The sequence below is a fragment of the Rhinoderma darwinii genome, chromosome 3 (genome assembly GCF_050947455.1).
Source record: "Rhinoderma darwinii isolate aRhiDar2 chromosome 3, aRhiDar2.hap1, whole genome shotgun sequence".
Lineage (NCBI taxonomy): Eukaryota > Metazoa > Chordata > Amphibia > Anura > Rhinodermatidae > Rhinoderma > Rhinoderma darwinii.
In genome coordinates this window covers 376,351,215-376,495,393 of record NC_134689.1, presented here as the reverse complement: position 1 = coordinate 376,495,393, position 144,179 = coordinate 376,351,215, and the positions used below count along the sequence as shown (strand labels likewise).

At 45.7% G+C, this 144,179-nt stretch overlaps 3 protein-coding genes and 1 long non-coding RNA gene across 8 annotated transcripts; 2 read left to right on the top strand and 2 right to left on the bottom strand.

The window, feature by feature from the left end:
* The first annotated feature begins 26,985 nt into the window (after window positions 1-26,985).
* On the top strand, window positions 26,986-83,652 carry BRD4 (bromodomain containing 4). Of its 5 annotated transcripts, none has more exons than XM_075858785.1 (21): window positions 26,986-27,303; window positions 45,935-46,259; window positions 55,556-55,693; window positions 57,656-57,809; window positions 57,918-57,998; window positions 58,820-59,058; window positions 59,234-59,632; window positions 61,001-61,129; window positions 63,947-64,156; window positions 64,417-64,610; window positions 66,543-66,865; window positions 69,414-69,524; window positions 69,649-69,701; window positions 71,762-72,053; window positions 72,208-72,861; window positions 73,312-73,421; window positions 73,532-73,691; window positions 75,410-75,537; window positions 79,832-80,031; window positions 80,483-80,708; window positions 80,796-83,652. In XM_075858785.1, exons 2-21 carry the CDS (start codon window positions 45,969-45,971, stop codon window positions 80,865-80,867), a joined length of 4,164 nt encoding a protein of 1,387 aa, XP_075714900.1. In that variant the 5' UTR covers window positions 26,986-27,303; window positions 45,935-45,968; the 3' UTR covers window positions 80,868-83,652. The 5 variants fall into 5 exon arrangements, with proteins under 5 accessions (XP_075714900.1, XP_075714902.1, XP_075714898.1 ...); XM_075858787.1 differs by lacking the exon at window positions 26,986-27,303 and adding an exon at window positions 41,182-41,357; XM_075858783.1 differs by lacking the exon at window positions 26,986-27,303 and adding an exon at window positions 41,389-41,537 and having other exon boundaries at window positions 58,820-59,046.
* Window positions 83,653-112,346: 28,694 nt separating this feature from the next.
* On the bottom strand, window positions 112,347-116,124 carry LOC142748301 (uncharacterized). Its single transcript, XM_075855397.1, has 3 exons — window positions 114,482-116,124; window positions 113,519-113,751; window positions 112,347-112,852 (listed from the first exon to the last, which is right to left on the bottom strand). The coding sequence occupies exon 1, from the start codon at window positions 116,092-116,094 to the stop codon at window positions 114,652-114,654; it is 1,443 nt and encodes a 480-aa protein (XP_075711512.1). The 5' UTR covers window positions 116,095-116,124; the 3' UTR covers window positions 112,347-112,852; window positions 113,519-113,751; window positions 114,482-114,651.
* Window positions 116,125-120,111: 3,987 nt separating this feature from the next.
* LOC142748300 (uncharacterized) lies at window positions 120,112-122,664 on the top strand. Its single transcript, XR_012882222.1, has 3 exons — window positions 120,112-120,273; window positions 121,105-121,258; window positions 121,372-122,664. It is a non-coding gene; the product is annotated as an uncharacterized LOC142748300 (long non-coding RNA).
* Window positions 122,665-139,913: 17,249 nt separating this feature from the next.
* On the bottom strand, window positions 139,914-143,735 carry LOC142748299 (uncharacterized). The gene is made up of 3 exons (XM_075855395.1): window positions 142,047-143,735; window positions 141,085-141,317; window positions 139,914-140,410 (listed from the first exon to the last, which is right to left on the bottom strand). The coding sequence occupies exon 1, from the start codon at window positions 143,657-143,659 to the stop codon at window positions 142,217-142,219; it is 1,443 nt and encodes a 480-aa protein (XP_075711510.1). The 5' UTR covers window positions 143,660-143,735; the 3' UTR covers window positions 139,914-140,410; window positions 141,085-141,317; window positions 142,047-142,216.
* Between the last annotated feature and the right edge of the window lie 444 nt (window positions 143,736-144,179).

The following is a 144,179-nucleotide window of genomic DNA, read 5'->3' as shown; positions in this document are numbered from 1 at the left end:
GGCGCTGCAATGGAGATTACAGTAATGTTTTTATTTTTAAAAAAACGAGCATTTTTGGCCAAGTTATGACCATTTTTGTATTTATGCAAATGAGGCTTGCAAAAGTCCAAGTGGGCGTGTATTATGTGCGTACATCGGGGCGTTTTTACTACTTTTACTAGCTGGGCGTTCTGACGAGAAGTATCATCCACTTCTCTTCAGAACGCCCAGCTTCTGGCAGTGTAGACACAGCCGTGTTCTCGAGAGATCACGCTGTGTCATCACTCACAGGTCCTGCATCGTGTCGGCCACATCGGCACCAGAGGCTACAGTTGATTCTGCAGCAGCATCAGCGTTTGCAGGTAAGTAGCTACATGGACTTACCTGCAAACGCCGATGCTGCTGCAGAATCAACTGTAGCCTCTGGTGCCGATGTGTCCTCGCTCGTCCGACACGATGCAGGACCTGGGGCAGGAAGTGAGTGACGTCACAGCGTGATCTCTCGAGAACACGCTGTGTGTCTGCACTGCCAGAAGCTGGGCGTTCTGAAGAGAAGTGGATGATACTTCTCGTCAGAACGCCCAGCTAGTAAAAGTAGTAAAAACGCCCCGATGTACGCACATAATACACGCCCAGTTGTACTTTTACTTTAAACTTTTGCAAGCCTCATTTGCATAAATACAAAAATGGTCATAACTTGGCCAAAAATACTCGTTTTTTAAAAATAAAAATGTTACTGTAATCTACATTGCAGCGCCGATCTGCTGCAATAGCAGATAGGGGTTGCAAAATCTGGTGACAGAGCCTCTTTAAGTGTATGATCATAGCCTAGGGGGTATTCCGATGTAATTTATTTGAATAGGAGCTACTTTGCTTAAAGTCTATGGACACCTTTGACATAAAAAATAAATAAAATGATTTTTACATATTGCACTTTGTTTCAGGCTGAAATCTTCATTTCTTCGTTCATTTTTAGACCCCTTGATATGCAGTTTGCAACCTCCTCCTAGCAGGGGCGTAACATGAAGCTCTTTGGCCCCATTGCAAAATCTATAAGAGGGCCCCCACCAGGGGCGTAACTAGGAAAGACTGGGCCCCATAGCAAACTTTTGACTGCCCCCCCCCCCCCCTCCCCTGGGTATCACACAACCCCCCTTGTAGATAGTGCCTCCCTATAGATTCCGCCACACAGCGCCCCTATAGATAGCACCATACAGCCCCCTGTAGATAGCGCCATACACAGCCCCCTGTAGATAACGCCTTACAGCCCCCCTGTAGATAACGACATACAGCCCTCCCATGTAGATAACGTCATACAGCCCCCCTGTAGATAGCACCATACAGCCCCCCTTTAGATAGCACCATACAGCCCCCCTGTAGATAACGCCTTACAGCCCTCCCCCCTGTAGATAACGCCATACAGCCCCCTGTAGATAAGGCCACACAAACCCCCCTTGTTGATAGTGCATCCCTATAGATTCCGCCACACAGCGCCCCCTATAGATAGCACCATACAGCCCCCCTGTAGATAGCGCCATACACAGCCCCTGTAGATAACGCTTTACAGCCCCCCTGTAGATAACGCCATACAGCCCTTCCCCTGTAGATAACATCATACAGCCCCCCTGTAGATAACGCCATACAGCCCCATGTAGATAACACCATACAGCCCCCCTGTAGATAACACTTACAGCCCTCCCCTGTAGATAACGCCATACAGCCCCCCTGTAGATAACGCCATACAGCCCTCCTGTAGATAACGTCATACAGCCCTCCTGTAGATAACGCCATACAGCCCCCTGTAGCTAATGCCATACAGCCCTTCCCCTGTAGATAACGTCATACTGCCCCATGTAGATAGCACCATACAGCCCCATGTAGATAGCACCATACAGCCCCCCTGTAGATAACACTTACAGCCCTCCCCTGTAGCTAACGCCATACAGCCCCCCTGTAGCTAACGCCATACAGCCCTCCTGTAGATAACGCCATACAGCCCTCTCCCTGTAGATAACGCCATACAGCCCTCCCCCTGTAGATAACGCCACACAACCCCCGCTTGTAGATAGTGCCTCCCTATAGATTCCACCACACAGCGCCCCCTATAGATGGCACCATACAGCCCCCCTGTAGATAGCGCCAATATTATCGTTGTCGGCAGCGCATCTCCCTGTGTAAACGGAGAAGCGCTGCCGACATGATAATGTATGGGGATGAGCGATCGGAGTAACGAGCACTCATCCCCATACTAGCTCCTTGTTAAAGACGCAAACGAGCGCCGATCAATGAGCTGTCTCATTGATCGGTGCTCGTTTACACACCCCAGGTCGGGCCATGTAATACTACCTTAAGTGTAGGGGAGAGCAGAGAGAGTCCTACAGATCTATGTCAGAAACAGCAGAGCAACCAGCTAGGTGAAAGAGCTACACAGACTCTACAGCAGTAAAATGGTAGATTTTTTTTCTAATGAAGACTATTTAAAAAGTTGCTTCATTTTGCATTTAGTTAGCAAATAGAAAAAAAATCTGTGCAAAGGTGTCCACAGATTTTAAGAATGTAGAGAAACGGCTTTAAATAATGTTGTTTTATTTATTTATTTTTTTAACCTAATATTTTATTAAACTTTATTTTAATAGTTTTTGTCCCACTTGGAGACATTTACTTGTTTACTCATTTATTTACTAATTAACTGGTTGCCGACAAAGGATAAGAATACTCGTTCTGAGTGGCGGGTGCTTGTGGGGTCGTTTCTCTCCCACAAGGGCGATGCCCAAGCCAGCGCTTCACCAGACAGCAGGGACAGGATGTAGGCCACCTTATCCAGGAAAAATGATGCGCCATGACTTCGAAATGGATGGTGCGTTGATTAACAAATCCCCTGCAGGTCTTGGAGTCTCCCTCATAGCGGGCAGGCGTAGTTAAATTTAGTCCAGGACTGTAAACAGGGGCTTGCTGTGGTGGCGGTATCGGGGGCGCCGGAGGCGCTAGTGGGTTCAAACGAGTGGACACATTTTGCAGTAGCTGAAAAAGCTGATCTTGGCGGACTCGTTGTCTAGAAAGCTCCTGAGCCATATCAGCCGTGTCAGGCAGGGCTGTGTCAAGGGGATCCATCGCTTGTTCAAACTATAACGGTTTTCACCGGTTTGTTTGTGGATCCTGTGTGTCGTCTGGGAGATGGTGCCTGGAACCCAGGGCAACGCTTGGCACAGCGGGTTAGAGGCGGTCGGATGGTAGGCAGAAGTCAGGACAGGCAGCAGACGTCGTATCGGGTATGGATAGCAATAGGTCGAGGCAGGTGGCAGGCGGCGTAACGGGTATGGATAGCAATAGGTCAAGGCAGGCGGCAGGCAAGGATAGTGAAGTTCAGGCAGAGGTCCACAACAGGAAATCCAGACAAAGGCAGAAGGGAAGGAAACGGAGAACCAGGGTACAGGGAAACTCACGGGGAACTTGGTTGAATAAGCATGGATGAAAGGAAGGAGGATCCTTAAATAGGAAGTATTTTGAATTAAGGAGCTCGCTGGCCCTTTAAGACAGAACAAGTCAGCTTGCGCGCCCTCTAGTGACTGTAGCCACACATCGAGGATGCGGAGGGATGTAAGGGATGCACTTATCTGCCGCCGCCCAGGGCTAGCAGAGCATCCGGATCTGGTAAGTGTAGTTCGGTTTGAGCATGAGGTAATGGAGGGTGCAGGAACCGGAGCAGAGGCCGTGGGGAAGACTTGGAACGGCATGGCAGCCGTTACAGGAGTGTATGACGCTGACCAATCAGTGACCAATCAGCGTCATGCACTTCTCCCCATTAATTTAGTCATCGCATAGTGGCACTGTGTTATTCACTATGTGCTGTCTTATACTGACACATACTGAAACGTTACTTAAGTGTTTAGACAGTGAATAGACATTCCTTCCAGCCAGGACAGGATGTCTATTCACAATCCCGGCACTTCGGTAACGTTTCTGTGGTACTTACAGCAGAGCAAGCGTAAACTCGCGAGATCACGCTGTAAATGACAGGTTACAGAGAGATTACGCTTTGCTCTGCTGTAAGTATTACAGAAACGTTAACGAAGTGTCGGGATTGTGAATAGACATCCCGTCCTGGCTGGAAGTAATGTCTATTCATTGTCTAAACACTTCAGTAAGGTTAATGTGTCAGTATAAGACAGCACATAGCGAACAACGCACTGTCACTATGCGCTGACTAAATGAATGGAGAGAAGTGTATGACGCTGATTGGTCGCTGATTGGTCAACGTCATACACTCCTCTGTACAACGCCCACTTGGTCTAAAGTAAAAACATACCCACTTGGGCATTAAGAAAGTAATTAGCATAAAGCTAAAATCGCTCCTAACGTGGTATAAATAGATTGTTTTTCTAAATAAAAGCACTGCTGTCACCTACATTATAGCGCCCATCTCCTTATGTAGGAGATAGGGCACTTATAATATGGTGACAGAGCCTCTTTAATACTATTATAAAGCATTGGAATATTTATGTATTCTAATGCACTATAGCCTGTATATACTAGTCCCTCTCAATGAATTAGAATATCATAAAAAACTTAATTAATTTCAGTAATTCAATTCAAAAAGTGAAACTCATATACTATATAGATTCATTACACACAGAGGGATCTATTTCCAGCATTTTTTTCTTTTAATATTGTTGATTATGGTAACAGTTAATGAAAACCCAAAATTTAGTGTCTCAGAAAATTAGAATATTAAATAATCCCAATTTCAAAAATGATTTTTAAAACCGAAATGTTGGCCTACTGAAAAGTATGTACAGTATATGCACTCAATACTTAGCCGGGGCTCCGACTCTGCATGAATTACTGCATCAATGCAGCGTGGCATGGAGGCGATCAGCCTGTGGCACTGCTGAGGTGTTATCAATGCGGCGTGGCATGGAGGCGATCAGCCTGTGGCACTGCTGAGGTATTATCAAAGCGGCGTGGCATGGAGGCGATCAGCCTGTGGCACTGCTGAGGTGTTATCAATGTTGCGTGGCATGGAGGCGATCAGCCTGTGGCACTGCTGAGGTGTTATCAATGTTGCGTGGCATGGAGGCGATCAGCCTGTGGCACTGCTGAGATGTTATCAATGCGGCGTGGCATGGGGACGATCAGATTGTGGCACTTCTGAGGTGTTATGGAAGCCCAGGTTGCTTTGATAGCGTCATTCAGTTCATCTGCATTGTTGGGTCTGGTGTCTCATCTTCCTCTTGACAATACCCTATAGATTCTCTATGGGGTTTAGGTCAGGTGACTTTGCTGGCCAATCAAGCACAGTGATACTTTGGTTATTAAACCAGGTATTGGTACATTTGGCTGTGTGGGCAGGTGCCAAGTCCTGCTGGAAAATGAAATCAGCATCTCCATAAAGCTTGTCAGCAGAGGGAAGCATGAAGTGCTCCAAAATTTCCTGCTAGAAGGCTGCGTTGACTCTGGACTTGTGCTACCGAGTTAGCAGGCATGATCTGAGGACAGCCCTGAGGGCCTATGTTATGCCATGATCGCTGATGATTGTGGCATCAAAAGTATTAAATATACGGGATCGGCACAACTGTTGTTTCTGTGTGATTGCCGCGTCTCTGCCAGCACAGTCTAATGTGTTTCTTTTTTGTTTAGCTGCTTTGTGATTGACATATTTTCTTGCATGAATTTTTATACAGGGAGAGCTGTCAATCACTGTGTGTGGGCGCGGGAAGCACAGGTTTTCTCTGAGTCCTGGCAACATTTATGTAGCTTTTTATATGAAAATACTGAATAAAGTAATAGAAAACTATATATCCCTGATCTCAATGTCTCCCCTCTATCCTATGCTGCCATCATAAGGAAGCATAGAAGACCTGACAGATTCACTTTCAGCTGGGGACACACATAAGGCTGTGTTTACATTGTGTTTGTGGGCTGCATCCAAGAAATATGTTAAAAGCTATGTACACCTATGACATCGATTTTTTTGTTGTTGTTTATTAAAATAAAATTCTGAAACAGTGTAATTAGTGCAACTTCCTAGATACATTTTATTAAAAATGATCTTTACTTTTTGAGATACAGCTGCTCTGTATCCCGTATACAGAGCAGCTGTATCTTGTGCTGAATCCTGTATCCGTCATGTCCGCGGGACTGACAGGTTCAGTGTCAGCGGGTCCTGCTAGTCTCTGACATGCAGGATCGAGCTGTTACCGATCACATCTCCGTTCATAACTTAGATGTGATCGATTACGGGTGGACCCTGCAAGTCAGACACACGCAGGAACCGATAACTCTGAACCTGTCAGTCTCACGGACCTGACTGATTCAGGTCTTAGCGAACGACAGTGGCGTAGCTATAGAGGTCGCAGCGGTCACAGTTGTGACCGGGCCCACAAGCATGGGGGACCCGCAGGGCCCCCGTTGCCACGCAGCGCGCTAATACAAAGTTTGTATGTGCCGTGATGTCGGCACTTCCTGGTTACGGGCATGGTTTGTTTAGATGTCACAGTCACATGGTACACTCAGTGTACCTTGAGACCGTGGCATCACGAGAGGGGGCGTTCCAGCCACTGTGGAAGAGCCGATGTGGAAGAGCATGGAGGACTGCAGGTGAGCTGCAGAGGGGGCCCGTAATGTATGTGTGTTGTATTGTATTGTACTGTCTGTTGTATTGTACTGTCTGTGTTTGCGGTGGAGAGAGGGGCTTTAAATTACAGGTCCCCCTCTCCTCTCTCCAAACTGCACGACACAATACATTACAAACTGTGGGTAGCACTCCCCCTGGCGGGTCGTGTGAAGACCTCCGGGGGGTCGTTCACCACTCACCGAGGTCCTGCTTACAACTGTATTCGCGTCCTCAGGACGCAGATTCAGTTTCATTTAATCCTGGAGCAAGGAGCTGACGGCTCCTTCCTCCAGCATTCACTGCCGTGAGCTATTAGCGGCTCGGCGCAGACCGGCGCGATTTAGTGACGTCATCGCGCCTGTCTGCGCCGAGTCACTCATAACACAGGGCAAAGGAGGAGAAGGATCTCCTCTTCCACCCGTCGTGGGAACGGGGATAGGTAAGTAACTTTATTATTTTTCTATTATGCACATATGGAGGAATTATACTGTATAAGGAGGGGGGCTGATATGGTGGCAGCTATGAGGGGCATTACTGTATGGGGGGCTGATATGGTGGCAGCTATGAGGGGCATTATACTGTATGGGGGGCTGATATGGTGGCAGCTATGAGGGATATTATACCGTATGGGGACATTATACTGTCGGGGGGGCTGATATGGTGGCAGCTATGGGGGCATTACACTGTAGGGAGACAGATATGGGGGCATTATACTGTGTGGGGGCAGCTAAAGGGGGCATTATACTGTATGGGGCATTATACTGTGTGGGGCAGCTAAGGAGGGCATTATACTGTGTGGGGGCAGCTATGAGGGGCATTATACTGTATGGGGCTGCTATGGGGGCATTATACTGTATGAGGGCATTTATGGGGGGCATTATACTGTATGGGGCAGCTATGGAGGCATTATACTGTATGGGGCCGCTATGGGGGCATCATACTTTATGGTTGCATTATACTGTGTGGGGGCAGCTATGAGGGGCATTACACTGTATGGGGCTGCTATGGGGGTATTATACTGTATGGGGCCGCTATGGGGGCATTATACTGTATGGGGAAATCTATGAGGGGCATTATACTGTATGGGGTCTGCTATGGGGGGCATTATACTGTATGGAGGCATTATACTGTGTGGGAAGGGTAGCTATGGGAGCATTATACTGTGTGGGGGGCAGCTACGGGGAGCATTATACTGTATAGGGACAGATATGGGGAGCATTATACTGTATGGGGACAGTTACAGAGAGCATTATACTGTGTGGGGCAGCTACGGGGAGCATTATACTGTATGGGGCAGCTACGGGGGGCATTATACTGTGTGGCGGCGGCGGCATTGGGGGAAGTATAGTGGGGGGGGCTGTTGGGCAAGGCGGCTGGCCATAGGCGCGGCAGGGGGGCCCAAGCTGAATTCTTGCACCAGGGCCCATGAGCCTTTGGCTACGCCCCTGGCGAATGATACAGCTGCCCTGTATACAGTATACAAAGCAGTTGATATCTCAAAAAGTTAAAATAATTTTTAAGAAAATGTATTTAGGAAGTTGCACCAAATACACTGATGCACAAATTTATATAAAAAAAACAAAAACAAAGGTGTACACAGCTTTTAAGCATATATGTGTACCCAAAGCTTGAAAAACGTAGGCTACTATGCTTTCCACTGCCATAGTCAGTAGCGTAACTACCGCGGTAGCAGCCGTAGCGGTTGCTACGGGGCCCGCAGCTTGAGGTGGCCCGTGCCGCCAGCTGACACGCCCCCCCCATATGCCCGGTGGCACAGGTAACAGCCATTATGGCTGTTACAGCGGTAGCGCCGCTACTACAGGGCACATGCCGCCGAGCCTCCAACAAGTATGGGTCGGTTGACACAGGTCCTCTCATGCCCGTAGGCGTCGCTAGCACCGGAGGGGGCCCCGGTGCTAGCGACAGTCACCCCGTCTTGCAGTAATTGTACCTGCGTCTATAGCACGCAGGGACAACTACATGCATTAGCGTTGAATGGCATGTTCCATGCCCGACCATTCAGCTCCTTACAATGACGCTGATTGGCGGGGCAAAATGACGTACCCCGCCAATCAGCGCCTTTCAACGACGCTCGCGCCGCTTCCGTGCTTGAAAGGCGCTGATTGACAGGGCAAGTCATTCTGCGCTGGCGTTGTTCAGCTCCAGAAGACCTGCTCAGAAGAGAGCAGGTATGCATTGCCATCGGACGGCGCGGGAACGGGATCATGTGAGTATGTAAAGTTTTTTGTTTTTTCCTAATAAAACTGTGAGTGACATCTATCTACAGGGGTGGGTTGTCTATATGTGGGAATCTGGGCCACTATATAGGGGGGTCTATATGTGGGGCACTATCTACAGGGGGGTCTATATTGGGGATGTGGGCCACTATATAAAGGGGGGTCTATATGTGGGGATGTGGGCCACTATATACAGGGGGGTCTATATGTGGGGATGTGGGCCACTATATACAGGGGGTCTATATTTGGGCCACTATATACAGGGGGGTCTATATGTGGGGATGTGGGCCACTATATACAGGGGGTCTATATGTGGGGATGTGGACCACTATATACAGGGGGGTCTATATGTGGGGATTTGGGCCACTATCTAAAGGGGGGGTCTATATGTGGGGCACTATATACAGGGGGAGCTATATGTGAGACACTATACAGGGGTGGGCTATATGTAGGGGAGCTATTTTTAGGGCACTTTCTATAGGGGTGGGCTATATGTGGGACACTATATACAGGGGTGGGTTACCTGTGGGGCACTACCTACAGGGGGGCTATATGTAGGGCACTGTCTACAGGGGTGGGCTATATGTGGGACACTATACACATGGGTAGCTATATGTGAGACACTATCTACAGAGGTGGGCTATACGTGGAGCACTATCTATAGGGGAAGCTATATGTAGAGAAGCACGGTGGCTCAGTAGTTAGCACTATTGCCTTTCAGCTCTGGAGTCCATATGTGGGCACTATCTACAGAGGGTTGTATGTGGGACACTATCTACAGGGGCTTCTATGTAGGGCACTATCTACAGAGACTCTATGGGGGCCACTATCTACAGGGGGCTATGAGGTCACTATCTACAGAGGCTATAAGGGGTACAGGGGGCTATGGGGGCACTATCTACAGGGGGCACATTGTGTGTGTGGGACACAGTGCATGGTACTATTATAATCAGGGACACAGTGTATGGTGCTATTATAGTTAGAGGTGCAGTGTATGCTGCTTTATTATATTTAGAGGTGTTGAGAATTTTAACTTCGTTTATAGGTGCAGAGATGTTTGAAAAGTGACAAGTGAAGACATCTGAGCGGAAAACTGCAGAAATGGGTCGTGGCCGGGAGAAACCCATCATAGATGTGTAATGTCGGGATAGGGAGACAGACAGGTGAGCCCTAATCTACCCGCCACTCAGTCCCTGCCTACTTGCACGGCCCATCCTAGGCGACGTCATACAACTGGGCGATGGTCCCTACGCTCAATAAGTGCACGACAGACAAACAGACAAGGGTACACAGAAGCTAAGGGAAATGGGGCAGATGCCCACGGCAACATCGTGAGCAACAAGAGTAGTGAACGAGCCGAGTCAAACCAGGAGTGTACAAGGTACCAAACGCAGAGCAGGAGAGTAGTCAGTAAAGCCAGGGTCAATTTGAAGCAGAGGTCAATAGTACTAGCAGGAACATCAGGGCCAGGAAACCAGACAGAATCACAGGCAAAGGAAGAGCAGGAAATGAAGGTATAAATAGACCAAGGGAGGAAGCTAGCTCTGTCTGGCCAGGCTGTGATAGGCTCTCCCACTCCTCAGCCCACCAGCCTGAGTGGTAGCAGATCGAGTCACTCTATAAGACCTAGGAGCAGATGCAGACTGATTAACCACGGGCGTCGACACAGACGCTGTGTCTGGCAGATCCTTTACAGTACCCCTCTTTTATGAGGGGCCACTGGACCCTTCTTAGGTGGACCTGGCTTATTGGGGAACCGAAGATGGAACCTCCTGAGCAATACCCCAGCGTGAACATCCCGGGCGGGTACCCAAGTCCTCTCCTCAGGCCCCTATCCTCTCCAATGGACCAGGTACTGGAGGGAGCCTTGGACCATCCTGCTATCCACAATCTTGGCCACCTCGAATTCTACCCCTTCAGGCGTGAGAACAGCGAACGGAGGTTTCCTCGAGGTAGCCAAGGACAGGGAGCAACGTTTCAGGAGGTAGGCATGAAACACGTCGTGTATTTGAAATGACGGGGGTAACTCCAGCCGGAAGGAGACAGGGTTAAGGACCTCAATGACCTTGTACGGCCCTATATACCGGGGAGCAAATTTTTTGGACGGAACTTTAAGACGCAAATTTTTTGAAGATAGCCACACCAGATCCCTGAGCACAAACAAGGGGTTAGCAGAACGTCTTCTATCTGCCTGATTCTTTTGTATGCTCTGGGACGTCTCTCGGTTCTTCTGAACCTGGGCCCAGACTGTGCACCGTTCCCGATGAACAACATCTATCTCGGGATTGTTGGAACCACCAGGTGAAACGGAGGAGAACCGTGGATTAAACCCAAAATTACAGAGAAAGGGGGAGACCCCTGACGAGTTACTGACCCGGTTATTAAGGGAAAATTTGGCGAGGGGAATGAAGGAGACCCAATCATATTGACAGTCGGAGATAAAACACCTTAAATAAGTTTCTAGAGATTGATTAGTCCTCTCAGTTGAGCCATTCGTTTCAGGATGGAAGGCCGAGGAGAAGGACAGATCAATCTCCAACTTTTTACAGAAAGCTCTCCAAAACAATGAAACAAATTGTACCCCTCTGTCAGAAACAATATTGACAGGAACCCCATGGAGACGCAGGATGTGTTTGACAAACAAGGTAGCTAACGTCTTGGCATTGGGTAGTTTCTTGAGGGGCACAAAGTGGCACATCTTACTGAAGTGGTCTACTACAACCCACACCACCGACTTGCCTTGAGATGGAGCCAGATCGGTGATAAAAATCCATGGAGATATGGGTCCAAGGTCTCTGGGGAATGGGCAAAGAACATAGTAAGCCCGCTGGTCGGGACCTGGGAGTCTTGGACCTAGCACAAATTTCACAAGCAGCGACGTAGGCCTTAACGTCTTTAGGCAACCCTGGCCACCAATAGTTTCTAGCAATAAGTCAGAATCAACAGAGGATATGATTATACCTGGGGGCAAAACACAAGCAGGATCTTCCTCCGAAGGAAGCTACGCGGCAGTGCATCGGCTTTAATATTTTTAGACCCAGCCCTATAGGTGACCACAAAGTTGAATCTAGTAAAAAATAACGCCCATCGAGCTTGTCTCGGGTTTAGCCTGCGGGCAGATTCCAGGAAAACCAGATTCTTGTGGTCGGTAAGGACAGTTACCTGGTGCCTAGCCACCTCCAAAAAGTGGCGCCACTCTTCAAATGCCCATTTAATGGCTGAGAGTTTGTGGTTGCCCACGTCATAGTTACTATCAGTGGGCGAGAACTTCCTGGAGAAGTAGGCACAGGGACGGAGATGGATGAGAGACCTAGTACCCTGGGACAAGACAGCACCCACTCCCACCTCGGAGGCGTCAACCTCCACGATGAATGGCTCCATTTGGGTAGGCTGAATCAGCACTGGAGCAGAGATAAAGCATTTCTTAAGGATCTCAAAAGCCTGGACCGCCTCCGGAGGCCAGTGGAGGAGATCAGCACCTTTTGTGAGTAAGATCCGTAAGAGGTTTAGCGATGACCAAGAAGTTAGCAATAAATCTCCTGTAATAATTAGCAAACCCCAGGAAGCACTGTAATGCCTTCAGGGAGGCAGGTTGGACCCATTCAGCCACAGCCTGAACCTTGGCAGGGTCCATGCGGAATTCATTAGGAGTGAGGATTTGACCCAAAAATGGTATCTCCTGCACCCCAAACACACATTTTTCGGATATAGCAAAGAGTTTGTTTTCCCGAAGGGCCTGGAGCACCTTCCTGACATGCTCAATGTGGGAGGACCAGTCCTTGGAAAACACAAGTATGTCATCAAGGTACACAACAAGAAATACCCCCAGGTAGTCTCTTAAAATCTCATTTATGAAATTCTGGAAGACCGCGGGAGCATTACACAACTCAAAGGGCATGACGACGTATTCGAAATGACCTTCGGGCGTGTTAAACGCAGTCTTCCACTCATCCCCTTCTCTGATTCGGATAGGGTTGTAAGCCCCCCGAAGATCAAACTTAGAGAACCATTGGGCCCCCTGAACCTGATTGAAGAGATCAGAAATCAGAGGAAGGGGATATTGGTTCCTTACAGTGACCTTATTCAAGATTCGGTAATCGATGCACGGCCTAAGACCACCATCCTTCTTCCCTACGAAGAAGAAGTCAGCACCTACCGGAGAAGTAGAGGGGCGAATGTAACCCTTGGCCAGGCTTTCCTGGATATATTCTCTCATGGCCTCACGTTCGGGACAAGAGAGATTAAAAATCCTACCCTTAGGGAGCTTAGCTCCTGGTACCAAATCAATTGCGCAATCGTATTCTCTATGAGGAGGTAACACTTCGGAGGCCTTTTTAGAAAAAACATCAGCGAAGTCCTGAATAAACTCAGGTAGAGTGTTCACCTCCTCAGGGAGAGAAATAAAATGAACAGAAAAACAGGACATCATGCATTCATTACCCCATTCAGACCCCTGGCTGTTGCCTCTGTGAATGGTCTACCATTGCCTGATCCGATCATGCTCATCACTGAGCCGTTGACACTACGGATCGGAGCTCTTCACTCAGAACAGATCACCTTCCTGGTACTACCTAATGATATCAATCCTATCCTGCTGGGTCTGCCATGTCTCCGTCTACATGCCCCGACCCTTGACTAGAATTCTGGAGAGGTCCTTCAATGGGGTTCCAGATGCCATAGCCATTGCCTGTCTCAAGTCCGTCCTGTTGTTCCCCCTCTGCCTCAGTCACTTTCCGGTCTACCATCTCAGTATGCCAGTTTTGTGGATGTCTTTTGCAAACGAGAGGCTGAAACATTGCCTCCACATCGTAATTATGACTGTCCCATTGAAGTGGTTCCTAATGCATCTCTTCCCCGTGGTCGAGTATATCCTCTCTCCTTGCCAGAGACTTTGTCAATGTCAGCCTATATCAAGGAGAACTTGGAGAGGGGCTTTATTCGAAAATCTTCCTCCCCGGCCAGGGCATGCTTCTTCTTCGTTAAGAAGAGAGATGGATCTCTTCGACCCTGCATTGACTACCGTGGTCTCAATCAGATCACGGTCAAGAACAAATACCCGTTGCCACTTATTTCCGAGCTCTTTGATCGCATACGAGGAGCCAACATTTTTTCTAAGCTAGATATGCGGGGGGCGTATAATCTAATCCGGATTCGCCGGGGTGATGAATGGAAGACGGCATTTAACACCCGCGATGGGCACTACGAATACCTAGTGATGCCCTTCGGACTGTGTAACGCTCCCGCAGTATTTCAGGAGTTCGTTAACGATATCGTTTGCCACGTCCAGGGTCATTTGCCACGTCCAGTGTCAACTGCCACGTCCAGTGTCATCTGCTACGTCCTGTGTCGTTTGCCACATCCTGTGTCTTCTGCCATGTCCAGTGTCTTCTTCTACATCAGATACTGCCCACCACGTCTGGCGCCACTTGCCGCACCAGCCTCCATCCGTGCTGAAGCCACAGCCACCGTCTGGACTAGTTCAGGTACCCAAGCATTGCTGTCTGCCATTGACTTTCGTATAGACTGTGACCTGGTCAGCTGCCTCCCCGCTACGGCGGAGCAGCCTAGTGGGTCCTCATACCCTGTGTCCGTGACAAGGCCTAAAACCAAATCGGACTATAATCCCTGCATCACAGCACAGAGCACTGCTCCAAATGAATGGAGCCAACAATGAGTTCAAAAACAGGGGTATGCTGCGTAAAATAACCATTAGCAAATGGAGTGGAGTCGATACCCACAACCGGGACAGGTTTAAGCAAATCAATCAATGGCATAGCTAGAGACATAGCAAATTCCACAGACATAATATTAGCAGAAGACCCTGAATCCACGAAGACACTGCCTGTGGCAGACCTACCCTCAAAAGAGACTTGAAAGGGAAGCAAGATCTTATTAGGTTTTATATTTACGGGAAATACCTGTGCGCCCAAGCGACCTCCCCGATAGTCACTTAGGCGCTGAAGTTTTCCGGCTGCTAATTCTTACGCCTTGGACAGTTGTTCACTTGATGCTTGTCATCCCCACAGTAGAAGCAGAGACCATTCTTCCTGCGGAGCTCTCTACGTTGTTGGGGAGACATGGAGGCCCCGAGTTGCATTGGTTCATCCGAGATTCCCGTGGAAGAACGAAGCAACGGAACCTCGGGAGCCATCTTGGGGGAGCCAGAGGAGAAGGCACAAAAACGTTCAAGTCGTCGTTCCCTGAGATGTCGGTCAAGACTTACCGCTAAAGCCATAACCTAATCTAGAAAGTCAGAAGAGGGATAGCTAACTAATAGGTCTTTCAGGGCGTTCGACAGACCCAATCTAAACTGGCACCTCAAGGCAGGGTCATTCCACCGAGAAGCTACGCACCATTTCCTAAAGTCAGAACAGTACTCCTCAACGGGTCTCTTATCGTGACGTAAGGTCACCAGTTGACTCTCGGCAAAGGCAGTCTTGTCAGTCTCGTCATAGATGAGCCCGAGAGCAGAAAAAAAAAGGTCAACAGAGGACAGTTCAGGGGCGTCAGGAGCCAAGGAGAAGGCCCATTCTTGGGGGGCCGTCCTGGAGCAGGGACATAATTATACCCACTCGCTGGCTCTCAGAACATGAGGAGTGGGGTCTTAATCGGAAATAGAGCCTACAACTCTCCCGAAAGGAGAGAAAAGTCTTCCGGTCCCCTGAGAACCGGTCAGGCAACTTGAGGTGGGGTTCAAGAGGTGAGGTGGAGGGCACTACCTGGTTAGCATCACGCTGGTTGCACCTCTGAGCCAGGGCTTGGACCTGTAGGGAGAGACCCTGCATTTGCTGAGACAGGGTCTCAAGGGGGTCCATAGTTGTGTAGGAGCCAGGGTAGAAAAGGTATATGGGCCTGTGATTATGTAATGTCGGGGTAGGGAGACAGACAGGTGAACCCTAATCTTCCCGCCACTTAGTCCCTGCCTACTTGCACGGCCCGTACTAGGCGACGGCGTACAACTGGGCGACGGTCCCTACGCTCAATAAGTGCACGACAGACCAACAGACAAGGGTACACAGAAGCTAAGGGAAATGGGGCAGTTGCCCACGGCAACACCGTGAGCAACAAGAGTAGTGAACGAGCCGAGTCAAACCAGGAGTGTACGAGGTACCAAACGCAGAGCAGGAGAGTACTCAGTAAAGCCAGTGTCTAAATTTGAAGCAGAGGTCAATAGTATTAGCAGGAGCAGCAGAGCCAGGAAACAGAAAGAATCACAGGCAAAGGAGGAGCAGGAAATGAAGGTATAAATAGACAGAGGGCGGGAGCTAGCTCAGTCTGGCCAGGCTGTGATAGGTTCTCCCACTCCTCAGCCTCCCAGTCTGAGTGGTAGCATTTCGAGTCACTCTAACAGACCTAGGCACAGATGCAGGCTGATTAACCACGGGCGTCGACAAATCCATTACAGCAACGTAGAGAGTTCCGCAGGAAGAATATTCTATGCTTCTACTGTGGGGATGGCAAGCATCAAGTGAACGACTGTCCTAGACGTAAGAATAAGCAGCTGGAAAACTTCCGCGCCTAAGTGACCATCGGGGAGGTCGCTTGGGCGCACAGGTATTTCCCGTATACATGAAACCTAATAAGATCTTGCTTCCCTTTCAGGTCTCTTTTTACGGTAGGTCTGCCACCGGCAGTGCCTTCGTGGATTCAGGGTCTTCTGCTAATATTATGTCTGTGGAATTTGCTATGTCTCTAGCCATGCCATTGATTGAATTGCCTAAACCTGTCCCGGTAGATGGTATCGACTCCACCCCACTTGCTAATGTTTATTTTACGCAGCATACCCCTGTTTTTGAACTCATTGTGGGCTCCATTCATTCGGAGCAGTGTTCGGTGTTGGTGATGCAGGGATTATCGTTCGATTTGATTTTAGGCTTTCCTTGGTTGCAGATGCATAATCCCACGTTTAACTGAAATAACGGGGATCTTACTAAATGGGGTAATGAATGCATGACGTACTGTTTTTCTATTAATTTGCTTTCTCTCGCTGAGGAGGTGAACACTCTACCTGAGTTTATTCAGGATTTCGCTGATGTTTTTTCTAAAAAAGCTTCCGAAGAGTTACCTCCTCATAGAGAGTATGATTGCGCAATCGATTTGGTACCAGGAGCTAAGCTCCCTAAAGGTAGGACATTTAATCTCTCTTGTCCCGAACGTGAAGCCATGAGAGGAGGGGCATAACTAGGAAAGACTGGGCCCCATAGCAAACTTTTGACTGGGGCCCCCCTCCCATGGGTGTCACACACAACTCCCCCCCCCCTTGTAGATAGGGCCTTTTTTTAAATCCCCCCTTTTGATAATGCCATACAGACCCCCTGTAGATAACGCCATACAGCCCCCTGTAGATAACGCCATACAGCCCCCCCTGTAGATAACGCCATACAGCCCCCTGTAGATAACGCCATACAGACCCCTGTAGATAACGCCATACAGCCCCCTTTGTAGATAGCGCCATACATCCCCCTGTAGATAACACCATACAGCCCCCTATGTAGATAACGCCATACAGCCCCCCTTTAGATAACGCCATACAGACCCCTTTGTAAATAGCGCCATACACCCCTCTGTAGATAAGGCCATACAGCCCCCTACTGTAGATAACGCCTTACAGACCCCCCTAGAGATAATGCCATACAGCCCCCCTGTAGATAACGCCATACAGACCCCTTTGTAAATAGCGCCATACAGCCCCCTGTAGATAACGCCATACAGCCCCCTCTGTAGAAAGCGCCATACAGCCCCCCCTGTAGGTAGCGCCATACAGCCTCCCTGTAGGTAGCGCCATACAGCCTCCCCTTTAGGTAACGCCATACAGCCCCCCTGTAGGTGACGCCATACAGCCCCCCTGTAGGTAACGCTATACAGCCTCCCCTGTAGATAATGCCATACAGCCCCCCTGTAGATAATGCCATACAGCCCCCCTGTAGATAACGCCATACAGCCCCCCCTGTAGATAACGCCATACAGCCCCCCCTGTAGATAACGCCATACAGCCCCCTTTGTAGATAGCGCCATACATCCCCCTGTAGATAACGCCATACAGCCCCCCCTGTAGATAATGCTATACAGCCCACCCTGTAGATAATGCTATACAGCCCCCCCTGTAGGTAACGCCATACAGCCCCCCCTGTAGGTAACGCTATACAGCCCCCCTGTAGGTAACGCTATACAGCCCCCCTGTAGGTAACGCTATACAGCCCCCTGTAGGTAACGCCATACAGCCCCCCTGTAGGTAACGCCATACAGCCCCCCCTGTAGGTAACGCCATGCAGCCCCAACCCCCCCCAAAAAATCCGACCTATAGTGTGTCCTACAAAAGACATGTATCCCCTATCCACAGGATAGACTAAAAGAGAGTAAAAAAGACACGGCGCCACATGGTGCAAATAAAAGCGAGGTAACAAGGGAGCACCTAAAAATCAAAAAATGCTCACCTTAGATTGTAGACACTGGCAAGTGTCACAAGGGTAAGAAAGCTGCTGCCGGGTCCGTACACAAACAAATCGGGGGTTTGTTGTCAGAAGGATAACTTTGAAGCGGAGTAAAAAAGGACCAAAGGCGCTGCTATAGTATCAAATGTCACAAGGCTTAGGCAAGCATGAAGTAAAAGTATTTAATAGAGACAGAAGAGGCTACGCGTTTCAACGCCGGACCGGCGTCTTCATCAGGCCAATACAGATTGTGCGGTTCACACAAGTTTAAATACAGGAAGGGAAATTAATAACAATTAACTGCCAAGCAAAGAAGAACCGCCAGAGGCGGGTCAAAGGTCAAAAATCAACATGTCACACGTACAATGTTTAAAAACAAATTAATTAATAAATACTATATACCATATGGTAAGTTAAATACATCAAAGTTAATACATAAAAGTTAATACATAAAATTACGATGATCCGAGCAAAAAGAAAACAACAGCGTAACATATGGAATGCGACGGAGTAGAAATTACAATGCAACGAAGTAAAAAGGGGAATTACGTACAAAAGATTAAATACTCACGTTATTCAATGGAAAGGAAGAAACCACAAAAGATGAATGATGCCAGACGAAAGAATATCCAAAGATAAAATAAGTAAAGTAAGGCGGCGCTAAACGAGCGTCCCTGGTCTCTAGGTAACAGAAAAGATACGGTGGCCGAGTGGGGTCAGAAAAGATATTGACACGTGCTACAGCGGTAGTTACGCCACTGCATGAGAGAATATATCCAGGAAAGCCTGGCCAAGGGTTACATTTGTCCCTCTACTTCTCCGGTAGGTGCTGGCTTCTTCTTCGTACGGAAGAAGGGTGGTGGTCTTAGGCCGTGCATCGATTACCGAAACTTGAATAAGGTCACTGTAAGGAACCAATATTCCCTTCCTCTGATTCCTGATCTCTTCAATCAGGTTCAGGGGGCCCAATGGTTCTCTAAGTTTGATCTTCGGGGGGCTTACAACCTTATCCGAATCAGAGAAGGGGATGAGTGGAATACTGCGTTTAACACGCCCGAAGGTCATTTCGAATACCTCGTCATGCCCTTTGGTTTGTGTAATGCTTCCGCGGTCTTCCAGAATTTCATAAATGAGATTTTAAGAGACTACCTGGGGGTATTTCTTGTTGTGTACCTTGATGACATACTTGTGTTTTCCAAGGACTGGTCCTCCCACATTGAGCATGTCAGGAAGGTGCTCCAGGCCCTTCAGGAAAACAAACTCTTTGATAAAACCGAAAAATGTGTTTTGGGGTGCAGGAGATACCATTTTTGGGTCAAATCCTCACTCCTAATGAATTCCGCATGGACCCTGCCAAGGTTCAGGCTGTGGCGGAATGGGTCCAACCTGCCTCCCTGAAGGCGTTACAGTGCTTCCTGGGGTTTGCTAATTATTACAGGAGATTTATTGCTAACTTCTCAGTCATCGCTAAGCCTCTTACTGATCTTACTCGCAAGGGTGCAGATCTCCTCCACTGGCCTCCGGAGGCGGTCCAGGCTTTTGAGATCCTTAAGAAATGCTTTATCTCTGCTCCAGTGCTGATTCAGCCTACCCAAATGGAGCCATTCATCGTGGAGGTTGACGCCTCCGAGGTGGGAGTGGGTGCTGTCTTGTCCCAGGGTACTAGGTATCTCGCCCATCTCCGTCCCTGTGCCTACTTCTCCAGGAAGTTCTCCCCCACTGAGAGTAACTATGACGTTGGCAACCGCGAACTCTTAGCCATTAAATGGGCATTTGAAGAGTGGCGCCACTTCCTGGAGGGGGCTAGGCACCAGGTAATGGTCCTTACCGACCACAAGAATCAGTTTTTTCTAGAATCTGCCCGGAGGTTAAACCCGAGACAAGCTCGATGGGCGTTGTTTTTTACTAGATTCAACCTTGTGATCACCTATAGGGCTGGGTCTAAAAATATTAAAGCTGATGCGCTGTCGCCTAGCTTCATGGCCAGTCCTCCTCCGGAGGAGGATCCTGCTTGTGTTTTGCCCCCAGGTATAATCATAACCTCTATTGATTCTGACTTAGTCTTCGAAATTGTGGCTGATCAAGGTTCAGCTCCCGAGAACCTTCCTAAAATCTAGATGTTTGTTCCCCTGCAATTCCGGCTAAGGGTACTCCGGGAGAATCATGACTCTGCACTATCTGGCCATCCAGGCATCCTGGGTACCAAGCACCTCATTTCTAGAACCTATTGGTGGCCTGGGTTGCTTAAAGACGTTAAGGCCTACGTCGCCGCTTGTGAAATTTGTACTAGGTCCAAGACTCCCAGGTCCCGACCAGCGGACTTACTATGTTCTTTGCCCATTCCCCAGAGACCTTGGACCCATATCTCCATGGATTTTATCACCGATCTGCCTCCATCCCAAGGGAAGACGGTGGTGTGGGTTGTAGTAGACCGCTTCAGTAAGATGTGCTACTTTGTGCCTCTCAAGAAACTACCCAATGCCAAGACGTTAGCTGCCTTGTTTGTCAAACACATCCTGCGTCTCCATGGGGTTCCTGTCAATATTGTTTCTGACAGAGGGGTACAGTTTGTTTGTTTCATTGTTTTGGAGGGCTTTCTGTAAGAAGTTGGAGATTGATCTGTCCTTCTCCTCGGCCTTCCATCCTGAAACTAATGGCCAAACCGAGAGGACTAATCAGTCTCTAGAACAATATTTAAAGAGGCTCTGTCACCAGATTTTGCAACCCCTATCTGCTATTGCAGCAGATAGGCGCTGCAATGTAGATTACAGTAACGTTTTTATTTTTAAAAAACGAGCATTTTTGGCCAAGTTATGACCATTTTTGTAGTTATGCAAATGAGGCTTGCAAAAGTACAACTGGGCGTGTATTATGTGTGTACATCGGGGCGTTTTTACTTCTTTTACTAGCTGGGCGTTAGGAATGGGAGTGTATGATGCTGACGAATCAGCATCATCCACTTCTGTTCGTTAACACCCAGCTTCTGGCCGTGCAGACACACAGCGTGTTCTCGAGAGATCACGCTGTGACGTCACTCACTTCCTGCCCCAGGTCCTGCATCGTGTCGGCCACATCGGCACCAGAGGCTACAGTTGATTCTGCAGCAGCATCAGCGTTTTCAGGTAAGTAGCTACATCGACTTACCTGCAAACGCCGATGCTGCTGCAGAATCAACTGTAGCCTCTGGTGCCGATGTGTCCTCGCTCGTCCGACACGATGCAGGACCTGGGGCAGGAAGTGAGTGACGATACAGCGTGATCTCTCGAGAACACGCTGTGTGTCTGCACTGCCAGAAGCTGGGCGTTCTGAAGAGAAGTGGATGATACTTCTCGTCAGAACGCCCAGCTAGTAAAAGAAGTAAACACGCCCAGATGTAACGCACATAATACACGCCCAGTTGGACTTTTACTTTAAACACGCCCAGTTGGACTTTAGCAAGCCTCATTTGCATAAATACAAAAATGGTCATAACTTGGCCAAAAATGCTCGTTTTTTAAAAATAAAAACGTTACTGTAATCTACATTGCAGCGCCGATCTGCTGCAATAGCAGATAGGGGTTGCAAAATGTGGTGACAGAGCCTCTTTAAGGTGTTTTATCTCTGACTGCCAAGATGATTGGGTGTCCTTCATTCCCCTCGCCGAATTTTCCCTCAATAACTGGGTCAGTAACTCGTCAGGGGTCTCCCCCTTTTTCTGTAATTTTGGATTTAATCCACGGTTCTCTTCCGTTTCACCTGGTGGTTCCAACAATCCCGAGGTAGATGTCATTCATCGGGAACTGTGCACAGTCTGGGCCCAGGTTCAGAAGAACCTTGAGGCGTCCCAGAGCATACAAAAGACTCAGGCATATAAAAGACGTTCTGCTAACCCCTTGTTTGTGTTCGGGGATCTGGTGTGGCTGTCTTCAAAAAATTTGCGCCTTAAAGTCCCATCCAAAAAATTTGCTCCCCGGTATATAGGGCCGTACAAGGTCATTGAGGTCCTTAACCCTGTCTCCTTCCGGCTGGAGTTACCCCTGTCTTTTCAAATACAAAACGTGTTCCATGCCTCCCTCCTGAAACGCTGCTCCCCGTCCTTGGCTACCTCGAGGAAACCTCCTGTCACTGTTCTTACCCCTGAAGGGGTAGAATTTGAGGTGGCCAAGATTGTGGACAGCAGGATGGTCCAAGGCTCCCTCCAGTACCTCATCCATTGGAGAGGATACGGGCCTGAGGAGAGGACTTGGGTACCCACCCGGGATGTGCACACCGGGTTATTGCTCAGGAAGTTCCATCTTCGGTTCCCCAACAAGCCAGGTCCACCTAGGAAGGGTCCAGTGGCCCCTCATAAAACGGGGGGTACTGTGAAGGATTTGCCTGACACAGCTTCTGTGTCGATGCCCGTGGTTAATCAGCCTGCATCTGTTCCTAGGTCTGCTAGAGTGACTCAATCTGCTACTACTCACGCTGGTAGGCTGAGGAGTGGGAGAGCCTATCGCAGCCTGGCCAGACGGTTCTAGCTGCCACCCTTGGTCTACTTATACCTTCATTTGCTGCTTGTCCTTTGCCTGTGATTCTCCTGTTTCCTGGCTCTGCTGTTTCTGCTGTTACCATTGACCTCTGCTTCATATTGATCCTGGCTTGACTGACTATTCTCCTGCTCTGCATTTGTTACCACGTACACTCCTGGTTTGACTCTGCTCGTTCACTACTCTGTTGCTCACGGTGTCGCCATAGGCAACTGCCCCACATCCCTTGCTTTTGTGTACCCTTGTCTTGTTTGTCTTTTGTGCACATATTGAGCGTAGGGACCGTCGCCCAGTTGTACGCCGTCGCCTAGAACGGGCTGTGCAAGTAGGCAGGGACTGAGTGGCGGGTAGATTAGGGCTCACCTGTCTGTCTCCCTATCCTGACATTACAGCAGTCCTATGTAATACCACAGATATCACACTTTGATAAATATACCCTCACTGGCACACACACACACACACACACACACACACACACACACACACACACATATATATATATATACATATGTATACACACACACACACACACACACACACAGACACACAAAAATATACACATACACAGAGACATATATACACATACAGACACATGTATAGATACACAGGCACATAGGCACACACATAGGCACATATACACACACAAACACACATATACACACATAGGCACTTACCATCTCTCCTTCCTGACAGGCTGACAGGTTTCTTGCAGGGACGGGCTGTGGGTGGAGTTTCCTCCTCTCCTTTTGCTGCCTTTGTTTCCCCCGTGTGTGTAACAAGGAGCAGAGGATATGGAGTTCAAACGGCCCGCTCAGTGGCGCCCCCTACATGCGGGAGGCTACAGCGCCCTGTGCACTCGCACATCCCTAAGGCCGGCTCTGCATATATAGACAGTGACGTCAGGGGCTCTTCCTGAAGTGGAATCCCCAGCCAGAGCGTTGCTGACGCACTGGCCAGGGATTCTGCTCCTGGAGAAGCCCCTGGCGTCACTATCCATATATGGATACTGACGTCAGGGGCTGTTCCTGAAGCGGAATCCCCGGCCAGAGCGTTGCCGACGCTCTGGGCGGGAAATCCACTCTTGCAGAAGCCCCTGGCGTCACTATTCATATATGGACAGTAACGTCAGGGGCTCCTCCTGGAGCGGACTCCCCGTCCGCAGTGTGACCGATGCTCTGGCTGGGGATTCTAGGAGCCCCAATGGAGTTATCTACAAAGGGGGGGGGGGGGTGTTAGCGCTATCTAGAGGCAGGGTGGCGCAAAGGTTGTGGGGGGTGTGGCACTAGCTACATGGGCACTGTGACACTATGTGGGCCCTGGCACTTTATGTGGGCACTGTGGCACTGTAGGCTCTGTGGCACTATCTACAGTGGGCACTGTGGCACTATGTATGCACTGTGGTAGTATGTGGGCGCTGGCACCATCTATTTGGGCCCTATCTACAGTGGGCACTTTGGCACTATCAACAGGGGCATTATGGCACTGTGGGGCATTATACTGTATGGGGGCATCTGTGTGGGCATTATACTGTATGGGGCAGGTATTTGGCATTATACTGTGTGAGAGGCACTATGGGGTATTATACTGTGTGGGGGCAGCTATAGTGGCATTATACTGTGTGGGGGGTTCTATGGGGGCATTATACTGTGGGGAGGCACTATGGGAGCATGATACTGTCTGGGCTGAACCGGGTGTGTATGGGCAGGAATTGGGCGGGGCTAGAGGCATGGCTTAAAAGGAAAAAATGTGTGCATGCCACATCGGTTGTCTCTCTTTGCGATACTTGAAAGTTTGGAAGTGTGGGATAGACAACCCCCTTCTGAATCCATTTCCAAAAACAAATGAAGATTTACAATGCGGATAGTCTATGGATAGAGTATTAAAATGATTTTTTTTCCAGAGACATCAAGTGTCTGAACATGATTTCAATAGACATTGAAGGTTCACCAGGGCCAAGCCTGAAAAAGGAAAATGAATTACATTAATAACTTTTATCTTTCGATAAAACACGTAATAGTCTGTTTCTACAAATCTGGAGAAGACCTTTAAAGGGAAGATGTCACGAAATAATTTTTTTTTAATATATAATATTGCTTTTAGGCCCCATGCACATGACCGTAAAAAACCCCCGTTTTTGCGGACCGCAACAGTGGTCCGCAAAAATGCACCCATTTACTTTCATTGAACGCAGACACCTTTCCGTAGCGCTACAGAGGGGTGTCCGTGCAGTAGAAATGTTCCTAAATTATGGAACATGTCCGTTCTTTTGCATTTTGCGGGCTGTGCTCCCATACTTTGTATGGGAGCATGGCCCGAAAATGCGGGTGGCAGTCGGCGGCCGGCCGTGCTCGCAATTGCAAGCCGTCATTGTGGGCACGGTCGTGTGCATGGGGCCTTAGTATGTTATTAAAATAAATTTTATTTATTTGTGTTTTTGTGTTGTACTTTTTTCTTACTTTTACTTCTCTATGGGGGCTGCCATTTTTTTTTCATCTCTGTATGTGTTGATTAATGACACATACAGAGATGGAATACGGCACATACATCCCCATAGAGAATGCGAACGGGAGCCGTTCCATTCACTATAGCGTACGCCGTCTGTGTGGGAACGGCGCATTCGCTGCTCCCACACAGACCAAAAGGAAGGTCTTCGGCAGAGTGAAATCCGGCGCCATTTTCATGTGGATCGGAAGCTGCGGCTGGACAGTAGTATGACGACTTCCGGTCGCGGCTTCCGGCCATATGTTCAAGGCAGCGCAGACGCAAGGTATAGGAGCAGAGGCGGCAGCGCCGGCAGGAGCAGGCAAGTTATGTTTGTGTATGTGATGTGTGTATTATGTTCGTGTATATTCATGTTATACTGTCTGATTACCACTGTATCTAATCCTCCTACACTGTGCATTCGCTCAGAAAATGGTGGCACACAGTGTAGGAGGTTTGAACATTCAACCCCCTCCTTTCTCCTGGCACTAGCCAGAATAAGGGAGGGGGGATTGTGCGAGGACACTAGAGCGAGTGTGTCTACCCCAAATTTGCAGCATAAAGCAATGAGGTTGCTTTACCACATGCCAATGCTGCAATTTGGGGAATGGCTCCATCTAGTGACCAGCACATGGAAATGTTATAAATTAGAATCGAATTTATAATATTTTCTGACTTGTGAAAAAATTAAAACAATGTGTAATCACTTATATACTAACTGTTTAACTGAAAAAAATTAAAAAATTTAGAGACACATTCCCTTTAAGTGAAGAGAACGCTATGTGTTTAACCAGTTCAGGACCGGGCTATTTTGAGCCTTCAAGACCAGACAACGTTTAGCCATATTTAGCACGTGTTAGTTAAATGGCTATAACTTTTTTATTTGTTGGGATAGCGACGTGATTTTTGCAATGTTTTTTCCGTAGTCAATGCGGGTTTCTTTTTTTTTATCATTTCTGTACACATCCTTTTTGCTATTTTAGAATTTTTATTCTTAAAGTTTGAAAATAATAGTAAAAAAATGAGCTTTTTTACTTTTCAGCTATTTTTTTTGGTAATAAAATAGTTTTACCCTAAAATAGACCTTTTATTTGTGATCGTCATTGAATACCGTAAATTTTAATATATTACATGTCTATATTAGGGTAATTGGGTCAGCGCTAGCGTTACAACAATGATTGGCGGGGGGGAACGTTTTTTTTGGGGGTGGGTATTTTATGCGTATTTATTATTAATTTTTTTTTGCACTTTACTTTTATTTTTTTATTACTATGGTCTGTCCCCCAAAGGTCAAAAAAGACCTTTAGGGAACTTTATATATTTTTTCTCTTTCTTTTACACCATCTTTTCCACTGTAACTGGAGCTGCACAGCAGCCCCAGTTACAGGGGAAATCAGCCCTCTCATAGTGACGATTGTCACTGATAGGGCTGTGCTGGATCCAGTAAGACTGCTGCCACTAACGGCGATCATGTGACCAGTCACATGAACACCGGGACCAATAGAGACAGCGGCGCGTCCGCTGCCTCTATTCCTATACACAGCGTTCATTGAGCGCTGTGTAAAAGAGATCAGAGAAGACAGAAGCAGCGAAAGCTGCTTCTATCTTCTCCTCAGGGTCCCCGGCAGTCACTGACAGCCGGAGACCCGACATTCAGCTGCCCGATCACTCGGGCAGCAAGTTAATACCCGCGCTGTAAAAAGTCTATGGCGCGGGTTTGAACCCTGACCGCCGGCCGTACAAACACAGCCAGCGGTCGGGAGGAGCTAACTGCGCAGAAAGAGGCGTGTCAATGCCCCGACGACCCGCGCTTGCGCAGAAGGAAACGAGTTAGATGAGGCGGGTCTAGTACGACGTGGGAGTATGCGTGTTACGTCACGGAGCGTAGCGGCGGCGCTGTGTGAGGAAGGAGCCGTGGGAGTGCGCTCTCGGTGCGTCTCCATTAATCCCTGTCGGTGATCGCTCCGTTGTCCCGTTTCTGTGGTTGTCCGTGTCAGCGACCTGATCCTTGGCATTGTCGCTACGTCTCCCTGCCTCCCGGAGAGGCCCTGAAGGTGAGCGCAGGGCCAAAAGCCTGAGCTATTCACAGTTGCGGGATACGCCGGGCCCGCATTGCATAACCAAGGCTGTTTGGTGGATGGGAGGAGTTGACGTAATTGTTTTGTGGAGGTTTCCACGCTATTTGCGTATATTTTGCTGGATAATTCTTGTCGTGGTGTTGGAGTGGAGTGCGGTAAAGGTATTATTGGCGTAATGCTGGGAAAATCCCGTAGATACGCAGTTTACGTAGTGCCTGTATGTGTTGGCCTTGGAAAGGCCAGTTTTCCTTAGTGAAACCGGTGTGAGTCATAGTAGGGCAATGCAGGCATCCTTGGCATGCACCTAGCTGTATGTTGGCGGGAGCTGCACTGTTTATCACAGTACAGGCTGAATTGCTTATTTACGTTCCTTGCGTAAAGCAGTGGGCTGGGTCTGTAGAATGGGCGGGTCACGAGACTCGTACATCTATGCAGGAAAGAGCTGGGATACGCTTTTGGCGTAAAATATCCCGGACATTCTAGAACGTTAACGTAACTTGCGTAAATATGATCTATTGATAAAAACCACAACCTAGACATAATGTATCTTCTATTTTGTATTAACTACAGTGTTAATGTTTGATTTTCAACTGATTTTTTTTTTTTTGCCATTGTGAATTCTGGAAATTACAATTTGGTATTTTTATTTAAATATTGATTTAGTTGTGTATTATTATGTTGCTGATGATGGCATACACTGTGTTCTGTATCTGCTGTTTGTCTTGTCTATTTAAGATGTATACAATAAAATGTATTAGATGGTCATCTTAGTATTCCTTATTTACCCCACCCCCCTCTTCTTCTTGGGTAGAATACAAGTCTCCCATGTAGGGTGGCATCTGTTTTGTGGCTAGATCAATATTTCCCTATACATTCCATAGGGATTTGTGACTCTCGCGAGCGGAGTGTTGGCTCATGTGCCTGCTTTGCTCTATAAAGGCTGAAAACATTGGCTTGACCAATAAATATGCTGCCCCCACTGTCTGCAAGCCTGGCTTCATGTGGCACAATTATTTAGTGAAAATTGAATATTCAGATTCCACTTTTTAACACATTAGACATTATAATGGGATTTCATAATGAAAAGTTCTGCAACTTCCTAATAGACTTAAAGTCCACCATTTTCAAGATCTGTGCTTGCTGTTAATGAATGGGAGCATGCTTGTTTACATCTGGAGGCAAAAACCCAGGACAGGCCTAATAGGATTTGCTACGATGTATTCAGACTGAGCTAAACAGTTTTGGACTCCAGGCTAATACTTCTTATCTGCACTGATACATTGTAGCAAAATACCTGGACTAAGACTTGTGGTCGCCCAAAAATTTGTATAGATTTAATTGTAACAAACACTCAAATGAGGATTGGGTCTGTCCTGCCTTCAGCTTCTAGATGTTGTAAAAAGGTTTACATTCACTGACAGCAAACAGATCTTTGAAATGTAAATAGAAGTATATTGGGTTTCTTTTACAGCCTTTGTGTGGCTAGTAAACTTTTTTCTGAGTAAAGGAAAAGGCTCATGCACACAATTTACCACGAGTGTTTTGCATGGAGCTGTAATACGGCTCCTATCTATATATACATATGCATTCATGGGGCTACTACTGTACAGCTGTATGCCTTTCATTTTATAGAGCGGTGTATGGGTTGTTTTTGTTTGTTCTTTTTTTGGGGGTCTGATTCATATGGAATCTGACCAAAAAAAATGGGCCATTCTCCATCAGATGCAGTATGTAGGGAGAGGAGAATATCTGCGTACACCCATTCTGGCTGAGCCTGTGTGGCTCTATACGAGGGGCTGTACAGTCTCTGAGCACTGAGTGATCTCCCCACCACATGGTTCAAGATCGCTGGGACAAATCCCTGAAGCCAGGTTCTCAATGTACTTTAAAATCAACTTAAAAAGGAACCTGTCACCTCTCCTGACATGTCTGTTTCACTAAATACTTGTATTCCCCATAAAATAGCTATTCTGCGGCATCTTCTCTTAAATCTCTGCATTGTACCGTTCCTCTGTTATTCCTCTTACAAACTCATGATTAAATTGACTATTTGGTGGTACCAGTTGGGGGTGTGTCCCTGGCCATGTCCAATCACTGCTGTCGGAGAGACTGTGTAGGGACACGCCCATTTGCCAAGGGGAATGGCAAGACCCAGTTGTCAATTTATTCATACATTTCTAGGAGGGATAACAGAGGAATGGCACACCACAGAGTTCTAAGCAAATATGTTCCAGAATTGTTATTTCATTGAGAATACAAGTATTTACTAAAATAGACCTGTCAGAAGAGAAGTCTTCTTTAAACTGGTCAAAATTAGGTGCGATTTCCCCAACCCCTGCGCGGGTGGTCTACTTGCTTCCTTGGAAAAGCTTACCTAGAGTTCTTCTGAACTGTTCACCTCCGTTTATTTGGCAGCTCCAGCTGCAAGAACTTCAAGGTTTAGCTTAAAACTCTGGTACGCTTGCACCCTCCATGCAGTGGAATTTAGTAGTATGGTAGCAATACATGTTGCCTGTTTATTTCAGTGGATATCTACGTAACACATGGTACCACAGAATCCACCAGAACAATCTATGCTCTCCTCTCTGGCTAAGGCCTCATGCACACGGCTGTAGCTGCTTACGGGCACCTGACTGCCGCCGAGTGGCATCCGCGGGCCGTCCGCAATCACTGACCATGCACGCAAAAGATGTGCGTTCATTTCAATGGTGCCGGACCCCAATTGCGGACCGTAAAATGACTTGTTCTGAATTTTTGCGGTCCACAATTTCGCCCCCCCCCCCCACACACACGATCCGTGTAAACTACGGTCGTGTGTATGGGCTCATAGAAATGAATGGATCCGCAATTCATCTGTGATTTTCATGCACCCGTAAACTTCGATGGGGGACTGATCCGCAGAAAAGGACTAGAATAGGACATGCAGTCTTTTTCACTCCCGGACACAAGCTCTGTGAAAAAACATGGCTCTGTGAATAGCCCCATTGCATTGGTCAGTGTGCTGACAACACACGGACGTGAAATACATTTGTGTGAATAAGGCCTAATAGATGGGGTTTCCATGTGGACAGAGGTTGTAGCATTCAATTGCACTTTTTAATACGTTTTGAACTTTTTTCTGTACCTTTTTGCAACAAGTTTTTAATTTCCCATGGCAACCAATGGGATCACTGCTTACGTTTTCTGGCCTGCACTAATAAAATAGAAGCAGTGGTGCTATTGGTTGCTATGATTTTTAGTCCAGTAATAGGGGGATTATTTCCCTGGCGTTTCTTGTTCACGTTTTCCCCGTGTTTGCTCACAAAGGGATGGATTGAGGCTTCTGTGCCCTTGTTATAAAGTATCTCTGACATTCCATTTGTCTACCTCGCATCTATATTTACAGTACACAACTTATGTTGGTTTTCTGGTTTGGTGTTAGCGGATTCTGATGGTATTACTATGTCTAAGTACAAAACCTAGGCTGTTGTACTTGCCTAAAAATCTGCACCGACGAATCGTTGCGGATATCACGCGTTGCACTAAATGAAATCACGGTGAAAATCTGCCGTATTTCTGCCATAGGTCGGGCATGTCAAGAAGGTGCTGCTAGTTTTTTAATTTTTATATATATATATATATATATACACACACACACACACACACACACACACACACACACACACGCACACGCACGCACACGCACACGCACACACACACTCTGTAAGTGGATAGATTTACTTTAAAACCCCATTCACTTACATTGTACTTTGTTGTGGATGTTGGGTGTGGATTCCACAACTAATATGCAAGGTGTGAACGCGACCATAGAGGAAGCTCTTGTCTGGACGTCTCGTGATGAATGAGACGTCCAGACACGGAATAACTTGGCTGTCTCGTAACACTTCCTACAAGGACTAGTTGCCTTCTCAGCCGATCACTGTATTGTCTGTCCCTGTCTACGACACTCCTGGGTCCTTTAAGACGCCATAAAATGTTTAGGATGTCACACAATGACCCACATGTCCTTCCAGTATACTTCTAGTTAGCGAGCTTATTCCAGAGGTGGTCTGTACATTGATACCCCCACCAGTGACTGTAGTGCTATATAAAGTCTCTCCCCTCTGCTTCATTCTGGAGAGGTGAAGGCTGCGGCAGCTCCTTCCTTCTCACTCACCCCCACCATGTCTATGACCGGTCACACGTTCTCTACGACCGAGGGAAACTTTTGGCTTTGTCTGAAGTATTGGGATGTACTTAGTTATGACATTTCCCTTCCCTGCTCCTATTAGACCCAGATTCTCCCTGTGGATCCCTGTCCTGATGTGCCATGTATAAGTGGTGGCGGTGCCTTCTCAGCCGCCCGTCGTGTGCGGTCTAATGTACTTTCAGTTTTGATATACTCTAAGTTGAGGTTAGTACGGCCGCCTTGCAGCACATGTGTTGTGATAACTCTGAACAGAGCAGAAAATGTTGTCATGAGGACATTGGCGCTCTCGGCAAAGAAATTATCTTTAAAAATTATTTTCACGTTTCATGTATACTAACTGATATTTTGGGAGAATGTCTCTACTTCTCATATTTCATTACCAGTAATATGCACTGAGGGCATTATGAATGGGTGGCTGGTGGAGATCTGACCCCCAGGACACCTATTGATCAGCAGAATCTAGTTCTCTAGGCACTGGGGCTCGTATGTACTGCAGCTCAGCCCTTCAAGGCAATGTATCATCAGAACATTTTTTTAAAGTGGGTTTTTGTTAAAAAAATTAAACCTTTTTGGTTAAGGCCTTTTTTACACTGGGAACGATCACTGGAATGAACGTTTGTTCTCGATCATTGTACACACAGCCTGCAATGCGGTCTATACAGATAATACAGGAAGGAAGTATGTGTTTCCAATACGACCACAACCGAAAAGTCTTTCTAAATAGAAATAAATGGCGTCGTAGTAAGGATCGTTCGTCCCCATGCTCCCAATTGTTGATCTGTTTGAAAAGTGCAAATGACCGCAGATCGACAAGATGTATTATCGATTGGTGCTCGTTAATAGGTGGACAATATCTGCCCGTGTAAAACCACCTTAAGGGTCAATGCACACGATGCGTATTATGTGCGGTTTTGCCGTGCATATTTGTGTGCGGCAAAACCGCAGCGTAATACAGTACCGGCATAGTAAATGAGATTCTAAGAAATCTTATGTACACGCTGCTGTATTTTGTCCGCACATAAATTGAACTGAGGTGCGGATTTTAAAACCTGCAGCACGTCAATTTATCTTGCGTTTCCGCTTTCAAATTGTATCTGCCTAGTGGTAAGGAAAACCGCACCAAAACATGAAAATGCGCCAAAAAATGTATCAAAACGTAAAAACTTTTTACCTGCGTATTGATGTGGTTTTTATCTGCAGCAAAATACGCAACATGTGCATGTAGCCTGAGTGTTGAATTTCCCTGCAGTGCCACCACAGCCTTAGTGTCCCTTCACATTAACCTCTTAACGACGGACGGATATATCCGTCCTGTGCAGGTGCTAGTTCCTGCAAAAGGACTGATCTATCTGTCCTCTGTTCGAGCGGATACTGCCAGTGTACCCACGCGATCAGCGGCAGGAGCACGGCTGCTATACACAGCCTGGCTCCTGCCGCAATCGAAGCGCGCTTCGATTTCTGCAGTTTAACCCATTAGATGCTGCTGTCAACAGCGACATCTAATGTGTTTGACAGAGGGAGAGAGCTCCCTCTGTCACCCTATCGGCACCCCCGCAAAGAAATCGCGGGGCGCCGTTGGGTTTTCATGGCAGCTGGGGGCCTAACAGGCCCCCAGGTCTGCTTTCAGCAACTGCCTAATGGGCCATGGATAGATGACAGGCAATAATGCTTTGGTATACTATAAGCAGATCGCTTAGTGAAGTCCCCTGGGGGGACTAAAAGTAAAGCAGTCAAATTAAAGTTTATGGAAAAAAATAATATATATATATATATATATATATATATATATATAGTGTGTGTGAGAAACCCCTTTTTTTCCCCCAAAATAGTGGTTTTATTTTGTAAAAGTATCAAAACAAATAGAACAAACATATATGGTATCCCCGCAATATAGTACTAATGAAAACTACACCTTGGCCCACAAAAATCAAGCCCTTATACGGCTATGTCGACGGAATAAAAAAAAAAAAGTTACGACTCTTGGAATGCGACCGTGGGAAACAAAAAATAATCCTTGGTCATTAAGGGGTTAATGGCTAGTCCGTCATACTGGTCAGACCTCCAAAGCAAGAGATGCTCTAGGTAACTGCACTCCACTCTGGCCAAAAAAAAGGATCTCAATAGAGGAGTCCCCCCCCCCCCCCACTATTACACACACTAGACTAAAAACGTCTGAAAATAGAGTTGTTTTCAAGGGAAAACCGCTCCTGATTTTCAGAAGTTCTTGAAGCCACTCGCGTTTTTCGCTTCGTTTTTTATGGCCATTTTTGGAGCTTTTTTCAATAGTCTATGAAAAACGGCTCCAAAAATGTCCCAAGAAGTGTCCTGCACTTCTTTTCCACTGACGTTTTTTTACGCGGCTGTTTTTCAAAACGGCCGCATAAAAAAATGGCCCATTGGAACAGAACGCAGTTTTTCTCATTGAAATCAATGCGCTGATGTTTGGAGGCGTTCTGCTTCCGATTTTTCGGCCGCCTGGAAAACGGCCGAAAATAGGCCGTGTGAACATACCCTTACACTGGCTTTCCAAGGACAGACAATTATCGCTTATCCACAGGATAGGTGATAATTGCCTGATCGCTGGGGGCTTCACTGCTGGAACTCCACTGATCGTGAGAACAGGGTCCCGAACCCTCTGTTCCTCTTCACTGCTTGACCACAGTAAGGAGGATCTGGGGGTTTGGGACCTGAATCCTTTGGATAGGTGACAATTGTCGATTCTGAGAAAAACCCTTTAACTCAGAGTCTCTAATGGGGGATATGAAAATACGTTTTCTAAACTGGACTACCCCTTCAATGAAACAAAAATTAAACATTCAGAACGTTCCCTTTTAAGGCTCGGACTACACCTAGATAATTTGTAGTACTTCTGATTGGTTTTAAATGGTAACACAACTTTCCATGCCTGCATTCCCCACCTGACTGTATACCACACTACACTTTTATGTATTCTGTACTTCCCTTATAAACTGCTGCCTTGTCTGTGCTTTAAAAAAGTCCCCCATCTTGATTCTTAGATTTCCCCAGCTTTCTCTTCCCATCTGATTTGCTATCAATCCCATGATGCTTCAGCACAGTATTCCAAATGAATACATGAAATCTCGGACTGCAGCTGTCACTCACGAGTTACATTTCAATCCGTAGTGCTACAAAAGTCTGTCTAGCCCTGGTCTAAGAACTTCTCCACACGGGGCGGTCATATCTTTCTTTTTGCTGTGATCTTATCAACATTGCGGTAAAGACAGCGATATGACCTCACCGCGTGAATAAGCACTAAAGGTTTGTGTAGAGACTGGCGTAATATTGGGGACTCGTGCCGTCCTGTAACCTCTGACTCCTGCCACACGTGCTGACCCTGGGACAAGTCTGACTGGAGCCTTTTATTAGATGGACCAGACTCCCTCCATTTGTGAAGTATGTGCGCTGCATGTTTTTTATGTAACACATGGCCGTGCCGCCACTGCTGCTCCTTTTGTACGTAACATTAGCGATTTTAAAGTGTTTTTCCTACATTACGATAAATGTATGTGTGTATATATATTATATATATATACTTACTGTGATTATCGCCGTCCCATGTTTCCCTTCTGGGCCCTTTCCCTGCACAGGTACCTCCTAAGGCCTGATTCACACGAGCGTATTTTGCGGACCTGTGTAATTCAATGGGGCCGTTGTGAATCTAGCCTTAGGCCTTATTTACACGAGCGTATTTAACGTCCATGATACACATGTGAAAATCACGCGCCTCGCACGGACCTATGTTAGGCAATGGGGATGTTCAGACTGTCCGTGATTTGTCCGCTGCGTAAAACTCACAACATGTCCTATACTTGGCGGTTTTTCGCGCATCACGCACCCATTGAAGTCGATGGGTGCGTGAAAATCACTCGGAAGCACTTGTGTGCCGCGTGTGATTCGCGCTACAGTTTGTAAAATAAATGAATGAATGAAAACCTAAAAGCACCTCCTGCTTTTATGTTTGTAAACCTAAAAACAGTGTCATAACGATCCATATGCGCGAAAATCACTCGGGCACGCACCAAATACCGATGCCACACGGAACTGCTACGCACCCAAAATGCGTGAATCCAGTCTTAGGCTGAGGAAAAATTCTAATGGTCTGTTGTAGATTTCTAGGCGCATGGTGGATTGTTGTATGCGCTGCTGGGAGTTCATTGCTGTACATGTAGTGCATGATTCATATAGAAGTCAGGGATGGAGACGTTGCTGCCCGTGTGATCCTGGATGGAGACGTTGCTGCCCGTGTGATCCTGGATGGAGACGTTGCTGCCCGTGTGATCCTGGATGGAGACGTTGCTGCCCGTGTGATCCTGGATGGAGACGTTGCTGCCCGTGTGATCCTGGATGGAGACGTTGCTGCCCATGTGATCCTGGATGGAGACGTTGCTGCCCGTGTGATCCTGGTGGTAGAATATGTCGTCAGTGACAGGAGATGTAATGCCAATGGTCTCAGTATAGAGGGGTCAGTCAGCATTTCATTTTGAGATGGTGAATGGAAAGGATCTGTCCTAGGAGAACTACTTTATTTACAGGGCTTGTCCAGGATTACAGAAAAAAGGTACATGGGTTGTGTCTGGCATTGCAGCTGATCCCCGTGAATATGACTGAGCTGCAATACTAAACCCAAACCAAGGACAAGTGTTGGTGTTTCTGGATCCATTTCGGAATGAATGATTGTTCTCCTGCCTCGTGGAGTTTGGCAGAGCTGTATGCGCCATGTGTTCTTATGTATGCGGGTCTGACTTAAGGTCATGTGTGATGATCATGAGGACCAAGTATAATATAAATCCACCCTACACTGAAGGGATGGTGGATGTAAAGGGCTGTCACTAATAAGAGCGCTGCTGTTGTTGGTGTCTGGTAACGGCAGAGCTCTATACAATGAAGTGGTGGGCTGCCATCCTGCGCTGGATATAGTGATGAGGTTTATTATGGTGTGCCGTGATTTTCTCTGGGAGGTTTGTGTCTGTAGACTGGATGCTACAGTTACTGGGTTTCTTGGGGAACTAACAAACCACAGAAAACCATTCATAGGCCGTGCATCCTGCTTAATAGTGACTGGTTTCCGTGTCAGTGTTTCATCTCATATCGTAACAATGTACCTGTATGTGTGTTTTGTTTTTTTTTAATGCCATATATCAGAACTAGTATTCCCCCCGAAGCACTAAAATGAGGCTTCTAGTCCAAAATGTGCTGCCATATATTTAGATCTGATGGAGCATGCTGAAAAGACCCAAATTCTGCATTGCCTGTGTATTGATATGGTTGTATCCACTGCCCCATTCAGGTGCTTTGTCGGTGTATTCAGACATTGGTTGTATGTGAGACCTCGGCTACATTCACATTTTTGCTGACAAGTGGCCAGTTAATATCGAATCATCGTCATTCCCATTGGTCCGCCGTGATCATGTGACCACGCAATTGTTGAATGTTGGGGATGCCCCTGTCTCGCCTACGTCTGACGGCCTGATCTTAAAGGAGAAATCCAGTCAGAAGGTGTGTGAGCGCTCGCTCGTTCGTTCGGAGATCAGTATGATCTTCTCACATGTATCTATGACCTGTCAGACTATAATTTTGACGAGATTTTTAAAATCTGGCTAACAGACTAAGATGGGGGATGTGCACCACCAAAATATGGCCAGTGATTTCTACCGCAAAAACCAGGCTATTCGCAGGAGGGCTGTGTACACTCGGGTTGGATACCTATTTACTGCAGAAATCTGAGGCTGATCTAGGATTGTTGCCGCTGATGTAGTTTGGGTACGTACAATCCGCTGGCTTTTAATTGGCAGAATCCCTTGGATTAACTCGCACTTTGTTAATCCAGAGATTTTGTGCAGCGTGTGAACATGGTTTAATGCAGATTTTGTTGTGTAATCTGTGCTGGATCCTGTTTTAATTGTGACACGTGTGAATGGGGTCTGAAACGTCACGGCACACCGCTGCTACGTGTACTGGCAGACTAATAAGGAGGGGATCTCCTATAGTAGCACTTTTTTTTTTTTTTGCTGCAATTTTGGTAAAATTGCGTCATTTTGCAAAAACAGTAACAAAAAAAACACCCTATGATCATGACCTGTGAACCCAGCTTTATGCAGTGTTTCTCAAATCCACACCCGGACAGATGACGTGTAAATAAGGTGGCGTCTTGAGTTGGGGTTTAATTCAACTTTTGGCCAGCATAAAAAATGGCGGCAAAATGGCATGGGTCTTGCTGCAGTTTGCTGGAAAAAACGCTCATGAACCGCAGTGTCTGATTCTGTTTGACTGTGATCAATACTTGGCACGAGTCTTCTCTATGGGAAATTCTCTAGACATGGGGGGAGGGGGGGATTTACTTAGACTGGCATTGCATAGACACAAGGGTGTATTAACCCCTTAGTGACCACTAATACGCCTTTTCACGTGATTCACTAATGGGCTTTAGGCTAGTCTGACGCCTTTTCACGTCAGCCAAGTCTAAGTCCTGCACGGGTCTCCCGTGCAGGCAGGAGCCGGGGCTCTGCCGTCTGATGACAGCTGAGCTCCTGCTCCAACGCCCGCGATCGAAGTTTACTTCGATCGCGGCCATTTAACCCATTAAATGCCGCCGTCAATAGCGACCGCGGCATTTAACTTTGTTTACAGAGGGAGTGCGCTCCCTCTGTCACCCATCGGCGGTCCGCAAATGAAATCGCGGGTCTCCGATGGGGTGTCATGGCAGCCGGGGGCTTGATAAAAGCCCCCAGGTCTGCCCTGGACATATTCCTGTTAGGACGCGCCGGAGGCACGTCCTAACAGATTGCCTGTCAGATTTACACTGACAGGCAATAATGCTCTGGTATACGAAGTATACCAGAGCATTATAGCAGCGATCGGAATATCGCACAGTAAAGTCCCCTAGTCGGACTAATAAAATCAGTCATCAAAGTGAAAGATTATTAATAAAAAGTACAGTAAAAAAATAAAACCATTTTTTTCCATAAAAAGTGGTTTTATTTAGTAAAAGTGTAAAAAAAAAAAAAAGTACACATATGTGGTATCGCCGCGACCGTAATGACTCCATTAATAAAGTTAATTTGTAATTTAAACCGCAAGGTGAACACCATGCAAAAAACCATGGCGAAATTGCAATTTTTTTCCATTGCCCCCCAAAAAGTCATAATAAAAATGAATCAATAAGTCCCATGCACCCCAAAACAGTACCATTCAAAACTACGTCTTGTCCCGCAGAAAACAAGCCCAAAAAATCACTACATTGATGGAAAAATAAAAAAATTACGGCTCTTGGAAAGCGACGATGCAAAAACAAATAATTTTAGTTCAAAAGTGTTTTTATTGTGCAAAAGTCGTAAAACATAAAAAACCTCCACATATGTGGTATCGCCGTAATCGTACCGACCCATAGAATAAAGGTAACATGTTATTTACGTCGCACAGTGAACGGCGTCAATTTAAAAACGCATAGAACAATGGCGGAATTTCAGGTTTTTTTTATAATCCCCCCCAAAAGGGTTAATAAAAGTTAATATAAAAATTATATGTACCCAAAAATGGTACTATTAAAAAGCACAACTAATCCCGCAAAAAACAAGTCCTCATACAGCTATGTAGACGAAAAAATAAAAACGTTATAGCTCTTTGAATGCGACTATAGAAAAACGAAGAAAATAGCTTGGTCATTAGGGCCTAAAATGGGCTGGTCACTAAGGGGTTAATGAGTCGTTTTTTGTTGAGGTTTTTGTTGAGGTTTTCAGAATCGCAGTAAAACTGCATCATTTTGTTGTTTTTTGAAAAATAAAGCCACCGTTTTTGCCGCGATTATGAGAATCCCATAAAAAAAATGCAACAAAAAGTAACTCCTGTAAACACAACCTAATAGATTGGAGTAAGATGCGTATCATTTATTAAGAGGCGCATGTTTCTTAGTAAATTAGGTGCATCTCTTAACTCCGATTTTTGCAATAATTTACGCCTGTTCCTGGTATAAGTTATACTAAATTTGTTGGGCGGCTGAAGGCCCCGTCTTTGACCAAGCTCCGTCCACTGTTCAGTAAAGAGGTGTTAGTGGCGCAAAACTCAAAATTTGGACTTCCGCAAATTGCGACTTGCAGCATTTGCGCCTTTTCTACACCAGAAAACTGGGGTACAATAGTCAACACATTCCCATGTGACCATTTTGGGTTCCTTGATGACTGGTTTGAGAAACGCTACCCTAATGAAAAAGGATGGTCTATAGCAGGAGGGTCTTCAACGATTGTGGAAATTCCTGTACTCCATACGTGACCTGTTGGGTGGAGGCAAGCAAGCCCTGCTCTACAGCCGACAACCCCTCTAACTATTTTATCATCTGTTCTTGTGTGAGGCGTTGGCTTTGCTCCAGACAGCTGTAAGGGTGGGGGGGGGGGGGGGCTCCAAGACAAGACGACTTGGTGTCCTGTACAAGAGCAAATGACTTGTTTGGTCACCTCGCCCCTCCCCCATAGATCATGTACTCGGTCACTTATGTGCTGGATGCTTTACTTTCTGTCTGACCTGTTTTTGAGTGTTTACCCCTGTGTTTGCCTTTTGTATCTTTTTTTTAATCTTTTTTTATTTTTTTTCTATTCGAGAAAGTTTGAAGCTCGTAGTGTGCACGATTTTTATAATTGAAATGCAGAATTTATTCGAAAAGCAACATCTGTTAGGCCCACTCCACACTGCGTTTCTTTGGTGCCGATTTTGATGCGAAAACCATGTCAGAATCCGTGCTAAATAATGCACCAAATCTCCTTTTATTGATTTCAATAGGAGGTAAAGCTCCCCCCCCCTCCTCTTACGGATTTCACATATAAGAAAAAAACCAACAACTTTGTTATGCCACCATGTAAAATGCGACACACACGGAGGTACAGCATGGGCTCGTATATTTTTATGGGCGCAGTTACACAGATCTTTAATATGGTTATGTGCACACACAGGTTTTTTTTAGCAAGCAGAAAAAACATCTGCCTTTAAAAGTCATTCTGGATTTTTAAGAGGATTTGTGGTTTTTGGTGTGGTGTTTGTTGTTTTTTTAGCATTTAAAAAAATAAAATAAAATTGGCTCTGTATTAATGTTCACGCTAGCCATCAAAAATACAGGAAACTATATAGACCCCGAAAAGTCAACAGGGCATGTTTGGGTTATCCAGTATACATTTGAAAACTGATCTGTCATGGATGTGTTACAAATGAAGATCATGACACAAATGTGAACAGACTCTAAAAACTGGCACTTTGTCGTGTAGTTTTTTGTTTTTTTCAGTCATTTTTTTTCTTTTCTCTTTAAAAAAAAAATATCTCCTAGTAAATCATGTTGATGGTATGTATTACCCGTCTGTTAGGAAAATTATAACTTCAGTTTCGGTACAATGTTTAAATAAATAGTATAAACTGGTGATGGGAACACGTTTGCGCTATTTACGTAGCTGTACCCATTGCGTGTATGCAGTGCCTGGACTTACATTCGATTGCATCACCACGCTCCTGCTGCGCATGACGTCATTTCCGTAACTAGGCCAACGCGTTCGTGAATTGCAACCTTACGCCGCCAGCGTCACGCAGCTTTCAACCTCCTTTGCTGCGGTGACGGGCCCGTTCTTTCATCTGTCACGTAGTTTTCGTAGCGCAAAAGCCCTAGCTACGCCATTGGCGCATTGCTTGGGAGAGGAAGTCTTCCGTTCCCCCCGTCGTGAATAGAGCACTTACGAAGGCCGCTGTGTTAACCGCCGGCAACGTTGCGCAATTTTCGTAACGCTGGTTCTCCTTGGCGGGCCCTGTGTCGGACGGGTGGGAAGCGGCCGCTGGTGACGCGCTTCGGGTGTGTGTGTAAGCATTTTTATCGCGGCGGCGTGCCCTGCGGTTTATACATGTGCGGGACTCTTCACGGCAATTGTGTGAGCGGAGAAATACCGGGGAGGAGGAACCCAGGACCTGGAGAGCAGCCCCGAGCCGGCGCCATTTTCTGGGAGAGGAGGCCCGGGGGGGTGGCTTATATGCGGTAACTGATTATTTGAAGAAAAGGCTTCTTATTCAATATTTATTCTGTAGTGTAGACCTAGGAAGAAGCCGGGCGGCAGTGTATGTACATATATACAGTGTGTATGTGATCCGTGTAATGAGCTGACGCTGCAGTGATAGAGAGGAGGGGCTGTATACAGTATGCACCGGCCGCTGGATACCATTATGTGGGAACATCATGTATGTGTATAGTGTGTGTGTATGTGATTGGCTTGTGGAAGCATGTGACCTTGTATCGATGCGCTGTTCTCATACTGACACATGAGGGCTGTAGATCTTGTCACTATAGGATCTATTGTGTGTGTGTGTGTGTGTGTGTGTGTGTGTGTGTGTGTGTGTGTGTGTACACAGTGCATTGTATGTGCACCTCACAGTCACTCGAACCTAAAGTAGTCCCTGCACACATGAAGCTCGACCTTATTTACAGGCGAAACCTCCCATAATTTGGTGCCTTGTACAAGGTAACGTTGTCAGCCGCTGACTTGTGTGGTGCCAAGTTGTTCGGTCTAATATCGTATGCAATGAAAAGTATTACAATCCTCAATTTGCTCTGGAATAATAAAGTGGAAAATCTGTTTTGCACAATGGCTGACAACCCCGGGGTCGTCTTATTACCTACCGAAAATGAAAAGAACGCACTGAAACGATCTGTGATAATTTTATTAATCTGCCTCATTATCTATGGAAATAAATTGACGTGCAGGTTAAATGTCAGATGTGGTAGTCGGAGAATAAGAGGATTTTAACCAGTTCCCATCTTTACCGTGTTGGTTTCTGGCCGCTCTCCCATAAATACATGGACTTTGGTCTCTCCAGTGATTGATGTTTTAGGGGAGAACTTTGTGATGTTCATTTACCACTTTATATTAGGAAGAAATCCTTGTGGTATGTTGTAAACCAATAGGAACGACTTATCTCTGCTGCCCTAAGTATTACTAAAGGTCCTTTTAGACGGGCCGATGATTGGTTGAACAAGTGTTTGAACGCTTGTACCCAATCGGTTCCCAGTGTAAACAGAGCAAAGATCAGCCGATGAACGAGCAAACTCTTGTTCATTGGTTGATCGTATCATTTATGCGACCCCCAACAATGTCACGACATGACGCAAATGCTTGGGGATGAATGATCGTAGTAAGGATCGCTCGTCCCCATACATTACTAATGCTTGGGGATGAATGATCGTAGTAAGGATCGCTCGTCCCCATACATTACTAATGCTTGGGGATGAATGATCGTAGTAAGGATCGCTCGTCCCCATACATTACTTGTGCTTGGGGATGAATGATCGTAGTAAGGATCGCTCGTCCCCATACATTACTAATGCTTGGGGATGAATGATCGTAGTAAGGATCGCTCGTCCCCATACATTACTAATGCTTGGGGATGAATGATCGTAGTAAGGATCGCTCGTCCCCATACATTACTTGTGCTTGGGGATGAATGATCGTAGTAAGGATCGCTCGTCCCCATATATTACTAATGCTTGGGGATGAATGATCGTAGTAAGGATGGCTCGTCCCCATACATTACTATTGCTTGGGGATGAATGATCGTAGTAATGATGGCTTGTCCTCATGCATTACTAATGCTTGGGGATGAATGATCGTAGTAAGGATCGCTCGTCCCCATACATTACTAATGCTTGGGGATGAATGATCGTAGTAAGGATCGCTCGTCCCCATACATTACTAATGCTTGGGGATGAATGATCGTAGTAAGGATCGCTCGTCCCCATACATTACTAATGCTTGTTCCTTGTGAATGGAGCTAACGAGCGCCGGTCCGGCTGTATCATTGATTGGCACTTGTTTTCACAGCCAGTATCGGGCCATCTAATGGCACCTTAAAGAGGCTCTGTCACCAGATTCTCAAATCCCTATCTCCTATTGCATGTGATCGGCGCTGCAATGTAGATAACAGTAACGTTTTTTTTAAAAAACGTTCATTTTTGGCCAAGTTATGAGCTATTTTATATATATATATGCAAATGAGCTTTGAAATGGACAACTGGGCGTGTTTTTTTTCGTATGTCCAACTGGGCGTGTATTGTGTTTTTATCTGGGCGTGTTTACTTGTTTTACTAACTGGGCGTTGTGAATAGAAGTGTATGATGCTGACGAATCAGTGACCAATCAGCATCATGCACTCCTCTCCATTCATTTACACAGCACATAGTGTTCTTACTAGAACGATGTGCAGCCACATACACAAGTGTCCTGATAATGAATACACATGACCTCCAGCCTGGACGTCATGTGTATTCAGAATCCTGACACTTCAGAATCTTTTCTCGCGAGATTACGAGGTAAACAAGATTTCGTTTCCCTTGATGGAAATCTCACAGAAAAGATTCTGAAGTGTCAGGATTCTGAATACACATGACGTCCAGGCTGGAGGTCATGTGTATTCATTATCAGGACACTTGTGTATGTGGCTGCACATGGTTCTAGTAAGAACACTATGTGCTGTGTAAATGAATGGAGAGGAGTGCATGATGCTGATTGGTCACTGATTCGTCAGCATCATACACTTCTCTCCACAACGCCCAGTTAGTAAAACAAGTAAACACGCCCAGATAAAAACACAATACACGCCCAGTTGTCCATTTCAAAGCTAATTTGCATATATATAAAATTGCTCATAACTTGGCCAAAAATGAAAGTTTTTTTAAAAAAAAACAAAACCGTTACTGTGCTCTACATTGCAGCGCCGATCACATACAATAGGAGATAGGGGTTTGAGAATCTGCTGACAGAGCCTCTTTAAGGAAAGGTGTTTAAAGCCCACGCGGACCTGTGGCCTTTGTCTGGATCGGTCATCAGCGTGAAGCCGGCCCAGCGATTAGCTTGTATCGCCGGAGGTTGTCACAGTTGGCTACAGAAATGTAGTGATGAGTAGACAACCATATCAGAGTAAAGCCACACGGAGCCGTCTACAACCACGCAGACGTGCTGTTTGGCGCAGTTTCAAAATTTAGAATGGCTGTGCGGTTTCGATGGTAAACTAAGAATGCGCATCAATTAATCAATTTGAAAAATGCACCAAATTGAATGGTTTTCAGCCACTCAGTGTGACGTTACTCTAATTGTTGCCCAAGTCCATCTGCGGGAGCAACCCTGGCTAATAGTGGGGTCCCAAATGGACCCTTAATCTAAAAACCTCCCATAACCCACCCCACCGATTCTTTGCTGATAATTGCTACTTTGGCTACCTATCATCCAAAGGGGGAAAAAAAATAAAAAAAATCTGAGGACAGCCTAAAGCGAACCGGTCACTGGCTCCTATGAAGTGAGACTCACGCGATGACGCTGGCCTAGGATTGTCTGGAAGAAATAGCCTCACACTGATAGGTCAGTGTCAGAGGCTCTCTGCTAACTCCGCCCATTGGCTAACCAGTGGCACATTTACATATTGTTTAGGGGGCAATATCTTCGCAATGGGGGGGCACACAAGTAAGGAACAAATACCGCTGGACTCGGACACCGCGGCAATTCCGTGCGTCTAATAACTGACTTTGTAGGAGCGAGTGACAGGTCCTCTTTTAAAAGGGTATTCCAGTTTGAGCAGTTTAATTTTAAATTGAAACGCTTTGTAATTGTCTCTTATATTCCATGGTTGTTCTGTAAATGTGCAAATATTTCTAAGATGTTATACACTGATCTTTCTTGCCTAGATGCTATTTGGAACTAGCTACTCTATAATGTAAATGTGTATCAATTCCGTAGGTGTGTTTTTGTTGGGAGCGTTCATTGTTTACTTCCAGAGGCTGAAAACCTGTCCTGGTCATGTGATGGAGACAGTCTGCAACTGTGACGAGACGTGCACCTGTGTGATTATCACATGTCATGTTCAGCATATGGAAGTAAACAATGAAGGGTTTGTGTCGCCACATTCTGGGAGCAGAACACTTTTGTTATGTAAAGTAGGTGTATGAGAGCTTCTTCTTTGCGTGATGACCTGCAATTTTCATTGATAGCCTTTTGGGACATATATGACTCCTTGATAGATTTTTGGATATTGGGATGCACAGAAAACAGCAATTCTGGCATTGTTTTTTTGTTTTATTTCTTTTATGCAGTTCATTATGTGGGTTAGTAAACGTGAAAAAAAATAAAATATATGTAATTAGTTTGTAAGGTGGGAAAATATGGCTTCTCCATTATTATTTTTTACTTGGTATTTATTCTCCTATCTCTATCTGTGTGCGGTGTATAGAAGACATGACTAGTTAGGCTTTGCCCAAGTCATATAATGGCCAGATATAGTGTTATTCCTCATGTACACACACATGACCACTTCTTTTCAAAAGTGAGGTATGCTTTAATTGTTGTATTTTTAGACTCTCTTCTCATGTATATTTCATGTGTTCTTCCCCAGGTCGCCTGGCCCTGCATGCGATGGGAGCTTTATCATGTCAAGCGAGACTGGACTTGGTACACGTCTGAGGGCCACATCTGGAATGGGCGACGGAGTAGAAGGGGTCCCAATGTCAGGGGCCCCACAACCTGCACCTCCTCAACTCCAACCACAGCTTCCCCTATTACTCAACCCTTCTCCTCCTGATATTGCCAGGCAAAACGAGGCAAAGCGCCAGACCAACCAGTTACAGTACCTGCTGAAAACCCTGCTGAAGACACTATGGAAGCACCAGTTCGCTTGGCCTTTTCAGCAGCCTGTGGACGCTATCAAACTAAACCTGCCTGTGAGTACAATCGTGAATTTCTATACATACATATATTGACTGCTCTCTGTATGACAGACCTGTTTACACAGTACCATGTATACCTTTACACATTCTATGATCTTGTTGAGGGTGTTAAGCAGATCTTTACAATGTTAACCCTTTCAAGACCGAGCTCATTTTGACCTTCATGACCAGCCCCATTTTCTCAAATCTGACGTGTCAATTTATGTGTTAATAACTCTGGAATGCTTTTGCCTATCTAAGCGATTCTGAGATTGTTTTCTCGTGACGTATTGTACTTTATGTTAGTGGAAAAATTTGGTCAATAAATTCATTGCTTATTTGTGAAAAACACAAATTTAGAGAAAATTTGCAAAAATTATGATTTTTCTCATTTTAAATGTATCTGCTTGTAAAACAGATAGTAATACCACACAAAATAGTTACTATTTTATATATCCCATATGTCTACTTTATATTTGCATAGTTTTTTTAACATTATTTTACTTTTCTAGGACGTTACACGGCTTAGAACTTTAGCAGCAATTTCTCAAATTTTCAAGAAAATTTCAAAATGCTATTTTGACAGGGACCAGTTCAGTTCTGAAGTGGCTTTGAGGGCCTTATGTACTAGATAGACCCCATAAATCACCCCATATTAAAAACTGCACCCCTCAAAGTATTCAAAACAGCATTCAGAAAGTTTCTTAACCCATTAGGCGCTTCACAGGAATTAAAGCAAAGTAGAGGTGACATTTACAAATTTTATTTTTTTTGCGGAAATTCATTTGTAAAACATTTTTTTCTGTAACACAGAAGGTTTTACCCCAGAAATGCAACTCAATATTTATTGCCCAGATTCTGCAGTTTTTAGAAATATCCCACATGTGGCCCTAGTGTGATAATGGACTGGAGCACCGGCCTCAGAAGCAAAGGAGCACCTAGAGGATTTTGGGGCCTACTTTTTTTAGAATATATTTTAGGCTTGAAGAGCTCTTGTGGGACAAAACAGTGGAAATCCCCCAAAAGTGACAAGGTTTTGGAAACTACACACCTCAAGGAATTTATCTAGGGGTACAGTTAGCATCTTGACCCCACAGGTATTTTGCTATATTTATTGGAGTTTGTCTGTGAAAGTGAAAATCTACTTTTTTTCTGAAAAAATATTTAAAAAAAATATTTGCAAGGAATAAAGATTAAAAAGCACCCCAGAACTTGTAAAGCTACTTCTCCCTATTACGCCAATACCCCATATGTGGTACTAAACTGCTGTTTGGACCCACGGCAGAGCTCAGAAGGGAAGGAGTGCCATTTGGATTTTGAAGCGCAGATTTTGCTGGATTGTTTTTCAGTGCCATGTCGCGTTTGCAACGCCCTGGAGTAAGCAAAACAGTGGAATCCCCCCCCCCCAAAACTGACCCCATTTTGAAGACTACACCCCTCAAGGAATTGTTCTAGGGGTATAGTTAACATTTTGACCCCACAGTTTTTTTGCTGAATTTAGTGGAATTTTAGGCCGTGAAAATGAAAATCTACTTTTTTTCTGAAAAAACATAGAAATGTTTAATTTTTACAATGAATAAAGGAGAAAAATTACCCCAAAATTTGTAAAGCAATGTGTCCTGATTACAGCAATACACCATATGTGGTAATAAACTGCTGTTTGGACCCACGGCAGGACTCAGGAGGGAAGGAACAATATTTGGCTTTTGGAGCTCAAATTTAGCTGGAATGGTTTTCGGGTGTCATGTCGCATATGCAACACCCTGGAGGTACCAAAACAGTGGAAACCTCCCAAAAGTCCCTTTAGGGGACTGGAACGAGCGATCATTAGGTCGCTGGTACAATACACTGCAATACTAATGTATTGCAGTATAATGTCATTTTACAGGCTCCTGTAACAGCGCGATCGCTGTTCCTGTCTGTTAGTCCCGGGTGGCAGCTGTAATACACAGCGGACACCTGCAGAATATGGAGCGTGCGCAGCGCATGAGCCCGCTCCATATATAACCCCTCGTACCACGACATGCTATTAAGTCGTGGTGTGCCAAGGCGTTAATGCGCAGCGGATGGTGCAAAGTGAAAATTAAAATTTTCCACTGATATGCCATTTTAATGCACAATATATTGTGCCACTGAAGACAAATACCTCATACAATGTTGAGCGGGTTCTCCCGGATATAAAATGTCATATATGTGGACGTAATCTGGTGTTTGGGCACGCTGTGGGGCTCAGAAGGGAGGGAACACCATTTGGCTTTTGGAGCGCAGATTTTGCTTGGTAACTGTTCTGTTTGGGGTTTTGCTGGTATTTCAGTTTATGATGTGGGGGTATGTGTAAATTGGGCAGAGTACATCACGGCATAATAAGAGAGTATAATAATGGGGTACATAAATAATAATTCATAGATATGTGGCCGGTGTCGCACTGATAAATGGCGCCCGATCCTATCCGCTTTTGGACACTGCACATTTTGCATCGCCATATTCTGAGAGCCAGAACTTTTTTTATTTTTTCTCCAACGGAGCTGCCTGAGGGCTTATTTGTTGCGGGACAATCTGTACTTTTCATTGGTACCATTTTAGGGTACATGTGATTTTTTTTTTTTTTTTATCACTTTTTATTAGATTTTTTTTGGAAGCAAAGTGACAAAGAAACATAAATTCTGACAATGTTTTTTGTATTTTTATTTTTTTTCACAGTATTCACCGTGCGGTATAAATGACATTTTACTTTATTCTGCGGGTCGGTACGATTACGGCGATACCATATGTATATAGGTTTTTTATGTTTTGTGGCGATTGCGCAATAAAATCATTTTGATAAAATTTATTTTCTGTGTCACCATATTCTGAGAGCCATAAAGTTTTTATTTTTCAGTCAAAAAAGCGGTGTAAGGGCTTGTTTTTTGCGGGACGGGTTGTAGTTTTTATTGGTATTATTTTGGGGTACATGCGACTTTTTGATCACTTTTTATTCTATATTTTGGGAGGGGTGGTGACCAAAAAATAGTGATTCTGACATTGTTTTTTAATTATTTTTTTTGCGCTCTTCACCGTGCGGGAAAAATAATATTATAGTTTTATAGTTTGGGTCGTTACGAACGCGGTGATACCAAATATGTGTACTTTTTTTTTAACATTTTCATTTTTTTCCTATAATAAAAGACTTATAGGAAAAAAAGCATTATTTTTTTTTGTAACTTTTATAACTTGTTTTTACACTTTTATAAAACTTTTTTATTACTTTATTTTTTACTTGTTTTACTTGAAGCCTGGCAGCACTGATCGCTGCAATAATACATTACACTACCTAGGTAGTGTAACGTATTATAAACTGTCAGTGTGACGTTGGGAGTCACACTGACAGGAAGCATATGAGAACCAGCATCCGGCTGGTTCTCATAGGCTGCTGTGCATGGCAGACCCGGGGGCTGTTATATGGCCCCCGGTTCTGCCTTATAACCGACTGCAGCACCTGCAATCGGTCCCCGGGAAAGTTTGTTGTAGCAACAAACTTTCCAGTTTGTTATAGCAACAAACTTTCCAGTTCGTTGCTACAACACACTTTCCCTGCGATCACATGACCGGGACCTGAACTAATCAGGTCCCGATCATATCTCCGGGACCAGAGGCAGGTGATAACCGCGCGATCCGGGTGTCAGCGCTACTCTGAGACACCCAGATCGCGCTTTTAACACCCACCGTGAATTCACGTCGGCACTGCACAGAGCCCAGCAAATGCCGACGTGAATATACAGTGGGCGGTCGGGAAGCGGTTAATGTTACACGGTCCCCATGCAGGAGTCCACGTTAACCCCCTTCCCGCTTTGGCCACTTTTGACCTTCCTGACAGAGCCTCGTTTTTCAAATCTGACATTTTTCACTTTGTGGGAATAATTTCGGAATGTTTTTAATTTAAATGTATCTGCTTGTAAGACAGGCAGTTATAACACACAAAATTGTTGCTGATTAAAATCCCCCACATGTCTACATTAGATTGCCATTGTTTTTTGAACATCCTTTTTATTTTTCTAGGACGTTAAAAGGCTTAGAACTTTAGCAGCAATTTCTCACATTTTCATGAAAATTTCAAAAGGCCATTTTTACAGGGGCCAGTTCAGTTGGGAAGTGACTTTGCAGGCCTTATATATTAGAAACCCCCAATAAGGCACCCCATTTTAAAAACTTCACCCCTCAAAGTATTCAAAACAGCATTTAGGAAGTTTCTTAACCCATTGGATGTTTCACAGAAATGAAAGCAAAGTAGAGGTAAGGCATCATTTACACGAGCGTAATATACGCGCGCGCTTTTCGCGCGTCAGACGCACCTATATTAGTCTATGGGGCAGTGCAGACAGTGCGTGAATTTTGCGCAGCGCGAGTGCGTTGCGTAAAATTCACGACATGTCCTTTCTTTGTGCGCTGTTCGCGCATCACGCACCCATTGACGTCAATAGGTGCGTGAAAACCACGCATGCCGCACGGAAGCACTTCTGTGTGATTCGCGCAACAGCTGTCAAACTCTGAATGTAAACAGAAAAGCACCATGTGCTTTTCTGTTTACAAACAACCAAACGGAGTGTCATAATGATGGCGGCTGCGAGAAAATCTCGCAGCCGCGCATCATACGCTGATGACACACGGAGCTGTTAAGTGCCTTTTGCGCACGCAAAACGCCGCGTTTTTTGCGTGCGCAAAACGCACACGCTCGTGTAAATCAGGCCTAACAGTTACAAGTTTATTATTTTTTATTTTTTTTTTGCAGAAATTCGTATTTAAAGAGGCTCTGTCACCACATTATAAGTGACCTAATCTTGTACATGATGTGATTGGCGCTGTAATGTAGATTACAGCAGTAGTTTTCTATATAAAAAACCATTTATGACTGTTATGACCTATATTCGCTTTATGCTAATGAGTTTCTTAATGAACAACTGGGCGTGTTTTACTATATGACCAAGTGGGCGTTGTATAAAGGAGGGTATGACGCTGACCAGTCAGTGACCAATTAGCGTCATAGACTTCTCCCCATTCATTTATACAGCACATAGCAATATATCTATATCGCTATGTGCAGCCTCATACACACACACACACACACACACTAACATTACTGCAGTGTCCTGATAATGAATATACATTACCTCCAGCCAGGACGTGATGTCTATTCACAATCCTGACACTTCTGTAGCGTCTCTGTGAGATTTACAGCAAGGCAAGCGTAATCTTGTTTGAAATGACAGGTTACATCGTAATCTCGCGAGATTACGCTTTCCTTGCTGTAAATCTCACAGACGCTACAGAAGTGTCAGGATTCTGAGTACACATGACGTCCTGGCTGGTAGTGATGTATATTCATTATCAGGACACTGCAGTAACGTTATAGTGTGTGTATGTAGCTGCACATAGTGATATAGCTATATCGCTATCTGCTGTGTAAATGAATGGAGAGAAGTGTATGACGCTGATAGGTCAGCATCATACACTCCTCTGTACAACGCCCACTTGGCCAAAAAGTAAAACACGCCCAGTTGTCCATTGAGAAACTCATTAGCATAAAGCTAATATAGGTCATAACTCCGTCAAAAATGATCGTTTTTCTAAATAAAAACCACTGCTGTAATCTACATTACAGCACCGATCACCTCATGTACAATATAGGCCACTTATAATGTGGTGACAGCCTCTTTAATAATTTTTTTAGAAACGCAACTCAATACTTTTTGCACAGATTCTGCAGTTTTAGCAAATACCCACGTGTGGCCCTAGTGTGATACTGGACTGAAACACCGGCCTCAGAAGCAAAGGAGCACCTACTGGATTTTGGGCCTCCTTTTTATTAGAATGTTTTAGGCACCATGTCTGGTTTGAAGGGCTCTTGCGGTGCCAAAACATTGGAAATCCCCAAAAAGTGACCCCATTGGGAAACTACACCCTAGGGCTGGGCAATTAATCGACAAAAAAACAAAAATCAGCGCAGATAATAGACGTCCTCTTTGCTGAGGCACAATCAGACCCACCAAATCAGCCGGTGGGCCTGACACCTCTGCCGACATACAGTATGTGAAAAAGGCCTTGGAGTTCTCATAAATTGCTTTGATTGAATTTTTCCTGTCTTGTAATGTGAGCTCCAATGTCTGCTTTATCAGCTGTGTCATGAAAGTCGACTTCATGTATGTGAGATCGTGTTTGAGGTTTACTGCATGTTCAAATGTATTTCCCAAGAGTTGATCTCCGGGATCGTGGGCAGCCGGTGCTGTCCAGGTGCCTAAAATCAGTCAGTGGCCGGATTCTTTATCTTCACGAAGACTTGCTTTTGTCCTCCGTTTTCTTTCACTCTTTAAGTTTCTATACTGTTCTGTTGACGGTTAGGCCCTGTTCACACGTAGTTGTTTTTGCAGGCAGAATAAATCTGCCTCAAAATTCCTTCAGGGATTTTGAGGCAGATTTTGACCTGCCTGCAACTTCTTGCCGCGACTTTTCACGCTGCGTTTTTCACCTGTCGACATTGAGTGCCGCAAGCAAAAAAAAAACCGCTTTCTGTGGCTCCCATGGAGTTCAATAGGAGGTCAGAGGTGAATTTGCGGCAAGAAAAAGCATGCGACTTTATTTAATTTTTTTACCGCAGGCAGCTGAAATCCGCGGCATAAGAAAACGTCTGTCTCCTTTGAAGTCAGTGGGAGGCTGTTTCGGATGTTTTTGGTGCTGATTCCGATGCAATTTTTCCGTCAAAATTAGCATAAAAAACACTGTGTGAACTGGGCCTTAAGTGTTTCGGCCTTCATCTTGTAGCATTGTAAAAATATCCCTAATGTTTTATGTTGAACAATAGTCCCCTGATTGTTTGGGTAATGCAAGTTGCATGACTGAGAAACAGACGTTTGATTTCCCCCGTTGCGGCAGTTGCGAGTTCCCCTCTCTCTGCTCTGAGCGATGGCTGTAGTGGCCAATCAGGAGACTGCTAGAGCCATCACTCAAAGCGTAGTGTCGGGGCTTGCTTTGTCCAGTGCAGGAGCGCTTCCACGTCAAGTTGCTTTCTCAGTGGCACTTGCGACTGCAGCGCCTGGGAAATTAAACCTTGATTTCTCGGTCATGCAACTTGTATGACCGAGATGATAAGTTATGTTTACAATGCCCTCCCCTCCTCTATATTGCTCTGTCAGCAGTTTTAAGGCCTCAAAATTGCTGACGGATTCCCTTTCAAAGTAAATCAATTGCTAAAAGTTTGTTTGGCAATGTCAACATGCTGTAAAGGGAGTCTGTCACCAGAATGTCCGTCTTAAACTAGTAACAGGGTATTGTAGGGGAGACTAACCTGTGTCTAGTGTTTATTTTCATCTTCTGCTTACTGCCTCCTTTATAGAGAAATCCTAATCAGCACTTAGGTGCAATGAGGGTATTAACATTGCACCTAAATGCTCTTACTTCGCTCCCCAGTTCAACCCCTCCTCCCTCCCTTACATTGATTGACAGGGGCCAGGCAGCATAATCGGTGCGTTCATGCCTGGCCCCGTACTGTCTGTAGCGCGCGCACATCTTTGCTCTCCACTCTGCACATGCGCAGTACGATCTTTCTACTCGACGTTCTAATCGGCAGTACTGCGCATACGCAGCGTCCCTGCTCTTTATTCGGCTCATGCGCAGTACTGCCGATTTAAAACTAGGATTGTGCTTCTGATAAAACCTGATTATGCAAAGTTTCCAGGCCATAGATCAGGAACTGTATTCAATTTAGTGTGTACCAGGAGCTGTAGAGACCGGAAAGGGTTTGAAGTGAGAGCAGGGACGTTACCCGGGGTAAACTTTGAGACAAGACAATTTCTTCTTAGCGCTGTTCACATCATGCTTGGGATGTACATGACGTGTGTACTACAGGAAAGCTGCCGGTGTACACGCTAAACGTGTCAACAGGGCTTTATTAGCCCGATGGAGGTCAAGTGTTTGTTTGGCATCTGTCGGGTTAGTATAGCTTTTTTTTTTTTTCCTTTAATAGCATTGGAGCCTATGGGTGATGTATGGCATATTTCTCAGGCATCCATTAAACGGATGATTGTTTACATTCAGTGGATAGAAAAAAGTCACTTTTTGTCCGTGCCACTGAAAATAAAAACCACGAGAATAAGTAGCATGCTACTTAAAGGGGTTTTCCCATCAGGGACATTTATGATATGTTCACAGGACCTCTGGGACACGCACCTATCTCTAGAACGGGGGCCCCCTAAATCCTGTTCTACCGCTCTGTGTTGTGGCTGACTCGTGTGATTCCCGACCATGAATTTTGGAAACGGCGTAGCTCACTGAGCTACGCTGTTTCCGTTACTAACATTCAGTTCTATGGGACTTACGGAAACAGCGTAGCTCGTCGAGCTACTCTGTTTCCGAAATTCATGGTCTGGAATCACACGAGTCAGCCACAACACAGAGCGGTAGAATGAGATTTAGGGGGCCCCTTTCTAGCAATAGGTACAGGTCCCAGAGGTGGGACCCATCTATCTGACATCCTGTGAATGTCCTTTATGGCAAAAGCCCTTTTAATCGCACTGATTCTACTCGGCAAAGCCAGTGAATTAGCCCCATTTGAAGGGGACTAATCCTTGTGCGGATCCGCTTTACATGGCAGAAATCGGAGTTTGAGCCTCATATCCTGCCACGGATCCTGTAGTAAATACGTGGGCAAATCTGACACGTGTGAACATTGCCTTAGGGTTTAGGAGTATAAAAGTGTAAGAAAAACATTGTAGTCCAACAATAGTTCAGTGCTATAACTTTTTCTGCAAGATGAAGTTGGAAAATATGGGGCGCTGAGATGCCCAGCATTTTGCATCTGCACATTTTCTATTCATTTGTCTATCAGGAATCACGAGAGATCTTGGCAAGTGATTCAAATGTGGCAACAAATGATGGACAATGGTTAACCGGTTTCAGTCCTAGGACATGTTCACGCGCAGCAGAAACGGCCTGAAATACATGGCAAAACTGCATGTGTTCTAGATGTTTTTTGACCCCGATTTCACCCTTTGAAATAGGTGACAGATTCGGCATTCTGCAGTTTCCAAAATCCCGCGGCATCCTTTCATTTCCGTTCAGGTTGTCCTCAGCGTGTCAATAGCATTTTGGCAAAGTCTCATTCACATGCTTTGTGCTGTACTTCTTTGTGGATTTTTAAATGTTGCATTTTCACAGAAAATCTGCTTCAAAAACATCACGTAAACTATTCGCTGCCATATACCATAAAAAACTTCTGAGACCATAAAGATTTTCCCTTTTTTCAGCCTCCTAAACCATTTATTTTATTTTTTTTTAATCCGTAGGATTATTATAAAATTATCAAGACCCCAATGGACATGGGCACCATCAAGAAGCGTCTAGAAAACTATTATTACATGAATGCCCAGGAATGTATCCAGGATTTCAACACAATGTTTACAAACTGCTACATCTATAACAAGGTATGTCTTGAGAATGCATGTTCTTTGTACGTGTGCACATTAGATTCACTGACTGAATTGGTGGTTGACATTCACTAGGTGGCAATTGTGTTGACTCATTTAGATGTGGCGGCCACAAATGCGAACATTGTGGTAGTCACGTTAAAAGGGTTATCTAGTCCCTAAAAATTGATGGCCTAATATCTGATTGGTCTGAGTCCGACACTCGGCACCCCCGCCGATCAGCTGTTTTGAAGGAGCCGCCGCGTTTGTATGAGCGCTGCTTCGCCTACGTTCCTTACCTGCTCGTATTGTGAATCACCGACACTTGTAGCGGCGGTTCCCAATACTACCGCCTTCTCCCATTTGAAGTGAATAGGCGAAGGCTGTAATACTGTGAACCGCCGTTACAAGCGTGTCTATTCACAGTACGAGCAGATAAGGAATGAAGGAGAAGCAGCGCTCGCATGAGCACTGCAGGCCATCAATTTTTAGGGACTAGACAACACCTTTTTTAAGTTTTCAATGTTCAGTATTCCCTTATCTGCAAGAAAGGTGGCGCCCATGCACGTTTACAACGTTGGTCTATGGGAGGTCTGAAGAAGCTGATTTGAGATGATATCCCAATCATTATAATAGGGGGTGACTCATGTGCAGCCATCTCTCCGCTGCAAGTAGGGAACATGAGACGTGTGGGGTTCAAGCAGCCTCTTATAGAGCAGTCTATGTATGCAAGATATCAGAACGTGTGGCAGGGAAGCACAGAGCTAGGTTCTGTACCCAGTGCACAAAGAGAATGAAAGCCACATAGTGGGTGAAAAAAAATCCAGAAAAAAGAGGAGCAGCACACAATTTTAAAGCGACAAATGTTAGTTCTCATCACTGTTTTGGCTCCTAATAAAGATGTCATTGTGCTCTGACACTAAGGCTGGGTTCACACGACCTATTTTCAGGCGTAAACGAGGCGTATTATGCCTCGATTTACGCCTGAAAATAGGGCTACAATAAGTCGGCAAACATCTGCCCATTCATTTGAATGGGTTTGCCGACGTACTGTGCCGACGACCTGTCATTTACGCGTCGTCGTTTGACAGCTGTCAAACGACGACGCGTAAATTGACTGCCTCGGCAAAGAAGTGCAGGGCACTTCTTTGCCAAGTTATTTGAGCCGTTCTTCATTGAACTCAATGAAGCACAGCTCAAGATTTACGAGCGTCACAGATGCCTCGTATATTACGAGGAGGAGCATTTACGGCTGAAACTACGCAGCTGTTTTTTTCTTCTGAAAACAGGCTGTCATTTCAGCCGTAAAAGCCTGCTAGCGTGTGAACATACCCTAATACAGAAAGCTTAGGGTTGGGTACAGTTCCCCCCCCCATGCTGGGAATACTACTGTAATGAGGCAGACTGGCCTCATGATTTTACAGGGTCTCTTATCTTATGGGTGTCCTCTACACAACATGAAGGGACATCAGACCTGCTCCCTTGATTTGCCTTTTAATAGATGATATCCGATGTCACAGGGTCCATTAGTCCTGCATTCATTGCTGTACCCTGTGGCATAGGATATAGTTTGTTGGTAGGCAGTAACGAGGATCAAGGCTAAAGTCTGATAGAACTTCTTCCTCTCGTAGCTGTCTGGAGGGCGAGACCCTGCTGATGTCTGAGGTGTGGTTTCCAGGTAAGCAAGACCTGGGTTAATGGAAGTCGCTGAAAAAGTTTAATGCAGGCTTTTTCGTCCCTATGTGGAAAAGCAGTACAAGCCTCGAAAAAAAATTTTTTAGCTTATTTCTCATGCGCTTAGGCAAATTTATTTACTCACATCAGTCACTGTGCCCAGTAATTTCCATGTTTCTCATTGCACAAAAAAAAAAATATAAAATTGATTGGTCTGTTGGAATTACTTAGATTTGTGCGCATTTTTAGGTTTTGCAATAATTATTTGTCTCAATAATAACTTTCTTTTTTTTATTTTATTTTCAGCCTGGGGATGATATAGTTTTGATGGCTGAAGCCCTGGAGAAACTCTTCTTGCAGAAAATTTCTGAGATGCCCCAGGAAGAGACGGAGTTGCCAATTGTTCAGAGCAAAGGACGTGGTCGTGGGAGGAGGGAACCAGGTGACTGGGAAATAAAGGGTGATTATTAATGGGATTGCATTGGTGGGTCAAGTGTAAGCTTCAATGTAATAATGAATGACACCGCTTTGTAAGATGTTTTCAAGAAGTGTCTTGTGTGCTTTCTAGATGCATCAACCACCCCAATGAGAACCCGGGTCCCTTCAATAAACCAAGGAGACAAGCCCATCCCCAAAACTCCAGTCACACGTAAGTTGACCTGATTAGGATAATTTTTCCTCTTGATGTTAGAGTAACTACACTTTCATCAAACTTTTGATATGTCATAGAGACATATCAATAGTTTGGATTGGTGGGGGTGTAGGTGCTGAGACCCCCACCGCTGCAGAAATGAAGGTGCAGAAGTGCTCAGCTGTGATCGGTGTTCCTCATTAAGGCTTCGTTCACATCTGCGTCAGGGTTCCGTCTGAGCTTTCCATCTGAACGGAGCCCTGACTGAAACAAATGGAAACCATAGGTTTCCGTTTCCATCACCATTGATTTCAATGGTGACGGATCTGGTGCAAATGGTTTCCGTTTGTCTCCGTTGTGCAAGGGTTCCGTCGTTTTGATGGATACAATACCATAGTCGACTGCGCTATTCGTTCTGTCAAAACGACGAAACCCTTGCACAACGGAGACAAACGGAAACCATTTGCACCAGATCCGTCACCATTGAAATCAATGGTGATGGTAACGGAAACCTATGGTTTCCATTTGTTTCAGTCAGGGCTTCGTTCAGATGGAACGCCAGAACGGAGCCCTGATGCAGATGTGAACAAAGCTTTAATAAGGAGCACCGATGAGCACTTCTGCAACTTCGTCTCTGCAGCGGTGGGAGTCTCCGCACCTGGACCCCCTCCAATCCAAACTTCTGATATGTCTCTGACATATCAAATGTTTGAAAGTGTAGTTACTATTCAATGATTTAGCTTCTGTTGTGTAACTTATCTGCAAAATATTATATATTGTAAAAGTTTTTTGTTTTTTAAACGTTTTTGCATCTCCATAACCACTTGCTTTTTCCCCAGCTGTCTCTAAGCCTACATCCCCTACTACCCCTGTGACCCGGGCGCCTACCCCTCCGCAGACCCGCACCCCGCCTGCCCGCACCCCTACCATCACACAAGCTCCTATTACGTTTTCACCTACCATCACTCAGGACATGGTGGTGCCGACAACAATACCTGCTGCTGCTCCTCCACAGCTTATACCGAGTCATACATCCATCATCCCGACTGCAACCCAGCCCGTAAAGGTGAGAAAAACGGTGAGTTCAAAATAGATCAATTATGAAGACTGCTAATTTATAGTCTAGCGCTCATTAGAGTGCTATTCAGGATAAAAGCGTTAGGTTAAATGGAAAAAAAAAATTAACATTTACGTAGTAGATTTGTTCAAACAAGGTTTTCTGCTGCTGACGTTTTGCTTATTTTCCTCCATAGAAAGGGGTTAAAAGGAAAGCTGATACTACGACTCCCACCGCCCATGATCCGCTCCATGAATCTTCTCCTCTTCCTAGTGACTGTAAGCCGCCTAAGCCTACACCACGACGGGAAAGTGGTCGCCAGGCCCGGCCAGCAAAGAAGACTGAGGTGCCGGACTCCCAGCTTCCTGCGCCTCCTGTCTTACACACTGCTGCAGTTCCAGTATCTATCCCAGTAAATAGCAGCACCAAGATCTCTGAGCAACTAAACTATTGTGCTGGAATTGTCCGGGAAATGTTTGCAAAGAAACACACTGCCTATGCCTGGCCATTTTATAAACCAGTGGATGTGGAGACTCTAGGACTGCATGACTACTCCGAAATTATCAAGCATCCCATGGACCTGAGTACCATTAAGGTGTGGGAAGATCCTGTGTACCTACAACTCATTGCTCATTTGTTGTCGCTTAAAGGGGTCGTCAAGGCATTTTATATTGATGTGCTATCCTTAGGATAGGCCATCAATATGCGATTGGTGGGGGTCCGATTCCCGGCATCCCCGGTCGCAGTCTTTTTCCAGTTTACAGGCACAGCGCCGTACCCTTAGCTGTGCCTGGGATTGCAGTTCTGGTCCCATTCAAGTGAAAGGGACTGAAGTGTAATCCCATGCACAGCTGCTACGGATAGAACACTGAAGAAGCTGCAGCACCTTCAGTCAGCTAATCGGCAGGGGTGCCGAGAGTTGGACCCTCACCGATCTGATATTGATAGCCTATCTTAAAGAGAACCTTTCACCTCCCCAAACATGTGCAGCATGTTCTAGGAAATGCTTCACAAACACGGTCTCACACAAAATTATTTTTCTCACTCCCTCTGTTATTTACATATCGGTGCTGCTATATTTGGCACCCGATATGTAAAAAAGCCCCTGAACTGTCAATGGGGCGTTTGTAACGTACTAAAAGGCAAGGGGGCGTGATGTCTTCGCTCTGACACTGTCCAATCAGCTGCGGACAGTGTCGGGACGGCTTGCGCTGTGTTCTCTCCTGCGAGAACACACAGACTTGATGGTTGTGCTGCAGATCGCGTGCGTGCGCCCGCCTGGCCTTTCGCTCGCACATCGACGTCACTACTCCCGCCGCCGCGGAATGAGCAGAGACGACGAGGAGGAGGAGATCTACTTCCATCCGTCGTTGTGCGCGCCCACGCTATCTGCAGCACAACCACCAAGTCTGTGTATGTTCTCACGGGAGAGAACCCAGCGCAAGCCGCCCCTACACTGTCTGCAGCTGATTGGACAGTGTCAGAGCGAAGACATCACGCCCTCTTGCCTTTTAGTTAGTTAGAAATGCCCCATTGACAGTTCATATCAAATATAACGGCACCGATATGTAAATAACGGAGGGAGTTTGAAAAATAATTTTACGTGAGACGGCTTGTGAAGCCCTGCCCGTTACATGCTGCACTCCGCTGCATATGTTTTGGGGATGAAAGGTTCTCTTTAAAGAAAGGCCATCAATATAATATGCCTTGAGAACCCCTTTAACCTCACTCCGTTTAGTTGGATGGTATTTCTATTCTGTATGGAGTCTGAAAATTCTCTAAAAAGCCTTGCACTGTACACATGTCATAGAACTCATAGGAAGCAGCTTCCGATCAATAGAACTAGTAAATGATTTGCCTAACATTACATCAATTTCAGATACAACACATAGGCCAGTTATCTGCCCCCTCTGCTTTGTACACTATTTTTTTGACCGGCTGCTATTTCTCCGGTTGTCCCCAGATAAAGATGGAGACTATGGATTATCGAGATGCCCAGGATTTTGCTTCTGATGTGCGGCTTATGTTTTCTAACTGTTACAAGTATAACCCGCCAGACCATGAAGTGGTAGCCATGGCCCGAAAACTGCAGGTAAATTGGGGATGGTGAGCAGAGACAAATTGTACAGCAATGTTTGTTAACAGCAGTCTTTTATGCAGAGTGGAGGGCGTGGAGAGGGGTTCCCTATGAGTTATCTAGTTGGAAACCAGGATATTAAATAAAGGAGGAGTGCACAGAACTTATTTTTGTATGAAGAAAATGGGTAGATGTGAGTTTGTATTTAAACCACTTATGTCAGCATGACAAAAATATACGCCATGATTTGCCTGACCTAGAGGCTCCATGACATCGATATATGTCAGAATGATCGCATGGGCACAGGAGCTGTGATTGACAGCCGGTCCCCTGCTGCAATGGCGGGGCTATCAATACCGACCGTGGTTTCTAAGGAGCTTGATTGTGCTAGGGGGCGCCCTGCGAACCTGATCACATGGTGCAGATGGGTTACCATGACAGTCAGGGGCGTAACAAAGGCAATACAGGTCTGCCATAGGTGTAAGCCTTATTTCACCATGTCTCTGCAAGGGCATGTTCAGACTATTGAACAGCCTGAACGATCAAGGGAAAGCAGCGCATGCACGAGTGCCGTGGTTCCTTCAAAACAGCTGATCGGTTGGGGTGCCAAGAGTCATCCCCCCAACGATCAGATATATATATGGCCTATCCAGAGGAAAGCCTTTATAAAAATAAAAAATGTATTGCTGCAAACAGAATGACCAATAGAATAAAGTTTAACAATATTTGTTCCACATGGCGCATAGAGTAAAAAGAGAAGGAAAAAAGTCAGCCGTCTCCGCCCCCCCCCCCCACAAGATTTTATAAACGTTTGTGTACCCCGAAGGGTGAAAATAAAGGCTACAAGGGGTTAAAGATCTTTCGGTTCAGGGAAAAATACAAGTGACCGTAAGCTAAATTAGAAGGCTGGGTTCACTGTTTTTTTCTTTTGCCTTCTTTAACATATTTTTTTTCTTTTTTTTAAAAGTTTTGGTAGATCTTCCATGTGTCTCAATGGGAGCTAATCAACCAAAGCAAAAAAAGCGCATATTAAAAATGCAATGTGAACACAGACTTAGATTTTTATCGGATATATATTTGCAGCACAGCGGATTTCCTTCAGTAATTTAAATGCAGAAAATCCTCCTAACTGACATATATAATCTCTTTTTACTTTTATCATTCATTTCTAGGTTTAGTGTTCCTTTAAAGGGCCACAACTTTTTATCTCTAAGTTAGAAAGGAGTTGTATTAAAGGGGTTATCTGGGACGTCTCAAAATTGTCAGCAGTGGATTGGTATAAAGTAATCTATTAGATACTCACCCCCTGAAGTGCCCCTGTTCTCCACGGCTCTGGTCCTTCGGTACATCGGTCAGAGCTGTTACTGCCAATCGCGGGCCTCAGTGGTTACTTGCGGATCATGGCAGCATCACCGCTGAGGCCAACGATTGTCTGCAGTGGCACATACTATGACTAGCACGTGACCGCTGTGGATGCTTCCGGGATTGGAGCCATGTAGAACAGGGTCTCAGAGTGGGGAGGGGGGGGGGGGCACTTGAGGATGTAAGCGTCTGCTAGTTTGTCATTTTACACCCTCCCTTGCCCTGCTGCTGATTTATACCTGATATAGATCAACTTTGTAGTTTACTTACTGTTAATGTATTTGTTATATCCATGCAAATTCTGTGTGAAGTTACTACCACTAGGTCTCTCCCTTCCTGTGACCTGCTGTCCACCCCCTATCGTTAAGTAAAAATCTATCCCTAGTTACAGACAAACTGCAGAAGGTGCGTCTCCTCTGCCTGAAAATACAAGTCTATGGAGAGGGAGGAGCAGGAGAAGGGAACAGAGGGGAGACATCGACACGCTGCCCATAGTAGTCTATGGAGGGGGGTAGCAGAGTGAGAAAGATGTGCTAGAAAGAAATAGAAGAGGAGAATCCTACTCCTATGTGTGCAATGTATAGAAGACATGATAGCAGTTAGGCTTCACCCAGTTGCACAGAGACAACTGAGAATTAGAGAGCCTGCAGAGGGGAAAAGTGCTATAACGGTGAGGTATAATGTTATTCCTCATATATAGGCATGGCCGCTTATTCTGAAATGTTACCTAAGGGTGTGTCCGCATCCAGTTTCCATTGATGGGTTCCGTCAGACCTTTCCGTCAGAGGATCCCAACAACGGAACGCAGAAACGGAAAACATAGCTCCTGTTTGCATTCTTTGATTTCAATGGTAATGCTTCCGTGCTAATAACTTCCGTTTCTCCGTTCCGTAAGGCTTCCGGTTTTTTTTTTTTACTGAAAAAATAGCGTAGACGGCGTTTGCCATCAATGGAAACCAAACGCTGATGTGAACACACCCTTATAAGTCACACACTTTAATTATCTTAAAAAATCTATATACATGTATATAATTTTATGTTTTATCTCCTATTACTTTACGACAGTTTCTAGAAGGTGTAGTACGTACACACACACACACACACACACACACACACACACACACACACACACACACACACACACACACACACACACACACACACACACACACACACTGGGTTTGTTGCAGATTTTGCAGTGGATTTTACCCCTTCTACATTGAACCTGGGGTAATCTAGCATGCTCTGATTTGCGTGCTCAATGTTCAGCAGCATTTGTTTGACATTTTTTAAATCCTCCACTTACATACAGTGTTTTGCTGCAGATTTTCCTCTACTTGTGTGTGGGGCCTAAAGCAGTTGGGGCATGCACTTTGAGAATACATTGCTATGCAAGAAAATTGTGCATTAGGATTTGAAAACGTCTATTTTCTTTCCATTGTAAGGAGTTTCTCTTGTGTTTTCTTCAAGGATGTGTTTGAAATGAGATTTGCGAAGATGCCTGATGAGCCGGAAGAAACACCTGCCCCAGCACCCTCACAAAGTCCAGGTCCTCCTGCACCCTCCATCAAAGGTCCTCATATTTCTAGTGACAGTAGCAGTGACAGCTCTTCTGACAGCGAAAGTAGCTCTGATAGTGAAGAGGAGAGAGCGCAGAGATTAGCGGAGCTTCAAGAGCAGGTAAGCACAGAAAAATGTAAAAAAGGACTTGCTTTCTCATAAAACATTTGTGCTAAACATTGAGGTACGAGGGATCAGTGGAGCATTGGCCCCTAGCAACCAGTCACATACCAGTTGCCCTGTTTCATATGGGTCTTTTGGAAAATGAAGCTAATTATTTGCTATGGTTAACTGATCCACTTTTCCTGAGTATTGTGGAGACAGATTTTCATTGAAAGCAGACAGTGATACTAGATTTAATATGTTGATCCTGCTTTTAGTTGAAAGCTGTACATGAGCAATTAGCGGCCCTGTCTCAGCCACAGCCAAACAAACCAAAGAAAAAAGAACGCGAGAAGCGGAAAGAAAAGCACAAACGAAAGGAAGAGGTTGAGGAGCCGCGTAAGAACAGAGCCCGGGAACCTCCAGCTAAGAAACCCAAGAAAAGTGTTCAAGGGCCAGTGGGAACCCCAAGGTACGTTACTAAACCTAGTAAAGCTGGCCGGAAATGGAACAACAATGATCAACCTTTCGAGATCATAAGTTTTTTTCCCTAGTTACTAAGACAATTGGATCTGACCAATGGGAATTTGTTCTATTTGCTTGGAATTCAGTTATTGTGGTGCTTAATCAGCTACAATACAATAAAACGCCTGCAGCGAAGCTTAAGAACCGTGTTTAGAATAGTGGAAACCGTCTTCCACACACACTTGTCAGTCAAAGTCATTGCAAAAAATCTTTGTATGGCTCTAGTGTCCAGATAGTGGGGAAATCTGGGTGGATTAAGTGAAAATCTGCTTGTCTAGGGACAGTTTAGTCCATGTAAAGAAACCGTACTCAGTCTGACGATTTAAAAAATAAAATAAAATAAAATAGTGTGGAACTACCCAGAAGATCAGTGTAACAATCCACATTTGGCTTCCATCTTGACATGTTGCATTGGGTGAATAAAACGCAGCAAAGACCCACACCATATATCTGCTGTGCATTTTTTACGCTTCATGTGAATAGGGTTGTGTAAAACCTAATTCACTTGGTACTATACTTTTCCTACAGATTTTGGTTGCATATTCCACAGCCAAAAATCTATAACGAATATAACGTGTAAACGAAAAGTGAACCTGTCACATTGAACATGTAGGTGGTGGGTTGTTATAGAGCAGGAGGAGTTGAGCAGATTGATAGAAAGTTTTGTGGGAAAATATTGCGTATAAATACCTATCACGAAATGTGAAGACATATATAATATACCCACAACTGGATAAGTAATGTACAGCACACAATTTGTACCATGGAAATATTCAAAAACTTGATTGAAATACACATAACAACAATTGGCCATCAAAAATAAAATCAATGATACAAGCAATAAAAGACTAGCGTTTCGCCGTCAAGAGTACTCCTTGAGAAAGCTGACGGCGAAACGCGCGTTGGGGGCGTCTAGGGTGGTTATACACTTGATTTAGGACATATTATGCAGTCTACAGGTTGGTAATGGTCTTTAGGGCTTTTATTTTTGGCTCTCCTCTATCTGTTAAAGCAGTGATAATATATTGCTCACTGCTGCACTTTCTAATTGAGGTTTTAGCCTTGTTTGGGTATATATGATTTGGCTTACTTGCTTTATTTCATACTGCTTATGGTATACCCCTTTGGGCTTGAATTGAGACTATTGTACCGTACCACATCACATGAGGTTTATGTCTATTAGCATGCTATTGTTCTATGTCCTTGTTGTATCTCCGCTAGTCTTTTATTGCTTGTATCATTGATTTTATTTTTGATGGCCAATTGTTATGTGTATTTCAATCAAGTTTTTGAATATTTCCATGGTACAAATTGTGTGCTGTACATTACTTATCCAGTTGTGGGTATATTATATATGTCTTCACATTTCGTGATAGGTATTTATATTTCATTGTTGATCTGTGAGGACGCGATTACTTTTTGGCGTAAGCCCAGGGTCTAAATTTGAATAGGTATTTATTAAAATATTGCGTATAATCTGTCATTTAGTGATCTAAATCTCTGCTCATTCTAGACCTAGGAGTCCAGTGGGCGGTTTTACTCCATGATTTACAGTCTTTCCTGTATGTGCGCATATAGATATAGCTGTCAACTTTATATCAATCTACTCCACTCCTCCTGCTCTAAAACACCACCAAACCAGACTACATGTTCAATTTGAAAGATTCCCTTTAACTTGTTTCCAAAAGTAGTCGTGTTTTTTGGCCTGTTTTCGATTGATCATGTCATTGTTTTTTCCATGCGTCAATATTCATTTTATTTTTTTTGCGGCATACATATGTAGTCTTCTAGACTTTTTTTTTTTCCCTCCTTGCTTCCTGTGTCAATAATTGGATGTGTTTTTAATGATTTTTGCCTGTTCCTTTTTTATCTTTGACAGTATAAAGAAAGAAATGCCCCTACCAGTGTCACGCCCACCTCGTCCTGCACCCCCACCTGCACCCTGTGAGTCTTCGGAAGAGGAAACACAAAGATGTCGGCCCATGTCTTATGAGGAAAAGCGCCAGCTCAGCCTTGACATTAATAAACTTCCAGGGGAGAAGCTAGGTCGAGTAGTACACATTATTCAGTCGCGGGAGCCATCCCTTAAAAACTCAAACCCAGATGAGATTGAAATAGACTTTGAGACCCTCAAACCGTCCACTCTACGAGAGCTGGAGAGATATGTCACCTCTTGCCTGAGAAAAAAGCGAAAGCCTCAAGGTGAGGTCACCCGTAACACCAGCTGCGGTCAAGCATCCTGTCAAAATATTCACATCTCTTAAGACACACTTCGAGGGGCAGATTTACTATTCAACAAGCCCTTGAATTATGGCTCAAATTGACCAGAGTTATGGCGTACGTGCTGTGCTCCACATTTATTTACAATTTTCGGCACTCTTCGCGTCATTGCTTGCCGAATGGGGGCGTGGCTTACATGAAAAAATGGGCATAATATGACCGAAAGGGGCATGGCTTAAAAAGTGACACCCGTGGGCCAAAATTTTAAAGCAAACAACTGGTATAAATTAGGTCAACTAGTAGGGGGTATAAGGAAAAGTGTCCATGTCTAGCAAAATTCATCATACAGCATGCACCGCTCTTGATACATTCTTTCTGACTGGTCTAAGTTAATGCTATATAAAACGTAGACGGTATTAGTAAGTCTGCCCCAGTGTGTTTCTATTCCTCATAGCTACCGTATTTTTCGGGCTATAAGACGGACCTGACCATAAGACTCACCCAGGTTTTAGACAACCGAAAATAGGAAAATAAATTATTAGTTAAAAAATAATTTATTCTGTTTCACCACATTCTGAGAGCCATACATTTTTTTTTATTTTTTTTTTATATATATTTTTTCATCTATTTCAGTGGCGTGAGGGTTTGTTTTGTGGGACGAGTTGTAGTTTTATTGACACCATTTTTGGTACATACGATTTTTTTTCCTCCATCTTTTTTTTTTTTAAGTGCTAAGGTGACCAAAAAACGATTTTGATGTTTTCAATTTTTAAACTAACTGTGCGAGTTAAATAATGGTATATTGTAATAGATCAGACTTTTACGTACGCAGCGATACCAAATTTATTTTATTTTTTACATTGTGCTTGGGGAAAAAATGGGAAAAGGTTTTGTTTTTAGTTTATTTTAACTTTTTTAATATTTATTTATTTTTTTTTACACTCCTGAAAATGTATCTAAACGGTTTTGTTTTTTTACACATTTTAGTAGTACCCCTAGGGGACTTGAACCAGTGGCCACTTGTTTGCATGTGGAGTTGCTGAAACAGCGTAACTCGCTGAGCTACGCTGTTTCCCTAGCTCCTATAGTAGTGAATGGCTGTTACGGAAGCGGCATACCATGCGAGCTACGCTGTTTCCGTAACTACTGTTCAGTTCTATGGGAGTTACGGAAACAGCGTAGCTCAGCGAGTTAGGCGTTTCAATAACTCCACATGTAATCAAGTGGCCGGGAGAGCACAGAAAGCTAGAACAGGGTTTAGGGGGCCTCGTTCTAGAGATAGGTGGGGGTACCAGAGGTGGGACCTGCATCTACCTGACATTTATGACATATCCTGTGGATATGTCATAAATGTCCTTCATAGAAAAACCCCTATAAATGCCGTGGTCGCTATTGACCGCAGCATTTAACTAGTTACAGATGTTTTATGGCAAATCCCTTTATCTCCTATCCACCGGACCCCCAGCGATAAGGAGAACAGGGGACCGAAAGTCACCAAAAGCGCTACATGAGAAGCCTGGACTTCTGGGTTCTGTGTCCGGCTTATCTGTCCTGCAGCTCCATAGAGATCAATGGAGAGCCGCTCGCGCATGCGCAGAAGAATCCCATTCATCTCTTTGAAGCTGCTGAACACAGAACGCGGAAGTCAAAGCTTCTCATACAGCGCTCTTGGTGACTTTCGGTCCCCGTTCTCCTTATCGATCACACATGTACCTGTGTGTTATGGCACAACCCCTTTAAACGGCCAAGAAACCTGCAGGGCCCGCACCATACTTCAACCTCCCGCTCCATGATGTGCCCACACATCATGGGTCGGGAAAGGGTTAAGTAATGAAGCGGTCAGGGGGCCCGGCAAGGCCGAGTCCCTTGACTGCGGACTATAAGACGCAGGGACTTTTTAGCAAGATTTATTCTTGCTAAAAACTGCGTCTTGTAGTCCGAAAAATACGGTATTTTTATTTTTTCCCTCCAGCTTGGATCCCAATGGAGTCTGATAGCTGCTGCATTCCTCAACTTTTGCTTTACGATCGGCTCTTGTCCAAGATCTTGTTTGTTTTGTTTTTTTTCATTGCCATTTGTTCTGTAGTTGTTGGTGGGAAAAAGACTTGCTTTTCACACAGTGGTTTGACACGACTCCATTACCACAAGAGCCGCATGTGACACCAGTGAATGGCATTCCCTGCTGGTAGTGGTTTTGCGATGTTTGTCACTTTTTTGTTGCAGTTTTCCTTATTGGCTTTAATGGGGGAAAAGAGCAGTATTGAAAAAACTAAATCAGAATTCCATAGATACTATGGAACTATGGATACTACATTCTTTTCAGCCCAAAGCATGAGTGGATCCTGTTTTGTTTCCTCTCCTGTATTTGGCATTCTAAAATCGCATGCAAAAAAATGCAGCAAATTTGCATTGTGTGAAAAAGGCTTTTGTAATTTGAGTTACTTTTTGAATGTCCCTTTTTATTTACTCCCTGGCCCTGCAAACTGATAAATCGCTTGCTCTTTATTGAAGCCACTGTTTTCTTCCACAGATAAAATTGAGGCTCCCACGTCTGGTTCAGGTAAAGGGAAAGGCTTCTCCTCATCTGAATCTGAAAGCTCAAGTGAGTCCAGCACTTCAGATAGTGAAGAATCTGACCCAGGTTAGAATACTTTTAAACTATATGGTGTTTGTATGTCTGGGGCAACACTTTAGAGGCTCACAGACCTTTTCATTTACTAGGTTTTACTGTGGTACAAACATGTCCGTTTCTTATATCTTTACAGAAATGGCCCCAAAACAGAAGAAAAAGAGTCACTCAGGGAGAGAGTCCAGAAAGGTAACCTTTTACTATAGAAAACAATAGACCTGACCAGCCTGCCAGTGCTTGTGATCACCACTGTTCCCTCGCCTTAAAGAGCCTCTGTCACTAGTTTAGTAATGCCCAATCTCCTAGTTAATCTAATAGGCACAGCCTCACTGATAATCCTAATGATAATTGTGTCCCAAAACGTACATTTTAAAAGTTATGAGCTTTTTTTTTTTTTTTTTTTTTTTTTATATGCAAATGAGGCTCATGCAGTTCCCATTCCCAGCTGTCTTTAACTGGTGATACCTCCGGTTGGTTCACAGCTAGAACTGCAATCCTGGTGGCATATGAAAGATTAGAATCTCATATTTCCCTGTTCTAGGTGGCCCACAGTCCAAGATATGGCTATTTTAAGTGATTCTCTTTCTTCCAGCCTCAGTCTCTCACACTGTGTGTGAAGCAGCTTCATGCTGATAGGACAGCGTCAGAGGTTGTGAGGAGGCTCCACCTCAGGAGAATCACTGCTGTTGACACCAATTTGTCTAGTAGAGGCTCATTTACATTTTTAGAAATAAGCTCATAACTTTTTTAAAAAAAATTTGGGACACAATTTTCACTAGAATTCTCAATCTGACAGCTCCTATTAAATCCGCTAGGAGATTGGGCATTACTAAACTAGTGACAGATCCTCTTTACATTTAATAGCTAAATAAAGAAGATAGAAGCCTTTGGTGATCAACTTAAACTCTGTTCACATCTGCGTCGTGGCTTATAATGAATTCCAGAAGGCTGTGCTGGATCAGTCATAGGATGGATCCAAACGTCGTCCGATGGGCACCAGTGAATTAAAATGGGGTCCGTCGAGGCAGAACGGAGTGGCAATGTGGATATAATCTAACTAGTTTCCTTAGTTTTCATCCTTTGAAATGTGGTCACATGATTGCTGCGTCGTTGATTCTGTAAAACGATGTTACATTAATAGTACACAAGACTTGCCCCCCTATACCGGCCAACGATCTGATGCGTATGGGGACACATTGACTGTCTCCTAACATCTTCTCTGATGGGAGAGAAGGCTGTTGGATTTCAACATGCCAGAGTCTGGCAACATCGTATTCCCCTCCCCGTGTTGGAGCGCGCATGTTTAACGGTGAAGTAGAGAGCGATCGCTTTCAGTCGGCTTTCTCTTGTATGACAACCTCTTTTTAGATTGTTAGCCTGTGCAAAGAATCACTAAACGCACAAATTGTGTTGTATGGAACATAAATAAACAGAACACTGCTAGGCCAATGACAATTTTGCGACGGTTAATCTAAGTACATTAGCTGCGCTTTTCTACTTTAATGGAATTTGTCATTAATATAAAGCCCTTTTTTAAATGAAATAAAAGGGGTTTTCCCATGATCATTTATCACCTATCCACAGGATTGGTGATAAATGTCTTATCGGTGGGGTCCAACCGCTGAGACCCTCACCAATCCTGAGAATGCGTGCCCTATGTGAATGAAGCGGTACTGCGCATGCTCAGCCACTGTCTATTTAGAGAATGCAACCCCCACCCCGCCTGGTGAGGCAGCTGCTGGGTGCCGTAAACAAGTAGGGAATGAATGAATGGAGAAGTGGCCTGAGTTTCCGCAACTCCCATAGGATGTGGGTCAGGAAGCCACAGTCTCCAGAGAGGTTAGAGTCCCTCAACTGGGACCTGCATTTATCAGACATTTATAGCATGGAAACGCCATAAATGTCTAAGGTGAGACTACCCCTTTGAGTTTCCACCTTTTAGGCTACACTCCTGTTTTTGGAGAGGAGGGGGAGATAGTTTGTAGCAAAATGTGAGCTTAGCTCAGTGTTTTTTGTTTTTTTTGTGGTTTTCTTCAAATTTAGTTTTTTGTAATGGATATTTTGTGTGAAATTTATTCTGTTGGGCACGGCAATGAAGCATTAGGTTTCGGGTGGTGCCAGACTCCCCAAGGACCTTGGCAGTTTACTGTGAAGCTCTCGCTTAGTGAGGAAGGAGGTGTCATTCAGTAGCATAAAGTGAAATCTCTATTTTTAATAATCTGGTTGACCTTTGTTTTACATTTTTACAGAATCATCATCAGTCCCACCCTCTGCAACAGTCTCTTGTCCCACCTACCAATGCCATGAAATCCCCCTCCCCTTCTCTAGCCTCATATGTCCCTCCTCCCAGCTTAGACTCCTCCCATCCATCTCTTCATCATCCTCTGCATCCTGCTAGTGTTTTCGAAGCTGTTTCCGCTCACTATGGGCAGGCAGGTCTTCACATCCCGGCACCTGATCTTCCAGCACACCTAACAGGTGGTCAACCGGAACGTGTTTCTCCGCCTCATCTCAACCAACATGCCCTTATTAGTCCTCCAGGTAAGCTGCATTGTTTTTGTCTAATAAGATGAATATACCTGTCCGGTGCTAGTATATTCAACATTTCTAAATAAGAATCTGACCAACTTAGTTTTAAACTATTGTCTATTAAGTGTTTTAACATGTTCTGTAACTTTCATATTTTTATTTACAGCTCTGCACAACGCCATGCCCCAGCAACCTTCTCGCCCTTCAAATCGTGCAGCTGCTCTCCCCCCGAAACCTGTCCGACCACCATCGGCTTCACCTCCTCCACCTCAAACGCATCACCAACCAGCCTCTCATTCCCACCACCACCATCCACAGCCCCCGCATATCCTGTTAGAAGATGACGATGATCCACCCTCTCCTACCCGGGGTCTTTCTCCTTCTCCTATTCAGCTTGGCCCTGCACAGATGGCCCTTTACCTACAACAACTACAGAAATCACAGCAACCTCCCACTATCTCTCCCCTCCAGCCACTCCTTCCTTCTGTCAAAGTTCAAAGTCAAGCTCCACTGTCTGCTCCCCCGCAGTCAGTGCGTCACATGCAGAACCTGCCTTACCCTTCGCCTTCCTCTGTAAGCACTGCCCCCCAACCACCACCTCCCTCTTCTCATGTACACCAGTTGCAGACACCACCTGCAGCTTCCCAACAACAGACATCTGGGCAGGCACCACCCTCATCACAACACCCCCCAACTCTTCAAAGCCCTTTGGCCCCTCCACACCAACAGCTTGTGCAACACCAGCAGTCCAAGCAGCAGCAAGTAATCCAACACCATCACCCCTCACCGCGGCAACAGAAACCAGAGCCGTACCCTGGAGGTGAGAGCAGTGGTATCTTAGATATTACTATGATGTCGGGAATGGTTGAATTAAATCAAGGGATAAACTCACACGTTCAGGCTCTGCTCACTTCATGTTTAGCGTGCAAGCTCCCGGCGTACACGCTAAACGTGTCCATAGGGTTACGCTAGCCCGACGGAGTCCAAAAGAGTGCCTTTGTGTCGTCCATTGGGCCGTTATAATTCCGTATACTGCAAAATAAGGTATGGAATAGCGTAGTAAAATATTATTTTCCATACGATGGAATCCCAGTAAAAAAAAAAGTGGATTCTATAATAGCGTGTGGATGATAGATTCTACAGTTGTCGTATGTCGGGAGCTTTTTCCGGTGTATTCGTTAAACTGAACCAAAAAACTGATGTGAATAGGGCCTTAGATTGAAGCTGCATTTTTGTTCTAATTCTGCTTTACCCATCCTAATCTGTCTAGGTCACATGAGAGAGGCTCCATCACCTCTTCTCCTCCATTCACCTCAGGTGGCTCCATTTGCAGGCATGGCACATCCACCTTCACCGCAGGCCGTGCAGTCTAAGAAGCAGGTAAACCCTCTAATTGCATTTCCACTAATGTTTTGTGTGTATCTAAATCTTCAGTTTTGTCTAAAGCTATTTTTTTTTCCTTTTCCTAATCCACTTGTTTACTCCTCCAGGAAATGAGAATCTCATCAGTGTTGCAGCCTCAGCCGCTTGTGGTAAAAGAACAAAAGCGCCATTCACCCTCTCTGAGGCCTGAAGGCTTCTCTCCTGGCATGAGGAGTGAATCTCACAAACTTCCAGAGTCCCTCAAAGGTTCCAGCCATGAACAGCAGCGTGAGTTGTTAATCTCAGTTGTCACTTGTAAAGTTGGATATCCAGTAGGACTGGACAAACACACACAGAGCGCTCTCTGAAGGACCAGAGAGGACCTGTTATCATCGCAGGAGGGAACGCACCGCAAGCCGCCCTGACACTGTCCGTAGCTAAGTAGACATCACGCCCCCCTGACTGTTCAGGGGCTTATTTACGTATCGGACGCAAAATATAACCGATACCGATATGTAAATAACGGAGGAAGTTAGAAAAATAATTTCAAGTGAGACAGGGTTTGTGAAGCCCAGCCCGTTACATGCTGCACATGTATGGGCAGGTGAAAGGTTCTCTTTAAAATATCTGCCAGGTAGTATGGGTCTATCACCTTCTAGTTTCCCCAGTCTTCTCCTTGTAACTTATAACTAACTTTTAAAATCTTTTGACATGTCATAGTGAAAGTCGGAGTCCCCACACCGAGCCGAGGAAAGCCAATCAAAAATAAAGCGCCACAGCGCTCACCCAAGCACTTCTGCCGCTCTGTTTTTGCGAACGGTCGTGGGTTCTCAGTGCTCGGACCCCCACCGATCAAAACTTCTGACATGTCACTGACATATTAAAGAGGCTCTGTCACCACATTATAAGTGCCCTATCTCCTCACATAATCTAATTGGCGCTGTAATGTAGATAACAGCAGTGGTTTTTATTTTGAAAAACGATCATTTTTTGAGCGAGTTATGAGCAATTTTAGATTTATGCACATTAGTTTCATTATGACCAACTGGGCGTGTTTTTACTTTTTACCAACTGGGTGTTGTAAAGAGAATTGTTTGACACTGACCAATCAGTGACCAATCGGCCTCATACACTTCTCATTGTTACAGCCCACATGATCCACAGCACAGTGTGATTGTGCAGGGAAAGAAGCTGGGCTGGAACAATGAGAAGTGTAGGTCACTGATTGGTCACTGATTGGTCAGTCTCATACACTCCTCTGTACAACGCCCAGTTGGTAAAAAGTAAAAACACGCCCAGTTGGTCATTAAGAAACGAATTGGCATAAATCTAAAATAGGTCAGAACTTTTTCTAAATAAAAAACACTGCTATAATCTACCATTACAGCGCTGATCAGATTATGTAGGAGATAGGGCACTTATAATCTGGTGACAGCCTCTAAGTTTTTTTAAAACTTTAGTTAAGCTTCACTCCATCATTAAAGGGTAACTGTCAGAGGCAAAGATTCCTGAGCAAAACACCTTTTCCCAAACGTATAATTTGAAATTTACTTGTGCATCAGAGATGTAGAAGGAGAGGGATAAAAAATGTGTCCTAGGATTGGGATCCACGACCACTGGATCATGGGAGGGTATAATTTAAAGGGGTTGTCCGAGATAAAATGACTGTTCATGCTTGTAATCTATAAATGTAAATACATTTGTAATATACTTACATTTTCCAAAGTCGCCCCGTTTCCAGATCCTGCCGTGGGGTACTTGACGCGTGACGTCACTCTCTGCACTGGCTCTTGCCGCTGTGTTGATCTTCAATTATTTTCCGGGTATACGACACGTCACTTATATTAATACAATTCTATTATATTACAATGTATTTACATTTATAAATGACAAGCATTAACACATAGTCATTTTATCTCGGACAACCCCTTTGAGTCATGCTAGCTCTTCAAATTCTGTTAACACAATGTATGCTTCATTCTTGTGCTGTCCTTTTTCAAATTCAGGGCCAGAGATGAAACCCATTGATGGTAGCCGCTCCGTGCGACCTCCAGATCAGAACATCACTCCTCAAGTGGTACCTGAGAAAGAGAAGCAAAAGCAAGAGCCTAAGACACCAGTGGCCCCCAAAAAGGTAATGGTAATAAAATATTTGAATGACTATTTGATTAACTTTTACACTGCTAAGAAACTACATCTTGCTTGCCCCAGGATGACCAATACCATAGGTTCACATTACATTTATGCTCTGCTTTGCGAGTACTCCAGGAAAGTACCTGACGGAAATGCTAAATGTGTTCATAGGGCTCTAACAGCCTGATGAAGTCAAATTGTCCTTTCGGCCTCTGGTTTTTTGTTTTTCTCTCCTCTCTTTTTAACATGGGGGTCTATAGGTAACGGAAGCCACTGTATGGCATACGTCAGACATTTTGTTAAATACGTCTCAAGCTTTTCAGGACATATCCCTTAAACGGATGCCATAATTGTTTACAGGGGACCTATGTCAATGTTAGGCATACTTCACATCCTCCGTTAAACGTGTACGTTGGGAGCTTTCTCTTTTATATAATTGGCAGACGCAGCACATTGATATAGGCCATTGCCACTAGGAGGCTGTGACTACCTAGAAATTTTTTTTTTGCTTTTCCCACAGACCTCTGTAGGAGGCAGACATGACTTGCTTCTCAGGTCTCGTGATTTGTGGTTTATTTCTTTCCCTCCCTCTAGGTTCAGTGTGGATTGTCAGTCTGGCTGACCGCTTAGTCCTCCCCCACGATGGTGTGCGGAAACCAGGCAGTATCCCGCACTTCGCCTCCTCAATCACCGGTCACCTAACGTTTGAATCTGCTTCTGCAGATGGCATGCCGTTAACCCTACTATATGTGAGAGGTGACCAAGCGCGTACACGAAAGTATAGGGTTGTACAGCTAGCCCCCTGGCCTATATTGTATGCCTGTCAGTCATGGTCCTACAATATAGCTACTTGCCTGTCTTAGAGGGTTTATGGCCTCCCTACTCTAGTCCTTAGCTGTTTAGCTTTTTTCCCTCCCCTGTAAGGCTTTTGCACCCTTCCTGATCATAATCATTCCCCCGCCCCCCACTGAGCCACGCATTAGCTGTGTTGCTGCTGTTGGGGCCTCATTACTTTAGTCCCTGGCTTCTTCGAGCACTGGGCCGCAATGTTCTTGGTGGTTTCCTTGCCCACCCTGGTCATGTGCGTCCTCTGGGTCTATCTGGACGCTTGCCTGCGTATCGGCTGGCCTTCACCGCTACGTTGGTTGCCTGGAGGGAGTCCCCTCTGAGGAGGTGGACTTTACTAGTAGGAAGGTTGCTCCAAAACGCAGGCTTCTAGAGGGGCAGTCCTTTCTCTTCCTGCGGCACTCGTAGAGATTCCAGTTGCCGGCGCCATTTCACAGAGCTTCTGCCTAGGAAAGGGGTCACTTCACCACTCTTGCTCAAGGGGCCATTTTCCAGTGGTTCTCAGTCTCCAGTTCTCTGCCAGGCAGTAAACCGCACCAGGGGTTTTGTAGGCCAGCCCTAGGTCTACGTTTTTCACGCACTCCCACTCCAACTATGGCAATTGTAATAAGTTGTCATGCAGCCAACCTACCTTATTCTGCCCACAGTTTGCATTCCAGGACCTCCCAGGATGTGGCATCCTTTGCTCCCGCCTTCAGGGGACATTTCCAGACTCTACCAAACCAAAATTGAGAACTTCCCAAATAACGGCCAACTTAATTTTTCCTTTGGATATTGCACAGTATGCCTCTCGTGGTAGATCACATCAGAGGTGCCAGGGACAAGTCCTGCTCCTCTACTGGTTTCTCCCAAGGGTCCCCTATTAGGTTCATTAACGAAGACGTTGCTTCAAATCGGGTTCCGTTTCTTTTCTCCAGTGTATCCTCTGGTTAAGAACATGACTCACGGTTGACAGCTGCCTGTCAGGGACGCCTTTCGTGTAAAGGATGACCCCCAACACCCCTTCTCAGCAAGAGGCACCCTTACACCGCCAACGGCATTGCCTCCTGAACCATGGTCAGTTTAAACAAATTCTATCCAAACAATAGATCGGATCCCGACTGACTTCTGGCTGCTCTCGTGTGTACTTGGTCTCAAAATGTGTCTTTTTTTTTTTTTTTTCCTACCTCTGTGGATCCGCCTATCTGACGGCTGTCAGAGAACCCCCTTTTTACTGTCAAATGCGGCCTCACTCAGGTGACCTTTTTGACAAAGTTGTATTCCCAAACAAGTCTGCATTTGTGGTTGCAGGTTCTGCTCTGGCTTGAGGTTTCCCCAGTTAGCCCGCTTAAGTACCCGTGCACCAGCTAATTTGTTATTCGATCTATTTGGCAGAAATCTTGGGCGACCCATCAGGCTTATAAAAATAAATCCTGGTTGGCCTTCCTTTTGTTGGAGGCAGACTTTGGAAACCGCTTGGACGAAATGATTTCTGAGGCTACTGGCAGTAAGAGTTCACTTCTGCCTTAGAACTGTCCGCAGCCTTCTCATCGTTCTCAGAGATTTTAGTCCTTTTGTAACTCTGGCCTCTGAAGAGAACGACCTCTGGGAGCAAGACAAGACTACCCTAAACCTACTTGGCAACAGTGCCCCAGGGCCTAGAAGTCCTCCTTTACCAAGAAGTCTTCAGCCTGAAGGTGTCTTCCCCACTCGTGTTGACTGTCAGAGTTTGAAGACAACTTCTTTCCTTTCAGGAGACCTGCTCGCTCATGTGGATGAGGCCTAGGTTGGGTAGGTGGTGTTGACCGGATACAAGAAAGGTCCCGACCCGTCCCCAGGTCGTGGTTTGTTTGTTTTTTTTGGTTTATTTTTTTGAACTGTACGTTCCCTTTTTCTACAGAAACTTTTAGTCCCAGGTCCTCATTCAGAACGTTTTCAGGGGTTCTGCTTGAATCTCTTCACAGTCCCCAAAAACGATGGATCAGTACGTCCTATCCTGGATTTGAAGAAGTTAAAATTCTTTGTTCGCATTCAGAGGTTTTGCATGGAATCCCTGCAAACGTTTGCATCGCTGCAACAAGGGGAAATACTTTCTTCCATCGACATTTGCAACGCAAACCTCAACATCCCGATCACAAGGGCCCACCAGCGCTTCCTTTGTTTTATGATTGGTTCTCAACACTTCCATTTTGTCCTCCCTTCGAGCTCGCCACGGGCCTTCAGCAAGGTCTTCACGACTATCATAGTGCTTCTCTGCGCCGTCATTCCTTACCTGGACGACCTCTTGTTGAAGGCCCCTTCCAAAGAGGACAATATTTTCAGTTTCAATATCACCTTGGACACATTCAAGAGATTCGGGTGGATTATCAAGAGTAGAAATCTACCTTGGTCTCCACTCCGAGCATGACGTTTCTGGGAATGACATTAAGCACCAGGACAGCTAAGGTCCATCTCCCAGCAAACTAGACCATAAGATCGGAGGTTGCTCTCCTTCGCTGTAACGCTCCCTCTTCCATCCGCTTTTGCATTGGATTGCTGGGCAGGATGGTGTTGACTTTCGAGGCAAGTCCCAGGAGTACTGTACAAGTTGCTTGTCCTGCCCTCTTGTTCTTTGTCATGGGTTTGGTACTCTGGTTATGGTGGTTCTGGTTTTTTTCTGGGACCCTGGATGTGCTGTTTCTTCTATTGCTTTTGGTACAAACTGATTTAACTAGTGTCTGTGGGAAGGATCTGTCCTGCCTCGACGGAGCCAACACTTTTTCCTACCTAGTGTTCTCTTTCTAGCGGCAAGGGCCTATGCCCCTAGTGCGATGTCCTCCCCAATAAATATACAACAAGAAAGGGATTTCATGGTGAGTGCTAGAATCTAATTTTTCTCCCATGTATACAATAAACGTAGGCCAAAAAACATGTGAACAGGGCCTTGGTTATTGCACTCGCTCCTCCAGCCTCTTTGCTTTTTCGTATTTGACTGTCCTCTCTGCCCGTGCTCTGTGTGTAAGTGTATATTCGCTGTCGGGGAGTGTGTAAGACCCACACAAGCTCTTAGATCTGACCGGCACCTACAAGTCCTTTATGATTCGCAAGTGGTGACCGAAAACTGAACAACATATGAGAAGGCAGTTTTTACGCTTTTGTGTTCAAGCCAGCAGCAAAACAGCCTGGTGGCCTAACGTTATACACTTCCAATCCCCACTCTGAGGTTTACCTGTAGATCCTGATTTACTCTTGGCTACAAACTGCCTTAAACTTTTTACTTTGGTATTACATGTATTGCCAAATATGAGTAGTCTTTATTTCTACGTTTCAATGAAAAAAATACATTCGCGACAAACCCCATAAACAGTCTTGCCCTGCATTTCTAAAAAATAAAATAACGCACTTGTTAAGATCACTTATGTACATAAAGTAAAGTCCACTTTTTAAGTTTGCCTTTAATAAAGTTTCCTATCTGTGACTTGTCTCTACAGGACCTAAAAATTAAAAATATGGGCTCTTGGGCCAGTCTGGTGCAGAAGCCTCCAGTCACCCCAACAGCAGCTGGAAAGTCATCCAGCGATAGCTTTGAGCTTTTTAGACGTGCAGCGCGGGAGAAGGAAGAGCGGGAGAAGGCTCTGAAACTGCAGGCTGAACAGGCCGAGAGAATGCGGCGAGAACAGGAGAGGATGAGGTAAGACTTGGGTATAGGTGAATAAACCCCTTATTGCAATCAATATTAGGTATAAATGTTGCTTTTGTTTGACGAGGTGAATGGATATCATTGAGGTTTCCAACATTTTTATGTTTTGGACCAACCAGACTGTCCCCCAATGTCTGTTGGTGGAGGGGTGGGGGCATGGATTCCGCATGTCTTACTAGTTCCTCTATGGGGAAAAAACATTCACACTCTGCTGATCTGAGTGCACGTGTTTATGGGGGAGTTAGGGGGGTTTGTCCAGCTGCTGAGCAAGTTGTTGTAAGTGTATGATAAGCCCAAGTAATTTAGGCATAAAGCAGGGGTTAATTTGCTGTTGGTATTAGGTGTGCTTTTGTTCTCTTAGTGTATACCGGATCGTGCCTGTTTTATGTAGCTAGTTTTATATAACTTGACATCTTATCTGTGGGTTTTGTCCCCTCTCTAGATCTCGGGAAGAAGATGACGCTCAGGAGCAAGCACGTAAAGTTCACGAAGAAGCTCGTAGAAGACAAGAACAGCAACAGCAGCAGCAACAACAGCAGCAGCAGCAGCAACAGCATGTGCAAAGTACTCTTCCTGCAGCCCCACCGCCTACACAAAGTTCTCAGCCAATCATGGATCAGAGAGAGATGGAAAGGAGGAGAGAACAGGAGAGAAGACGGCGACAGGCGGTAAGTACCAAACATTACATTGTCTAGGTTTTCAGTGCAGTTTATACTTTTTATTTTGATGCTAAGAAGTGTCCTTTATTCTTACAGATGGCCCCCTCTATAGACATGAATTTTCAGAGTGACCTGATGGAGATATTTGAACAGAACTTGTTCTCTTGAGACTTCAATCTTCACACCGTCACCACCACTTTACTCCACTCAGCCCAGTCCCATGATTTCCAATGTTTTTTTTTTTTTTAAATGTCACTGAGTGGCAGAGGGGGCAAGAGATGCTGACATTTATGCCCATCATGTATTTTTATCCCAGCCTTTGTACATGGAAATGTGGAGTCTCCAGAAGTGTTCATATGAAAACGAGGAGACATATGGCCTCAGTATGGATTAACGTGCAGTAAAACCTCCTGTTTTCATACGACCCCCCCTGGGCAGAGCTATTTGGAAGAGCATAGACTCTTTTTGGAGGTAGCAGAGGTATTCCTTTTTAACCCACTTTCTGTGAGAAGTGGGGAAGGAGCGCTCTGCATTGAATGAGGTTCACACGCTAGAGACAGGCGTTTGGGTACAGTGCAAAGTGTGCTTGTTTGTGTCCGGGGCTAAGAGGGCTGCAGAACATTGCTAATTGTGTGCGCAAACAAATCGCTACGGCAAGTAGAGATTACAGTTCTTGGGGGCCCACTTAACCTTGTTTTATACATAATTGCATCTACTCCACTTTCCGCCATTGCACCTTGCGTTCAGTTGTTGGTTACTGGGCAGCGATGCATAGAATTGTGCGCTTGACTAGTATACAACGTGTAAGGAGCGTGGACGTACGTGGTGGACGTTTTATGACGCACCGAGCGTTTGCTTTGAGATTGGTAACACAAGATGGTAAGTTTATACCATGGCAATAGCATGGCATTGGTGGATTCTTCTACATAAACTGTGCCATTCGGTTGGTAACATGCCCCTTTGAGTGGTCATTCAATGCTCCGAGCATACGTCCACGGTTTTTTAATATATGTATAATGCGTGCATCGTGTTCGGTACCCAATTTCACTCAATGTGTGGCTGCATTTCATACCCAGCGATGACTGCTCTCGGATAGCCCATCTTTTGTACACACATTTCTATGTGCCTGCAATGATTGTACTTTTCTTTTTTTTTTTTTTTTTTTTAAATAATGTATACATCTTATTTTCATGTTGTATGTGTGTATGTCTGTCCTTGTACACCCAAATTGCTCTTGAAACTCAGGTATTAATCCCCCTTTTCTCTAAGGACGTAGAAATTGCTCAGCGTAAATACAGTAGTAAGTAAGCAAGCATAGTCATTAGTCCTATACAGGGAAACCCAGATTTCCATTCTGCACATCATTGCATTGTATATTGCTTTACATGTATACATGCGGGTGGGCTGTATACAGGCACACACATGTAGTTGCATGGATTATATGTATTCTTATGACTTTGTTATAAACACCATTCTATGTATTTTAATATCCCTCTGCTGGGCTGACCATTACTTTGCATGGCTGCCTTCACCCACTGTTAAAATGACATCCCCGTAGTTCCATTTTCTTACCCAGCAGGTCTTCTGCCATCGCTGCTGCGCCACTTATATAGAGTAATGCTCTGCGAGTTCATCCCGGATCATTGGGCAGTGTTCTTGTATTCTCACAAGGATGCTGCTCTGCCTGCGAATGGGCTTGTAGTGCTTCGTACTCATCCAGGGGGTGCATTTTGAGGGTCAAAGACCACCTCAGCCATGAGACACAAGCAGTTAAATAGACACTGTAGCATCAATAGTCCCTGCAAACCGTTCACCTGACCATGTTATGCTGTGAAATCTCTCGTAGTCCAGCTCTCTCCGCTAACCTGGTGCAATGATCTGCTCGCACACAATACAATAGTCTGCAAAAATCCCTATGCCCTTAGTCTGTAGGCACTGCAGTAATGCAGAGTAGCTGTACCAGCCCTAAATTTAGTGTGGGCCCTGTGAGCGTGAGTGAATGTGTGTGCGTATTTGTGTGTGCATGGCAGGGAGGGAGGGGGAGGGGGATCTTTAATTCTTTCGATCGCCCTGTTAATTTGATACAAACTCACCTTCCCTCAAAACTTTCCTTCCCATAATCCTGTCTCTGTAATTTTACTCTGTTTTTATTTTTTTTTATTTTATATATAAATATATATAATTTGAACTGTTAAAAAAAACAAAAAAAAAACTAAAATCCTTTATGTGCCATAAGCTCTGTTTCCTTTACCCTCAACACCCCCCCCCCCACCTTTCTCCTATTGTCTCTCCTTTTTTAGATAGCGCCCCCCCCCCCCCATTCGTTTTCTCAAGCAAACAGGCACAGAAGTCTGTGTTGTAACTGATTTCATGCAATAAAGTCTTTTTTTTAATTATATTTTCATTTCATTTTTACTTTTTGCTGCATATACAAAAACAAATTATTTATGTTGGTTTCAACCCATATGCCTCTGTTACCCACCCCTAACCCCCCCCCCCCCCCTTCCCCATTGTTCTTCTAATAATCCTGCAGAAGGGTGCACTCCATCCGTGGGGCAACGCTCTGCAGAACCGGTGGAGGGTGCGGGGATTGACACATGGGCAATATTGGGGAGCTATGTAAGATTGTGAGGGTGATACTTGTTCAGTATTTGCAAAGTGACGATGGGGCTTCGTGATGCTCTGCAGGGGTGGATAACTGTTTGTTTTTGGTTTTTCTTCTATATGGTCTGCACGGTGTACGGGAAAGACGCATAATATGCGTTCTAACAGTCACACAGGACTGCTCTTGTCCCGGTCCGTCTTGCACTGTATTAATTCTGAATCTCTCTGGATTTACTAAATTATGGGCAAACTACTACTCCCACCTGGCATTTGACCATGATGCTCCGTAGAACCCTAGTCTCCCTCACATGACCATAATACATCTATTAAACAGTGTTCTGAAACTTCATCTGGATTCCTTTTTCTGATTGCCTTACTCGCCCTCCTGCGGCTGCATCCGATTATACCAGTCATGTGTTCTATATGGTGTAAACATTTTATTTTTCATATTTTTTACTTTTTTTCCCCGTCCCTTCCTTTAAAAATTTATTGACATAACGTAACTTATAGCTGATACTAAAGGACATTAAAAAAAATATATATTGAATAATTCCATATTTGGGTTATTTTTTTTGCTGGATAAAACAAGGTAAAATGTATCACTGATTTCTATTTAGCCCCAAAAATGTAACTTTTTAAAAAAAAAAAATGTTAATTTAGGCACGCTACCATCAAACTTGACGTGATCTTCTGCCCATGAAGTTGTTATAGCTCCTATCATTTCATGTAAATGGATCTATTTTTATGACAAAATAACGCTTGAGAAATCAAATAAAATCTATAAGAGTACAAGCCAATGTGTAATATAAGTTCAGTATTGTAATACGAGTAGTATGCTGTATTGTCCTTAATGAGGGAAGGAGCTGTACAGTAAATGTCTAGGAAAACATGGCAGCGCCACTCTTGTACATACGGTCGTGTGTTACAGCTCAACCACTTACAAGCAAATGGGGCACAAAAGCAATAACAAATACAGCCTATGGGCAAAAGGGGTGCTGTTTCTGGAAGAAAGTAGCCATGTTTTTCTAATTTGATACCACCCCTTTAAAGATGTCAAACTATAGGCTTATAGGACTACAGAGATTTGTCTAGATAAGAATAGTGTACGAGTTCTCCAGTTGTAATGGTTAACATTAGTTTTTTGTATTTTATCAGTGTTTTTGCAGGGTTGAGGACCGTTTTATCACAGTTAAAGCAACCGTACCGACATTAGTGTGTTACCCATTTATTCGACATTAATTTTTAATGTAGAATTTTAAATTAATTTTAAATTTAAATGACTGGTTCATGGAAATTGGTTAAACCAAGGAGATTTTTTTAAAGTTATTTAAATCCAAATGTTATCAAAATGTACATCTTTATAAACTGTATATCAAAGGGTTCCTCCCATCTTCGACATTCATGGTATGTGCCGTAAATGTCTGATAATTTGAGAAGTTTGAGGAAAAAATGGATTTTCCCTGGCGCTGCTAACTGGTAAGACCCATCTTGAGTAATGAGGATTTGAAACAAACAAATGTAATATCCGATGTTTTTTTTTTAAAGGGAAAGTGTCGCTAGAAATTTTTTATTTTTTATTTTTTTTTAGTTAAACCATTATTTAAGTGATTGCACATTGTTTTTAATTTTTTTCATTTCTTCACAAGTCAGGAATTATTATAAATTTAGATTCTAATTTATAACATTTCCATGTGCTGGCCACTACAGGGAGCAGTTCCCAAAATTGTAGCATGGTCAATGTGGTAAAGCAACCTCCTCTTTATTCTGCAAATTTGGGGTGGACACACTCTCCTCTAGTGTCCTCACACAATCCCCCCGCCTTTATTCTGGCTAGTGCCAGGAGAAGGAGGGGTTTGAATCTTCAAACCTCCTACACTGTGTGCCGCCATTTTCTGAGCGACTGCACAGTGTAGGAGGATTAGATACAGTGCTCAGCAGACAGTATAACACGAACATAATACACACATCACATACACGAACATAAATTACGTTCTCCTGCCGCCTCCGCTCCTATTCCTTGCGTCTTCACTTCCTTGAACACATGGCAGAAAGCCGCGGCCAGAAGTCATCTTACTGTCCGGCAGCGGCTTCCGGTCCACATGAAAATGGCACCGGATTTCGCTCTGCGAACGAGCTTCGTTTTAGTCTGTGTGGGAACGGCGCACGCAACTGAGAATGGAACGGCTCCCGTTCGCATTCTCTATGGAGTTGTATGTGCTGTTAATCAACACATACAGAGATTGAAAAAAAAAAAAATGTCAGCCCCCATAGAGAAGTAAAAGTAAGAACAAAGTAAAAAGTAGAACATGAGAACACAAATAAATAAACATTTATGTTAATATTAAAAGCAATATGATAAAAAATAAATAAAATCATGACACCTTCCCTTTAATTACTACGCGTTTCAAGGCCGGACCGGCCTCTTCATCAGCTAAAATACAAATGCTATCTATTTTACCTGATGAAGAGGCCGGTCCTGCCTTGAGACGCCCTAGTAATTAAAACAATATCTGATATTACATTTGCTTGTTTTAAATCCTCATTACTCAAGAAGGGGTTTACCAGTTAGCAGCGCCAGGGAAAATGCGTTTTTTTTCTCAAATTACCATTTACCACTGGACCCTTTGGATCGGAACCCAGGCTGCAGCAATATTTTAAAACACGCTTTCAAGGATTTTGTGCTCCTGGCACAACCAGCCAACCAGGTCAGCAGAACTGATCACCTATCAGTGCATCAAATGATATAGTAAAAAGGCCACAATGTGCGCTTTGTTGTTTTTTTTTTCTCCTCTACCGTTTAGTAAATGTCTGATAGCTCCGGGCCCCAGCTCTAGGACCCGCACCTGTCAACAGACCCACATCCCGTAAGCGTACCGTGATTATGCCAAAAATGTCTTAAGATGTGGGTATAGCCCTTTATGAATTTTACATTTTAATACTCAAATAGTAATAATGGCTATTTATGTATTTGCTTTTTTCTTTAGATTTCCAATTGCTTCATGTTTAGTAAATGTGTTCCATAGTGAACATTTATTGGCAATTTACGTTTTCATTTTTTTTGTATTTTTTTTGCTAATCTCTAACTGGTAATCATTTCTGCCACCACCCCCCAAAGAAAACCCCTATCATGACTTTCTTTTGGACAACTGAGCTTTTTGGCATGTAATTCTTACCATGACAATCACCATATCAAAATTGACCTCCTGACAGGGCAACATTTGACAGATTGGACTTGGGTGGATGTTTTTGTATTTTTATATTTTAATGTTTTTGAATTAGAAAAACTGACAGTGTTACTTTCACCTCATCTGTGTATTATAGATCATTACATCAGCGGTCATGATTTTCTAACTTGTATTATGCAGTTTTTAAGTAAGTCAATCAAGCACCACTTCTGTGAATAGATTAGAAATTTGTTAAATAAAGCTATACGACTGGCAAAGTGGTTGGAGGCTCTCCCCAGAGTTGTCGTCCGCATCACCTTTTGTTTGCCTTGTACCAGTGTCCATAGCCTAAATGGTGTTTTTTGTTTTTTTTCTGGTATTTTTGTTTTGTCCCTTCCCCACTCTCCACTGGCAACCAGATAGACCATGCAGAGCATCACAAACTCATCTAAACACAAAATACCAAATTATATCAAACTACACATGTATCACGGCTTGTATTACCATGTTCTTATAATTAAAGACTGTCTGTGAATTTAAGAAATAAATAGAATTTTTACTCTACAGTTGTGCAGATTTGCTTGTAATAAACAATATTTGTTTTTCATAAATTTTTTTTTTTTTCATTTTCATTTTTTTAGCTTTAATTTTTTTATATAGGCTGCGGCCATGTTAAGGGTTTTATTTTTTGGTTTTTTTTTTAAAACTATGTAATTTATAGTACACATGGGGAATTTTATGGAAAATTATGTGTCTCAGGCCGCATCATGTCAATTGTATTTGAGTAGTCGCTGCTTTTGTTTTGGGTTTTCCCCATTGTATTTAATGGGGAGGTAGATAGCAGATGTTGTGATTTTTTGCGGCAGAAAAGATGCGATCCCGCTGCAAATATCGCAACTCAGGGGAGGGAATCTTACACTTACCCAGAATTCTGTGCTGCTTCGTCCAAGCCGGCCTCCTGGGATGACCTTTCATCCCAGAGACTGCTGCAGCGGTTGCGTGGGATGAAATGTCATCCCATGACTGCAGGACGTTGGAGGGACGTGTTGCCATGGTAAGTATATCCATATTTACCATCCAGATATATATTTTATATATCCAGGTTCTCCGGCTGGAATTCCCTGCAGGCAATAGGGTGGATACATTGTGTACCTTTTATGAAGTATTTCCGCCCTGTGTGAACTTGCCCATAATGTGACGTAAAGGGCTATAACAATGTTGGTATGCCACTACTTGCACAATCCAGCAGCAATTCCCATTATTCAAGCCGGACTCCGTGGCGTGTTTAAGATGCTATGGAAAAAAAATAAAAAAACCTCTGCCTCTCCTGTGCCAACACGTCAACTGCCAATCTCTGTTCTCCCTGCTCCAGTGATGATTAGTTGGCACCACTGTGGCCAGTGAATGGCTGCAGTGGTAACCTGATGTGTCAACATGTCATCGTTGGAGCAGGAATAACAGATCGGCAGGTTTGCTTATAGCATTGTAAGCTCTTTGTAAATTAAAAAAAAAAAATACTGGGGCTGGGCAACCTCTTTAATGTGTATAGCTTTAAGGCCCCATGCACACGGCTGTAAAAATCGGCCATAATTGCGGACGCATTCACTTCTATTCAGACGCCTTCCCATTTATTTACGGGAAGGTGTCTTGGCTGTAGAAGTGTATTGCAAAAGATAGGACATGTCCTATCTTTTGTTTGTTACGGTCCTTGCTCCCATAGTTTGTATGGGAGCACGGGCTGAAAATGTGGCCTTTCCCGCAATTACGGGCACGGCTGTGTGCATGGGGCCTTAGGGTGCAGTTACATGTGGCAGATTTAATTGCAGAAATGTAAAAATTGCGGCATAAAAACACAAATTGCCCCATGACCCGGCCTCAGGCTATGTTCACATTTGCGTCAGGGCTCCGTTCCGACTGAGCTTTCTGTTGGAACAGAGCCCTGACTGACACAATTGGAAACCATAGGTTTCCGTTTCCATCACCATTGATTGAAACCATTGGCACCAATTCAGTCACCATTCAAGTTTGTCTCCGTTGTGCAAGGGTTCTGTCTTTTTGATGGAATGAATCCGTCGGAACGGAGCCCTCGCGCAGATGTGAAGGAAGTTCAACCCTAATCAATAATCACAAATCCCTAAACCTAATTAAATGTGTTGACTAATATGGAACTTTTTAGTGAAGCTAGTTGGAAATGATAGTTGGGTGACAGTAGATGAAAATGACTCTTGTGATGGAAACCTTTCTCATTCTTTAGAAATGTATTAGACTTTCCTCGCTAGTGAAAATAGTATTTGCTATGACGGCAGCGCGTAAGTGTATTGCTGGAGAGGCGGTCAGCGGATTTTAAGCTAAAGATCGGATATGGCAGGAGTAGGGACAATGTAAAATGTAGAAGCTTGTTTGTTGTGACTTATTTGACACTGCGATCTGGACGCTGGTAAATGTCCGGGTTGTGGAGTCAATCAACCTAATTATGTGCAGAGGAGTGATTAGATGAGTTACTGCTTATTGTCACTCTTCCTGGAAAAGAAAGACCCCTTTAATATGTGACAGAGCAAGTATGCTCTGACGTGTGCGTGTGTTATGAACAAAAGTACAGGTCGCCTCGTCCCCTGGAGTATTTTACAGCCATACAGTGAAAGTAGCAGAATCACACATTTGCCTCCTGTCTAAGAGAAAACTTAAAACGAACACGCCTTACCGGAAACAGTAACATCTGTTTGAGACAACTACCCAACATTTTTGTGAAAAAATGGTCTTAAACAGGTTCCTTTAGAAGTGGACAATGTACATGAAAAATCCAGTCTAGATCAGAGGTGGTCTGGGGAGAGGTTGCACTGTAGATGTTAGAAAGTCAATTATGTAGCAAGAACGTACTTTACATGAAACAAAGTTATTCACCAAAAAAGGACTAACGCTTTCTGATTGAAGCTTCACATAAACAGTGCTATGTTGGGGGAAAAAAATTGTTATATATATATAATTTATTTTTTTTTTTATTCAAAAAAATGCTGCAAAAGGTACAGTATGTGTGAAGCTGTCAGGGATCATTACCATGTATATTGTTAGCAAAAATATTATCCATATATATATATATATATATATTTATTACACAAAGAGATTGGATCTATGGAACACAAAGGAGCCTGCATGACGGATACGCCTATGGAGATACCGCCCCTGGAATGCAAGAGGAGTGTACAGAAGAACTTACAGCTGAGGAGCCAATGGGGCTTAAGCACGTCCCACATCTCTAGGGGGGAGATTGTGTTTCTTTCTTTGTTTAATAAAAAAGTTCAGTTCACTTCCTACCTCACTGAGGGAGGATCTATACCAACTGGTCTCGTGGTATATTTTCTCCATGCATGCCCTCCGCTCCAATTTACAGAGGTGGCTATTCGGTGTGGAATAACAGGGAGAAGGAAGTTTAACCCTGACATTTGGCGCCAAGCGTGGGGCCACACTTGAGGGGATTTCGGAATCCGGACAACCGAGAATCACAGGGTGAAACAGACGACCCAGGACTGCCCACTGAAGGAGTTTGATCACCTCCACAATAACACGGTAAGTCAGTTGCTTTTCTAAATCTTCGTCTTATCTGTGTTAGTGGACGGTCTTTTGGTAGTCTATAGAACCCTGGTCGATTGCCTGGATTATCTCAGGCGACATCCCCGCTGTGTGGTCACGAACCCGTAAGAAATTAGTCGCGCCTGACTAACCATCCTCTGGGTATTTAGGGACTAGATAGAAAATATAACCTGTCTTATACAGGGGCACAATACGTGCGATAAGTCGTGGATAGTATTATAACCTTTCTTATACAGGTGCACGCGGGGTGGAAAACACTGATAAGTCGTGGGTAATATATTGGCCAGACCAGAGGGTTCCAGGCCAAAAGTTGTTACATAAATTACGTGAAGGATATAGAAGGTTAGAATGGATGGTTTACGGTCCATATTCAAATCATCAGGATCACCCGTACCCGGACAGTCCTATTCGTATGATTTGGTGAAGGGAAGGGAAGCAGTATGTGAGTAAAATGAAGAAATTGATGGAAGTGTGCGGAATGCATAGGGGAGGGCAGCTGCAAGCCGGAGATTGGGCAAAAGGTATTCGGGAGAACAAAGGGAAGTTGGAAGATAGTAAGTTGAGGGAAAGTGCTTTAGCATGGCAGCAAACAGCCATAGCTGTCAGCAAAGAGGGATTTGCAGAAGAGGAAGTTAGGAATAAGAAAGGTATTATATTATGTTATATGTATTATACACCACAGGACCAGCCGCTGCCGCCTTATAATGGCAGCCGTCCCTCATGTTGGGTGTGTCCTTATTGTGGCCAGCAAAACCCCCTTACAATTGAACAATGTGTTTCCTGTGGGAGAGGCCGCTCCTCACCCCCTGATGAGGTCACGTCCTGCTCAACCAAATCAGCCTTCCCAAGCCCAACCCCTTCAGCACCCACAGACACGCCCAGTACACCCGGAACTGACATCAATACGTCACAGGAAGTACCCACCCCCGGCGGCCATCTTACTACTCCACAGGAAGCTACCATAGAGCCACCATTACCACTATACCCAGTGCTTACACCGGTAGGTGCTTATTATGTCCCGAAAGATTTTGTGCCCCTTTTCCCTATTGTCCCAGCCATGACTGGGCGCTTCCCGTCCATAGATGACTTTCTTAATAGCCTGGCCTTTCAACGCGAAATGGGAAAGAGAAGGAGTCGGCTTGAACCAGATGAAGACACTGAATCCCAGCATGAGTTACATGCTGTGAAAGAGGAACGTACGCTCCCCCTCCCGGTCAGTCAGATCCCGGGCCGTGTCACATTTAACATACCGGAGTCCCCACCAGTGGAGGAGAGGGATACTTTCTCTGAAGCGGGACACCCGCAGTACTGGGAACCGTTAGCGAAAAGACTGGTGTGGCCTACTGACGCTTTGTTGATTGCAGGAATGGGCGATATTGTCACCCAGTGAGTGGATGCAATTGTCAACCCAGCTAATAGTAAGCTCCGCCATATGCGAGGGGTGGCCAGAGCAATAGTACACGCCGGAGGTGTCGGAATCCAACGTGGCAGCGATCTCATAGTTCAGGGACAGGGCCCACTTAGAGTGACAGATCTGGTAACCACATGCCCAGGAAATCTCCCCTGCACCCTGATAGTACATGCAGTAGGCCCTGTGTATGAGGCCGAGAATCACGAGCACTGTGTTCAGCAACTTCAGACAACTGTCCACAGGATTCTGGATTTCGCCAATCATAAACGCCTCACAACCATAGCACTCCCAGCTATTAGTGCAGGCATTTTCGGTTTCCCACCTCAAGCATGCGCACAGGCAATTGTTCAGGCCATACGGCATCACCCAGTAGTGCCGTCTCTGGAGGAAATCAGATTAATTAGCAATGATGATGTTACTGTCCAAGCACTGAAGCAGGCCGTGCAGAACATGTCCAAGCAAGTTATCCCCTCACCTTTACTTGAGACGTTCCCTGAAGACCCGGATGAACTGCTACCTGGCCTAACCCACCCACTGGTCTACCCACCCCCTCCTACAGCCTTACCTCTAGTTCCCATGTCCACACCCGCCGTGGCACTCCCCGATACGGCACTGCCTCGGGAGATCGGGATTACCACAGCCGCTTCCTCAGCCATCCCCAGCTCTCCTCCAGTCCCTGACCCACCTACGACCACGTCCCAAGGTGACACACCCAACAAATATGTGGCCTTCAATCCGACGCAAGTGAACCAGATTGTGAGCCAACTGCCGGACCCGGACAAGAATCCTATGCCGTTCTACAGGAGACTCAGACAAATTCAACAGACATACTCAGCAGCATGGAAGGATTTGCAACTCATCACTAGCATCAAGGCGGGGGACAGTTTCTGGCCCATAATCCAGTCTGCCTGAGATGATACACAAGTACCAAATCAGCTAACTTATGAATCAGGAGATGTGTTTTGCCGCTAAATGCAAGGGTGGGCCAGGGACAGGTGAACGGAATCTTCCACGAGTATTTCAGACTACACCCAAGACACCACGGAATCAGTGGAGAAGTTCTATGCCCGGATACAATCCCTTTTCCAAGACCAGGGGTTTGATGTTAAAGTCAAAATGCAACAGGTGTTGTTAGTGACCTCCTTTGTTAATGGTCTCAAGGAGCATATCAAGAAGAAGTTGGTGGAGGGAAGGCCAGAATATGTTGACATGGATCCCAGGAAGGTCCTCCTCATAGCTAAAGCTATTGAAAAACAACCAGCCCCCACCCCACAGGAGTCTACAAAGGTCGCCGTGTGCCAGGATATCAATACAATTATGTATGCCGGACCAGCAGAGCGACGCCCCCCTCTCTACCCGCAACAGGCTTACCGTCCTCCTCAACGATCTTACGAGCCCAGACACATACAAGCAAGACTTACAAGGAAATATCCTGACGCTCAGGGTACCGGAAGGGCCAGTGGAGACCTCGTCTGTTATAGATGTGGGGAACCAGGGCACTTTAGGCGGCACTGCAGAACTCGTCCGGACAATCGACCCTATCCACGACCTCAAGGCGATTACCATAATCGCTCTCCGGAACGCCCTTACCGACCATAGGGAACCGGCAAGCCCGTGCCCACCATGGCCTCTGTTACTGCACAGTCTGGACCTATTTCTTCTGTTAGGATCCTGGTGGGAGGCCACTCTTTGCCTTTTCTAGTGGACACGGGTGCAGTCAGGTCAGTCATAAGAACTAAGGATCTACCTGCTGACGGTTTCATATCTGAAGATTATATCTCCTGCGTTGGTGTAGACGGCAAGCCATCTTCTTCTAGGCTCACCTACCCCGTACCTGTTGGGGCCCAACAAAAGATTCTCTCCAGATTTGTGGTTTCCAATACCTGTCCTCTCAACCTGTTGGGAGCGGACTTGTTACAAAAACTTCACGCGATTATCCGCTACGAAGACTCTGGAATGTACCTTGAATTGGACACTCCTCTGTCCCAGGAAGAGACCTGTCAGATTAGGGCTATCACCTTGCTTCTACACCAACCCCCTCCCACCCCCATTCCGGACTATTTCTACAATCAGATCCCCGATTCTTTGTGGTCCACAGGCCCGGAAGATATAGGGAAATTACCCGTTCCGCCTGTTCAAGTGTTCCTCAAAGAAGGTGTGCACATACCACGGCTCCCCCAATATCCTTTTGAAGGCTACTCAAGAAGCTTCCTTGGGCGCCCAGATTCAGGGAATACTACGGAATGGCGCCCTTATCCACTGCATATCTCCAGCCAATACTCCCCTCTTCCCTGTGAAGAAGAAAACTCAGAAAGGAGAGCCCGATAAATTTCGCATGGTCCAGGATCTTAGAGCAGTTAGCGCTGCCACGGTACTAGAAACTCCAGTGGTCCCCAACCCGCATACTCTGCTGAGTAACATTTCACCCGAATCTACATACTTCACGGTTATTGATTTGGCCAATGCTTTCTTCAGTGTCCCTCTACATCCTGATTGTCAGTATCTTTTTGCGTTCACCTACAGGAGAGCTCAGTACACTTGGACAGTTATGCCACAAGGAGCACAGAACTTACCCAATCACTTTTCTCAGGCCCTCTCCATGTGCCTGGATTCTTGGATACTAACTCACCCTGAAGCCACACTCCTCCAATACGTGGATAATCTACTCCTTTGTTGTCCGGACAAACAGACAAGTCACCATTTCTCTCTACGCCTGCTCCAGTTTCTTGCGAAAATTAATTGTAAGGTTTCTCTGCAGAAGCTCCAGTGGTGTGCCACCAAAGTTGTTTTCCTAGGACACTGCATTTCCCAGGGGGTGAAACACCTTACTTAAGACCGGAAGTTTGCTATTCGAGATATTCCCCTCCCAAGGGGAGTGAAACAACTCCAAGCGTTCCTGGGTATGGTCACCTACTGTAGACAGTGGATTCCCAATGCTTCTGCCCTTATGCAACCACTGTATGATGCCTTGAAGGATGTAGTCTGGAATCCACATCTGCCTGTGGATGCGGTACAAAGACTCAAAGAACTGATTGTCTCCGCGCCAGCCCTTGGCATCCCCGACTATCAACGTCCGTTTTTCCTCTTTGTGTCAGAATACCACGGCCATGCATCCGGAGTGTTAACCCAACAACATGGCGGGAAACACCGTCCCATTGGATATTACTCTTGTAAACTGGACTCTGTCTCACAAGCGGCCCCTGTATGTCTTAAAGCTGTGCTGGCTGCCAAGGAATTGATGGATAAAACGTCTGACATTCTTCTAGGACATTCAGTTACGATATTGGCTCCACATGATCTCAAAGCCATCCTTGATCAAAGCTAACAAAAGCATCTCTCTTCACAGCGGCATATGAGACTCCAATGTTCTCTTCTTCTCCCAGAAAATGTGACCCTACAGCGATGCACGATCCTGAATCCAGCCACACTGCTTCCTCTCTCGAGGGGGGATTATACAGATGGGTTTTCTTCTCACACTCCTAACCCCCATGCTCATGACGGATTATGATGATCCAGATGCCCACGAACACGACTGCCTCCAGGTGATGCACCATGAAACATCGCATTTGCCCACAGTGACTGAACAGATGATAGTCAATGTTGACCTTACCCTCTTCACTGATGGATCCAGATATGCGGATGAATGGGGGTCTTTCCACACTGGATATGCTGTGGTGTCCCCTACCAAGGTCATTACAGCCGGATCTCTTCCGCCGCACACATCAGCGTAAGAGGCGGAGCTGATAGCCCTAGCTGAAGCCTTCAGACATGCAGAAGGACGAACAGTCAATATCTATACTGACTCTAGATATGCATTCGGGGTGGCACATGATTTTGGTCAGATATGGGCCATGCGGGGCTACAAGACAGCCACCGTATCTCCTATCAAGAATGCAGAGGCGGTGGAGAATTTACTGGAGGCCCTCCAGCTCCCCCTGCAAGTGGCAGTAATCAAAGTTAAAGCACATGGGAAAACCCATACGACAGAAGCCCAAGGAAATCAGTTTGCGGATCAAGAGGCTAAGCAAGCAGCCATAGGACCTCAAGAGGAAGCAGGTGTGTACGTAATGACGAGGAGGGGTAAAAGGAAAGCGGATGAGCAGGAGAGGGAGAAAATGGACAATCCAGGAGTCAAGACCCTCCAGGAATTCCAAAAACAAGCCTCGACCCACGAGAGAGAAGAATGGCTCAGAACAGGGGCAATACAATCATTGCAGGTTGAACTCTGGAGAAAAGGGAACAGAATATGTCTACCCAGAGCACTTTACCCATCTACAGTACAATGGGCCCACGGAATAGTACACAGAGGGAAGAATCAGATGATTGCTGCCATAAACAAACTATACGTAGCACCCGGAATTTCCATACCAGCTAAGCAATACACCCAAAGCTGTGAAATCTGCAATACCTGCAATCCAGGAAGAACTGAGCCCACTCCAAAGAAACACTTGGCAAGACCATTGTACCCGTTTCAAAGGATACAGATAGACCATATGCAATTACCAAAGAGTGGAAGGTATGAATATGTCCTGGTGGTGGTGGACATGTTCTCAGGATGGCCTGAAGCTTACCCAGTGTCCAACATGACAGCAAGAACCACGGTGAAACGACTGTTGACAGATTTAGTTTGCAGATTCGGTATCCCTGAAGTCATAGAAAGTGATCAGGGACCAGCATTTATTGCAGATGTGACCAGAGACATTTGGAAGATGGTGGGTGCAGATCTCGGACTACACACCCCGTACCATCCTCAAAGCAGTGGCAAAGTGGAAAGGATGAACGGTGCTCTGAAAAGTAAAATTCTTAAAGCCACTAAAGAACTGTCCCTGCCATGGCCCGAGGTATTGCCCATTGCTTTGTACTCGGTTAGAAATACCCCCAAACAGCCAACAGGACTCACCCCATATGAAGTCCACTTTAGGGGTCCTCCCAGAATGGGATGTTACTACCCACAACAGCTTAGTCTAGGAAATGATAGTCTTGTTAATTTTGTCATTTCTCTCAGTAAAGAGTTGACAGTAACACATGCTGCATTGTTTTCTTCCATTCCAGATCCAGATTCTGTCCCAGGGGTGCACAAGCTACAACCAGGAGACTGTGTACTGGTGAAAGGACACGTCAGAGGGGCCTTAGAAGCCAGATTCGAGGGTCCGTACCAGGTCCTCCTGATCTCGCCCACTGCAGTTAAAGGAACAGTGTCATCACAAATTATTTTTTTATATGTTAAAGATGTTAGTGCTTTATTAAAAACGTTTATATTTATTTGTGTGTTTTGTGTTTTACTTTTTCTTATTTTTACACTTTTTCTTCCCTATGGGGGCTGCCATTTTTTGTTCCATTTCTGTGTGTGTCGATTAACGACACATACAGACATGGAATACGGCAGCCACAGTCCCATAGGGACTGCGAACGGCTCCCGTCCAATTCACTTGTGTGTACGGCGTCTGTGTGGGAACTGCGCATGCGCCGCTCCCACACAGTCCAATTTGAAATTGGCGCCGTCCGGCGCCATTTTCCTGTGGACCGGAAGTCGCGGCCGGACAGTAATATTACTACTTCCGGTCGCGGCTTCCGGACTTGTGCACTTGGACCAGCGGCAGCAGACGTCGCGGACGGGCCGGAGGGAGCCGCGGCGGCAGGAGCAGGTAAGAGATTTCAATGTATGTTCGTGTTTGTGTGTGTTTACTACTGTATGTAAACCTACTACACTGTGTGTTAGCTCAAAAAATGGCGACACACAGTGTAGGAGGTTACACCGTTCAAACCCCTCGTTTATCCCGGCACTAGCCAGGATAAAGGAGGGGGGGATGCTGAGAGCTCACTAGAGCGAGGGCTTTTTACCCAATTTTGCAATGCTGCAATTTTGGGAATAGCTCCATCTAGTGACCAGAAATGGGAAATTTTATAAATTAGAATTAATTTATAATATTTCCTGACTCGTGAAAAAAATAAAAAAAATTTGAACAATGTTTAATCACCCACACACTAAATGTTTAATTTAAAAAAAAACAACATGTTTTTCTGGCAACACATTGCCTTTAAGCTGGAAGGAAGGCCGACATGGATCCACGCCTTGCACTGCAAGAGGGTCTCTTCCAAAGAATGACTATCACCATGTACATCCTTATCCTTTTTCGTGTTATTGCAGTGTTGAGGGGGGACATGTAGCAATCACCCAGGCTGATGGGGTGACCACCTTTTGGTATAATTCTTCTAGTACACATGTAGCTACATACCAGTTTGAGTCTGTAACATCCTTCAAAAACAAACATGGTTGTATCAAACAAACATGCGGATATTGGAATGCTTATCACCTGTGTGATCGAGGCACTCAATATATATGTGTAACAGACAATTATTACGGCAATCGTTGTACGAACTGGGTGGCGGTGGGCTGGAACACGGAGGACCATTGGGGATATCGTCCACTGAGTGCCTTAGAAAAGAAAGACATTAATGGGAAGTCACTTCTAACTAGAATGACGTTATCAAGGAAAGCATGTGGTCTGTCAGGATTAGGCTTAATCCTTACCATAGAAAACCTTGGTAAAACAGACCAAGATACATACCTATGGGGGAGTAAACAGAGAAATGGGAAAATTCAAACTAAAAGATATGGTAGACTCCCGAGAATGGAGAAAGTTGAACCCCGAGATACTGATAAAAATTTTGCTATCCCAAATACAGATGCATAAAAATATGATGGCCATGGCTGACCCAGGATTGGAAGACACTATGGCCGTAGAAACCGGATTTGGGGACCATAATGTCTGGTTAGAGTGTGTACAATACACAACACGGAAAGTGAATAAGTCCAACTACTATGTGTGTGTGCAGGAGCCCGGCCACACCTGGGGATAGTACCACTTAATATTCCTGACGATGCTGAAGAATGTTTCCTAAGCCTATACACCAATATAACATTAAACCACACAGTATGCGAGTCCTGGAAAAAGGAATACCTCGTCACCACGACACCCAAACAAGCCCAGGGACTTACCATTTACAAAGGCAACTACACATGTTACACCAATACAGAAGGGAATGGCCGGTTCCTATGCAACTTTCCGGAAGGGTACTGTTCAAAATACAGCTCATTAAATGCATCTATCACTCAGAATCAGGTGCAGTTTTTGGGCGATATATACTGGATATGTGGGGATATGAAAATCAGAACCAGACTTGAGGGGCAATGGAAAGGAGAGTGTGCATTGGCTAAAGCAATTATGCCTTTCCACATTCTTGGCGAAGGTTCAGTTGAAGAACCAATAAAAGGATCTTACCACCGCAGAAAGAGGGAAGCATCCCCAAGGGGAAGCTTCGATCCACATGTGTATATAGATACGATTGGTGTCCCGAGGGGGGTGCCAGACGAGTTCAAGGCCAGAGATCAGGTGAAGGCAGGATTTGAGTCTCTTATCCCAATTATTACCGTTAATAAAAATGTAGACTGGATTAATTATATATATTATAACCAGCAGCGGTTTGTAAATTATACCCGAGATGCTTTACAAGGGTTAGCCGACCAACTAGGGCCCACCTCAACTATGACATTCCAGAATAGAATGGCTCTTGATATGATATTGGCTGAAAAGGGTGGGGTATGCCGAATGATAGGGACAACCTGTTGTACGTATATCCCCGACAACACCGGGCCCAAAGGGAAAGTCACAATGGCCATACATAAGTTGGAGAGCTTATCTCAGGAGTTGAAAAGGAACTCGGGTATTACCGACCCATGGGACCAGTATTTTTCATGGATGACTGGATGGCAGAAAATATTAGCACAAATAGGAGTAGTGATAGTGGTCTTTTTAATACTATTCTCTGTCCTTGTGTGCTGTGTTCTCCCTTATATCAGGAAAATGATGACGAAAGCTGTAGAACAGACTGTGCCCACTATGTTTACACAAATAGACAAGGTGACACCGACAGTCCCTTTAAAGACAACCATCCTGTATACTGAGGAGAATAGGGACAGTTAGGACCACTCCGAAACCTTGTAAGTCCAGGTACAAAGGGGGGTTACTCATCAGGAGTAGCTCGTCTCAAGCTGGTGAAGAAATCCAAAACCCCTACCTGCCTGGTTCGAGTGGTCAGTAGTAGGTTGATAGGCAAGACTCAGGGATAGAGTAATAATATTTTTAGGGGGGAATTTCGGGGATCATTACCATGTACATTGTTTGCAAAAATATTATCTTTACACATATATATATATATATATATCAGTATATTACACAAAGAGATTGGATCTATGGAACACAAAGGAGCCTGCATGACGGACACGTCTATGGAAACACCGCCCCTGGAATGCAAGAGGAGTGTACAGAAGAACTTACAGCTGAGGAGCCAATGGGGCTTAAGCATGTCCCACATTTCTAGGGGGGAGATTGTGTTTCTTTCTTTGTTTAATAAAAAAGTTCAGTTCACTTCCTACCTCACTGAGGGAGGATCTATACCAACTGGTCTCGTGGTATATTTTCTCCATGCATGCCCTCCGCTCCAATTTACAGAGGTGGCTATTCGGTGTGGAATAACAGGGAGAAGGAAGTTTAACCCTGACAAAGCAAGCCATAAGGGCACCTATCTCTCCATTCCAGTTCTCCAACCAAATACCTCCTGACAGTTCTTTCCAGGAAAAATATACCACTTCACTTGGGGTTGGCACGGTGCTTCAGCAGTCGGGACCTTTTAAATCTTTGTGGACACTTATCTAAAAAAAAAATCTCTCTCCAAAAGTAATTACAGTATTGAATATTGGGCTTCATGGACGTCAAGGGTTCATTTCAGACATTTATGGCTCTTTCCATTATGTTCTACGGGAGCTATGGAAACAACAGAGCAAGCGCTGCTCGGCTGTTTCTGTAACTCCCATAGATCATAATTAAGAGAGCCATGCCCATGCATGGCAGTCTTTTCACTTCGATCCCATCTGGATTCGACAGCCAGCGGCAAACAAAAATGAAATCCAATCATAGTTCAGTACGTAAATACAGCACCAGAACAAAGCTCAGTACGTAAATACAGCACCAGAACAAAGCTCAGTACGTAAATACAGCACCAGAACCAACTTCAGTACTTATATACAGCACAAGAACCAAGCACAGTACATATATACAGCGCCAGAACAAAGCTCAGTACAAAAATACAGCACCAGAACAAAGCTTCAGTACATACAGTACCAGAATTAAGCACAGCACTAGAACCAAGCGTAGTATATAAATACAGTAAGAGGAGTAAGCGCAGTGCAGAAAATCAGTACCTAAAGAAAGTCAAGTACATATATACAGCACTGGAACAAAGCTTAGTACATAACTGCTGTACCAGGAGTAATCTCGGTTCAGAGTTAAAATGCAGTCATGTTAACACCTGTCATATATGTTTTTACCGTGTGAAACTACATATCTGAGCATGTAAGAATATGCTAGAGGTTGTTTCACAAACAAGAATGGTATCACACTGAAGACCATATGAGGGGATACACTACAGATCCAATGCAATCAGAGGTAGAATACAATTTTACATCCAGTGACTCACAGGTGACGTCTTCTTTGATTGGCGTAGTTCGTTTTCTTGTCCATCCAGCCCAAACCACCATGGTAACTTCTCACAGACATGATCCATCTCAGAGATTGCTACATATTGCCACAGATAATAATAATAGCACTATACCTTGTCTCCTTGAATATAATAGCACTATACACTGTATCCCTTGTCTGTACCACCGCCACACACTGTTTTCCTACATATACTGAATATACTGCCACATGCACGCACACCTGAATATAATAGCACTCTACCCTGTGCCCCTAAATACATTGCCACACACTGTACCCCCCCACCAACAGTTTCCACTCTTCTGGGAAGACTTTCTACAAGATTTTGGAATGTGTCTGTGGAAATGTTTGCCAATTCATCCAGAAAAGCATTTGTGAGGTCAGACACTAATGTTGGACGGGAGGGACTGGCTCGGAATCTCAGTTCTAGTTCACCCCAAAGGTGTTCGATGGGGTTGAGGTCAGGGCTCTGTGTGGGCCAGTCAAGTTCTTCCACACCAAACTCAGCCAACCATGTCTTTATGAACCTTGCTTTGTGCACTTGGGGCACAGTCATGCTGGAACAGAAAAGGACTTTCTCCAAACTGTTCCTACATAGTTGGAAGCATACTATCATCCCAAATGTTTTGGTATGCTGAAGCATTAAGATTTCCCTTCACTGGAACTAAGGTGTCTAGGCAACCCCTGAAAAACAACCCCATAGCATTATCCCTCCTCCACCAGACTTTACAGTTGGCATAATGCAGTCAGGTAGATAATGTTCTCCTGGCATTCACCAAACCGAGACTCGCCCAACAGACTGCCAGTGGAGTCTTGCTTTACACCACTCCATCCAACGCTTGCATACAGCTGCTAGGCCATGGAAAATTCATGCCATGACGTTTCCTGGGCACAGTTTTTGTGCAGATGTTAATACCAGAGGACGTAAAGCCAGTTTCTGACCGCCGGTTGAGTATATAAGTCCTGTGGTCGGGCTCCTTAAAACCCGCGCCATAGAGTATTTACAGTGCGGGTTTTAGCTTGCTGCCTGAGCAATCGGGCAGCTGAAAGTCGGGTACCCGGCAGTCAGTGACTACTGGGGACCTTTAGGAGAAGATAGAGCAGCTTTCGCTGCTTCTATCTTCTCTGATCTCTTCTACACAGTGCTCAAAGCCTAGAAATTCTAAAATAGAAAAAAGAATGTGTATAAAAATCATAAAAGCCTACATTGTCTACGGAAAAAACATTGCAAAAATCATATTGCTAGCCCAAGAAATAAAAAAAGTTATAGCCGTTTAACTAACACGTGCTAAAAATGACTAAGGCATCATGCACAAGACCGTAGCCATGGGCACGCCCATGATTTTCTGCAGTCCAGGCTCCTGGGCCATGCACGAACCTTGGAAACCACACTTGTGTGCATGGGCCCATAGAAATAAATGGGGCCACAATTCTCCCGTGAATTTTCGGTGAAAATGCGGCCGCAAAAGCATGTTCGTGTGCATGGGGCCTAAAGGGTGTCTGGTCCTGGAGGCTCAAAATAGCCCGGTCCTGAATCAGTTATAACTCTGCAGTTATTGAGTCAGCAGAGCGTTGTTAGGCACTCAACGACCCCGCTCTCTAAGGCCTCATTTACACGAGCGTAATATACGCACGTGCGACGCGCGTGCTTTTCACGCGTGTCGTACGCACCTATATTACTCTATGGGGGCATGCAGACAGTCCGTGAGTTTTGCTCAGCGTGAGTGCGCTGAAAAAAACTCACGACATGTTCTAAAAATCTGCGTTTTTCGCGCATCACGCACCCATTGAAGTCAATGGTTGCGTGAAAACCACGAAGGTCGCACGGAAGCACTTCCGTGCGAACTGCGTGATTCGCGCAAGAGCTGTCAAACTGAATGTAAACAGAAAAGCACCACGTTCTTTTCTGTTTACAAACATCCAAACGGAGTGTCTTAGACATGAGCGAACCGAACTTTACCGGGTTCGGCCGTACTCGTTTTGACCGAACCCGGCAGGAGACAGTCACTGTGCAGGGTGCTGAAAGAGTTAAACTGGTTCAGCACCCTGGACAGTGACTTCCGATCCCAATATACGTGAACGTGTAAAAAAATAAAAAGTTCTGACTTACCGATAACTCCCGGCTTCTTCCGCCAGTCTGACCTCCCGGGATGACAATTCAGTCCAAGTGACAGCTGCAGCCAATCACAAGCCAAGCACAGGCTGCAGCGGTCACATGGACTGCCGCGTCATCCAGGGAGGTGGGGCCAGATGTCAAGAGAGGCGCGTCACCAAGGACGCGTCACCAAGGACGCGTCACCAAGGCAACGGCCGGGAAGTTCTCGGTAAGTACGAACCTCTTTTTTTTTAAACAGGTTACTCGATATGGTGATCGGAATGCACTGTCGAGGGTGCTGAAAGAGTTACTGCCGATCAGTTAACTCTTTCAGCACCATGGACAGTGACTGACGTCGACTAGCCTCATCTCTATGATGGCGGCTGCGCGAAAATCACGCAGCCGCGCATCATACACGGATGACACACGGAGCTGTCAAGTGCCTTTTGCGCACGCAAAACACACACGCTCGTGTAAATGAGGCCTAACTTTACGTGGTCACCACTTCATTAACTGAAATTTCATTAACTAACTTGTAAGGCTGGGTTCACACGACCTATTTTCAGACGTAAACGAGGCGTTTTATGCCTCGTTTTACGTCTGAAAATAGGGCTACAATACGTCGGCAAACATCTGCCCATTCATTTGCAGACAACCTGTCATTTACGCGTCGTCGTTTGACAGCTGTGAGGGTATGTTCACACGATGAGAGGCATTTACGTGTGAAAAGACAGACTGTTAACAGCTGCCTCGTTTCACACGTAAATGCTCCTCCTCGCATTTTGCGAGCCGTCTGAGACGCTCGTAAATCTTGAGCTGTGCTTCATTGAGTTCAATGAAGAACAGCTCAAATTACGTGGCAAAGAAGTGCCCTGCACTTCTTTGACGAGGCAGTCCATTTACGCGTCGTCGTTTGACAGCTGTCAAATGACGACGCGTAAATTACAGGTCGTCTGCACAATACGTCGGCAAACCCATTCAAATGAATGGGCAGATGTTTGCCGACGTATTCTAGCCCTATTTTCAGGCGTAAAACGAGGCATAATACGCCTCGTTTACGCCTGAAAATAGGTCGTGTGAACCCAGCCTCAAACGACAACGCGTAAAAATACAGCCTCGTCAAAAGAAGTGCAGGACACTTCTTTCAGACGTAATTTAAAACGTTCTTCATTGAACTCAATGAAGCACAGCTCAAAATTTACGGCTGTCAGAGAAGCCTCGCAAAATGCGAGGAGGAGCATTTACGTCTGAAACGAGGCAGCTGTTTTCTCCTGAAAACAGTCTGTCTTTTCACACGTAAAAGCCTGCTACCGTGTGCACATACCCTTACACTGATGGCATCTTATTACAGTACCATGCTAGAATTCAGTGAGCTCTTAGAACAACCCATTCTTTCACCAATGTTTTTAAAGGCGACTGGAGAGCAAGGTGCTGGATTTTATACACCTGTGGCAATGGGACTGATTGACACACCTGAATTCAATGATTGAAGTCCCAATTCTTTTGTCCATATAGTATATGTTGCCTCGTGAAAATATCAGTACTACCCATGGTGCCTTCTAAAAATATTTGTGCCACACAGAGTTTACCTGAAAATATGTGAGCCACACATATTTACCGGAAAAATTGCTCGGAAAACCTAATTGCCACTGAAAACCTATAGTGCCCCCACTGAAAACCTATAGTGCTGTCCATAGTGCACCTATATAAATATTAATGCCGGGGGCGTGGCTTTGGCATGGCGGTGTGAAGACGTGTTTCCCTGGAGCTCCGGACCCACGCTTCAGCAAATCGTCCACACCGGGCTCCCTTACCTGTTCCAGGCGAGCGATGACGAAGGGGAGGCACCGCAACAGCCTCTCGGTCACACCCGGCACCCCGTCCATAGACCGGTTCCTCCGGTCCCGACGAGACAGAGCTTCTCCGCAGCCTTCCTCCACTTCCGCTGTAGGCCGCAGTCAGACCCCGCCAGCACGTGTGTGCTCAACTGCCTCCAGCTCCTCTGTCCTGGTGAACCTCGGCTGCCGCTCCCAGGACTGCTCTCCTGTCATCTCACCGTTGGAGGTAGCTCAGGGCACAGCAGTCATGTCTGGGGCGTCCCCTCCGCTGGTGACGGATGTCCTTCTCCCCCTCCAGCCCCAGTCTGGGTCAAGACAGGAGGATGGCCGCAAGTGCCCCAGTGTATTGGCTGCACCTCAGTCAGGGGACGCCGGCCATTTTGAGGGGGACACTTACCCCATCTGTTGTTTCGGGGGACCACCATGCTGCCTCATCCCCGGGACCCCCCCTCATGGAACGGACACTAGCGGAGTTATGAGAAATGGTGCGGGTATTGCCCACCAAATCCAACCTGGATGTACGCCTCTCCCGGCTGAAAGAGAAGCACGATAGGGCAATTTGGGCTGTTTCAGAAGAGGTACGCTTATTGGCGGCACGGGGGGACACTTTAGAACGCCAGAACTTTGTCCACACCTTGGACATCTCGGTTCTTTCTCAAACCGTGGAAACCCAATCTACCCATATGTGGGATTTTTCATTACACCTGGATGATGTGGAAAATCAGGGGAGGCGGAACAATCTGAAATTGTGAGGCATCCTGGAATCTGTGCCCCCGGAGGGGTTATATGATGCGGTTACTCATATCTTCAATAAGCTCATGGACAGACCACGTGATATGGCCATTGAGATGGACAGGGTGCATAGATTGGCGGGCCCCCGGACAAGGGCAGGTAATCGCCTGCGGGATGTCCTATGCAGAGTGCACTTTTACAAGCAGAAGGAGGATATTGCACGGCGGGCATGGGATAAGGGGGCCATTCCCTTCAACGGCTCAGAGGTTACTGTCTTTCCGGATGTCTCCAGACTGACTCTCTACATGCGCAGGGTTGTCCGCCCCTTGCTGGAGGCAACTAAAGAGGCGGGCACTACCTATCGCTGGGGCCATCCCTTCCACATCATACTTAGCCGTCAGGGACACTCGTTTGCTGTCCGCTCCCCGGATGACCTGGAAGAAGCTTTCCGTTTTCTGGAGATCTCCCCAGTGTGGCTCCCGGATTGGACGGAACCCCCCCATCGCTCTTTCCCAGAGGCGGTTCCTACCCGGATACTGCGCGCCCGAATCCGCCTCGTTCCAGAGACGGGTCTGTCGGGCTGAGGTCAGGTGGACGGCATTCCCCTCGCAGAGACTGACCTACCTGATTTTGACCGCCTAGTTTGATTCTCATCACAGGGGCCTTGATTATGATTTGCATATTTTCTGTGTTTAATTTTTCCTTTGCAGCGTTCTTCATGAGAGGCAGATGTCGGAACTGGTGGTGTCCGTGAACGGGACATTATGTTCAGTATGTTGGGTCTGGGGTTATTGTTTTGGGGGATTTACATCTGTATAGCTGTCAGGGGCCGGGAGGCCCACTCTGTCCACAATAGTTTGACGGTTGGGTCCGGGGTTCCGTCTAGCTCATACTGATCTTATTAGTTTAATTTGCATTTCATTGAGGGATGGCTTATTTTGCTCCACTGTCGTTCTTCGTTCCCCGTTAGGGTTCCATGTTGTTGTGTCTTTTTCAGGGGGTATTTTTCCTCCTGAGGACGACATAACACGCGACGAGTTGGTGAGGGGTTTTGTACTCCGCTTCTAGTAGGGCAGTATTTTTCTAATTTCTTGATACTTTTGTCCTGTCTAAGGGGGTCTTTCTCTTTCTCTCCCCCCTTGCCTTCTCTTCTCTGTTTTTCCTTTTCTCCCAATATGTCTAACATCTCCGTTGTTTCCCTGAATGCACAGGGCCTGAACATCCCGGAAAAGCGATCCTCCATTCTCCGGCTCCTCTGGAAGAAGAAAGCGCAGGTGGCGTTTCTTCAGGAAACCCACTTCCGGGCGGATTGTATACCAAAGTTGACGGCCTCCCAATATACGGAGGGGTACCATAGTGCGTCACCTGATTCCAAGACCAAAGGGGTCTCCATTCTGATCTCGCGGTCTCTTCCTTGGGAGCATGTGGAGACTCGGGCGGATGGAGAGGGAAGGTATCTCTTCGTGAAAGGTAGGTTGGCTAACACACTGTTCACACTGGCTTTATATTATCTCCCTAACACTGGTCAGGTTGCTTTCTTGGAGAGGGTTTTGGTTGAGTTGGATGGCTTCCTGGAAGGCACTCTATTACTGGTGGGGGATTTGAATGTCACCTTAGATCCTACATTAGACTCCTCGCGCGGCCACTCATCTCTACCTAGGTCAGCTCACCGTCGTATACGTCGGTTGTTGCACGAGCACCAATTGGTCGATGCGTGGCGGTTTCTGCACCCATCGATAAAAGACTATACTTTATTTTCGGCCTCTCACAACACATACTCTAGATTGGACTATTTCTTCCTACGTCACTCCCATCTCTCCGACCTCTCCTCAGCCTCCATTGATGATATTACCTTCTCAGATCATGCTCTCATCACTCTTTCTCTCTCACTCCCAGCAGCCCACCCTCGCTCCTGGCAGTGGCGCTTGAATAACTCGCTCGTGCAGGACTCAACGGTGGTATCGGACATTCTTAGGGATCTCCGGGAGTATTTTGACACAAATGTTTCCCCGGAGGTCGACCCGCTTTGTATTTGGGAGGCGCATAAGTGTGTGATCCGCGGTTCCTTCATCCGTATAGGTTCAAAACTTAAAAAGGAGAAGTCGGCACACTTGTTGGATCTTTTGTCCCGCATACATCTCTTGGAACAGTCCCATAAGGCCTCCTTGGATCGGGTTGTGGGGGCGGAGCTGGGGTAGCTGCAAGTTCAGGTTTGTTCCCTCTGTCTTGCTAAGGCTAGGGCCTCCCTGGTTAAACGCAGACGTCATTTCTATGAATTCAGTAACAAACCTAGTAAAACCCTAGCGCGGGCACTTAGGAAAACCCGATCACGTACCTATGTTCCCCATATCCAGGCTTCCAGCAATATGCACCTTCCCCATGACATTTCTGAGGCCTTCCGGGCCTATTACCACTCCCTTTATAATCTTCCTCGGGCCTCTCCATCTGCAGATGGGGGGAGCTGACTGGAGCAGATAGAGGCATACCTTCGGTCCTCAGGGATGAAATGTATCCCCCAGGAGCTATCACGCTCCTGGAGGAGCCTATTTCCCCAGAGGAGTGGTCATGGGCTTTGAAGGACTCGCCGACAGGGAAGGCGCCGGGTCCTGATGGCCTGCCCATACAATACTATAAGGCCTGCTCGGATCTGCTCTCTCCCCATTTCCTGCATGCCTTCAACTCACTTACTGAGGGGCGCTCCCTTCCTCAGGACCGCTGTGGGCCTACATTACGGTGATACCCAAGGAGGGGAAGGATCCATCCATATGTCAAAACTATCCCCCCATCTCTTTGCTAAATGTGGATCTGAAGCTGTTTGCTAAGATCCTGGCCCATAGGATTACCTCCCCTCCTCCATAATGTGATCCATTACGATCAGGTCGGCTTCATGCCTCTTAAGGAAGCTCAGGATAATACCACAAGGGCCATTAACTTGATACACCACGTGGCTGCCTCAGCCCTGCCCACGCTCTTGCTGTCCACAGATGCGGAAAAGGACTTCAACAGGGTTGACTGGGATTTTATGCTTGCCACCTTGCGGCATATTGGGTTGGGCACTCACATGATTCAATTGATTTCTAGCCTCTACTCCTCTCCCCCGGCCAGGGTTAAGGTCAATGGTACTTTTTCGTCCCCGCTCACTATCTCTAACAGCACGAGGCAAGGTTGTCCCTTGTCCCCCTTAATTTTCATTCTGTGTCTGGAGCCCTTCCTGTGTTAGGTCCGCTCCAATTTAGACATAGCTGGTGTATCGTTTGGAAGACGGTCCTATAAGGTCGCTACGTATGCGGATGACCTGCTTTTCTTTCTCACCGCGCCCAGGTTCTCCTTCCCCAATCTCATGGCGGAGATGAGTAGATACTCTAAATTGTCCAACTTCAAAATTAATTATCAGAAGTCGGAGGCTCTCAATGTCTCGTTGCCGCAGTCTTTGGTGGAAGATCTGTCGGGGTCCTTCTCTTTCAAATGGCTGAGAGACTCGCTCACGTATTTGGGGGTTCAGCTCTCCAGTGATCTATCTTGCCTTTACGCAGTTAACTACCCTCCCCGCCTCCAACGTGTAAAGGGCGATCTGGATTCCAGGACGACAAGCACCTTTACTTGGTTAGGCAGGTGTGCAATTTTTATAATGAATATCCTGGCACGGATCTTGTACCTCTTTCAGGCCCTGCCGATTCATATCTCCCGCACCTTCTTTCAAGCCCTGTTGTCTTTACTCCATAGATTCATATGGGTGGGGAAACCAGCCCGTATAGCCCGCTCCAATACTTTTCCGTTCCAGGTGTGAGGGTGGGGTGGGTCTTCCGGGCTTTGTCTCTTATCACCGGGCCTCACACCTGTCACAAATTCTGGATTGGTTCAGGCACACGGAGGTTAAACAGTGGGTCTCGATGCAGCAGTCCATGATGGCAGTTACTCTGCAGGCTCTGCCTTAGATGGGCAGGGATACTCCCCTATCGGCGGTCTCTCCGTCTCCCTCCCCCTCTTCCCAGTCCTGGGCAATCCCGCATTCCCTCCGGGGTGAGAAAGGGGTCCATTCCGGCGGTGGCTGCGGGCAGGTAAGGGGCATGCTATGCATTTCTTACAAGGGGAGGCTTGGATGACTGGCCCACAATTAGCGGCTCTGACTGACCCTCTTCCTTTTACCGCTTGGCAGGTCACTCAATTGAGACATTTTCTCGTGTCCTTGCCTAACCCTTCGGAATATGCGCGGGATAATTCCCCTTTTGAGCTCCATTGTACAGGTATGGGCACGTTACGTCACTCTCTGTCCAGGCTATATACCCTACTGATTTCCCCATCTAATCTTCCCACACCTTCCTACCTGCTCAGCTGGGAGAGGGACTTGGGACTAACATTTTCCACAGAACATAAAGACCGTTTGTTCACAATGACACATAAATCCTCCATGGCTAGCAGGTTTCAGGAGGCGGGTTTTAAGATCTTATCGCGTTGGTATAGAGTGCCTTCCAGGTTGCATGCAATTATTCCTGTGGTTTCGCCGCTGTGTTGGAGATGTGGAGAGCAGGTGGGCACGATCTTACATATCTTCTGGGAGTGCCTGCTTCTGGCAGATTTTTGGTCAGACAGAGGTGTGGCATATCTCCTTCAAATTCACGGATTTCCATCTTCCGCGTACGCCGGCCTTCTTCCTTCTCTATCTGTGCGAGGCGCCATTATCTATGTATCGTGGCTCTGTGGTTCGCCATTTGGTGAATGCAGCTAGAGCGTGTATCCCTGCGCTGTGGAGACAAACTAAAGGGGTTGTCAGGAAAAAAAAAATTCTAAAAAGGGTCCCCCAGCCTTGGTTTGCCTTCCCTAATACCCCGTATTAAAGGGAATTAATCCTTTTTTTTTTTTTTTTTTTTTTTTTTAAGTAAGTTACTTATTTCTATTATATTTTTTACGTTTTTTGTGGATTTTTTTTTTTCCTTCCACATGGTGGAGAGTATTAAAAATTAAATAATAATTTGACATGTTTTCCTATGTTGGCCACCAGAGGGAGCACTTCCCAGAATTACAGCAAAGTGAATAAGGCAAAGCAACCTGACTCACAGCTACCGTAAATGTGGGAGGGAATCTCACCCCTAAGCAGTGTCCGGCTGCTATTTTGGGTGTGATTGTTGAAATGCAGCTGGCAGAAGCTATAGGACACACCAAAAGGCTAAGGGTATGTTCACACGCTTACTAAACAAATGGAAAACAGCTCCTGATTTTCAGCCATTTTTTAATCAAACTCGCGTTTTTGGCGGCGTTTTTTACGGCCGTTTTTGGAGCTGTTTTTCTATAGAGTCAATGAAAAACGGCTCCAAAAACGTCCCAAGAAGTGATATGCACTTCTTTTTGGCGGGCGTCTTTTTACGTGCCGTTTTTGGAAAATGGCCCCGTCAAAAAACGCCCCGTCGGAACAGAACGCCGTATTTCCCATTGAAACCAATGGGCAGATGTTTGTAGATGTTCTGCTTCCGATACTTCAGCCGTTTTTCTGGATGTTTACGGCCCGAAAAACGGCTGAAAACACTGTGTGTGGACATACCCTTAGAATGATGAAAGGGAAGTGAATGACTTTTTAGTTGACAGGTTCACACGGCGTGTATTTGACACGTTTTTTTTGTGCATTTTACATGCCTCTCCTGCTAAATGTCTTTATCCCTCCATCCTGCTGACAGTCTCCTCCAGGATCACCACCCAATACTGCTGACAGTCTCCACCAAGATTGTATGGTGACGCTGGAGGAGACTGTCAGCAGTATTGGGTGGTGATGCTGGAGGAGACTGTTAGCAAGATTGCATGGTGACGCTGGAGGAGACTATCAGCAAGATTGTATGGTGATGCTGGAGGAGACTGTCAGCAAGTACCTAAGTATGCCCTAACAACAGGAAATATGGTAGGACAGCCCTGGGGGCCTTCAATGGACCCTGGGCTGTCTGCCCATATATGGTATGTCTCTCAATCGCGTCACAGGAATTCCCTGTGACGCGATCCAAAGGGCATCCCCCCTTCTCATTTTCCCCTGAATGCTGCAGTCCGCTTTGATCGCAGCAATCACGGGAATAGCAGCGGAGAGGTTTCTCTGATCTCCACCAGCGGGACTGCGGCTGTGTAATACAGTCATTGCCCCTCTCCTGACTGGAAGTGCGTGCGCGGTCAGCATGAGGTGATGCGGCCGGCGCTGCACTAATGAGCGGCGGTTCGGGCACTGAAGACAGAACATGGCGGTGTTTTGTAGTGCGCCCGCCATGTTCTATTTTCAGTGCCGCCACTCATTAGTGCAGCGCTGGTCGCATCGCATCATCCTGACCCCGCGCACTTGTTATCAGGACTCAGGAGCGCGGCAATGACTGTATTACACAGCCGCAGCCCCGCTCTCATACATTCATGTGTTACAATACTGAGCTGTGCGGCCGCACAGCTAAGTATCGAAATACATGAAATAACGGTATCGAACCGTTTGGGGATGCAAAGTATCGAAACAGTATCGAAGTTTCAATGCATCGTGAATCCCTACTACACATACACAAACACACTATGGCCCACTAAGTTTTGCTATGTGCCCCACATTTCAGCCAACAGCCCTGGTCAAAAAATGTAAAGCAACTTCTGGGTGAATTCTACTTCTATAATGGCGCATCTCAGATAAATTGTCCGCTACTTCATATACACTGACTTCTTGTTTATTAACTTCTTTTAAGGTCTGATAGGCGGAATTTCAGACTAGAAGTCAGGACAATAGCGATGATATGGCCCTGGTCCAAGGGTGGACCCCTGACTCACAAAGAGTCGTCCTTCAACACTGAGTAGAGGAACACAGCCCAGTGGACAGAACCTCAGGGGAACAATGTCTGAGGGACTGCCCTTCCCTTGGGCTTGGATGGAGATTACCACCATGTGAGGTGGAGAAGATGCAGCAGAATATTCACTTGTCCTGTAAATATATCTGTGCAGAAAGTCCGGTATATATAATGTCGTCTAGAGGTGAGCACAGACACCGAGCCCGGAATCTGTCTCTTGCTGCTGAAACACAGGTCGCCTGATGTTGCCATGAAGCTGGTGGCCACCAGGTCATGGATGTGATGTCAAATCTTCATCTCCTGCTGTTTGCTATATTTATTCAGGACTCTGCAAATTGTCCAAACACCGAAACCCCCACTCTGGAATAATGATCTGCAGGTATAAAAATATAAACGATCATACACTATGTAGTTCTGGTAACAGCGCCCTCCGCAGTCCAGAGAGGTAAAAAGGGCAATTACCCAGATTCTGCTAGATATCATTGTCTGGTGCTCCGTAAATATATACACTTATAACGTCTGATTCATCATCATGAGTAATAACCTATTATAATAACCGAAACCTGCAGAAGAATTTCATACATACAGTAAGTGACCTACACACAATTTACTCCCGGTCACTGCTGGTCATTATATTCTTTTTAGGCCTTATTCAGACGAGCGCATTTCACATCCACGTGCGTTCAGTTTTTTTCACGGACACCACACAGAGGTATGAAATTCAATGGGGCTATTCAGACATGCGTTGTTTTTCCCGCAGCGTGTGTGCGTTGCGTGAAACTCACTGCATGTGCTATTCTGGTGCGTTTGTGCGGATCACGCGTCCATTGAAGTCAATGGGTGCGTGAAAATCACGGACAGCACACGGATGTCACCCGTGTGCTGTCCATGATTCACGCACCAGTTGGTAAGGAAATGCAGAGAAAATAAATAAATAAATGTCCACCAACATGCCACACGGAACACACACTGATGGCACACAGAACGCTGCGTTTTTTGCGGACGCAAAACGGACACGTTCGTGTGAATCTAGCCTTACCTGTATTGTACTTGTAGGGGGTCCGTAATGGAAATCAGGAGGTGATCAGACTCTGTGCATCAGTTCCTCAAGTAGAGGATCCTCTGTATTTGTAGTGTTACCCAGACACCCTTGAAGTAAAGACTCCTTTCTGTATTGTGTTTAGGTCCATGGTACAGTGACACCGACACTTGTCCTACAGAGCAGAAGACAATGGCCATGGACGCAGGTGATGTTCTTATGTGGGCGCATCACTAGATCCAAAATAAACAGAAAACATCTTATCATAAAACAGAAAGCTCACAAATAATCCACATACCTGTCAGGAGAAAGTGTTGTACATGTCTGGATAAAAACGTGGATCTTACCTATTTAGGGTGTTGTGGGTGCAAGCAATGCCAACCATCTACAAGTTTGCGTCACCTCCATGTAATAGCCCAAAACATTTCCCTAAATGCCACACATAAATGGGAATAAAGCCAATGTAGCAAAATAGAAATACTTTGTTATTTATCTTAATCCTTTAAAAGCCCCCAATTAAAACCTAATATGCATAGTGTGAAGGCAGTGAAGTGTGAAGTACCATGGCATAAGGCGGGTACTGGTTATTTGGACATTAATACTATAGAAGGCAAAAAGTGAGATCTCAATGTCCAACCAGTACCCAGCATATGCCATAGTAACTGCCTTCACACTATGCATATTAGGTTTTAATTGGGGGTTTTAAAGGATTAAAATAAATAATAAAGTATTTATATTTTTCTACATTGGCTTTATCCTCATTTATGTGTGGCAAATGTTGTAGGCTATTGTATTTGTATTGATTCCCAGTGCATTTAATGCGACAATTTACATATAGTGTATTGGTATGAGACAAAGTATCCTGTAATATCCCCTCCCCCTTCTCAGATCATCGGAGATTTTATAAGCATATTAAGGGTAACAAACAAGCAAACGTTAACAGCAAAGTCCATAGTTACTTACTGGTGCCAATTGATCTGTATGCCAAGGACGAGTACTTCATTAAAGGGGTCAGTGGTGGATATCAGGGGTTGGGTAAACTTGCCATTGTAGTCGTCATGTCCGGTTGAAAGTAGGGGCGATCTTTTGGCCTTCAAAAACTCTACACATCTTCCAGGGAAGACATGAAGTCACTACTTGATTATTTTGGGAAAAGCCGTCATCCTGCCATTTTGCAGGCAGGATATGAGATGATTCCTCATCATCTCATGATGGTAAACAGCTGTAGGGTCTCCGTCATCTGTCAAAAACTCATAGGCAAACGCTACAGCAAATACCCCACAGTCATAGGTGTTTCTTTGCTGATCCACATTTAGGAATATGAGATGTTTCAGGGGCTCTTGGACCATTACGCCATAGATGTTATTAATCTGCTCATAGATAGATGGTGACAGATTGTTAGTTTTGATGCTGTCCGCCACCAGGATCTTGCCATTTTTTAAGCACGTTGTGATCCAGTGTGCCCTGTCCTTGTCATAATGGATTTGTACAGCCTTCCTTTGTACGCTGTACCCAGGTACTAGAAGAGCAGCGGCGGGCTGCAGGCCATCAAAGCCCTCAAACTGACTCTGAAGGATCTCCTGGGCCTGGTTGATAATGGCATCATCCAGCATGCCCCTCTGCCCGCTGCTCATCAGGATTGACAGCTGCTCTGGAGACAGGTTGATCATATTTTGCTGCCTCCAGGAGTCAGGTGTCATTAGTTCTGGTGGTGTCCTCAGTTCTGGAGTGCCTGGAACTTTTCTCACTGGGTCAGAAAGATGTTCTGCAGCAGATCTCTTTGCTGGTGGAAATGTCCAGAGCTGAATGTCCTCGTAGGTTGTTCTCCTTTTACGACTTCTTATGGGAGCTTCACCAGACGCCTTCACAATATCCTTATCAGGCTCATCCATTTCTATGTCTGACATTTTAAAGGTCTCCTTTTTTGTCGCAATATTTAAAAACGAGTCCTCACGTTTCACTGCTGAATGTTGTTGTACTGTAATATTCTTAATAATGGATGGTCTTTTTCGAATTGTTAGTCTGATTTTTCCAGGTGCTGACTTCTGGGCTGATGGTTCAGCAGCAAAGCTTAACTTTATCTTCCGCTGTTTTCTGCTGGTATCACCCTCACCAATTATTTTGCTGGAAGAACTGTCTGGGCATTCAGCAATGTTCCTGGGTCTTTTTGGTGGAAGTTCCCCACTCTTAGTTTTTTCTCCCAGGGACAGGTCTGGTGGTGTGAAGAGCCCCTCATGTACATTATCTGCACATCTCATATCAGCGGTAACTCCTCCACTTTCTACAATAGTGGAAGTGGGATCAATGTCACCTACTTTGTACGTTGGTTTCGTCTCTCCTGTGTCTTGGCAGGTCTGATATTTATGTTTTTTCATAGTAGCTGACCTGAAGAAGCTGTTGAACTTTCTCATCGTGGTTGACTTCTTGGTCATGAAGCTGGAATTCCTCATCAGCATTCTCCACTTTCGAGAGAATATCCAAAATCGGTTCCAAAAAAACATGCCAATCGACTTGCAGTTGGAAAGAGCGGTGACCAGCAGCCGCTGGTCACATTTGCCATTTCTATGATATCTCATTATGGCTTCTCTTGCTTCTTGTGCCTGAAGGTTTGCACATCCAACATGGAGTCACGTCCTCTGGATACAGCAGCCGTGCATTCTACTCAGGGTCTGTATGAGGTCATTAAGTGACATCAATGCTCTAGGCCTAGAACAGCTGTGGAGCTTGTGACATCAGCATGTGATCAGAGAAAAATATTTATAACCCTTTAATGACTGGGGAATTTGACATCTTAAAGGGGTATTCCGGACATTACCTTCATATTGAAATTAATCCAGATATAGGAAATAATGTCATTCATTATCATTAAACATTTCCAACTTTCTGTAGAAGATGAAGGACAGTCTTATATATATAGCTAGGATTGTCTTACCCATAATTTTCCTTTCCTTGAATCCGAAGGCAGCACAAAACAAAGGGGTTAGTATTGCCTGGCTACTGTAATACCGCACACAACCTGTTCACAGGGGTGGGGCTATCTTTGGAAGAAAGTGGCCATGTTTTTCTTAATCCAGGACATATCTTTTAATAATCATGATAATATCCCTGCTGGTCTCAACAGTTGACATAAAGGGGTTGGTCTGTGTTGGTATTCCCATAGTATATAAAAATTGATGCCCTATCCTCAGGATAGGCCATCAATAGCTGATGGGTCGGGGTCCAACTACCAGGACCCCCGCCGATCAGCTGTTTTGAAGGGAGTGCAGCGCTTGTACGAGCGCTGCTTCCCCTTCATTTCTACTTGCTCTCTGAGAATCGTCGACACAGATGTAGTGCAATTCATAGTATTGCAGCCTTCTCATATTCAGTTCATTGGGAGAAGGCTGCAATACTGTGAATCGCCGCTACATCAGGGTCGACGATTCACAGTGAGCAAGTAGAAATGAAGGGGTAGCAGCGCTCGGACCGACCCATAAGCTATTGATGGCCTATCCTGAGGATAGGCTATCAATTTTTAGGGACTGGAAAACCCCTTTAAAAGGAACCTTTTAGCACACTCATGCTGCCCTAACAATGGACACAAGCCAGTGCTAAAGCTATGACTTCTCTTATATGACGCGGCACTTTAGAGTAACACATAGTTTAGTTTAATCAGTGCACCTGTCACTATATCATACTGCCCGCAGTTAGGGCAACATTAACAGGCCGACAGGTTCACATAAACAAGATATAAGATACAGGATTTGTTTTGGTACAATCTTAAAACCCCATCTATGATCAAATATAGATGCATAAGAGCAAAGGAGAAAAAGGTTGTTAAAACAGTGGCATAACAATCGTGGTCACAGGAGGGTGGGTCGACCTGGAATGGGCGAGCCCCATTTAAAACCGGATCCTCGTATTTAACGAAGCGTTAGGACGATGTATGCTGCGTCTCATATAATTTCCTAATGCTGCCCGGCCGGATGTGGCAGTGGGCCTTGTGTACCAGGCCATGAAGGCAAGAGGAGCGAGTAGTGGGGAGTACATTTTTTTAAATTTTTATTTCGGTTCTGGGGTCCATGCTTAAGGTGGACGAGGCTATTCAAAAGTGTGGCATGGGGCCCAGCACAATGTAGTTTCACCCCTGTGTGTAAATATTCTAATTCTCTATGTAACCCGTTTATTCATTTTACACTTACCTTTGCAGTCTTCTCTTCTCTTCAGCAGGGGGGCATCAAGCTCACAAGTGCTTACCACACACTGAAGCTGAGCTGCTCCCTCTGCCCTATCCAGACACAGCAGTTGGCGTCGCTGGGATTGCTCTTCAGAGCTTTGGAACTTTAGCAATAATAAAAATTATTAAGTGAAAGAAAAAATAAATATATATAAATATTGTAAAGAGCTTCGTCATTAGTTCTACAGAGTTGTAAACGTTAGGGTTAAGGCTTATGACGTTGAGCGTGACGTCAAGATGTGCTAGATTGCAGCATGAGACCGCTCAGCAACGTAAATACACCCCAGCTAGACGCACACTGAAGTTGCTGCTTACTGGTTAAAAAGCAAACATTCAGTCCAAAAAAACAACAAATTAAAAACTGCAAAATTATTGTTAACCTACCTGCTGGCCTCACTTGCGTCTGGCTCTGCTTCCTCATTCCGGTCCCCGTTTTCCAGAATCCAAGATGGCTGCTACCGTCTCAGACTTGCAAATAGAAATCATTGCCTGCCAGTCTGAGACATGCCCCCACCTCCTTCACTGCTCTCAGAAGGACAAGCACCGATGTCAGTGCTGTGTCCATCTCTTCTGACACTTCTCCTGCTGGGTCCTTGATAGGGGTTCCGGCTGCAGCAACATCCTCACTGACAGCGCGTCAGTGGAGGACAGAGGAAGACAGCGCCAGGGTTGCCATGAATCATCTTCTGTATGTAAGTATATCATTGTATGCTTGTAAGGCTGGGTTCACACGACCTATTTTCAGACGTAAACGAGGCGTATAATGCCTCGTTTTACGTCTGAAAATAGGGCTACAATACGTCGGCAAACATCTGCCCATTCATTTGAATGGGTTTGTTGACGTACTGTGCAGACGACCTGTAATTTACGCGTCGTCGTTTGACAGCTGTCAAACGACGACGTGTAAATTGACTGCCTCGGCAAAGAAGTGCAGGACACTTCTTTGCTACGTAATTTGAGCCGTTCTTCATTGAAGTCAATGAAGAGCAGCTCAAGATTTACGAGCGTCACAGACGCCTCGCATAATACGAGGAGGAGCTTTTACGTCTGAAAGAAGCAGCTGTTTTCTCCTGAAAACAGTCTGTCTTTTCAGACGTAAAAGCAAGCTAGCGTGTGCACATACCCTAACAGTCTTTTATGTTTTACTGTCTGTGTTTTTTTTAAAGGTTTCCGTGTCTTGACCTATGTTGGATTGTCGTGGGATCTAATTTTTACCAATAAAATGGTCAAAGCGAGCTGTAGGGGGGGCAGTTTATTTCAATTAAGTGTTTTTTATATTTTTTTCAACTACGTAACAGCGCTAGTAATCGAGGTGTCTGACCGACACCTTTCCATTACAATCACTAGGGCTTGGTGTCATTCAGTGATGTGCTATGTCCACCTTTTGCAGAAATTACCCCAGTACCTAATGCACCAGGGCTACTGGGAAGAGGCGAGAACCATCAGGAGCGGCCCAATCAATGTAATGGCAGCCGCAGACTGGTGTTTTTAGGATGGAAGGGGACCAAGACCTTCCCATCCGGATAATCAGACTGCAGCTATTGCTTTTCTCCAAGTTTAAAAAAATAAATAAATATATATATATATATATATATATATATATATATATATATATATATATATGTACATATATACATATATATTTGTATTTATAGGATAGTGTAATGCCTTTCTTAAAAAAAAAAGTAAATGATTAAACAAAAAAACATGTGTGGTCCTCCTATTTCTCTATCCAGCCAAGAAAAACCAACAACCGCAGTCTGAAATTCTCAGGATGGGAAGGTCCATGGCTATTGGTTCCTTCCCATCCTAAAAACACCAGCCTGTGGCCATCCCAGGGGCCACCCATCACATTAGATGGGCCGCTCCTGATAGTGCTTGACTCTTTCCAGTACACCTGGTGCGTTGGGTACTGGGGTAATAGATTGGAGGGGTTGGTGTCAGCCAAAAGCGGACATAGCACACCTCTGGCTGACGCCAAGCCCTAGCGATTGTAATGGGGAGGTGTCAGTCAGACACCTCGATTACTAGTTCTGTTACACAGTGGAAAAATGTATAAAAAACACTTTATTGAAATAAACTGCCCCCCTACAGCCCGCTTTAACCATTTTATTGGTAAAAATTCGATCCTACGACGATTTGACGTAGTCCAAGATACTGAAAACTGTAAAAAGAAAACACAGACAATAAAATATATAAGACAAGCATACAATGATATACTTAGATACAGAAGATGATTCATGCCAACCCTGGCGCTGTCTTCCTCCTTCCTCCACTGACGCGCTGTCAGTGAGGATGTTGCTGCAGCCGGAACCCCTGTCAAGGACCCAGCAGGAGAAGTGTCAGAAGAGATGGAAACAGCGCTGACATCATCGGTGCTTGTCCTTCTGAGAGCAGTGAAGGAGGTGGGGGCATGTCTCAGACTGGTAGGCAATGCTCTCCACATGCAAGTCTGAGGCAGTAGCAGGCATCTTGGATCCCGGACAACTAGGACCAGAACGAGGGAACAGAGCGGGAAGCAAGAAAGTCACGCCAGCAGGTAGGTTAACAATAATTTTACAGTAAAATTTTTTTTTTGGGTGTTTATAAGGACTTATTCAGACGAACGGGATATACGTCCGTGCAACGCGCGTGATTTTCACGCGCGTCGCACGGACCTATATTAGTCTATGGGGCCGTGCAGACAGGTGCGTGATTTTTACGCAGCCTTGGTCCATTGCGAAAAAGTCACGACATGTCCGTTCTTTGGGCGTTTTTCACGCATCACGCACCCATTGAAGTCAATGGGTGCGTGAAAAGCACGCATGCCACACGGAAGCACTTCCGTACTGACAGCGTTTTTCACGCAAGACTTGTTAAGTCTATGTAAATGAGTTGAGAAAACTTGTCCAAACAAGCACAAACCAGGAAGTGGGTTTTCACTTGTTGACCACATGCGCACAGTGAAACCGACAACTGCTGTAATGCCTCGTGCGTGCGATGTGGAAAAGCTGATCTGCCTGGTCCAGGAGAGGCCACAGTTGTGGGACACGCGGGCAGAGGCCTACCACGACCGCACGGGCAAGGAGGTTGCCTGAGATGAGGTTGCGCAGACCCTATTCGGCCAGGAGTGGGCTAAAGGCAGCACAAGAGACCGAAAGACCATTGGTAAGTACATAGCTTTATATATGCCATGTCAAACACACATGCTGTAGTGTATCCTTGTATTAACATGTTCCAACTGGGCAAGGTAGCGGCTGTGTCACAGCATCATTGAGCTGGTGTATAATGTATCGTGGTGTGTAAGGAATGGCAACGTTTCGGACAAGTGCCGTTTTCAGTGATGTCACCTGGTGACATGGGCTTTTTTTTTTGTTGTTCCTATGTACAGTTGATGATGTCAAAACCCACTGGAGGAGCTGTCGGGATCAATTCCGGCGGGAATTTGGCGCCAGAGGGCGAAGTGGGGACGGCGCCCCAAAGAAGCGCAAATACATCTACACATAGCAGCTGATGTTCCTCAAGGACATTATGGGGATGCGCCCGTAAGTACTGACTGAAACCTTGAAGAAATGTGTGTGTTCACATGTAATTCAACCAAAACAGGTTGTTTGTCCCTTGGGGCAATGTAGGGAATAACGTAAAATGTTTCTGCCAGATGCAGTGACAATCTCCTCGACACCGAAGAGGAAGCTGGGCATGAAGAGTCGCAGCCGGCCCAAGAACACCATCCCGTGTTGCCCTTAACCCCAGAGGCGACTGCACCACAACCAGCCACACAGGCGAGTAGCCAACCCCAGCTGCCACGGGACGGAGAAAATCCACGGATGCCACCAGCAAGGTGCAGGCGCAGCCACGTTGCTTCGGCAGGTGCCCACGTGGACTCCACAGTACTGGAGTACCTGCGCCGCTGCTCCGAGGAGGACGCCTGTGACGCCTTTTGCCGCAGCCTTGCGCCTCTACTCAGGCGAGTACCCGAGCACCGGATGGTGCGCGTCCAAGGCTCCATCCTTGGCCTAATAGACTCGGCCACACCTCCTAACAATCCACACCAGTTCTTCCAGGCAATTGAGCATTGGCGTGGATTGCCTGAGGCATCCGTGCCCTATACTGCACCTGTCCCTTCCCAGCCGGCACCCCCTTGCCACGGCAACAGTACCAGCGCTCAATGGAGACCAGAATGTCACCAGGTCATGTGCCAGTGCGGGACCGGCCTTTACCACCGTACAGCAGACCCCTGGAACCCTTTGCCCACGGCCCAACTGCAGGGTACCACACTCTGTATCAGCACCACTATGCTGTTGAGGAACATCCTCAGCAGGCCCTTGCAGTGCTATGATAAAGGCCGGGCGAAGGAGATTTGTGTTTGTATTTTGGAACATTGGATATGCCAATGTGCTTCACATACAATTACTTTTTGGGCAGCAAAACAATAGGGCGAAACCACAAAATATATAAGCTTGCAACCCACGTCAAGGGTCCTCATGTCTTGCGAGTCCCTAATACTAAACTCCCCACCTTAAATTTCTAACTTTTCCCAGACAAATGATACATTGTGGCACTAATCTCCCCGAAGCCACCCTTCACAGAGAATCGTCCTGCAATGGCAGTGCTCCATCGGGGCTGTCAAAATATTCAGCAAATATGTCGCGCACTCGAATACCAGATGTTTGTGCCCTTCCTAGTGGAATTTGGGCCGGAATGGTTGATGTGGTAGCATTTCTTCTAATATATTCAGCATCAAAACCTGCGTCATGGATGCGGCAAAAATTATGAAGAACGACAGACGCTTGTATGACACGGGTCACATTTTGCGGCGTCAGTTGCGTTGTTGTGAGAAACACCCGCCATTTGGTTGTCATAATGCCAAATGCACATTCCACACATCTACGAGCTCGGCTTAGCCGGTAATTGAAGATGCGCCGACGGTCATCCAAGCCCCTTCTTGCAAATGGACGCATTACTTGGCTTGTGAGGCCAAATCCCTCATCTGCAACGATGATATATGGGACTGGTGGTCCTCGCGAGCCAGGCAGGATGCTCTGTACCGGCACAGAAAGTTGATTGGCTATAAGACGATGGCCCATTAGGGATGAGCGAAATATGCGGGCATCAGCAGAGCTTCCATAGGACCCAATGTGTACAATGGTAAAACAATAATTACTGTCGGCCAAGGCCAACAAGACTGTAAAAATACTGTGGTCTTCTTCACACGAATGTGCTTCCCGTCTAGGGCACCAATACAATTAGAAAATTGGGTGGTGGCAGGAAAATCTTCAGAAATAGTAAGCCAGTGCTCTGTCGTGGGCTGAGGCATCACTGTGGGCTTTAATGTCTGCCACAGCACAACACAGGTGCCTGTTACAATGCCAGAAATTGTGCTCATTCCCAGAAGGAATTCGAAATGTAAGGAATGGTAGCTATTTCCTGTAGCAAGAAATCTACATGGGTGAGAAAAAAACACACAAACAAAAAGGCACTTTATGTAGGACATGACACCCACACACCATCCTGTAAGCTGGAATTGTATAAAACACACATACCTCAACGTCACAAAGAGTCGCTCCTCGGGGGAAATGCAGCGCCGTATGTTTGTGTCCTGGTAGGTTTCCTGGACGAATCAGCTCCAGCAGAATATCAAACGTCGCCACAGACATGCGGCAAAACTACCTAAATTTATCTGGGTGACGGCGGAGGTCATCATAGAGAGTATGAAAGTGCCCTTTGGAGGTGCGCAGGGCCACAAGAGGATGAACCCAAATCCTCCCTCTTCTCCGGGTTCCCTCCTGAAGCATGGGTCGGCGCTCGCCAAATCTCCGAGAAACCATCCACGATACCAGCACACGGCAACTACACGCAACTACAACGCACGCAAAATGCCGCGTTTTTTACGTGCGCAAAAACGCCACGCTCGTGTGAATCCAGCCTTAAGAACGAGGGTCCCAAACCCCCAGATCCTCCTCACTGCACCCCCCACAGTGAGGCGGACATTGAATTAAGCGGCGGTCAAGCGTGCACGCTTCCATTTCATTCAAAGTGTATGGGAATGACGGAAACAGCAGAGTACATGCTTGACCACCGCTCCGTACAAGCTCCGCCTCCATGGGAGTGCAAGTTTTATTTTACTCAAACTGCCCAAAATGTAAGGCTGGGTTCACACCTGTGTTCAGCTGTCCATTATTCTGCTCCGTCAGAGGAGCAGAACAATGGAAAAATAAGAAGCACCTGTTCCATTGCACAACGGACAACACCTGCCGCCAAGAAACCCATTGACTTTAATGGGTTTTGTCGGATTTCCGTTGGGGTGTCCGTGGTTTTAACGAAAACAATAGTGCAGCATGCTGCACTACTGTATCCGGTATTCTCTGTCAGATCTGCAACGGAGCCTCCAACGCACATGTGAACAAGGCCTAACACAAAAATTTTTGTATTTTTTTTAAGCTGGTTCACAAAAAAAACAAACATACAAATTCTACTGGACCAACTGCCTATTTAGAGACAGGCACCAGCTCCATGAGTGCATCATAAGGGACACACTTGGCGGATATGCTGAGTAAAACTACACAGCTTAACCAGCCCCGGTAGCCACAGGGAATTCCGCCAGCAAAACCACACAAAATAGTGGCGCAGGTTTCATGAAGCATGTTTCAAGCAAGTTTGGACTTACCCCGGCCATCGTCTAGGCGACGCGTCTCCCTTCTGAACATAGCCCGGCCTCCTGGGATGACGCTGTAGGCCATGTGACCACTGCAGCAGTCACATGGGATGAAACGTCATGACAGGAGGCCGGGCTGGCTAAGAATAGAGAATCACGTCGCCTAGACTACGGCCAGGGTAAGTCTAAACTTTTTTATAAATTCAAAATAAAAAAATACCTTTTTTTTCTCATTTGTGATTTTTGCGGCAGAACTGCAGCATTTCCGCAACAAAGAAGCAGCGATTCCGCAGCATAAAATGACATGCTGCGGCTTAAAAAACCCAACTGCAGGTCAATTTTTTTTGCTGTGTGTGCATGAGATTTGTGTCGGAATCAGGGCCAAAAAACGTCCAAAACCGCCTTCAATTGATTTAATCTGAAATCTATGGGAGACAGTCGCGGAAAAAATAAAAAGCAGCATGTCCTTTCTTGCCGCGGTTCCGTCTCTGACTTTATGAGAGGCAGAAAAAGCATTTTTCTCTGCGTTTTTGTCTGCGGTCCTCAATCACCGCGGGCAAAAAATGCCGCAAAATCGCGGCAAAAAAAGTGTGGGCAGGTCAAAATCTGCCTCAAAATTCTTGAAGGAATTTTGAGGCAGATTTGTTCTGCCTGCAAAATACTCTGTGTGAACAGGGTCATACTTAATCAGCACTTTCAGACACTAATTACTGTCAGAAGAGCTGCTGGCTCCCACTCCAGTCCTCGTTGTCAGGTGATGATTTCTTCACAGGTCTTCCAGGTCCAGTCTTCCAGGTCCAGGAAATGGTGGGGATCGGAGAATGCCCGCCGTTGCGCTACAACTTGACTCCTCCATCTCTCCTTACACAGCTGCTCTCTTACGTTGTGAAGGAGGAGAAGGAGGGGGAGGAGGAGGCCCAGGTGAGTATAATGGAGGGGGGATGTACTCTGCACACAGCCTGGTGCGATCGTGGGTACGCGCGCGCGATCGTGGGTGTGCGTGACGAGAGGCGCAGACAAACTCAGGGTGGAGGGGAGCCCGCAGCTCACAACTTTACTTTGGTGAAAAGAATGGGCCCCATTGCAGGCGCCTGTTTTTTTCTACCAAAGGCAAGTCACGACAGTTTCCGGGCCCCCCTTTCAATTAGCTTTGGCCGGGCCCCTTACACCAGTACCCCTAATACTGCCCTGATGGCGGCCCTGCTGGGGATAACGAGGCAGCACATCCAAAATAAATGGAATTTTATTCGTGCCATGTCATAACATCAATGTAATATGTTCAGTGCTGTTAGAAGAAGCTGCTTCTAGTGCCTGCACAATAGATGGAATTACAATGCTGCCTGTGTACAAGAGATCCAGGCGGTGGGACGGCGCTACGGTAACAGCCAGATCTACACACAGGAGCATAAGAAAAATTGTTATGAGAAATTGAATATTTTATTGTGGGACCTAAATAGGAGAAGTGTTTTGCAGTGATACTGCAAACAGACTGATCTCTTAAGTAGTTTCACAGCCTTTTCATTTTTTACATGGTTTTTATTTTTGTTCGTACCTGTTACTTTCGTAGCGGCTGGGCAAGGTATTGCAGCCCTGTCCCATCAATTTTTATTTTTTTTAAACGGATAACCCCCTTAAGTGATGAGGTTGGTGGAGGAGGAACTAAGGAAAACGTCAAGAAAGATCAAAGCTGACGTTCAAAGATCAATAGTTTCAAGTTGCACCAATCATTGTTTCCTGACCCACAACGTCCTCCAGTACAAAACTCTGCATCTAAGAGAAAACTTAAAACAAACGCGACTTACCTGAAACACAGTGACATCTGTTTGAGACAACTACCCAACATTTTTGTGAAAAAATGGTCTTAAAGGAGTTCCTTTAGAAGTGGACAATGTACATGAAAAATCCAGTCTAGATCAGAGGTGGTCTGGGGAGAGGTTTCACTGTAGATGTTAGAAAGTCAATTAATTATGTAGCAAGAACGTACTTTACATGAAACAAAGTTATTCACCAAAAAGCCCCAACTCTTTCTGATTGAAGCTTCACATAAACAGGGCTATGTTGGGGGGAAAAAATTGTTCTATATATATATCTATCGTCAGATAGATGATAGAGATAGATAGATAGATAGATAGATAGATAGATAGATAGATAGATAGATAGATAGATAGATAGATAGATAGATAGAATTTATTTTTTTATTTATCAAAAAAAATGCTGCAAAAGGTATGTGTGAAGCAAGCCATAAGGGCACCTATCTCTCCACTCCAGTTCTCCAACCAAATACTTCCTGACAGTTCTTTCCAGGAAAAAGATACCACTTCACTTGGGGTTGGCACGGTGCTTCAGCAGTCGGGACCTTTTAAATCTTTGTGGGCACTTATCTAAAAAAAAATTCTCTCCAAAAATAATTACAGTATGGAATATTGGGCTTCATGGACGTCAAGGGTTAATTTCAGACATTTATGGCTCTTTCCATTATGTTCTATGGGAGCTATGGAAACAACAGAGCAAGCGCTGCTCGGCTGTTTCTGTAACTCCCATAGATCATAATTAAGAGAGCCATGCCCATGCATGGCAGACTTTTCACTTCGATCCCATCTGGATTCGACAGCCAGCGGCAAACAAAAATGAAATTCAATCATTGTTCAGTACGTATATACAGCACCAGAACCAAGCTCAGTATGTATATACAGCACCAGAACAAAACTCAGTACGTAAATACAGCACCAGAACAAAGCTCAGTACGTATATAAGAACCAAACTCAGTACGTAAATACATCACCAGAACCAACCTCAGTAATTATATACAGCACAAGAACCAAGCTCAGTACATAAATACAGCAGTAGAACCAAGCACAGTACATATATAAAGCGCCAGAACAAAGCTCAGTACAAAAATACAACGCCAGAACCAAGCTTAGTCCAAAATTCAATGCCAGAACCAAGCTCAGTGCAAGCGCAGTGCAGAAAATCAGTACCAAAAGTAAGTCAAGTACATATATAGAGCACTGGAACAAAGCTTAGAACATAACTACTGTACCAGGAGTAATTTCGGTTCAGAGTTAAAATGCAGTCAGGTTAACACCTGTCATATAAGTTTTTACCGTGTGAAACTACATATCTGAGCATGTAAGAATATGCTAGAGGTTGTTTCACAAACAAGAATGGTATCACACTGAAGACCATATGAGGGGATACACTACTGATCCAATGCAATCAGAGGTAGAATACAATTTTACATTCAGTGACTCACAGGTGACGTCTTCTTTTATTGGCGTAGTTCGTTTTCTTGTCCATCCAGCCCAAACCACCATGGTAACTTCTAACAGACATGATCCATCTCAGAGATTGCTGCATATTGCCACTGATAATAATAGCACTATACACTGTATCCCTTGCCTGTAACACCGCCACACACTGTTTTCCTACATATACTGAATATACTGCCACATGCACGCACCCCTGAATATAATAGCACTCTACCCTGTGCCCCTAAATACATTGCCACACACTGTACCCACCCCCCCCCCCCCCTTACAGTTTACACTCTTCTGGGAAGACTTTCTACAAGATTTTGGAATGTGTCTGTGGAAATGTTTGCCAACTCATCCGGAAGAGCATTTGTGAGGTCAGACACTAATGTTGGACGGGAGGGACTGGCTCGGAATCTCAGTTCTAGTTCACCCCAAAGGTGTTCGATGGGTTTGAAGTCAGGGCTCTGTGTGGGCCAGTCAAGTTCTTCCACACCAAACTCAGCCAACCATGTCTTTATGAACCTTGCTTTGTGTACTGGGGGCACAATCATGCTGGAACAGAAAAGGACTTTCTCCAAACTGCTCCTACATAGTTGGAAGCATACAATCATCCCAAATGTTTTGGTATGCTGAAGCATTAAGATTTCCCTTCACTGGAACTAAGGTGTCTAGGCAACCCCTGAAAAACAACCCCATAGCATTATCCCTCCTCCACCAGACTTTACAGTTGGCATAATGCAGTCAGGTAGATAATGTTCTCCTGGCATTCACCAAACCGAGACTCGCCCAACAGACTGTCTGTGGAGTCTTGCTTTACACCACTCCATCCGACGCTTGCATACAGCTGCTAGGCCATGGAAAATTCATGTCATGAAATTTCCTGGGCACAGTTTTTGTGCAATGTTAATACCAGAGGACGTTTAGCAGGTTTCCGACTGCCAGTTGTGTATATAAGTCCGGTGGTCGGGCTCCTTAAAACCCCCGCCCTAGAGTATTTACGGCGTGGGTTTTAGCTTGCTGCTTCTATCTTCTCTGATCTCTTCTACACAGTGCTCAAAGCCTAGAAATTCGAAAATAGAAAAAAGAATGTGGATAAAAATCATTAAAAAAACCTACATTGTCTACGGAAAAAACATTGCAAAAATCATATCGCTAGCCCAAGAAATAAAAAAGTTATAGCCGTTTAACTAACGCGTGCTAAAAATGACTAAGGCCTCATGCACACGACCGTAGCCATGGGCACGCCCATGATTTTCAGGTCAGACGGCCGCGGAGTGTTACCCGTGGGCCGTGCACATGGCCGCGTACATTAATTTCTATGAGCCTGGACTGCAGAACACAGCCGTAATAAGACATGTTCGTTCTTTCTGCAGTCCAGGCTCCTGAGCCATGCACGCACCGTGGAAACCACGGTCGTGTGCATGGGCCCATAGAAATGAATGGGGCCACAATTCTCCCGTTAATTTTCGGTGGAATTGCGGCCGCATTGCATGTTCGTGTGCATGGGGCCTAAAAGGTGTCTGGTCCTGGAGGCTCAAAATAGCCCGGTCCTGAATCAGTTAAAACCCTGCAGTTATTGAGTCAGCAGAGCGTTGTTAGGCATTCAACGACCCCGCTCTGTAACTTTACGTGGTCACCAATTCATTAACTGAAATTTCATTAACTGACTTGTTACACCGATGGCATCTTATTACAGTACCATGCTAGAATTCAGTGAGCTCTTAGAACAACCCATTCTTTCACCAATGTTTTTAAAGGCGACTGCAGGGCGAGGTGCTGGATTTTATACACCTGTGACAATGGGACTGATTGACACACCTGAATTCAATGATTGAAGTCCCAATTCTTTTGTCCATATAGTGTATGTTGCCTCCTGAAATATCAGTACTACCCATGGTGTCTCCTAAAAATATTTGTGCCACACAGTGTTTATCTGAAAACATGCGAGCCACACATATTTACTGGAAAAATTGCTCGGAAAACCTAATTGCCACTGAAAACCTATAGTGCCCCCTGAAACAGATATTGCCCCCAAAAAATCAGTACTGTCCATAGTGCACCTATATAAATATTAATGCGGGGGCGTAGCTTTGGCATGGCGGTGTGAAGACGTGGTTCCCTGGAGCTCCGGACCCACGCTTCAGCAAATCGCCCACAGCGGGCTCACTTACCTGTTCCAGGCGAGCGATGACAAAGGGGAGGCACCGCAACAGCATCTCGGTCACTCCTGGCACCCCGTCCATAGACTGGTTCCTCCGGTCCCGACGAGACAGAGCTTCTCCGCGGCCTTCCTCCACTTCCGCTGTAGGCCGCAGTCAGACCCCGCCAGGATGTGTGTGCTCACCGGCCTCCAGCTCCTCTGTCCTGGTGAACCTCGGATGCCACTCCCAGGACTGCTCTCCTGTCATCTCACCATTGGAGGTAGGTCAGGGCACAGCAGTCATGTCTGGGGCGTCCCCTCCGCTGGTGACGGATGTCCTTCTCCCCCTCCAGCCCCAGCCTGGGTCAGGACAGAAAGATGTCCGCACGGCATTGCATGGTGGGGTGGTCCCAGTGCCATTTTCCCTTGCCGCGCAGCGGCACTCTCCGCCAGTAGATTGGCTGCACCTCAGTCAGGGGACGCCCGCTATTTTGAGGGGGACACTTACCCCATCTGTTGTTTCGGGGGACCACCATGCTGCCTCATCCCCGGGACCCCCCCCTCCATGGAACGGACACTAGCGGAGTTATGAGAAATGGTGCGGGTATTGCCCACCAAATCCGACCTGGATGTACGCGTCTCCCGGCTAAAAGAGAAGCACGATAGGGCCATTGGGGCTGTTTCAGAAGAGGTACGCTTATTGGCGGCACGGGTGGACACTTTGGAACACCAGAACTCTGTCCACACCTTGGACATCTCGGTTCTTTCTCAGACCGTGGAAACCCAATTTACCCAAATGCGGGATTTTTCATTCCACCTGGATGATGTGGAAAATCAGGGGAGGTGGAACAATTTGAAATTGTGAGGCATCCTGGAATCTGTGCCCCCGGAGGGGTTATATGATGCGGTTACTCATATCTTCAATAAGCTCATGGACAGACCACGTGATATGGCCATTGAGATGGACAGGGTGCATAGATTGACGGGCTCCCGGACCAGGGAAGGTAATCGCCTGCGGGATGTCATATGCAGAGTGCACTTTTACAAGTAGAAGGAGGATATTGCACGGCGGGCATGGGAGAAGGGGGCCATTCCCTTCAACGGCTCAGAGGTTACTGTCTTGCCGGATGTCTCCTGACTGACTCTCCACATGCGCAGGGTTGTCCGCCCCTTGCTGGAGGCAACTAAAGAAGCGGGCGCTACCTATTGCTGGGGCCATCCCTTCCACATCATACTTTGCCGTCAGGGACACTCGTTTGCTGTCCGCTCCCCAGATGACCTGGAAGAAGCCTTCCGTTTTCTGGAGATCTCCCCAGTGCGGCTCCCGGATTGGACGGAACCCTCCCATCGCTCTTTCCCAGAGGCGGTTCCTACTGCGCGCCCGAATCCGCCTCATTCCAGAGACGGGTCTGTCGGGCTGAGGTCACGTGGACGGCATTCCCCTCGCAGAGACTGACCTACCTGATTTTGACCGCCTAGTTTTATTCTCATCACAGGGGCCTTGATTATGATTTGTATATTTTCTGTGTTTAATTTTTCCTTTGCAGCGTTCTTCATGAGAGGCAGATGTCGGAACTGGTGGTGTCTGTGAATGGGACATTATGTTCAGTATGTTGGGTCTGGGGTTATTGTTTCGGCGGATTTACATCTGTATAGCTGTCTGGGGCCGGGAGGCCCACTCTGTCCACAATAGTTTGACGGTTGGGTCCGGGGTTCCGTCTAGCTCGTTCTGATCTTAGTTTAATTTGTATTTCATTGAGGGATTGCTTCTTTTGCTCCGCTGTCGTTCTTTGTTCCCCATTAGGGTTCCGTGTTGTTGTGTCGTGGTCAGGGGGTATTTTTCCTCCTGAGGACGACATAACACGCGACGAGTTGGCACAGGGCCTGAACATCCCGGAAAAGCGATCCTCCATTCTTCGTCTCCTCTGGAAGAAGAAAGCGCAGGTGGCGTTTCTTTAGGAAACCCATTTCCGGGCGGATTGTATACCAAAGTTGACGGCCTCCCAATATACGGAGGGGTACCATAGTGAGTCACCTGATTCCAAGACCAAAGGGGTCTCCATTCTGATCTCGCGGTCTCTTCCTTGGGAGCATGTGGAGACTCGGGCGGATGGAGAGGGAAGGTATCTCTTCGTGAAAGGTAGGTTGGCTAACACACTGTTCACACTGGCTTTATATTATCTCCCTAACACTGGTCAGGTTGCTTTCTTGGAGAGGGTTTTGGTTGAGTTGGATGGCTTCCTGGAAGGCACTCTATTACTGGTGGGGGATTTGAATTTCACCTTAGATCCTACATTAGACTCCTCGCGCGGGCACTCGTCTCTACACAGGTCAGCTCACCGTCGTATACGTCGGTTGTTGCACGAGCACCAATTGGTCGATACGTGGCGGTTTCTGCAGCCATCGACAAAAGACTATACTTTCTTTTCGGCCCCTCACAACACATACTCAAGATTAGATTATTTCTTCCTACGTCACTCCCATCTCTCCGACCTCTCCTCAGCCTCCATTGATGATATTACCTTCTCAGATCATGCTCTCATCACTCTTTCCCTCTCACTCCCAGCGGCCCACCCTCGCTCCTGGCAGTGGCGCTTGAATAACTCGCTCCTGCAGGACTCAACGGTGGTATCGGACATTCTTAGGGAACTCCGGGAGTATTTTGACACAAATGTTTCCCCGTAGGTCGACCCGCTTTGTATTTGGGAGGCACATAAGTGTGTGATCCGCAGTTCCTTCATCCATATAGGATCTAAACTTAAAAAGGAGAAGTCGGCACACTTGTTGGATCTTTTGTCCCGCATACATCTCTTGGAACAGTCCCATAAGGCCTCCTTGGATTGGGTTGTGGGGGCGGAGCTGGGGCAGCTGCGAGTTCAGGTTTGTTCTCTCTGTCTTGCTAAGGCTAGGGCCTCCCTGGTTAAATGCAGACGTCATTTCTATGAAATCAGTAACAAACCTAGTAAGACCCTGGCACAGGCACTTAGGAAAACCCGATCACGTACATATGTTTCCCATATCCAGGCTTCCAGCAATAGGCGTATGCACCTTCTCCATGACATTTCTGAGGCCTTCCGGGCCTGTTACCACTCCCTTTAAAATCTTCCTCGGGCCTCTCCATCTGCGGATGGGGGAAGCCGACTGGAGCAGATAGAGGCATACCTTTAGTCCTCAGGGATGAAATGTATCCCCCAGGAGGCTATCACACTCCTGGAGGAGCCTATTTCCCCCGAAGGAGTGGTCACGGGCTTTGAAGGACTCGCCGAGAGGGAAGGCGATGGGTCCTGATGGCCTGCCCATACAATACTATAAGGCCTGCTCGGATCTGCTCTCTTCCCATTTCCTGCATGCCTTCAACTCACTTACTGAGGGGCGCTCCCTTCCTCAGGACCGCTGTGGGCCTACATTACGGTGATACCCAAGGAGGGGAAGGATCCATCCATATGTCAAAACTATCGCCCCATCTCTTTGCTAAATGTGGATCTGAAGCTGTTTGCTAAGATCCTGGCCCATAGGATTACCCCCCTCCTCCATAATGTGATCCATTATGATCAGGTCGGCTTCATGCCTCTTAAGGAAGCTCGGGATAATACCACAAGGGCCATTAACTTGATACACCACGCGGCTGCCTCAGCCCTGCCCACGCTCTTGTTGTCCACGGATGTGGAGAAGGACTTCGACAGGTTCGACAGGTTCGACTGGGATTTTATGCTTGCCGCCTTGCGGCATATTGGGTTGGGCACTCACATGATGCAATGGATTTCGAGCCTCTACTCCTCTCCCCCGTCCCGGGTTAAGGTCAATGGTACTTTTTCGTCCCCGCTCACTATCTCTAACAGCACGAGGCAAGGTTGTCCCTTGTCCCCCTTAATTTTCATTCTGTGTCTGGAGCCCTTCCTGGGTGTATCGTTGGGAGAACGGTCCTATAAGGTCGCTGTGTATGCGGATGACCTGCTTTTCTTTCTCACCGCGCCCAGGATCTCCTTCCCCAATCTCATGGCGGAGATGAGTAGATACTCTAAATTGTCCAATTTCAAAATTAATTATCAGAAGTCGGAGGCTCTCAATGTCTCGTTGCCGCAGTCTTTGGTGGAAGATCTGTCAGGGTCCTTCTCTTTCAAATGGGCGAGAGACTCTCTCACGTATTTGGGGGTTCAGCTCTCCAGGGATCAATCTCGCCTTTACGCAGTTAACTACCCTCCCCTCCTCCAACATGTAAAGAGCGATCTGGATTCCTGGACGACGAGCACCTTTACTTGGTTAGGCAGGTGTGCAATTTTTAAAATGAATATCCTGCCACGGATCTTGTACCTCTTTCAGGCCCTGCCGATTCATATCTCCCGCACCTTCTTTCAAGCCCTGTTGTCTTCACTCCATAGATTCATATGGGTGGGGAAACCAGCCCGTATAGCCCGCTCCATGCATTTCCGTTCCAGGTGTGAGGGTGGGGTGGGTCTTCCGGGCTTTGTCTCTTATCACCAGGCCTCACACCTGTCACGGATTCTGGATTGGTTCAGGCACACGGAGGTTAAACAGTGGGTCTCGATGCATTAGTCCAGTTCCTCTGCAGGCTCTGCCTTGGTTGGGCAGGGATACTCCCCTATCGGCGCGGATGCACGCGACGATTGGACCCACTTTGGCGGTTGTGTCCCGGCTCTTTCCCCGGAAAGAGATTTCTCCGTCTCCCTCCCCCTCTTCCCAGTCCTGGGCAATCCTGCATTCCCTCCGGGGCGAGAAAGGGGTTCATTCCAGCGGTGGCTGCGGGCAGGTAAGGGGCATGCTGCGCATTTCTTACAAGGGGAGGCTTGGATAACTGGCCCACAATTAGCAGCTCTGACTGACCCTCTTCCTTTTACCACTTGGCAGATCACTCAATTGAGACATTTTCTTGTGTCCTTGCCTAACCCTTCCGAATATGCGTGGGAAAATTCCCCTTTTGAGCTCCTTTGTACAGGTATGGGCACATTACGTCACACTCTGTCCAGGCTATATACCCTACTGATTTCCCCATCTAATCTTCCCACACCTTCCTACCTGCTCAGCTGGGAGAGGGACTTGGGACTAACATTTTCCACAGTACATAAAGACCGTTTGTTCACAATGACACATAAATCCTCCAAGGCTAGCAGGTTTCAGGAGGCGGGTTTTAAGATCTTATCGCGTTGGTATAGAGTGCCTTCCAGGTTGCATGCAATTATTCCTGCGGTTTCGCCACTGTGTTTGAGATGTGGAGACCAGGTGGGCACGATCTTACATATCTTCTGGGAGTGGCTGCTTCTGACAGATTTTTGGTCAGAGGTGTGGCGTATCTCCTCCAAATTCACGGATTTCCATCTTCCGCGTACGCCAGCCTTCTTCTTACTCCATCTGAGTGAGGCGCCATTATCTATGTATCGTCGCTCTGTGGTTCGCCATTTGGTGAATGCAGCTAGAGCATGTATCCCTGCGCTGTGGCGACAAACTAGTATTCCGTCGATTGGTATGTGGTTCGGTAAGACCCAGGAGATCATGAGAATGGAGGATCTCACGGCATCCATGAGAGGGACCCATGCTAAATTTCTCAAAACTTGGTATCATTGGGTCAGATTCCAGTCTTCTGTCGAGTTCATGAATATTATGGTTTCTTGAATATAATCCTAGGGGCCATTGTGAGTTTTCTTCCCTTCTTTTCCTTTCTCTGTCTTTTTTTCTTTTTTGCTTTACTATCTCTCTCTGATATGCCTACTCATGGATCTTTGTGCATGGCTGCGGGTTCAGGGTGCATAAGGCGTCTGTTTCCATTATTGTTTCAGATGGCCGTTATTGTTTTGTTTGCACTTAATGTAGGAATTATAATGGCCCGCGAGCCGATGTTTGTGCTGCTGCTGATGTTTGCACTATCGTCTCTTGTTTATTGGAAAACTGAAAATAAAAGAATTTATAAATAATAAATATTAATGCCACACACTGTGGCCCTGAAAATATTTGTGGCACCTATGGTGCCCCCTAACAGGACAGTGCCACCCATAGTGTTAATATATACATACTGTGCCCCTCAAAATACTTTTTCCACCTCTAGCCCCCCTGAAATTAAAAGACCTGCCCATAATTCCCCCATATAAATAAAATCCTACACTGTGCCCCTTAAAATACTTGTTCCACTCATGGTGCCTCGTATAAATATTAATTACACACACTGTTCCTCTTAAAATACTAGTGCCCCCTGAAAGTTAGAGTGCAGCCCATAGTTCTGAAAACATAATCTACGGCCGCCATTCACTATTCCCAAACTGTCCTCTACTGAAGCAGACCAGGCTCCTTTGGAACGACACAAGCGGAGTGATGATGTCAGCAGGGCTCTCTCATCCGTCGGCAATTAAAGGGGTTGTCCAGGAAAAACAAAATTCTAAAAAGGGTCCCCCAGCCTTGGTTTGCCTTCCCTAATTAAAGAGAATTAAACCTTTTTTTTTTAAGTAAGTTACTTATTTCTATTACATTTTTTAAGTTTTTTGCGTAATTTTTTTTACCTTCCACATGATGGAAAGTATTAAAAATTAAATAATAATTTGACAGGTTTTCCTATGTTGGCCACCAGAGGGAGCACTTCCCAGAATTACAGCAAGGTGAATAAGGCAAAGCAACCTGACTCACAGCTTCCGTAAATGTGGGAGGGAATCTCACCCCTAAGCAGTGTCCGGCTGCTATTTTGGGTGTGATTGTTGAAATGCAGCTGGCAGAAGCTATAGGACACACCAAAAGGCTAAGGGTATGTTCACACGCTTACTAAACAAATGGAAAACAGCTCCTGATTTTCAGCCATTTTTTAATCAAACTTGCGTTTTTGGCGGCGTTTTTGGCGGCTTTATTACGGCTGTTTTTGGAGCTGTTTTTCTATAGAGTCAATGAAAAACGGCTCCAAAAACGTCCCAAGAAGTGATATGCACTTCTTTTTGGCGGGCGTCTTTTTACGTGAAGTTTTTGAAAAATGGCCGCGTAACAAAACGCCCCGTCGGAACAGAACGCCGTATTTCCCATTGAAACCAATGGGCAGATGTTTGTAGATGTTCTGCTTCCAATTCTTCAGCCGTTTCTCGGGACGTTTACGGCCCGAAAAACGGCTGAAAACACTGCGTGTGAACATACCCTTAGATTGATGAAAGGGAAGTGAATGACTTTTTAGTTGACAGGTTCACACGGCGTGTATTTGACACATTTTTTTTGTGCATTTTACATGCCTCTCCTGCTAAATGAATGCTGCAGTCCGCTTTGATCGCAGCAATCACGGGAATAACGGCGGAGAGGTTTCTCTGATCTCCACCAGTGGGACTGCGGCTGTGTAATACAGTCATTACCCCGCTCAGTTGCGTAACTACCGCCGTAGCAGCAGTAGCGGCTGCTACGGGGCCCGCGGCATGAGGGGGCCCGTGACGCCCGCCGGCACGGGCCCCCACCATGGCCGGAGGCTCCGCTAGCAGCCGCTATGGCTGCTACAGCGGGACGCCACTGAACACTACGGCAGAGCAGGGAGGTATCTCCCCGCTCTGCCATTAACTGGTTCCCGACCGCTGGCTGTATTTTTACGGCCAGCGGTCAGGGTCCTTAAAACCCGAGCCATAGACTTTCTACGGCTCGGGTTTTAACTTGCTGCCCGCGCGATCGGGCAGCTGAATGTCGGGTCTCCGGCTGTCAGTGACTGCCAGGGACCCTGAGGAGAAGATAGAAGCAGCTTTCGCTGCTTCTGTCTTCTCTGATCACTTGTACACAGCGCCGCTGAATGCGCGCTGTGTACAGGAATAGAGACAGCAGCAGCGGCGCTGTCTCTATTCCTCCCGGTGATCATATGACTGGTCACATGATCGCTGGGTGCTGTTAGTGGCAGACTGTTGCTGGGTCTTACTAGACCCAGCACAGCCCAGTTAGTGACAATCGTCACTATGAGAGGGCTGATTTCCCCTGTAATTGGGGCTGCTGTGCAGCTCCAGTTACAGTGGAAAAACATGGTGTAAAAGAAAGAAAAAAAATATATAAAGTTCCCTAAAGGTCTTCTTTGACCTTTGGGGGACAGACCATAGTAATAAAAAAATAATAAAGTAAAGTGCAAAAAAAAATTAAATAATAAATACACATAAAATACCCACCCCAAAAAAAAAACGTTCCCCCCGCCAATCATTGTTGTAACACTAGCGCTGACCCAATTACCCTAATATAGACATGCAATATATAAAAATTTACGGTAGACAATGACGATCACAAATAAAAGGTCTATTTTAGGGTAAAACTATGTTATTACCAAAAAAAAATAGCTGAAATGTAAAAAAGCTTATTTTTGTACTATTATTTTCAAACTTTATGAATAAAAATTCTAAAATAGCAAAAAAGGTGTGTATAAAAACGCTAAAAAATGAAACCTGCGTTGTCTACGGAAAAAAACGTCGCAAAAATCACGTCGTTAGCCCAACAAATAAAAAAGTTATAGCCATTTAACTAACACATGCTAAAAATGGCTAAACGGTGTCTGGTCCTGAAGGCGCAAAATAGAGCAAAAGACATGTATCCCCCCCCCTCTCCACAGGACATGTATCCCCTCTCCACAGGACATGTATCCCCTCCCTCTCCACAGGACATGTATCCCCTCTCCACAGGATCTCCACAGGACATGTATCCCCTCTCCACAGGATCTCCACAGGACATGTATCCCCTCTCCACAGGACATGTATCCCCCCCTCTCCACAGGACATGTATCCCCCCCTCTCCACAGGACATGTATCCCCCCCCTCTCCACAGGACATGTATCCACCCCCTCTCCACAGGACATGTATCCCCTCTCCACAGGACATGTATCCCCTCTCCACAGGACATGTATCCCCTCTCCACAGGACATGTATCCCCTCTCCACAGGACATGTATCCCCTCTCCACAGTCCCCCGTTCTCCCTATCGCTGCCAGCGATCACACATGTATCCCCTATCCTGTGGAGATCCTGTGGAGAGGGGATACATGTATTTTGTAGGACACACTGTAGGTCGCATTTTTTTTGGGAGGGGGGACGCTGTATGGCGTTCCCTACAGGGGGGGGTGGTTGTATGGCGTTCCCTACAGGGGGGGGGTGGCTGTATGGCGTTCCCTACAGGGGGGGAGCTGTATGGCGTTCCCTACAGGGGGGGCTGTATGGCGTTCTCTACAGGGGGGCTGTATGGCGTTCTCTACAGGGGGGGCTGTATGGCGTTCTCTACAGGGGGGCTGTATGGCGTTCTCTGCAGGGGGGCTGTATGGCGCTATCTACAGGGGGGCTGTATGGCGTTATCTACAGGGGGGCTGTATGGCGTTCTCTACAGGGGGATGTATGGCGTTCTCTGCAGGGGGGCTGTATGGCGTTCTCTGCAGGGGGGCTGTATGGCGCTATCTACAGGGGGGCTGTATGGCGTTATCTACAGGGGGGCTGTATGGCGTTCTCTACAGGGGGATGTATGGCGTTATCTACAGGGGGGCTGTATGGCGTTATCTACAGGGGGGCTGTAAAAAAGGCACTATCTACAAGGGGGGGTTGTGTGACACCCAGGGAAGGGGGGGCCACAGTCAAAAGTTTGCTATGGGGCCCAGTCTTTCCTAGTTACGCCCCTGACCCCGCTCCTGACTGTAAGTGCGTGCACGGTCAGCATGAGGTGATGCGGCCGGCGCTGCACTAATGAGCGGCGGTTCGGGCACTGAAGACAGAACATGGTGGTGTTTTGTAGTGCGCCCGCCATGTTCTATTTTCAGTGCCGCCGCTCATTAGTGCAGCGCTGGCCGCATCACATCATCCTGACCCCGCGCACTTGTTATCAGGACTCAGGAGCGCGGCAATGACTGTATTACACAGCCGCAGCCCCGCTCTCATACATTCATGTGTTACAATACTGAGCTGTGCGGCCGCACAGCTAAGTATCGAAATACATGAAATAACGGTATTGAACCGTTTGGGGATGCAAAGTATCGAAACAGTATCGAAGTTTCGATGCATCGTGAATCCCTACTACACATACACAAACACACTACGGCCCACTAAGTTTTGCTATGTGCCCCACATTTCAGCCAACAGCCCTGGTCAAAAAATGTAAAGCAACTTCTGGGTGAATTCTACTTCTATAATGGCGCATCTCAGATAAATTGTCCGCTACTTCATATACACTGACTTCTTGTTTATTAACTTCTTTTAAGGTCTGATAGGTGGAATTTCAGACTAGAAGTCAGGACAATAGCGATGATATGGCCCTGGTCCAAGGGTGGACCCCTGACTCACAAAGAGTCGTCCTTCAACACTGAGTAGAGGAACACAGCCCAGTGGACAGAACCTCAGGGGAACAATGTCTGAAGGACTGCCCTTCCCTTGGGCTTGGATGGAGATTACCACCATGTGAGGTGGAGAAGATGCAGCAGAATATTCACTTGTCCTGTAAATATATCTGTGCAGAAAGTCCGGTATATATAATGTCGTCTAGAGGTGAGCACAGACACCGAGCCCGGAATCTGTCTCTTGCTGCTGAAGCACAGGTCGCCTGATGTTGCCATGAAGCTGGTGGCCACCAGGTCATGGATGTGATGTCAAATCTTCATCTCCTGCTGTTTGCTATATTTATTCAGGACTCTGCAAATTGTCCAAACACCGAGACCCCCACTCTGGAATAATGATCTGCAGGTATAAAAATATAAATGATCATACACTATGTAGTTCTGGTAACAGCGCCCACCGCAGTCCAGAGAGGTAAAAAGGGCAATTACCCATATTCTGTTAGATATCATTGTCTGGTGCTCCGTAAATATATACACTTATAACGTCTGATTCATCATCATGAGTAATAACCTATTATAATAACCGAAACCTGCAGAAGAATTTCATACATACAGTAAGTGACCTACACACAATTTACTCCCGGTCACTGCTGGTCATTATATTCTTTTTAGGCCTTATTCAGACGAGCGCATTTCACATCCACGTGCGTTCAGTTTTTTTCACGGACACCACACAGAGGTATGAAATTCAATGGGGCTATTCAGACATGCGTTGTTTTTCCCGCAGCGTGTGTGCGTTGCGTGAAACTCACTGCATGTTCTATTCTGGTGCGTTTGTGCGGATCACGCGTCCATTGAAGTCAATGGGTGCGTGAAAATCACGGACAGCACACGGATGTCACCCGTGTGCTGTCCATGATTCACGCACCAGTTGGTAAGGAAATGCAGAGAAAATAAATAAATAAATAAAAAAATGTCCACCAACATGCCACACGGAACACACACTGATGGCACACAGAACGCTGCGTTTTTTGCGGACGCAAAACGGACACGTTCGTGTGAATCTAGCCTTACCTGTATTGTACTTGTAGGGGGTCAGTAATGGAAATCAGGAGGTGATCAGACTCTGTGCATCAGTTCCTCCAGTAGAGGATCCTCTGTATTTGTAGTGTTACCCAGACACCCTTGAAGTAAAGACTCCTTTCTGTATTGTGTTTAGGTCCATGGTACAGTGACACCGACACTTGTCCTACAGAGCAGAAGACAATGGCCATGGACGCAGGTGATGTTCTTATGTGGGCGCATCACTAGATCCAAAATAAACAGAAAACATCTTATCATAAAACAGAAAGCTCACAAATAATCCACATATCAGTCAGGAGAAAGTATTGTACATGTCTGGATAAAACGTGGATCTTACCTATTTAGGGTGTTGTGGGTGCAAGCAATGCCAACCATCTACAAGTTTGCGTCACCTCCATGTAATAGCCCAAAACATTTCCCTAAATGCCACACATAAATGGGAATAAAGCCAATGTAGCAAAATAGAAATACTTTGTTATTTATCTTAATCCTTTAAAAGCCCCCAATTAAAACCTAATATGCATAGTGTGAAGGCAGTGAAGTGTGAAGTACCATGGCATAGGGCGGGTACTGGTTATTTGGACATTAATACTATAGAAGGCAAAAAGTGAGATCTCAATGTCCAACCAGTACCCAGCATATGCCATAGTAACTGCCTTCACACTATGCATATTAGGTTTTAATTGGGGGTTTTAAAGGATTAAAATAAATAATAAAGTATTTATATTTTTCTACATTGGCTTTATCCTCATTTATGTGTGGCAAATGTTGTAGGCTATTGTATTTGTATTGATTCCCAGTGCATTTAATGCGACAATTTACATATAGTGTATTGGTATGAGACAAAGTATCCTGTAATATCCCCTCCCCCTTCTCAGATCATCGGAGATTTTATAAGCATATTAAGGGTAACAAACAAGCAAACGTTAACAGCAAAGTCCATAGTTACTTACTGGTGCCAATTGATCTGTATGCCAAGGACGAGTACTTCATTAAAGGGGTCAGTGGTGGATATCAGGGGTTGGGTAAACTTGCCATTGTAGTCGTCATGTCCGGTTGAAAGTAGGGGCGATCTTTTGGCCTTCAAAAACTCTACACATCTTCCAGGGAAGACATGAAGTCACTACTTGATTATTTTGGGAAAAGCCGTCATCCTGCCATTTTGCAGGCAGGATATGAGATGATTCCTCATCATCTCATGATGGTAAACAGCTGTAGGGTCTCCGTCATCTGCCAAAAACTCATAGGCAAACGCTACAGCAAATACCCCACAGTCATAGGTGTTTCTTTGCTGATCCACATTTAGGAATATGAGATGTTTCAGAGGCTCTTGGACCATTACGCCATAGATGTTATTAATCTGCTCATAGATAGATGGTGACAGATTGTTAGTTTTGATGCTGTCCGCCACCAGGATCTTGCCATTTTTTAAGCACGTTGTGATCCAGTGTGCCCTGTCCTTGTCATAATGGATTTGTACAGCCTTCCTTTGTACGCTGTACCTAGGTACTAGAAGCGCAGCGACGGGCTGCAGGCCATCAAAGCCCTCAAATTGACTCTGAAGGATCTCCTGGGCCTGGTTGATAATGGCATCATCCAGCATGCCCCTCTGCCCGCTGCTCATCAGGATTGACAGCTGCTCTGGAGACAGGTTGATCATATTTTGCTGCCTCCAGGAGTCAGGTGTCATTAGTTCTGGTGGTGTCCTCAGTTCTGGACTGCCTGGAACTTTTCTCACTGGGACAGAAAGATGTTCTGCAGCAGATCTTTTTGCTGGTGGAAATGTCCAGAGCTGAATGTCCTCGTAGGTTGTTCTCCTTTTATGACTTCTTATGGGAGCTTCACCAGAAGCCTTCACAATATCCTTATCAGGCTCATCCATTTCTATGTCTGACATTTTAAAGGTCTCCTTTTTTGTCTCAATATTTAAAAATGAGTCCTCACGTTTCACTGCTGAATGTTGTTGTACTGTAATATTCTTAATAATGGATGGTCTTTTTCGAATTTTTTGTCTTATTTTTGCAGGTGGTGACTTCTGGGCTGATGGCTCAGCAGCAAAGCTTAACTTTATCTTCCGCTGTTTTCTGCTGGTATCACCCTCACCAATTATTTTGCTGGAAGAACTGTCTGGGCATTCAGCAATGTTCCTGGGTCTTTTTGGTGGAAGTTCCCCACTTTTAGTTTTTTCTCCCAGGGACAGGTCTGGTGGTGTGAAGAGCCCCTCATGTACATTATCTGCACATCTCATATCAGCGGTAACTCCTCCACTTTCTACAATAGTGGAAGTGGGATCAATGTCACCTACTTTGTACGTTGGTTTCGTCTCTCCTGTGTCTTGGCAGTTCTGATATTTATGTTTTTTCATAGTAGCTGACCTGAAGAAGCTGTTGAACTTTCTCATCGTGGTTGACTTCTTGGTCAGGAAGCTGAAATTCCTCATCAGCATTCTCCACTTTCGAGAGAATATCCAAAATCGGTTCCAAAAAAACATGCCAATCGACTTGCAGTTGGAAAGAGCGGTGACCAGCAGCCGCTGGTCACATTTGCCATTTCTATGATATCTCATTATGGCTTCTCTTGCTTCTTGTGCCTGAAGGTTTGCGCATCCAACATGGAGTCACGTCCTCTGGATACAGCAGCCGTGCATTCTACTCAGGGTCTGTATGAGGTCATTAAGTGACATCAATGCTCTAGGCCTAGGACAGCTGTGGAGCTTGTAACATCAGCATGTGATCAGAGAAAAATATTTATAACCCTTTAATGACTGGGGAATTTGACATCTTAAAGGGGTATTCCGGACATTACCTTCATATTGAAATTAATCCAGATATAGGAAATAATGTCATTCATTATCATTAAACATTTCCAACTTTCTGTAGAAGATGAAGGACAGTCTTATATATATAGCTAGGATTGTCTTACCCATAATTTTCCTTTCCTTGAATCCGAAGGCAGCACAAAACAAAGGGGTTAGTATTGCCTGGCTACTGTAATACCGCACACAACCTGTTCACAGGGGTGGGGCTATCTTTGGAAGAAAGTGGCCATGTTTTTCTTAATCCAGGACATATCTTTTAATAATCATG

Bases quoted from the DNA above. Each gene is read 5' to 3' on its own strand.
- BRD4 (XM_075858782.1), top strand. From the start codon at position 41,407: ATGTGCGGGACTCTTCACGGCAATTGTGTGAGCGGAGAAATACCGGGG. The intron at 69,525-69,648 runs GTTAGAATACTT...ATATCTTTACAG, and splicing joins TAGTGAAGAATCTGACCCAG to AAATGGCCCCAAAACAGAAG. The intron at 72,862-73,311 runs GTGAGAGCAGTG...TAATCTGTCTAG, and splicing joins ACCAGAGCCGTACCCTGGAG to GTCACATGAGAGAGGCTCCA.
- LOC142748301 (XM_075855397.1), bottom strand. From the start codon at position 116,094: ATGAGATATCATAGAAATGGCAAATGTGACCAGCGGCTGCTGGTCACC.
- LOC142748299 (XM_075855395.1), bottom strand. From the start codon at position 143,659: ATGAGATATCATAGAAATGGCAAATGTGACCAGCGGCTGCTGGTCACC.